This window comes from Amblyomma americanum, chromosome 5 (genome assembly GCF_052857255.1).
Source record: "Amblyomma americanum isolate KBUSLIRL-KWMA chromosome 5, ASM5285725v1, whole genome shotgun sequence".
NCBI classification, from domain to species: domain Eukaryota; kingdom Metazoa; phylum Arthropoda; class Arachnida; order Ixodida; family Ixodidae; genus Amblyomma; species Amblyomma americanum.
The window spans coordinates 198523495-198637261 of record NC_135501.1 but is presented as its reverse complement, the minus strand read 5'-3'; the positions used below and the strand labels follow the sequence as shown (position 1 = coordinate 198637261).

The 113767-nt window shown below is 47.1% G+C and overlaps 4 protein-coding genes and 1 long non-coding RNA gene across 6 annotated transcripts; 3 read left to right on the top strand and 2 right to left on the bottom strand.

Annotated features, from left to right (window-relative positions):
- Window positions 1-3072: 3072 nt before the first annotated feature.
- Window positions 3073-23565, bottom strand: LOC144134501 (phospholipid-transporting ATPase ABCA3-like). The gene is made up of 13 exons (XM_077667409.1): window positions 23473-23565; window positions 22667-22866; window positions 19931-20255; window positions 16245-16392; window positions 14818-14943; window positions 14162-14419; window positions 13558-13826; window positions 12131-12283; window positions 10357-10515; window positions 8958-9139; window positions 6898-7071; window positions 5367-5589; window positions 3073-3306 (listed from the first exon to the last, which is right to left on the bottom strand). The coding sequence occupies exons 1-13, from the start codon at window positions 23563-23565 to the stop codon at window positions 3073-3075; spliced, it is 2544 nt and encodes an 847-aa protein (XP_077523535.1).
- A 1147-nt stretch (window positions 23566-24712) lies between these two features.
- LOC144134500 (phospholipid-transporting ATPase ABCA3-like) lies at window positions 24713-48412 on the bottom strand. Its single transcript, XM_077667408.1, has 15 exons — window positions 48324-48412; window positions 46867-47147; window positions 44922-45191; window positions 42603-42906; window positions 41476-41724; window positions 39216-39404; window positions 37924-38108; window positions 36372-36497; window positions 35676-35793; window positions 34171-34325; window positions 32871-33026; window positions 28961-29133; window positions 28048-28258; window positions 26182-26347; window positions 24713-25011 (listed from the first exon to the last, which is right to left on the bottom strand). The coding sequence occupies exons 1-15, from the start codon at window positions 48331-48333 to the stop codon at window positions 24713-24715; spliced, it is 2892 nt and encodes a 963-aa protein (XP_077523534.1). The 5' UTR covers window positions 48334-48412.
- Window positions 48413-51061: 2649 nt separating this feature from the next.
- Window positions 51062-65158, top strand: LOC144134499 (uncharacterized). The gene is made up of 6 exons (XM_077667407.1): window positions 51062-51301; window positions 52288-52353; window positions 53396-53446; window positions 55305-55376; window positions 56390-56461; window positions 65145-65158. Exons 1-6 carry the CDS (start codon window positions 51232-51234, stop codon window positions 65156-65158), a joined length of 345 nt encoding a protein of 114 aa, XP_077523533.1. The 5' UTR covers window positions 51062-51231.
- A 4058-nt stretch (window positions 65159-69216) lies between these two features.
- On the top strand, window positions 69217-74959 carry LOC144134498 (uncharacterized). Its single transcript, XR_013315141.1, has 4 exons — window positions 69217-69388; window positions 71491-71580; window positions 72794-72862; window positions 74883-74959. It is a non-coding gene; the product is annotated as an uncharacterized LOC144134498 (long non-coding RNA).
- A 15876-nt stretch (window positions 74960-90835) lies between these two features.
- LOC144133359 (uncharacterized) lies at window positions 90836-104282 on the top strand. 2 transcript variants are annotated; one of them, XM_077666429.1, is made up of 11 exons: window positions 90836-91080; window positions 91952-92026; window positions 93301-93464; window positions 94342-94400; window positions 95089-95445; window positions 97716-97982; window positions 99075-99274; window positions 100023-100168; window positions 100737-101021; window positions 102248-102330; window positions 103251-103397. In XM_077666429.1, the coding sequence occupies exons 1-11, from the start codon at window positions 90985-90987 to the stop codon at window positions 103271-103273; spliced, it is 1755 nt and encodes a 584-aa protein (XP_077522555.1). In that variant the 5' UTR covers window positions 90836-90984; the 3' UTR covers window positions 103274-103397. The 2 variants fall into 2 exon arrangements, with proteins under 2 accessions (XP_077522555.1, XP_077522553.1); XM_077666427.1 differs by lacking the exon at window positions 103251-103397 and adding an exon at window positions 103624-104282 and having other exon boundaries at window positions 90837-91080.
- The last annotated feature ends 9485 nt before the right edge of the window (window positions 104283-113767 follow it).

Below are 113767 nucleotides of genomic sequence, written 5' to 3'. Positions count from 1 at the left end.
AAAGGAATCGCTCTAGACAATTCCATTCCATCTTCCGATCGATACTGTATACAACGCGCTTAACTCAGAAACGTTGCAACAGCGATTTCACATTTCTCCTTAAAACTTCCTGAAAATAATGGGGGAAAGAAGGCTGTGAGAGTTCAACGATGTACCCATCTCTTTTAAACATCGTTTAAGAGCCAAGTAGCATTGTCCTGGGTGCGATTAACATCTACCATTTATACCTTTTGCCGTTTGCATTCACGTGAAAAAGTTCTACGGCGCGACAGTCACAAAGCCAGTATTTTTGCGTTCCTTCCCATTACCTGCCGCTCCGGAGCCGATGACGCACTAGTGTCGCCCATGCCACTTTTTTAAACACAAACACAAAAAGAAAACTTTAAACTATGCAACTTTTTAGCTATCACTCGAAAAGTTTGCCACGTCCCGCCACGGTGGCTCAGTGGTTAGGGCGCTCGACTACTGATCCGGAGTTCCCGGGTTCGAACCCGACCGCGGCGGCTGCGTTTTTATGGAGGAAAAACGCTAAGGCGCCCGTGTGCTGTGCGATGTCAGTGCACGTTAAAGATCCCCAGGTGGTCGAAATTATTCCGGAGCCCTCCACTACGGCACCTCCCTCTTCCTTTCTTCTTTCATTCCCTCCTTTATCACTTCCCTTACGGCGCGGTTCAGGTGTCCAACGATATATGAGAGATACTGCGCCATTTCCTTTCCCCCAAAACCAATTATTATTATTATTATTATCACGTACAAAATTCGGTGGGAAACGCCGCGCGTATGGACGAAGCAGTAAGGTGTCGGCTTTGTTTTAATAATAATATAATAATTGGTTTTGGGGGGAAAGGAAATGGCGCAGTATCTGTCTCATATATAGTTGGACACCTGAACCGCGCCGTAAGGGAAGGGATGAAGGAGGGAGTGAAAGAAGAAAGAGAAATAGGTGCCGTAGTGGAGGGCTCCGGCATAATTTCGACCACCTGGGGATCTTTAACGTGGGCTGACATCGCACAGCACACGGGCGCCTTAGCGTTTTTCCTCCATAAAAACGCAGCCGCCGCGGTCGGGTTTTGTTTTCGCGAAAACTGATTTTTAAAGCGCGAGTGGAGAATTTAAGCTTACAAATTTCCGCCTGTGGCTTTGGATACCACGACAAGCTACACACCGCCAGCGCGAATAGTAAAAACATACCCGTGAAACGGGCATTTGTTTCTCGTTTGACGCCGAGACGGGTGAAAATCATTCCGGCTGCAAGCAACCGTGTGCGTGAATGAGGCGTCGGTGTCGCCGTCGTGTTCTCTCGTGGATTACGTTTCCAACGAAATCCAACTTAATCGTCCGCTCATGGTAAGTCTACACGATGACGTTTTATTGACTTGGTCTCCTGAACCACTGCAAGCAGAGCTGTGGGTGTAGAACAGATTATTTGCGCAGCGGCAAACTTCCTATCCTCGTTTGAAAGCGATGTTACAAGCAGGGGAAGCTACCGGGCTCTTGACTAATGACGATACTTACGCCGTTTTTATGTCTGTATCGCTACGTTGTCCCGTGATGGTAAGCCGCTCCTCGCCAGCTGTGCCGTTTTTTTCGGGCTGCAAGCTGGATGCGCTACCAGAAGAATCGCTCAGCCCGTGAATGACGCCCGAAATGAAATTATGCGTTAGCGCGATGCGAGTTCAATTTGCTTGGCTCCTCCGGAAACACACACTCGCATTCTGAGGTGGATTGTTTATTTTTTAAGGCGAAAGCATTTCTAGACTCATGAGTGGCGTGTACAGGACCTGTCGTCAGAGCGTGTCCTCATGAACTGTCCTTTATAGGAGTAATTAACAAAGAAGCTGAATAAATAATGCATTTATCGGTAATGAATAATTCAGCAAAACACTTAAGTAAAGATGATTAAATAATGGAACGAAGTAAGTAATTAGCCAATAACTTCGTGAATTAATCGGTAACGGCACCCCTTTCTTCCTTTCTTCTTTCACTCCCTCCCTTATCCCTTCCTTTACGGCGCGGTTCAGGTGTCCAACGATATATGAGACAGATACTGCGCCATTTCCTTTCCCCAAAAACCAATTAAAAAATATTAATTGGTGCATTGATTACTGAAGTAATTAAATAACCACTGTTCAATTACAATCATTTAAGTTAATGAGATGATTAATAATTCTGTAATAAAGCAACGTAATCCGTTCACTTCGCGAATTACTTCACACATTAATCGGTAATTTAATCAAATTGATAAATTAATTACTGAATTAGCACTTTGGTGTGCGTACTAGGCGCTCTAGCAACGGGTCCCATGTCTTCGGATGTGGTAGAACTGAAGTTAGAGCGAAAACGCGACTTAGAAACGGCAGGGGCATAAAGAAACGAATACGCAGCAACACGATCGGCAGCAGTAAGAGAAATGATTTCGCATTGCTGCACCTGAGCAGACTTAAGTTCACCCCTGGAATTTTTTAATCTTTGTGTTATGTCTTTGCGGATCGTGAAGTGCTGTTGAGAAACGCGCACCGCTTGTTGCGTGTACAGTCTGCGTAACCCTTGTAATTATATAATTAGCGGTAATAAATAATTCAGCAAAACAATTAAATAAAGAGGAATAAATAGCAGGACTAAGTAACTAATTAGCCAATTATTTCATAAATTAATCGGTGATTTATTTAACTGGTGAATTAATTGATTACTGAAGTGCCTGGTTTCCGGAGGCAACACTTGCCCGGAAGCAGTGCCAAATAGACCCGCAAACAAAGTAGACACGAGCACTTCTCCCAGAAATCAGGGGCTGCTCTGTGATCTCAGTTTTTGTTACCAGGTACGCACTGCTCGAGCGCTCTACACAAGGGTGGCGCGGGCTGTACACGCTCGCTTGGCGCTAGTCAAGGGGCGGATTATGCCTGCGGATTATACGATGCGCCAAAGGGCTGGCCTAATCCGCCTACACAGGACGTGCAGTGCGACTGCGGGTTAAGCATAACAAGACAGAGGAGAGAGTACACCGCATGAATTCCTGATGAAAGAGCGTGTATTGGGGAAAGTATATATACGCGGCCCCCCAATGTGTGGGCCCTAGATGCCCAGCGTGGTGGCGATTGTGTGGCCCGCCACGGGGACCTGCGGTGCCTGCGCAGCCGCCGCAGACTCGATGGCCTCCTTGCGCGTGACGCTGCGGAAGATCTGCTCCAGGGACGTGTCCGAGATGAAGAAGTCGAGGAGCTTGAAGCGCTTTTTGATCTTCGCCATCTTGGTGAACATCTCGCTCCACGGCATCCGCACGCGGGACATGCGGAACTCCAGCACACCCTGAGAGGACAGCAAGACAATGAAGGAATTTTAGAGGCTGAGGAGATGGCCTCTGGTGATTGAAGTTGCTTTATAACAGTGTTATAAGGCACAATGTCAAAAGTAGATGCATGAACGATAGCGGATATTTACTATGGTGTGTCATCCCAGATATCAATGCATTATTAAACATACCCAGCAATCCTGGAAAATGAAAACTGGTCTTTGCGAAAGGAAATGGCGCAGTATCTGTCTCATATCTTGGCAGACACCTGAACCGCGCCGTATGGGAAGGGATAAAGGAGGGAGTGAGAGAAGAAAGAAAGAAAGAAAGAGGTGCCGTAGTGGAGGGCTCCGGAATAATTTCGACCACCTGGGGATCTTTAACGTTCACTGACATCGCACAGCACACGGGCGCCTTCTGCGTTTCACCTCCATACAAAAGCATTTTTGAGCGGAGAACCATTTATGAACGAAATTTCACTTATAATGAAGATTTCAATATAACATTCAATATATCTACAGATAACCCTTCGGCCGTCTTGAATTTTTTTCTTTTAACGTTTTTGCAATCGCCAAAAGCGTTCCCTGTTAGTTTTCTATGAGAGACTTAACTGTTCAATGAGGCCGATGATTACTTTTTAAAAGAAATATTTTGCTACACATCAGAAGAATGGACCGTTATCTTCAATATTACCGTAAAAGTGTCTTACAATTTTGAAATTTTCAACAATTTTTTTACGAAATTGCTGGACTTGCCCGTCTGTCATTTGGCAGCGTTCAAGAAGGCGAGCGAAAAATTTGCTTCAGCCTTGGGGGCAAACTCTATTAGCCCGCTGGCGCATGCAGCTTTGCGCGTTACTTTTTATTAGGACTGTCATTCTATCATGTCATCAACATCCTCAACTAAAAAGGCGAACCCATAAAACCCTTCATATGTTAGGAAACATCAGCTGAGTATCACCGGTTGTTGGGTGCTTCATAGTCACCAGGACTGCGATCTCTTGAAACATGCTACGGCGATGTTGAGAACGTGCATCCTGCTCTGACGTGCCGTGCACATTTACCATGGGGCGTCATCCCGGACACCACTGCAGTATTAAATTCGTCTGTCATGTGACAGCATTGTTATAGGCCTGCGCGATATTTGTTCCAACATTTGGGGCAAACCTGACCACACCTACTCGCCTCCCTCTGCATGCAGCCTTGCGAGTTGCTTTTTTTAAGACTGCCATTTTATCATGGCATCGTCACATGTTAGAGAAAGTCCGTCATAGTCACCAGGACTGCGACTGCGAAAACTGTCTATGGTGAAGCTCGGAATGAGCGTCTCTTGATGCCTCATAGTGCAGAGCTTGTGTAAACAATTTGATTTCTAGATCGCTTGCGGCAATAAAGGATTTCTTTTGTGTTTCGGCCATCTTCTAGGTTTCCTTCTTCTAATATATGCGTATTTGAGGTGCCCGTCAGCCTGTCACCAACTCGGCCATTTCTTTACAATATGCAAACATCACGGTACTCTCAAAACTGCTTCAGTGCAATGGAGTGAGTGCTACGAGAACTTCTGCACAGTAGAGTAAACGACTGTCAAGCACATTACGCACAGAGACAGTTCCGCAGCAGTGGCCGAGTGGTTGAGCATCCACCTCGCATGCGGAATGTGCGGGGTTCGATCCGCAGTGCCGCTGGGTACCCACCGGTGATACAACGGGTACAAGCTTTCCCCTGCCTTGTGCTCGGCTTATTCAGGGTGAATTGCTTGAAAAATGGGCATTTTACCCCACCTTGAGTAGTCGAAAAATGCCTTGGGCCATGGCGCTATTTGCAACAGATGTCCTTGCGCCATAAAAATCCACCACCACCAGTGTAGGCACAGAGACATGCCGACTGAAATATGTGAATGTTTGTAGACGAATGTGCAAATTTCATTACATGAGCATATCCATATGGCACACATAAATTAGGCTAAGCGGCAAAGACACAGCGCCTGTAAACGTTGACAGGTGTTTTCTGTCTGTATTCTATACCTGAGACCACTATCGAAGACTAATAGCGACACCATCATAGAGTCGCACACGCACCTCGTAGGTGTACACGAGCTCGGCCTGGCTGAAGTTCTTGACGACTTCGCGAGCCACGTCACGCTGGTAGACAACGTCCTGCTTCCTGTCCGGGAAGGTCTTCACCGTGATGGCGTAGCCCTTGCCGAACTTCTCCTTCAGCTGCGTCAGAGTGCCGAGGCACTGCAGCCGGCCGTCGTTGAGAATGGCGATGCGGTTGCAGAGGAACTCCACGTCAGAGAGGCTGCAAAGTTAGGCGCAGCTTTTTAAACGCGCGCCTTTAAGAGATTCTCGTACCTTTGATTTCTTCAGTTAGCGTCCAAGACAAAACCATTGGAGCAAGAATTTGAATATATTTAACGTGATTCCAGGTCAGCCATTAATCATCATAATCATCATAAGCCTGACTGCGCCCACTGCAGGGCAAAGGCCTGTCTCATGTCTCTCCAATTAACCCTGTCCTTTGCCAGCTTCGCCCACCCTATGCCCGCAAACTTCCTAATCTCATCCGCCCACCTAACTTTCTGGTTGCTATATCGATTTACTATGGGGCCGCCATCTTGAATTCTTCGGACAGAAAATTTCACGCCGAAGGGAGGTCGTAGCAGACCCAAAGAAATCGAGGAACGTGATGAGTAAGAGCTAACGATCTTAAAACGAGAAAATTAAAAGATCGAGCCGCTGCGGATCTGTATAGCTTCTGTGTTCTCTTCACTTCTCTTTCAAAATATTCCTCGAGATCTTGTTTGTTCCTACGCAGAATAATGAGATATATGTTCCTTGCACTCACCAGCATTTACTAATTACATTGCAGTTCACCTGACGTCCACAGTACTGGTTGCAATTTTGTCTACCGCGTATTTTAAGCACAAATTTTTTATTCACTAACTTCCCCTCCGTCCCCCGTCGCTTAAGGTTTCTTGCTTGTGTCGAGATTTTGACTGAAGGACACCGTGGGCGAAATCACCTGCTGGAATAAAGCGAGCAAAAAAAAAAATCCACAGGGAGACCTAATCCCATTCTGTGTTGGCAACGCGATAGCATTAGCAGCTGTTGATGCCTTTACCGGAAGTGACGCCACTTCAGGTCTGGTGAGGTCACTTCCAATGGGCGCATTTTTTGGCCGACGACGCGTTTAAGGTTATCACCACGCCAACGTTGCCAGACAACCTCGCTAGACTAGCCCAGTGCCTTCAGGAACATTTTCCGGCCGTCTTCCATGCCAGCGCCTTTTTTTAATGTGCAAGTTGGCGTCTTCAGCCTATTACTGTTTCTTTCTTGAGCGCAGACATAAGAGTGGCTAACTTGGAAGGGTAAAGTTGCAGGCCAGTTGTTGAGACATAACGACCGAAAACCGCAACAGACACAGGACGGAGGCAGACGACAACAGGCAACAAGCGACATGTGTTGCCTGTTGTCGTCTGCCTCCGTCCTGTGTCTGTTGCGGTTTTCGGTCGTTAAGACTGGTATCTATTAAGACGTTCTGTCCTTAGCCAGGCTGTGCGGGCGTGCTACGCCCTCATCCGCCGAAGAACAGGGCAGTGAGGCTCACCAGTGTGAGGTGAGAACGATGGATATCTTGGAGATCCGCTGCAGCTCGCTGACGTAGTTGACGATTCGTCTGCGCGCCGTGGAGGCGACACCGGCGTAGGGTTCGTCCAGCAGCACCACGCTCGGCATGCCCAGCATAGACACGCACAGAGAAAGCTTGCGGCGGTTGCCGGCACTGCGCAGGAAAGGTATAGAGTGCACGCTGGGGGGAACGCAAGTCAAGCAAAACAAATGATCCTTGATCTACAACTGACACTCAAAATGCGTCATCGCCATCTGTATCATTGCCAGCCGTAGTGGAGGGCTCCGGAATAATTTCTACCACCGTTAAAGATTCCCAGGTGGTCGAAATTATTCCGGAGCCCTCCACTACGGCACCTCTTTCTTCCTTTCTTCTTTCACTCCCTCCTTCATCCCTTCGCTTACGGCGTGGTTCAGGCGTCCAACAATATATGAGACAGATACTGCGCCATTTCCTTTCCCCCAAGAACTATTATTATTATTATTATTATGATTATTATTATTATTATTATTATTATTATTATTATTATTATTATTATTATTATTATTATTATTATTATTAATATTATTCATCTGTACCCCATTGGCTTGCTCTCATCTTAGGACCGTTTCCTAGCACTTTTCGAGTTTATCACGTTTCATGCAAATAATGCCCTCCAAATGACAGTCAACTGACTTGGTCTTTAGTTTTTCAAAGTAGCTTACATATCTGGCGAGCCTAATGAGCGCAGAAAACAGCACTCGTGAAAAGGTTGCAGCAAACAAGGCTGCAGCTGTTTCAAGTGAAGCCCTAAATATGTCTTCGGGTGTATTTTGTTGCGTACCGGAGTGCTCCAGGTTTGCTAAGAGTGTTCGTGCCGTTCTTCAAGCCTCATTTTGTTTGTAAAGACAAAATAGGGTCATGAGCCAAATTGGTGCACATATCTTTTTTTTTTGCATGATAATAATTCACGAAGCTGTCTGGCCTTGCTCCCGCTTAACCCATATGTGCGTAGTGTGTCGCTTTTTTTTGCGCAGTAGCTCCCAAAGTTTATTGCATAAACGTGTGCGCAGGCTAGAGTGAGTAAACTGACTCTAATTCTTTCCCGCGCTAGCGTCGCCTTATAAGGTGTGCGCGTTCTGCAATGGGCGCTGTGTGCTTTCAGAAAGCGAAACCAGTCTCCTCTAGCAGTGAGCAGAATCGACGGGATCCACCTCATCGTGACTGCGCAAGAAAAGCAAACATGATTTGCGCTTTGTAACGAGTAAGCCAACATAAGTGATAAGAAATGCGACACTAAAGCCAATGTCAAATGTTTCAAGCTTTACCACACGCATTCGTAGATGTAGGACTGCTCCTAAGTCGGCGTTGGGAATAATATTTTCGTGAATAAAAAGACCATCCGTATTTTGGGGCTCCAATGCGCATTGTACGCACAACTATATTGCATTATTTTTAATTGCCATAATTTGAGGCGTACAAGGCTAATGAAGCTATGACTTCGCGGCAATGAATGTGCTTCTTAGTCCTAGCACAAAGCCCTATGGGGAACTTGCGCTGAAGTTTGCGGTGCCGATTGCAGCGCCATAACACACTGCCTAGTGAGAAGAGCAAGCAGTTTTGGGTAGTACTCTTAGTACTTTTCCGCGCCACCTTCAGGCGCTTATTGGCGTCAGCCTCCGCGCTCTGTCGAAGGCGCACGTGCCGTGCGTCAGCTATCTGGGCTACGCCGAGAGAAGCTAGGCAATGAATGCTGTCAGCCAAACGCGGGTATCTAATCGCGCAGAATGTGTTCTCGCGTTCGCAGCGGCCCAAGCGGCTGACAAAAGCAGTTTTGAGTCACCGAATGGAACAGTTCCAGTGCCACCTTGGCAGCACAGGTTCCCCATTTCTCGAAACGGATACATTCCCGGTATTTCACCTCGCAACCTTGCCCTCAATCGCAGCACTTGGTGCTTTGTGGTGGAAGGTGAACCTGCACTCTCTGCTCACGTTCCGAGCTGAGCGACCGGCCAACAGCTCAGTTGTCGCTCTCGCACTGAGTGAAGTGGCAAGGGTACCTGTACTTTCCGACTTGTTGCTCGGCTATCTCCTCGAGGCGGAAGATTTCTAGGAGCGCCGCCATGTACGCCTGCGTCATCTCGATGCCTCGCAGGCGGATGAAAAGCGTCAGGGTCTCGACACCGGTCAGCATATCAAGCAGGCCGTCCCGCTGCGGGCAGTAGCCCAGGTTCCGCTGAAACTGCGCGGCAGAGACAACGTGTATTTTTTATACTTTTATGCAGAAACGTTCTTGTATACACTACAAGGCTGGAACAGTGCTGAAAGGCACGTTCATGGGCCAATTTATTGATCCCAAGGAAGCATTACAAGGTTACCGGCCAGGTTTATAGCAGACGCTTATGAACACGCAAAGGTCCAGTTTAAGGTTGTTTTTTCATTGTATTAAACACCTGGTTCTCTATACAACATCCTCGACGGGCAAAATAAAATATACTCTAACGCAAAAATTTCCTGGAAGGTTGCGCTTCTTATTAATACGTTTATCCAGCGCAGCTGTTGACTACTTTTCTGATTTGTCATTTCGCGATTGCTCCCTTTCTCTCTGAGGTGTGCTTACACTGACGTCATGGCACAGCGTCACGTGGGTGGCTAGGCGGGCTGTGTGACATCACGGCGCGGTATCACGTGAGCAGGAGCGAGACACGAGTGGGCGGTGCCGGTAGCGGCGTTCGTTCGGATGACGTCACGGCGTAGGTCACACGATGGCATGCGCCGTTGGTCATCACGTGATCAGACTTGCTACCATGCCACCGCCGGCGCATACAGCGGGTATGGTCTAACAGCAGCTTTATAAAAGCGCGTAATCGCTGTTAACGGCGCCCTATTGAATGATCATCCAAAAATACGCTTTGGAGAGTACGAAAAAATGACCCCTGGACGGTTACAACTACGTAACGCGAGATTCAGCGATAGCTGTATAGGCATTTAGTTTTGGCAGGCGGCTTCTCCAAACAGACACCCGCAGGCTTATGCGATTCAGGTTTGCCGTGACATAAGGTGACATCAGACGACGAGACACAGACGCACAGCATTATTTAAGGCCTTAACACATCCTACGCCATGCCATGCGGGATGATAACCATACCCGGGTTGCCATTGTTGCCATGCATATGGTAACCATGGTAACGCCCCCACCGGTTACGCCGACGGCGACGCGCAAGCCAGGGACAGGCGCCTAACAGCTCTCGCTGTCAAAATTCCCGGTGTCTTTCACGAGAACCTACAGTTAGCCTTGGCATTACGCAATATACAAACGCATAAATGGTTACATCAGTGTTGCGAACTAAAGCAATTCGCTCGCAGTAGTAGTTAGGAGAAATTGGAGAAGCTCCTTGCATAATCGTTCCTCCATGGATTCAGGCTCCCGACCAAGGTCATAAGCACAAGCTCGCTCACATCTTCCGTTTCGTTCACGACCGAGAAGGGCCCGATGTAGGCGTCCCCTGCGTGCGGCAGCAGTTCCCCGGTCAGGATCCGGAATGTCGTGGTCTTGCCTGCCCCATTGGCGCCCAGCAGACCGAAGCACTCTCCCTTGCGAACCGTGAATGTCAGACCCTGCGTAACAGCGGGCACCGGAGGAAACGGCGCGCATTCGAAGCGAGTCCACACTAAACAATTTCTCACCCTTTAGGGTTTAAATCAGCTGTCCCCAGACGAACACCCTTTTCCAATTGTTCGGTGCTAAAGAAGGGTGTAGAGATCAGCACCCTTAATGAAGGGTGCACTTAATGATACTTTAGAGGATGTAATGGTTGCACCCTCATTAAAGGGTACTATTTTTCCATAACACCTCTACGAGTGCATGTTGGAAGGGTGCTCGAGATTGATTCACCCATGAAGCAAAAGCCTTGGATAGATGCGCGCCATCGAAACTTTCATGCTTTGCACCCTTCCTGAAGGGTGCTGCTCTTTGCACCCTTTTTAGCCCCCAAAAGGGTGTTCGCCTGGGGACAGCTGATTTGCACCCTTAAGGGTGAGAATTTGTTTAGTGTGATAGGAAAATCACTTTCTGGACGAGTCTAACAGAATTAGCCTTCACATCTCCGCTGATACGTGTCAGAGCGAGATGCGCAGAATGTACTACACCCGCTGTCGTATTTATGGAATAGAATGTCAAATAAATGTTTTAATTTCTTCACCGTCATTGCACGCGGCTTTGCCAGCTTGAATTTTAAAGTGATTAAATCTTTTCCCTAAAGTCTTCGCTATCGTTCCACGGCGGGTGCATAGGCACATAACGGGAAGAGTTTTGCACACAGGGAAGAGCTCTGTTGCTTCTGCACTGAGGCTGAAAACGTCTCATGGGCGTTATCTATCCGGAGGAAAGCTCTTGAGCACAAAGTTAAGTTCGTGTGGAATAGCCGTCGGTTGAATTCGGGACGATATTTTACGCGATAGCGTATACAGCTCGTTCGTTCGAAAAGCCGTCGGCGTAGTCGGCACTGCGTGTCGGAAATATTCGGGGGCTGCGTAAAAAAAAATCGTATCATGCCAACAGTTTGCCGCAGAATGTTCCGGATGGTGTCATACGATTCAACGTTTCGTGCACCATAAACTTCTGGTTAAGTTAGAGACTAGCTCATGGCAGGAATTCGAACCGGCGACGGCGGCGTAAAAGAACCGTATCGTGGTAATTTGTGGTTCTAGTGATTGACGATTGATTGCTGTGTGATAGACGATGACGGGTTAATAAATCACTGCAATTAATTAACTGATTAATTCAGGAAATGAAAAATTGTAAACAGGGGTTTCAAAGGTTTCAAAATGCTCAGAATATAAAGTAAATGCTTGATGACTAAATTTAGAGTGTAATTGATCATTTAATTAATTGTAATAATCAAACAAATCAAAAATGCGCTCAAAGCTGTCAATCTCCCCGGAATGGAAAGCCTAACCCACTACGCTAGCGCCTCATACCCTTAAGGCGGAGTTTGTGTCCTCGCGAATTTTTTCTTCTAATAATGATCTTATCTGTACACTGCTCGAAAATCAACCATGTTCGACTTGGCCATTTTGTAAGCTATTGCTTTATTGGCTTCCGCCGCTGTAAATTGCACCCACATCAGTGACGTCAACGGGGGCGTTGAGCACTTGCATAATCGACAGACCTGTCATTAACGAGCAGCTGATTTTTTGTCCACTGCCGCATGCCACCAACGCATCTACTCGCCTGTAGCACGAGGTTGGGCTCCGAGTAACCGTACGCCTTGTGGAGGCGGCGCACGAGCAACAGAGGTCGCGTCTGTGGCGCCATCTGCCCGCGCACTAATGCGTCCACGAGCTCGTCTTCCATCATTACTTCCGTCTCCACCTGTTTCTTGGGCTGTAAAAAGAAGCGGCGATTTGACACCCAAGTAAACACCTTTATTGAAGCGAAAAGCTTCACTACGCTAGGTAAAGCTGTCGTCGCGTAGGCCAGAGAATGACCTTGAACGACCTTCACCCCAACCACGTTAGCCGTGTATGATCACATGTGGTACAGTTATGGTGTCGAACTATGCACCCCTGACCTTGACTCATCACCTTTAGTTGACCTTTGACATTGGGTGACCTTCGGATTGACCTTTGACATTAAGAACACCCGACGGGTGATGTGAAGCCACGTGATGACATCCGATGGGGGTGTCGTAAGACCATTTGATACCGCGTCATAGCCACGCGGTCGTGTGGGTATATATAGAACGGCTGTCGCGAGCGTGTATCGGAGCTGCCGTGGACAAGCCTCAGATGCTTAACAAGCGTCCTTGCTTTGCGCTGAATTCCAGGATTAGCCAAGTTAAGCCACTGCCAATTTTTTCACCTTTCTTTTTCAAGTGCGTAGAAGTCCGGATGGTTATAAGGCAGAAATGACCGCGCTTCCTTGACTTTTTTCTACGTTAATAAAAGCGGCAGAAACACTTGTGTTCGAGCGAAGGCCCCTTGAGCCCCATCTTATTTTTGATTTTCCTCGTGTTTTACATAATACGTAACCTAGTAGTCTGCAAAATTGCGTCTTCGTGGGAAAAATGGAGACTAGTTTGAAGGATGGGGCTTGACGTCCCAAAGCGACTCAGGCTATGAGTGAAGGGCTCCGTAATAATTGTGACCACCTGGGGATCATTCACGGGCACTGACATCGCATAGTAAATGGGCCTCTACAATTTCGCCTCCATCGAAATGCGACCGCCGCAGCTGGGATCGAACCCGCGTCTTTCGGGACAGCAGCCGAGTGCCATAGCCACTGAGCCACCGCGGCGGGGGTTTCGAAGAATGTCGCAGTCAAAAAGATCAGCAATCTACGTAGAAGTTTTTAATCAATTAAGGAATAATATAGTGTCCATGCGTAGCAGGATTCTGATTACACGGAGTGGTCATGATGCCAACCTCTTCCACTAGGTGAGTGTCAAAAGATCACCAGGACAGCAGCTTGGGCATGTTGGTTACACATTTGTGGCGGATCAAAAGATGGCTGCGAAATTTCCGCGAGATACAAGACGTACAGAAGAGAGGAAATGACACGAGCGCTGCTAACAACTGCAGCTTTCATTGCAGGAATAACAATAAATAGGAACTGTTGTAACAGAAGAAAACACACAAGCGACGATATGAAAAATCGACAAGGATAAGCACCTTTTTCGAGCCAGCGACGTCTCCGAATAAGCCGCGAGGCAGCTTGACCATCGTTTGGCCCATGTCCTCTGCGTAGGCTTCGGGCTCGAGTGAGCTGAGCGCCTGGTCCACCTTGCGGACCCAGCGCTCGATGAAAAGCAGCACCCCGAAGAGTACGGCACCCTCCACGGACAGGGTGACCACCTCGTAGAACGCAGAGTACGGATGCACGTCGAACGGGTTGATCACGTATTCCGTCCGGTCTGGGCTGCCAATGTCTGAAAGGATTCACAGGGACACCTATGGGGTGATGTGAAGCCCCGTGATGACATCCGATGGGGTGTCGTAAGACCACGTGATACCACTTCATAGTCACATGGCCGTGTGGGTATGTATAGTAGGGCGGCTATCGCGAGCGTGTGGCGGAGCTGCCATGGATGAACCTCAGACGCTTAGCAAGCGTGCTTGCTTTTCGCTGAATTCCAGGGTTAGCCAAGTTAAGCCACTTACAATTTTTAATTAGCCGGCGTTCTAACCGCTTTTAAAGCGTTATAGTATATAAACTAGCAGCACTAAGTGAGGTATCTTTTTATCCTGAGCGATCTCGACTCACGGTCGCAGCATCGCTGAATGGACAGCTTCGCCTCGGCCACCGTGCTCGTGCACTGGCTCTCGAGCTCGGCGCCGCCGATCTGGCAGACGCGGTTCTCGGAGGCCAGCTGCAGGATCTTGGTCATGCCCCGCGAGTAGGAGCACGAGGGCAGCAGTCGCACCACCTGCCTCGCGGTGCCGATGACCGCCGAGACGAAGGCGCTGTTCACCTGGCTGGCGTAGTGCTCCATGAACACCTCGCCCAGGCAGCCCACGGAGGCTGCGGCACAGCGAGGACGAACGATGTACTCCCCATTAAAGCCCCTCCATGACGCTTTCTTCCGACCAAAAACCGGTAGTGGCAATAGAGGGGCTTTACTCCCCATCATTGCTCAGTGACAGTTTAGATACGTGTTGTATCATGGGCGACCGATGGCATTCGGCTGGTGAGAACAGGGCCGGTGGATCTGGTCCCACCCATAGCGGCGACGTTTCGTGCACACTAAGCACGAATACGCCTGTTTGGGAGTAAGAAAGGAGTGAGCTCTCCTCTATCTCACTCCTTTTAAAAGGGAGTTCAGCAGAGGACAGTTTACACCCTTTTTACTCCTTCAGACGAGCTCCTTGTGCTATAGCATAGGAGAAAAGCACGTTAAACGCTTCTCAAGCGCCACTTACCGATGACGAACATCAATATGGAGAGCGCGGTGAAGCCGTATCCAGGGTTGTCGAAGAGGAAAGAAGCGATGTAAATAAAGGGCAGAGCCGCATATCCGTGGAGCAGATTGAGCACGAATATCAGACCTGCGGTAAAAGGAATGTGTGTAAGAAAAAGGGTAAATCTTGATAACAGGAAACAATGCATACTGTTTCTTCAGTTTGGGATCGCAATGGATGGATTTTCTGCGACTAGGGTGGTAGCGCTGGCACCAGTGTATTTAATGAATTTTTATGCACGCGACAAGCTAACCTGACCCACAAGTAGATACTTGTCTTTGCTTTTCTGTTTCACGCACGTTTAACCGCTTAATAATAATAATAATAATAATAATAATAATAATAATAATAATAATAATAATAATTGGTTTTTGGGGAAAGGAAATGACGCAGTATCTGTCTCATATATCGTTGGACACCTGAACCGCACCGTAAGGGAAGGGATAAAGGAGGGATTGAAAGAAGAAAGGAAGAAACAGGTGCCGTAGCGGAGGGCTCCGGAATAATTTCGACCACCTGGGGATCTTTAACGTGCGCTGACATCGCACAGCACACGGACGCCTTAGCGTTTTTATGGAGGAAAAGCGCTTGGTTTGATCTCCCTTTTTGAGTTTGTTTGGTAATTTGGCTTTGACCTGTTCGTTTCGAGCCCTTTTAAGTACTAGGATTAGCCTCTTTGTCTCGAAGTCGTTTGGCCACCGGGCTTAGCCGCTTTATGAGCCATGTGCGTGTCTGCGTGGGAAAAAGGAGCCGGTGTCGGGATCCAATAAAGCTATCCCGTCATACCCTCTGGGACAGAGCTTAAGTGTCCCCCAAAGTTGGCTTAAATTAAATTTTCACAACCATGAATACGTCTTTCGGCCGGACCAGTGTCATCACACCCGGAGGGAGCCAAACTATTACTCAGTTTTTATTGCTCAATTTTTACTATTATCAGTTTTTACTGCGAACAATAATTCGCGTTAGTTGTCCTCGTGCCACCTCAGGACGAGCATTTCTTTCCGCCCTTTAATATTACCGGGCACCCTCATAACGTGTTTAGTCTCATCAAACTAGCTTTAAGTTAGCAATATTCTTACGAGTTCAACTGAACAAAATAATGTGAACAGTTAAGTGAATCAGTGTTTATCCATTGTAAAATGGCCACAATACAAATGGCATGAAACATGGAAGAAATGGGACATGTTCCTTAAGAAGATGCAGGTTGCGCTAACGCTGACGTAGCGAACGATATGATCCGATCCTGTGAAGACGGGAACGTTAATTTAACCTTAAAGCAATACGCAGCTGATATACCGCCCACATGAGCAGAATTAAGCCCTTATTTCCTGCGTGTTTAACGCTGGTCCTTAGTGCATCGCGGTTGACAGATGAGGGTGAAGACTCACGGAAATCTGTGCCCGAAAGTTCTTCGAAGTAAGCCAGCGGCGGTAGCACCATCAGCGCGGTTCCCATGTAGAAGAGGAAGTCAAAGATGAAGTTGAGCGTCCAATAGAGCAAAATGCTCATGCCTGTCAGGAGGTGCAATTGCTTCACCTGCGTAAAGCAAGAATCCCTTCAGTGCCAGAGCTGGCACGTCAGAAAGGCTAGCCAAAGCATTTTGTGTTTGAAGCGCCAAAAAAATGCACATCCAACGACTAAATTTTTACCAGCTCGGACGGCAAGAGATCTAACACCTCTGCTCGTGACACAGCGAAGACATTTCCCCTCAGACATATCCACATTTCCATGGCGAAGATGTTGGTCATATCTATAGATGTTGCACATTTTCGTTGTCCAGCACATGACGTCCAGTATGCACAGGCGGAAGACTGATCACGTGGTCGAGCGGTGCGATCGCGTACATAACGAGGTCCATACTAGTGTCATCACTGCTGTGGTTGCCCACCTATATTGGTCTGCGGGTTTCAGAAAATAGACTCCGTGTCAGGATAATATGTGCGCTCTCAGATGTCTTATGAAAGGAATCAACACCGGCATGCTACCATGGCGAATCATTGGATTCGTTTCTAATGACCGAACGGAATTTCGTAAACTCTATATCGCCTAATTCGAATTCCCGGTTTATTCGAACTGATGCTCTGTTTACGTCATCATCGTTCGCATGTAAGGAGAAGCCTGAACGCAATGACTTTAATGTGAGCTCCGTGTAATACCAAAAAATTTTAGGCACACTGCAAGTTAAAGCTGTCGAGATTGGACGGCGCATGGTTTGCATATTTTACGTGCCCACCTTTGAAGTCAGATGTGCAGGCCAAAGTGACAAGAAGTGACATACTGACCCGCAAATATTGTTTCTCATGACCACTGTTTTGTGGGAACGTAATTCTCTCGGTGACAGATAAGCCTTGAACATTCTAGATGGTTGCGGAAAAGGACGACCAAGTGCAGCTATCGAGTGCCGCAAAATTCACGTTGAGATCTGGCTGGGCTGCATACAACGACTGCCAACCACCAAGAAACAAAAAATATGTATAGACTCAAAAGAAAACATTTGACAGAAGTCTGTCTGGTTGGGATATTTAATTTAGGAGAAAGACGACTGACGCCAACAAAGTTAATTTTTGGAATTAACACGACGTTTCGGGACCGGCTTGATCCCTTCTTCATGGTGTGACTACGGGCGATGCGCAGCTTGGCTTTTTGAACCCTCGGGTGGAAAACTTACGTGGACGAAAAAAGATGTAGTTGGCCAAATGCGTTCTAAAGCGACTGCTTACCGCTTGCGCCCAAGAAGTTGAAGCAGCGTGAAATCGTTTACAGTGCTCATGGTTACAAGTGCTTCGATAGATGAATGGTACAAAAACAGTCTATTCCGAGTGCGGAGGGAGAAACAACACTGGTTCAACTTGGGGAAGAGCTCAAGCAGTGGGGAAGAGGACAAGGCCGCTACACTTAACTCTCACATGCAGCGCCCTCTAGACGATGCGGAAGAAGACAAAGTCACTGCTGGATGGATGGATGGATGGATGGATGGATGGATGGATGGATGGATGGATGGATGGATGGATGGATGGATGGATGGATGGACGGACGGACGGACGGGTGGGTGGGTGGGTGGGTGGGTGGGTGGGTGGGTGGGTGGGTGGGTGGATGAATACGGCTTCACCAACTAGCCCCACAACGTGTTTTGTTAAATGAATACGGCTGAACCCTTTAAATCGGGCGGTGGCTCAAGCCACCTAGCCATGACTTGTGAAATTTTACCCTTGTTTTGCTCTTATCCACCAATCATATAACCTTCGCTTGGTTCCTTCTACACGCTTAAAATCCACTTTCCCTTCACTATCCCTAAACCCCAATGCCTTGGGTAAGTCAGCCCCGCTGCTTTCCACTGTACGGTGAAGCCCTTTAGAGAAAAGTATCAAGTGTTCAGCCTTTTCCTCCTCCTCTCCGCACGCAATGCACAACGTGTCCATCTCGTGGTACCCGACTCTATATGTCTTAGTCCGCAAAACTCCAGTCCTGGCCTCAAACAACAAACAGCTTCCCCAACAACTATCATAGATATTTTCTTTGGCGATTTCCTGCTTAAAGGTCCGGTATGTTCCCAGTGCCGATTTCGTCAGCATCCCTGTTTTCCACAGCGCTCTGTTTCTTTAACCTTTTTCTTAACTGATAATTGCTGATTTGCCTCCTTACTGCTGTCCAGATATTTGCTTGTCAATTTTCTAGTTCGCTTTCTCCATTTTGTGTCATTCTTTATATACAGGTATCTGAAAACTTTCCTAGCCCGCTGCTTTTCCCCCATTTTTCTCAATCGCTCCTCAAATGCTATCTTACTGCTAGCCTCTCTGCTCTCGAAAGACGCCCATCCCATATCACCCTGCACCCCCTGATTTGGTGTATTGCCATGTGCTCCCAAAGCTAACCTCCCTACTCCCCGTTGCCTTATTTCCAGCCTTGCTTGAACATCTGGCCTCATACACAGGACCGCATTACCGAAGGTCAGGCTAGGGACCATCACCCCTTTCCAGATCCCTCTTACCACTTCATACCTATTGTAATTCCACAGTGCCCTATTTTTCATGACAGCTGCATTCATACTAGCTTTATTCATTACATATTTTTCATGCTCTGTCAGATACTCAGCACTGTTATTTATCCACACCCCAAGATACTTGTACTCATTCACTACTTTTAGCACGAAATCCTGTATTCTATGCTCGCCGCCCTCTTCATTAAATGTCATGACTGCAGATTTTTCCTTACTATACTTGAAGCCTAATCTATCTCCCTCTGTACTACATATATCTATCAACTTCTGCAAGTCTTCCTTGTTGTCAGCCATTAGCACTATACCATCGGCGTATATTAGTCCCGGTAATGACTGTTTAATCCATTCCCCTTGCTTGAAAAAAGATAGGTTGAAGCCTAGTCCGCTCCCCTCTAGCTTGGTCTCCAACCCTTGCAGGTACAGCATGAACAACAAAGGAGACAGAGGACATCCTTGCCTAATCCCCGCTGTATCTCTACAGGCCCTGATACATTTTTTCCCATTTTATGAGCACTCTGTTACCTTTATATATATCTTTTAAAATATTAATTACTCCATCTTCTACATCCAATGTGCCCTGTATGTCCCACAAATACTCCTGAATAACGTTGTCATAGGCTCCTCTAATATCCAGAAATGCTAGCCATAGGGGCCTGTGTTCCTTTTCAGCAATCTCTATACACTGCGTCAAAGAAAATAGATTGTCCTCCAACCTCCTTTGTTTTCGGAACCAATTTTGTAGTTCCCCTAGCACCCCCTCGTTCTCCACCCAAGCCTGCAATCTATCCTTTATAATCTGCATCACCACCCTGTAAACCACAGATGTCCTTGTTATGGGACGATAGTTACTTACGTCAGCTTTGTCCCCCTTTCCCTTATATATCATGTTCATTCTACTTAATCGCCATTCATCGGGGGCTTTCCCATCCACTATCATTTTATTCACTACCTGTATTAATGTTTGCTTGGATTTTGGTCCGAGCTTCTTTATGAACATAATCAGCTCTTTATCAACTCTCACCTGCAGCGCCCTCTCGACGATGCGGAAGAAGATAAGTCACCGCACTTAGCTCTCACCTGCAGCGCCCTCTCAGCGATGGGGAAGAGCACAAAGTTGCTGCACATGAAGCTCGAGACCAGCGGAAAGAACACGGAGCGGAGCACCTTCGGCAGGAGCACCCGGTACGTGTTCTGGCTCCGGATGTGCTCGCTCTCGTCATCGGACTCTGCCCCGGTAGCGCGAATGACGCCGCTGCGTACTTTCGCCCGCGGTGGGGCCGTGACGTCGAAGGTGAACTGCGCGTCGGCTACTGCGGTGACGTTGCGTAACCGGGCGTCGTTGTACGCGCTCATCGTCAGCAGGGCAGTGTGCTGGATCTGGCCGTTGTACCACAGCATGTTGCTGCGACAGAAGGCGTTTGGCGGGTTACTACAACTTTGTTCTTAACGGTTAGTGTCTGGTATAGCTGCGTACGACTCGAAAAAACATTGGCAGTGGCTTAACTTGGCTAACTCTGGAATTCATCGAAAAGCATGCATGCTTGCTAGGCGTCTGAAGTTCGTTCATGGCAGCTCCGCTATACGATCGCGACAGCCGTTCTACATATACCCACACAACCACGTGGCTATGACGTGGTATCGCATGGTCCTACGACACCCCCATCGGATGTCATCACGTGGCTTCACATCACCCCATCAGATGTTCTTAAGGTCAAAGGTCAACTAAAGGTCATGGGTCAAGGTCAGGCAGGGGTCAAGGGTTCGACACCATAACTACCACTATGGTCATACACGGCTAACGTTGTTGGGCTTAATGTCGTTCAAGGTCATTCTCCGGCCTACGCGACGACTGCTTTACCTAGCGTAGTGAAGCTTTTCGATTCAAAAGAGACAGCAGAACCCACTCAAAGAGGGCGTCGCCACTGCGGCGTTGACGTAGCGTGACGACGTCGCAGTCAAGTCCAACCTCGTTGCACCTGCTAAGGTCGAAGGTGATTGACTGCGGTGTGTGACAATTCGCCAGCGCTAATGCCCGGAGGGGCACCTTTATGCATTTTTAGAGTTTTACTTGAATATCGTGAACCATAGTGATGGCTGAGTGACAAGTCTTTATGGCGGTCGGTTACTCAGCTCAGGGTCTCTGAACCGAATGGCGATTACGACGGCAGCGTTTGATGAAGGGGGCGGGGGGGGGGGGGGCATTGCAAAAACGTGCATGTAGAGTTTGTTGCCTGTGTACGCTAAAGGTGCTCAAGTGGCCGTAAAGGACTAGAGGCAGAAAATTTTTTCTTCTGTTTTATCTTCTTTCAAACTATGCGTTGTCATTGGTATACTTGGATCACTGCGTAGAATTCGCCTACGACAGCTAAATAAATTCCCATTGAATTTCTTCTTGATGCTGCTTCGGTTTCGTCAACCGAACGATGGGTGTGGCGGGAAGTTGAAATTTAGGTCACGTGAGGCAAGATAAAACTGCAATATAACTGCTGATACGTCGTTTGTTGTAATTCTCAAGATGGCTGGATTAACTGCTGTAGTAAGTTTAAAATACGTGTAAGCATTCATACTGCAGTTTGCCGTGCATCACGTGACCTGAGGTTCAACTACACATCAGAGCCATCGTTCGATTGATGAATCGGAAACCGACACAGCGTGAAGAAAAATTATAGTTTCGTGGTCATAGGCCAATACCACGCAGTGATCTATGTAATCTAATATCTAACGCATCATTTTAAAGAAGAAAACACGCAATGAAATGAGGTGTCTATAGTCCTTTAATTAGCCTTTCACAACTCTGCATTTCATGTGCCAGCGTAGGTTCAGGATATCAAACCTCACCTCGCACAACACTGCAGTCGACTACTGTTCGGAAATTGCGTTTTATAATTTTTACATTCCAGACCGAAATTTATGACTTTGAGACGCTCCGCAGAGGTGGTCTGTAAATTAATTTCTACCTCCCGATCTTCACTAACGCTACCAAAATCTTACGTTGAAGGCCGGCGCGCGTTTGAATTTCACAGCCCATATGCGGCTGCGAGTGGCTTGTCCGCAGCGTAAAGCAGTAACCGCATGAAGCGATGTACCTGGTGACGCATCTACACTCTAAACAAAAAGGAGTAAAAAGGGAGTAAACTGTCCTCTAGCGCGCACCCTTTTATAAAAGGGAGTACAGCTTACTCCCTTTTTACTCCCATGTAGGCGTATTCGGGTTTAGAGTGCAGGATGGCGGCGACCGTCGACAGTCGCGGTTGTGGTTTCGTCGTGTGTGCCGTTAAATTGGTTGCTCTGCACCGGCGACCAGAATAAATAGACTTTTCTAAAATATAAAGACTGATATCGATATTACTTACTGCGAGCTGCAAGCCTCTAATACACTAGGAAGACAACTATCATTGCTAAAAAATTACCTATTTAATATTAGTTAACCACTGCTGGTTAGCATTTCTTAGCTGTATTATGATGCACACTGCTACTGACAATGCTATACGTTTTAATCCAAAAGGCTAGTTTTAAAAATTGCCTACAGTCTTGTGTGAAACACCGTGTATGGAGGCGACAAAAAAGAGCTTATTTTTTCTGCCTGCAGCAAGGACATTTATTAATGGAGCTCAAAACCTCATTTCGTGCTATTTATACGCTGCTCAACAGCACTGGCTTAGTAGCGCGCGCGAACAATTGTGCATCAATGTGCTTCGATACTTCAAGACAGTACCATCGTAAATAACAAACTAATCGTCAACCGAATGCCGGTTGCTGCTACCGAAGCATATATACGATGTTTCCATGTCAGGCGTCAAAATAAAGATGTACCCGGTTGCCTTCGTCATCTGGAAGCCGAAGTGGGTGTTGAAGACATATATGAAGAGCTTGAGCTTTGCATACTCCAGGAGGCGCTCCCCGACGTCTGCTGTCCCCTGGACGCGCTTGAAGTAGTATTGGCGCCTGTCACTGAACATGGGGACCAGGTAGCGTTCCCGGAACTGTGCCTCGGTGTCGCCGAGCTCGAAGCCCTGCAAGGATAATGTGTGCCTTTTTGAAGCGAAAAGCTGCACTACGCTAGGTAAAGCAGTATTCGGGCAGGCAGCACGACGACCTTGAACGACCTTCAGCCCAACTAAGGATAACCGTGTATTACCATATGTGGTACAGTTATCGTGTCGAACCCTTGACACATGACCTTGACCCATGACTTTTATTTTACATTTGACCTTTGACACTGGGTGACCTATGGGTTAACATTTGACCTTGAGAACATTCGATGGGGTGATGTGAAGCCACGTGATGGCATCCGATGGGGATGTGGTAAGACCATGCGATACCATGTAATAGCCACGTGGTCGTGTGGGTATATATAGAATGGATGTCACGAGCGTGTTGCGGAGCTGCCTTGAACGAGCCTCAGGCGCTTAGCGAGCGTGCTTGCTTTTCGCTGAGTTCCAGGTTTAGCCAAGTTAAGACATTGCCAATTTTTTGTTTTCTTTTCCCGCAGTACCACCGGGAAGACGTGGGAAGACGGGAGTGAGGGGCCTCGGGTCTAAGAGCATGAAATGTTGGATACAATTGACGTTTATATTTTTTCTTATCAAGAATCAAGGACGCCTGCTTCGTGGTCTTACTGGCCAAAACCGGATATACGGACATCCGTTGATGCGAGAAGGTCGGCTATTGTCGTTGCCAGAACCTGGGATGGACACGGACAAGAGATGCATCTCGTACCAGTCACTTTTTTGCGACGTTATCATAGGAGATCAGGCCACCGTGTGAAAGTGTTTTCTCAAATAGCCCTTTATATGTTTATCAATTTTGGTTTTTGGGGCGACTCCGCGGCTGTGAGGGACGCCGTAGTAAAGGGCTCCGGAAATTTCGACCACCTGTGGTTCTTTGACGTGCACTGATATCGCACAGTACACGGGCCTCTAGAATTTCGCCTCCATCGAAACTCGACCGCCGCGGCCGGAATCGAACCCCCGTCTTTCGGGTCAGCTGCCGACCGTTATAACCACTGAGCCACCGTAGCGGCTGGATATTTACCAAGATATAGCACTCTTGGCGAGACAAAATGAGCAGGGGGCGGGATAGAATCCTCAGTCCGCTAGCCAGCGGTCAGACAACAGACCCAAGTCACTATATGGGCTACATGGGAGTAAAAAGGTAGTAAACTCTCCTCTAGAACACTCCCTATTATGGGCAAGGAATTATGCCCAAGCCAAGGGGTAGATTTCTATCGCTAAAATGCGGGATACTTATGCTTTTCAACAGAAACAAATTCACTCTTCAAAACATGCCAACTTCTAGCAGTTACGACGATTTTAACCTAGGTTTATATCTCCTCTATTTGCAAACCTCCAGACCTCTGGAGCCGCGGTTAAGAGCGTTCTTCCATTTCTCATCAAGCTACTACGCTCGGCGATGGGAATAAGCCTCAGTTGCGAACAGTAAGCACTGTTTCGTATATTTGGGGATCGAAATACACCCCGCCACTTGGGGCAGCGTACCTTGCCCCTAAAAGCGAGTATGCTAGAGGACAGCGTACTCACCTTTTTGCTCTCATAAAAGGCTAATTCGTGTTAAGAGTGGAGTGCGACTCTAGCATCCCTCCCGTAACATGTTCATTCTGTGTTGTCATTTCTTTGCGGTGTCATTAGAGAGTTATGGCATATCGTTACCGTGCTTGCGTTATCGTTTACCGCGGTACCGGACGCCGGACTTTCCGTTAGCGCTGCGCGTGGGCTCGAATGGAGTCAACCTGTGACAAAGACCTTCAGCCGTGTACACACGATTCTATCCCAAAGTATCTCACAACAACTATTCACGGCCTCGTCTTGCACCGCATTACTCCCACCTCATCTGTGCAGCCTAGCGCACATCCATCCATGAGGATGTCTTGGCACTCACCACGGAGAACTCGAGCACTTTGGGGAAGGTGTATCTGAGCGTGTCGTCGACGTTCTGCAGCTCCCGGCTGCTGCCGCTGAGGCCCCACAGCTCCACAATGAAGAGTAGCGTCAGCAGGCAGGGCGGCAGCACCCAGCTGAACAGCGGCATGCGTCGCTCGCGGTACGCGTGGATGGTGCGCTTGGCGAAGACGGCGCGCACGCGTTCAGTGAGCGACGCGTCCGAACACGTGCTGCTTGCCACCACCTTCACCAGGGGCGCTGCGTGTTTCCAGAAGCAACAGCAATGCATTCAATGCCTGCAATCCCCTGGTTACCACAGTAGCCCTACGCTTAGAAATATACAATCTCTCCTTAGTGGAGCCCTCCGTATAATGATTCTTATATGCTTTCCATACGGCTCATACAGAATGCAGAGAACTTGTACTGACTATACGGACCGCATGTATTGACGCCATGCAACGTCGTGGGCATCATTTGAAACGGGAAACGTTAAGAGTGCATTATGAGCAGATGCGGAAAGCATATGGGTATACGCACTTATTTCCGCGCACTCATATGCTGATTCCGTATTCCCATGATATCGTGCGTGCGGATCCTACTTAGGGACGAACCAGCTGGGCAGACCTACGTTCTTAGAAAACATAGCGCAAAAAGGACACGGACGACACAGAAGTGGACAGGACAGGCGCCTGTCCTGTCCACTTCTGTGTCGTTCGTGTCCTTTTTGCGCTATGTTTTCTAAGAACTGTTACCAACTAGCCCAAACCAAGCTACTGTTCCAGACCTACGTAGTAGCAGCTATAAGCGTAAGGTGGTAACATGTAGACGTGTTCGTTTCTCACGTGCTCACGAGTGAACCTCGCACGCTTGGTATCCGTCACCTCGGTCTTGTAGTTTCTACACCAACTTTCATACAGCAAGTTCTCGGCAATGTTCAGCGTTCAGTTCTGTTCCTGTCACTGCAATAGGGCGGTTCTTTCCACGCAGCGGAATCCTTGGAAGCTTCGCGGCTTCCGTGGTCTAATGTTTCGAGAAGGAAAAGCACTTCTGCAGTTTTTTTCTTCAAAACTCTCTACTAATTCTAATCCTGTTCTCTCCCATCGTTGGCAGTTTAAAAGTCTTGCATATAGTCCGTGAAGTCATTATTGGTGATACCGTGAACCATGATGCAGAAGGAAATGGCCGAGATTAGGAAACTTCTTAAACAGCAAGTTGTGAACCTGTGCCCTTTGCGAGAATGGGCATAGAAGCATCAAAGCGACGACGTTGGGCTAAGAGCAAGAATAGATTCACGGGGCAGTGCTGGCAATATTAGCCATCGCACTTATTACGCTTCCAAAGCCGTAATGTGGACAAGGATCTTGGTAACTGCTGCAGTCAACCCTCGTCCGCGCACTTCCTTTCCTTTGCGTCATTTCCGGAGCTCACCCTTTGCCTCCATGACGGTGGCGTCTTCGTCTACCCCCTCGGGCAACTTGCGCTGTTGGCGGTGCACGTGCTGGTCTTCCCCCACGCGGATCAGGACGTCTTCCAGCGAGGTGACCGAGACACCCACCGACTCGATGCCCAGCTCATCGGTGTGCTTTTCTATGTCCTGCAGCGTGGAAATGAGAGTTTTGTACTCTCTTTCATGCTCTGATGTTTTCTCATCAGTGCCGGATAATTTCTATTCTGAAAAAAGAGAAACGTCTTCGACGGCTAGTAGCCTAAAGCTTGGAAACACCCATGTGGCTCGTTACCTAAACCTCGCATAGTGGCTAAGAAACAAGACCATAGCGATGTGCTGTTGTGCATAAAGGTGCCGACATAATTAGCCAGAGCCAGTCTTTGCCATTCAACTTCATGAATCGCCCAACTGAGTGTTAGAGGTAGGGCACATTAATATCTGTAGTTAAGGCCGGCATAGTCGCACATGAGCGCACGGTGCTTTTTGACGTCACTTGTAACTTTGCTTCGTGCGCTTACAGAAAGACCTGTCAGGTGCACTTCCCTACATCTTCCTTATCCCTACAATTCACACAGTCCTGTTCCACCTACACCTTATCCCCGCCAACTCCCTAATCTCATTCGCCCACGTGGCTTTCTGTCTCTTCACGTTACACCTGTCATTTTCTTTTCCATAGCTCGTGGCGCTCTCCTCAACTTAACATAGCCTTTTCGCTAGCATTTAAATTCCCGCGCCCTTAGCTGTCTTTCTTCACTCTTAAGGGATACCGTTAAGCTGCTGGTCGTGATCGGAGACTGCCTACAAAATGCTCTCCACCTCATTCGCATTTCACTCTCGTGGTCCACAACAGCGGTTACTATACTTGCCCTTGTAGATGTATTCCTCGACCGCTTTTAGTGCTTTGCTCTCTATCGTTAAGTGTTGTGCCATCCCGATGCGACTGAACATTAAAAGATTTCTTCATTTTAATTTCTACGCTCACCGTTCTTCTTGGCCTGTCAAGATCCTCGGTCATGGTTTACAATGGGTAGCTAAGGTTGAGCAAGGCAGCGTAATCAGCAAATCAGACTACTAAGGTACTCGCCATTAACGTTTATCCAAACTCGACCCATTCCTGCTCTCTGAATGTTTCCAGTAAGCACGCGGTTAACAGGACTGGAAAGACCATGTCTCCCTGCCTGACACCCTTCTTGGTAGGGATTTTTCCAGTTTCCCGGAAGAGGACTATGGTGGCTCTGCAGCGGCTATAGATATCTTCCAGTATTTTTACATAAGGTCTTTCTGTGCCGTGTTTCCGCAATGCGTGCGGGCCTGCGGAGGTTTCTACTTAGTAAAATGCTTTCTAGGAATCTATGAAGGCTATATATAGAAGCTATACTCTGCTCATATCTGCATCACCTGATTGATGCTGTGATTGAGGCATGTTATCGAGGAGTCTTTACTAAAGTCAGCCTGGTGCTTTGGTTGACTGAAGTCTTAAGACTGGTCTAATTTTACCACCGATTATTAGACTGGTCTAATTTTGCCACCGATTAATTACGTTTGCACATACCTTGTAGGTATTTACTGAGGCAATTAATATTTGCAGGTGCTCCCTTGTAATTAAGATGTTAGCGTTATCCCGAAATATCTGGCACACTCGAGAATATGAGACATTGCGTATGCAGGGTGGCATTCTACATTAAATCTTAGGAAGGTCAGATAGTGCCTCACACGAGCTTTGCTTGTAGGAACGTCCAGACGTTCGTGTGTTTTACCAGTATTCGTCAACAGCTTTTTGCATATGCACCCAGACCATGTAATGCCACAATATGAGATGAAAAAAAGCCTTCATTGATGAGGTATACCTTGAACATGGCTATGATGACCTTGGTCGCGATGATCTGGCCAAGGAGGAAGACTGCCTCGTTCAGCGAATCGCTCTGCACGCGCGCTTTGGAGGCGTATTTGCGCAGCAGCTTCGCGATTGCCGGCACGTTGCAGTTGGGCAACTTGTTGATCTGCATCCGATAGCCGGTGCTGAAGCGCTGCTTGAGGAACGTCGGTGATCCGCAGCACCTGCAAGCAGTGCTTCCCGCTTCATCAAGGACCGTCGCCTGAGCTGGTCAAGCGATACCTAGTTCTTAGAACTTTTCATGGTGTTTAATGTGCCCCTCAAAAAATAGGAGGCAGCTCGCACTAGCCCGAAAAAGCCTGATTAGATGACAAAACAAAAGGAGTACTCAAGTTTTTCCTTTCGAATGTTACTTGTCATCGCGTCAACATTCACAACCGCAAAAGTTCGGTTTATCGTCTGTGTGCATAACGTATAGTCTAAGCGGCGACAACCAGCAGACGGCAAAACAAATTCGGCAGAGACGCTTAAGGCTGCTTACGTATGGGAACGCGAAAGCATATCGGGGACGCAAGACGTGGACGTTTGGTGGCGGTTTGCGAACAGAGTTCCTTACCGTGACCAGCGTTTTCGTTCACTCCACTTATTTCGATTTGCGCTTTGAAAGAGCGTCGCAAAAACGCAGGCCAAGATGACAGTTTCTTGATGAGGAACTGCGTCCACTCATTACGCACGCCACGCTTGAAGTTCTACAAGCTGCGGGTTGCACTGGGCATTCTCTTTGATGCATACGCGTAAACAAACGCCACGCATCCGGTATCATATTTTACAAATTAGTTCCTTGCATCTTCCCCACATTTCTGGCTAATCTCCTAATAATCGTTATTTTTCCCTAAATTCCTTATTATAAATTCTAATGTATATACCTTATGCCTCCGTTGGCCAGGATGGCGACCCGGTCTCCGAGCACATCTGCCTCGTCCAGGTGTTGGGTGGTGAGGAAGACGCACGTGGTACGACGCAGCTTGAGCAGCAGCTCCCACAACTCGTGGCGTCCGTCCGTGTCCATGCTGGTGGTGGGCTCGTCCAGGATCACCACCTGCACGGCGACCCGGCAATGCATGGCACGACACCGCTGCGATATTCTGAAAGCGAACATGAGGGTCACAGACCTCACCCCAAAACGGTTGGTGTGGACACCAGGTCATTGATCCCAAGCAAAACAGGTAATTGGCCCAATATTGGATATGGTTGGTTTTACCAATATTGGAGATGGGTTGTCCTTTGTAGGACCAGCCTTTGCCAATGCATTTCCAATATTGGGCCGATTAGCTGTGCTGCTTGGGCAGGGACTTTAAGGGAACGAGGCCGCGTCTCATTCCCAGGGTACCTCGTTTGAACCCTTATGAACTGGACCCCGCAACTGCCGCTGCTGTGTCACAAAGACAGTCTGGAGTACTATCGCTCCCATCACTGCCGATATCCACACCCCCGCTAAGGGCCTGGATAAGGCGGGAGAAGGAATTCTAAGCCGACCACAAGCAAACATGTTGCTCTGCCCGGCTATATTACAGTACATTGACCCCGCGGTCACTGGCAGGTGCAAGCACTGTGGGGAGACAGCCAACGTCTACCACATGGTGTGGGCCTGCCAGAAGAACACAGCCATCCCCCCCCCTCTCCCCAATCCTACCCGAGAAGACTGGGAGGTGGCCCTGATTAGCTGCTCCGATCTCGGGGTCCAACAGGCCATTATTAACGTTAGCCAAAGCAGCGGTATCGTCCTATGACGCCAGGGACTGAGGATGTCACCTAGTCTGTAGGGCCCCTTCGGAGGCTCATACGCTCTCCTTGTTGTAATAAAGTTTCCACCTTCACCCACCCCTCAGGTGCTTCTTTTTCGCAGCACATTGTCTATGCGAAAACACTTTACTGTACATGTTACAATATGAGCCGTGGAGACGGAATAACGTCTATTCATTCTGCTCTACAGCTTGTTTGCCTTGCGCACTTTAAGCGGAAGCTCAGCCGTACTTTCACTTACAGCCTCAAATGCAACTCACCTATGTTCGTCGGCCTTGTTCTTAACTCTCATCCGTGCTATAAGGAGGGGTGGGCTTATTGGCATATCCCCTCTGAATCTTGCTAGTAGCCGGAGGCACCTTGTCTAGTGAATTTAAGTCCGATCAATATACCCTGTTTTCTTTCTCGATTTGCCTTATTTTGGCGATCTGCTAGTAGAATCTATTTTCCAGTTATTTTCTAAGCTTATAAGAACCTACACGCCTTCTGCTATCATTACAGTGCTAGGGGCTGGGCAGCCTGTCTATGGTTGTACCGGAACTTCAAGAAAATGGACGACGCACGCGCTGACTTGAAAAATACCAGAGCGATAATTAACAGCCTCTTCTAGAGGCACCATAGCCAAAAATTACTGCACGTTTGAATATTTATTTTAGGGGGGATGCCTGCTTAAGCCGTCTGCCATTCGCGGCTCTTGACGTTAGATGTAACAGCCGTTATTGACAGCACAACAGAGAACTACGTGTTGGCACACTAAGTTAGCACTGAGCCACCGCCGCGGGATAGACGAATGTACAATGTAATGCATCTTTTTTTTTTCACATCACTCTGAAAAGGAATCCACGTAGAACCTGCTCATGGGGTACTGCGATGTTTTTTCAGGGTCAGTGTTTATGTATAAAGCCATGCCTCATGCGTTCCAGGTACTAATGCAGAAAGAATTATTGATATCGGAGGGTGCAAACTAAAGTTATTTCACTTACAAAAGTCAAAATATAAAGCTCAGATAATACCGCGTTTCACGAATACAGTGCTGAGATTGGACGCTACCAGACAGAGCTGCGCCTGTAACACACGCAGCGGAAGCTTCCCTGCAATAGGGTTCGCCGCTACCTTCAGCCCAAGAGGCGGGGCGGCTTTGCGCTCTACGCATGCGCACCACGACGTCTCAAACTCCAAAACTCTAATAATTCCCTTTCCAGGGCAACCCAAAGCCGCGAATTTTCACCCCTGCTCCATCTGCGCCCACGTCGCTGACAGGGCAGTGGCGACTAACACAACCGAGAGGGCTCCCCGATCTTTCCTTGTAATCACTTTGGCTTTGATGAGATTGGGGAGAAGAGCGGATGCAGGGGACGTTTGTCCTCCTCTCCCTCACCCCGTCTTGTCCATCTTCTTGAACCACGCCTTCCCTGCAGGGTGGGCCACCCGAATTTTTGTTTTCTTTGCTACCTCTTTGCGGTCGCTGTTCCGATAGCAGCGTTCGCCTCAGCGATAGGTTGGATCTAAATGGACAATTAGGTCACCCGCTAGAGGTGACCTAGGTCTTTACCTACACGTTTATCATTTTTATCTCATAAAAAATGCTTACGACACTCTGACGCATCATATTTTGGATCCGTTTCGACTCACCACCATTTAGAAAGGCAGCGCCCAATGTGGCCGCCCCCTGACTGTGTTAACGTGTCTGCCGCGACTGTGTCGGGCAGGATGCACGGGTTAGAAACGCGGCCACGGAAGCTGATACCCAGGTTGGAGAATGGGTACGACAACACCATACCACCTTACTTCTGCCGCTGCGGAAAATCGCCGCTATGTTTCGACGCCATCGGCCCCACAGGGCCATCGACGCCATGCGTCCGGCAAGCGAGACTTTCTGGAGCGTGTTAAGATACTAAACATTGATTTAATTCCCCCATGTCTTTCGCCGTTCAGGCAACACAATGTCGCTATGTTTGCAAAAAACAAAAACTACATATTTGATTTACGTCGCAGGGCAACATTAAGGCACCTTCAGGTGTCCTTGGTTCAGACAACCACATTAACAGCATTAGAAGCGGCCACCCAAGATACTTACAAAATAGATTCAACACGTTTCACAAAATACACTTCACAGGCACAACTTTTAACAAAGATCAAAAGCATTTAGGAGACTAACTTTCGCATATTAAGGTCATCCACAACGTACAGTCGTCCACACACCTGTCCAGAGCGCTCGAACTCCTTACAGTCTGCGCTCCGCAGCGCGCAGAGCGACGTCTAGCGGCAGCACCTGGTTCGAGATTGCGCATCTTTGAGTGTCGTTTGGGCATCAGACATGGGCTATCTCGAACCAGGCGCTGCCGCTAGACGTCGCTCTGTGCGCTGCGGACCGCAGACTGTACGGAGTTCGAGCGCTCTGGACATGTCTTTAGACGATTGTACCGGCTTATTAGGGTTTAACGTCCCAAAGCGACTCAGGCTATGAGAGACGTCGTAGTGAATGGCTCCGCAAATTTCGACCACCTGGGGTTCTTTTACGTGCACTGACATCGCACAGCACACGGGCCTCTAGAATTTCGCCTCCATCGAAATTCGGCCGCCGTGGCCGGCTTCGGACCCGCGTCATTCGGGTCAGCAGCCGAGTGCCCTAACCACTGATCCGCCGCGGCGCGATAGAAGATTGTACAATGTAATGCAAAGCAAAACAACATGAACTCATATTTTATAGCGCTTAGTGAACACAAGGGACAAGAACACAAATACACAGGACGTACGCTAGTCCTGTGTCGTACGTCCTGTGTATTTGTGTTCTTGTCCCTTGTGTTCACTAAGCGCTAGAAAATATGAGTTCAAACAATATCCAACTAGCCCAAGTTTCTGCCTTACCAAAACAACATGGGATGGAAATATCTATGTAACTACTTATGACTGCTTTAAAAAAAATCTATAGCTGTCCTCAGGCAAGTGCCTAGTTGAGGTCAATAAGTCTTCAGTCGTGGTGAAGAGTGCGTCGGGTAGCCAGTTCCAGTGTGCCTAGGGTCAGTTGTGTACCTTGGGTGTGCCCACGATGGCAAGAGCGGTGCAGAGTCTGCGCTGAAGGCCTGCCGAGAGGTCAACGGCCAGCACCGTGCGGTAATCCGCCAGGCTGGCATCATTCATGAGCGTCCAGACCTCATCCCGCGCCTTGTCCAAGCGCACTCCCTTCAGCTGCAACGATGACTTTTCTGTCTATTACTGCGAACACATCGCTATGCCTAGTTTTCTTTCTTGCTGCTCAATACTTTGGAACGCAGGTGAAATATAAGGCCATATTAAATAATGTCGGAATACTTAGATCTCTCTTCTTGGGCTTGCATTAGAGATTACCTCACGTGTTGTTCTTTCCAAATAAAATTCAGTTCAAGCTAGCTTGCTATATCATCATCATCATCATCATCAGCCTGACTACGCCCGCTCAGGTGAAGTGTTTTCCATTGTCATTGATGGTTCCATGGTGATCTAGATCGGGGAAAAGTTAAGCTAAATCAGACACAGTAAAAAAGTGAATCGAACAGATCCAAAAACTTCACTGACCATATCCGTCTGCTTTCCCATAATTCTGCGATTCCAGCCATCATGGAACGAATATTAAAAGTATTCCTGCCCCTTCCGATGTCGTTAAAAGAGCAACGTTTGCAACATGCTTCCTTTCCTCGGTATATTAAGAGTCGGCAGCTTCCAACGCAGAAGTCTTTCACAGCACTTGGTACACTACTTTTCGTAGCAGAAACAGTGACGCACAAAACGACTTTTTCCAGGTAATGCAGCTACCTGGATTACGGCACGGGTTTCCTAGCTCCTACCGGCAACAGATTTCGAATTTTTCATTCAGGTCGTGGTGCAGTAGCCTTATGACATTATAAGTCATGGTCAGAGTCAGCCGCAAAAGTCTGCACTGGCCTTTAGAGAGCTGTGGCCGGGTTAAATGTAGAGATGAAGGGCTTCTGGGATGCTGTCTGTGCATGAGGCCAACGCAAGGAACACACGTCACGGCTATCACTTTTAATGGTTTTTCATTACAAGCGCATGGGGACAAAATGCGTCATCGGCCATAAAATTCGTACACTGGCACTACCGGAGCATCCCATTGGCCAGATGGAAGTGACGTCATCAATCCGGAAGTAACATCGCTACCGGTAACAGCGTCAACGGCTGCTAATGTCATCGCATTGCGAACACACAGTGGAATTAAGTGTTACTGTGAATTTTTAATTCCTTTTTTCATTCACGTGCTCAAATCTCTACAGGGGTATCGCACTAAATAACGTCGCTCGAAACAGATCCGATTAGTAGGCGTGTGCAGAGTGCGTACGATGGCGAAAAACATGAGGTGCTCTTCGACGGTGAGGTCCTCGAAGAATACGTTGTACTGGGCGCAGTAACCCATGCTGCGTCGGGCTTCACGGGTGCAGGTCTCGATGCTGTAGCCCCCAACGAGAACGCGTCCAGAGCTGGCAGGCACGAAACCTGGAAGGGAAAAAAATTGTGGCTCTAGTCCATGCTCGGAAAGGGGTTGGACAGCGAAGCTGTAAAACGGCACCCAATTACCTATTGCGACGTCACTTGAAAATTCACACACGCGGCTCAGCAAAGAGTGAAACCAAAGACAAGTGAAATGTACTTGAGCTGTATGCTGTATGCCTCATTTCAAAGGAGATATGCTGTTTGCATTCAGTTTTTAGCCTGGCGTTTTTTTTTCTTAGGACAACAACACGAAAACGCAACCGTATCTGTGCGATGTCAGTGCACGTTAAAGATCCCCAGGTGGTCGAAATTATACCGGAGCCCTCCACTATGGCGCCTCTTTATTCCTTTCTTCTTTCTCTCCCTCCTTTACCCCTTCCCTTACGGCGCGGTTCAGGTGTCCAACGATATATGAGATACTGCGCCATTTCCTTTCCCCAAAAACCAATTATTATTATTATTAATCTTACCGCGGGAAACACGCGTGGAGAAGGAACGTGCTTCGCGTTGTTTGCAGGCGCCGTTATCATACATTATGCGGCTTGCACTTCACACGAGGGCTTCGGATGACGTCAGCACCTTTCGAACCTAATGTTTACCGGAGCGCGTTGGACGGTGTTCCCATTGTTCACACGCGCCTTTCATCAGACATGTAGTTTTGATGCTTGTTTTGTGTTTTTTCTTACTGAAAACAAGTACTGAGCTGTATGTCTGATTTCAAAGAATATTTACCCTTTATATTTGTTTCATTTTGATAATTTTGCTTTTTTATTTTTTATTTTACGTTTTTATTATATTTCATATTTCTACATGTGCATATTTGAACGTTTTATGTTTATTTCTTCAATTTGTATTCGTTTTTTTAATATTTTTATATTACGACTGCTTTATGATCAGTATGATATACAATCTCTATGCTGTTGGGTACTTTTCCACTCCTGGGGTTAATTGCTGACGACGACGACGACATGAAAATTTCCTTGGATATTAGAGGTATACAGCTTCGCTGCAATCTAGCCGAAAATTACTTTTCTCGGTAAAGCGATTTTTGGGCGTAGCTGCTGCGATATGCTTCAACCAGAGGCGACCGCATACGGAAGACATTCTTCCGAACAGAGACGGCTCCGTGTTAAGAGCGAAAAATACACAAGACTCAAGTCGGGTGACCTGCGGATATATTGATTGTTATAGTGAAATCTTTCATTATATGAAAAAATTGTATTCATAAACGGTTTCCCGCTGAAAAAATGCTTTTGTCCTGAATTGTTGGGTACGGATGAGCGACGCCAACCTCACATGTACCTCGGATGTTGCCACCGGTCGCACGATTTCAGGCGTGATCATGCAGCTCACCCGTGATCATGTTGAGAAGCGTCGTTTTCCCAGCCCCATTGTGGCCCAGAAGCACGGTGATCTGGTTGTCGAATATGCGCAGGTTGACGTCATTCACAGCCACCACGCCATCATAGTCCTGCGTAAAATTTACGGCTCACATTTCATGGTGAACGATTTGGAGTGCCGTACAGTCATATGCCTATTCAATACACGCGATTAGTGCCGGGTTACTACAGCAGTCTAGCGGTTATTTCACTGAGGACAGTGTTCAGCTCCATAATACAACGCTGCCAAATATAGCATGCCTTCTTGGGCCGGCTTCACTAATGGCCCAAATAATAGCTCGCGATAAGTGTCAAGAGACATGCTGAACATCGCTTGAATCGGGGGTAGCAGATAGGACACATGACCCCATTGACAAAGAAACGGTTTTTGTACTAGCGTGAGTATCGTGAAGGAATTTGGTGCATTTGTCAGTCTGTGTCGCATGAGTCGTTTACGCTCAAGTTTGCCTGAAGCCTAGAGTTTCTGGCTATGACATAAGATTCAGCCGTGATGTTTTACCGCTGAGAATATCCTTCATAGAGGCGCCACTTTAAGCGTGTATTCCTCAAATCATGCAAGTAATTTCTGATGAAAAACATGCAATACACTGCAGGATTTTAAACAATTGAACGTCCGCCTTGTTGCTCATTATGTCGGCTGGCACTGTACCTTGCAGGCGTGAACAAGGTCGATAGTCACGGGTTGGTCCACGGGCTCCTCTTCAAAGTTGTACATTTCATCCGTCCTCCGCGTAGGTGCAGGAACAAATGTCATGCTTGGAACCCAGTAGCTCGCCTAGTGGGGAACGAGCACCTTCTTTTAAATTCCACAGTCACCTTCAACGCTGAACCATTCTAATAATTCTAGTTTGTCAAGCCCTCGTATATCGAATCAGGTTATATCGAACACGGATTATCTCGTTTCAACTCTCGTGTAAAAGTGTAGTAAAGTCGCATTATATCGAACTCCGCTTCCCCAGATTGTTCGATATATCGAACGGTGCGTCGCCCGTTTGCAAGTGACTATTCTCCTATAGCGGTGCTCTTCGATCACTTTGCGCGCGTTGACTGGTCGAATGCACGGCCCTGGGCACCTCAAGGCAGCGCTTGCACTGTGAAACCGCATGACGAGGTGAACGTGGGGTGTGCTTGAGGGTTGCATTCGTTTCCTGTATTCATTTTCCTCGCCACCTCGCTGTCAGGCCTAAAGCGTAAAATAAACTAAACTGTGCCTAGTGGCGCCCTCTCGTAGAGTGTTTTGCTTGCTTCGTTGCCGAAGCATTGCAGAAACTACCTGTATCTAAACTGTAATGCACAATTGTTTTAATTACAGCGAACTGGAAATAAATTCAGATATATTATGATAAGTAGCAGCTACTTCCAAAGCACTGTCCGCTGCGACTTGAATGCGAAGCACGTCAGCCCTAGCAATGTCTGGCGAGCGATGCGGTGCCAGTGCTCTGGCGGCCGGCACTTCCCTACAAGAAGCACGTTACTAGAAAGCGTGCAGCGTATTCTTTCTTCTAGGTTACAGATGAGCTTGTGTATTGCCATTTTCTACATATCGACTTAACGATATATCGAACAATTTCGCGATTCTCTTCGATTTCGAAATATCCGGGTTCGAGAATAGTTCGCGTAAACTTTTAAATATATAGAAAACTTTCGATATTCCGCTCCATTTCGATATATCAGAGTTCGACGGTAGTTGGTTCATGTTGCTCGAAAACAGCTCAAAAAACTGAACGCACAAAATGAACACAAATTATGAGAGGCACATAAGTTGTTTCTTCAGTGGCATGTGCATTAAGTTCGTTGGCACATCTTCAGATAGCGTTCGCTAAGCCCGGGCTCGCTCCGGTAACTATTCGGTGCAAGCCCAGGACAAAATTAAATTTCAGGTTTTGCCCCTCATCGGGAGATTACATCACTTCCATCAACATGTTCACAACATTATCTTACAATATTCTACAGTTACCTCAATATTATTGCAAAGAATGCACATCATTCGCTTTCTATGGCAATAACTAATCGGCACGAGCACAGGACAGACTTTAAAACCAAGCTTTTGCAACGCATCAGAAGGTTATACCAATCTCATCAGTATGTTCATAACAATGTCTTAAGATATTCCACAGTTTTCTCACAACTAAAATAGATGTCCAAGAAAGCTGCACTTTTATCTGACCAACGCACAGAGCACCGTTATGTTGAGAGCTCACCTTGAAGGGATAAAGGAAGGACTTTGATACCCCTGGTCCCATGCAAAGCACGTTGTCTAGGTACCAAATGACGATTCCCAAGAAGCAGTCGAACGTGAAGCCGATGAAGACGATCTCGGCGAGCGTCACGTTGTCCGGGGTCGCGGCGCGGTCGTAAAAGTTGGCCCAATTTGCTCCGTGCTCGACTGCACGTAGCCAGAGACATGTAGGAGTGGTGTTCTTTGATTATTAATACAAACAACGAATTTGTAGTCAGCGCGAGTAGCTTCAATTTCAGTTTCAATTCATTTTATTTCATTTATTTAACCGCATACATACATGGTTGGAGCTCTTGGGCAAAAAGCTGCTCGGGGCAGCTTGACGAGGCCCAAGAGACCATAACAAAGTAGAGCAGTGCAAATACGTGATTTCAATATGACAAAAACAACATTGTATGCAATATTATATTCAAGGAAAACACGACTGGTGTATACAATATAAAAACTGACTCGGTATAGAAGTAGTATCAATTCAATGTTTTCGGCGAACTGTTCACTATACAGTATTAACATATCACATGTTCAAAACCGAACTATCGTAGGCGACAGTCATATAATGGACGTCAGTATTACATAAAAAGCTTAATGACCTAATGAAAAGTTCTCAGATTCTAATGATTGCTTCTGAGCCTTGCACACGGGTTGGCAGCTAGAGGACTTTGGGTGCTTTAGTTCTTGGAAGGTTGACAACAAGCTTTGTTCCACTAGAGTTCAAACGATGTCGTTAGAGCCTCTATATATACGGCCGAACGGTGAAGGCGTTAGCCGTGGCACCAGTTGACGAAGACGCCGCATTCAAAAATGAGACAAAACCTCGCTAAGGCAGAGGAACAGCTGCAAAAAACTTCAGATTTTGGCGGAAATCCTCCATAAAGCCGCGCTCGGAGAAAATCCAATGTCAAGCGCTCATTGCACATGGCTTTCTTTTCGGCGCTCGATAGCACCTAACATCAAACACGTACGGCAGTGCTACACTCTAAACAAAAGGAGTAAAAGGGGTGTAAAACTGTCCTCTAGCGCACACCCTTTTAGAAGGGGTGTGCGCTACCCTTTTAGAAAGGGTGTGCGCTACCCTTTTAGAAAGGGTGTGCGCTACCCTTTTAGAAAGGGTGTGCTCTAGGGGACAGCTTACTCCCTTTTTACTCCCATATAGGTGTATTTGTGTTTAGAGTGTACATGCGCTATTTATCGGTCTAGCGAGCGTCAGTTGTTAACAGTGAGCTTTCCGCTCGTGTGCTACACGCGACGCCTCACCGAATTTCTCGAAGCGCTCGAGCACCCGGAAGCTCCAGTGCAGACTCATGCCCGGGAAGATGGCGGTGAGCAGCTTGTGCTCGCGGGCGATGTAGTAGTAGCCCTGCCCGCCGGCGTGCTCCAGAAACAGGAACGGCATCACGCAGCTGAACGTCCAGTAGAGCATGGCCCCAGCCACAGCAGAGTGGGCTGCGACCACAGCGGCAATAGCGCTGCTGTTACAGCAGTCAGCCTACTAGGGAGCACCATAACCACTGTGGTTCAGTGGTTATGGTGCTCAGATGTTGACACGTAACACGCGGGTTCGATTCCGGCCGCGGAGGTCGCATTTCGGTGGAGGCGAAATGCCAGAGGCCCGTATACTGTGTGATGTCAGTGCACGTTAATGAACCCCAGGTGACCGAAATTATATTAACCCCACTGATACGGCGTTCCTCATAGCCCGAGTCGCTTTCGGGCGTTAAGCCCCATAAATCGATTAATGCGAAAGGATTAGAACCACCATCGGCGGGAAAAAAAAAGGCGCCCAGGCGGCAGTCTTCAGGTTATTCGATCAGATGAATTACTAAGTCAACTTAACTTGCTTTGCGGAACTATTAGTTTAAGGGAACGTAACTTGATTTGTTTCGTCTACAAGAAACTTTGTTGAACAAAGAGAAATAGCAACTACTGCGAATTGTCGCGTAGATCTTTGCACTGCGTTTTGGCTACTGTTGCTAATGGTGTTTAAAATAGATGGGACTTTTCAAAGGATGCGGGTAGCCTCGTTGTCGAGATCAGAGTGGTGTAAGACGATCACTGTAGAATGCTATGAAGGCGCGCACAACGAAAGGCGGATTATTCAGCCTTCGCCGCCGTAATTACAGAATGAGCATGCTGCATTGCCGTGCTTTTGCACCTCCCTGTATACAGTAGAGCTGCCTTTCGCCTGTGCACGTTGTTTTTACGCATGCACTGGGTGCAATGTCTAACAGGTCCATTTAAAGGTTCCACGTGGAGTACTTTTTTTGTTCCTCCATAGAGAGAGTGAAATTTTTTTACAATACCGCAGGTTGAGTAAAAGAAGTCTTCACGCTTTCTGCGTGTCGAAAAACAGGAGAAGGTGGAACAAAAGTGATTCAATTTATCACGCAATCTTGCAGTTGAGTGGAAGTTACGAGTGTGAGGTAATGACACGCATACGCACGCACACAATAAGCCTGCTGTTAGCACGTGAGCAGTCGAGTATAGAGAGAGAGAGATAGAAAGGCAGGGAGGTTAACTAGACGCTAATGAAAGTCTCGGCCTCACACGGCTACAGCTGCAGTTTTACTATAAAAACTTGCAAAATCAAGCGCAGGGCTCAGGATAAACTGACAGACAAAGCGTATTGTACAGCATTGCAAAAGAAGAATACTGGTTGTGCTGCGGAGAAAAGTACGTTTGGACCACTTGGTCACCTTATCAAAGCTCAAGACTTCAAAATGCGTCCTCAAGATAATGATTATCTATGCATGAGTGGGCTAATATTGTCAGTGTCAATAGGTTTTGTATGCTTGGAATTTTAATGAGCGAGCAATTCATCTGCTCGTGAAAAATAAGTTGCCGAATGTGGCCCGCAGATGCGCAGAAGAACTTGCTACACACGCCACTGCATGAAATAAATAACTGCAGCGAAATAAATAACTTGCCTTCGGCAGCCCTCGCTTGAAACGACAAAAGGAACTAATACCCCTGTCACACGGGCACCGCAAAGGCCTTTGAGAATGGGGTCCTTATATATCCAAAGGCTTAAGGAGTGCAGCTACACGGTACAAATGTTGCTAATGGCCTTGGAGGCAAAGGCGTCCGTCCGAGACCTTCGGAGCCTAAAGGCACGGACTTCGAGAACCTGCGATCGCAGTGCCATCCAACGACAAAAAGTAAAAACGACAAAAAAAAAATAGATGCAGCCAACAATGTTTGAAAACATTTTTTTTAATACGAAAGGTGTGTCTGGCTTTGCTTTTTGTACAGGTGTTTATATTTTATGCCCAAACTTCAAGGCAGTAAATGTGCAACGCGAGGCAGTAAATGTTAGCACTCTCACTTCGGCCACCTCAAGCACAACAGCGGGTGCTAAGCCTCAACGACCGTTACTCCTTTGGGCTGCACCGTGTAGCAGCGTAACTGCTTCTTTAAGCTGTCGCTCCTTTGATGAAAAGGGGCGCCTTTGCTGGAAGGGCCTTCGAGGAATGCCGTGTGACAGTGCATGGCATAACAGGCAGTGCGTGCCACTCACGATTGGCGAAGAACAGCGAGAGGCACATGGCGTGCACCATGCACTGGCTGCAGAAGAACATGAGTATGACGAAGAGGAGCGCGGGGTCGCTGAACTGGACGAAGGCGCGGCCCTCTTCGTTGCGCTTGACGCACAGGAAGAGCAGCATGAGCGTCACGATGATCAGGTGCATGAAGAAGGCGCTCAGGTAGTGGCTCACCCAGTACACCCAGTCGTTGACGCCCGCCACCCGCAGCATCTCCTTGATGCCTGCATGCGCAGAACACACGCAGACGGCACGATGCGTAAGATATTAAAAGAAATGGCTGGGGTTATTCAACGTGACTTGTAACTAAATATAAGCTCTGGTAAGCATGGTGAGACACGGTTCGCTTGGTTTGAATCAAAGGCTTCATCACCCTCTTGCTGTGGCTTGAGTAAGGTGAAGACTGTTTCATGGCGTGTAAAGTAATTGCGTGCAATTAGTGGGTTACTGTGAGGTTAGAACTAGGTGGTAAGTGATGTCCGCTGTCTCAAATCAAATGTCAAGGTCAGGTACCCAATGGTCATAGTCATATGATCACATGGCCACACTACCATAGCTTAATTGAGCCATACCACCACGCAGTTAGCTTGGGTTTGACCTTGTGAGGAACTGAAGGTTATTGTCGATGTGGTGTCCACTGTCACAAATTAAATGTCAAGGTCAAAGGTCAAGGTGAGATACGCAATGGCCATAGTCATATGATCGCGTGGTCATACCATAGATTGGGCCATAGCACTACGCAGTTAGGTTTCGTCTGACCTTGTGATGCACTGAAGGTCATTGCCGATGCAGTGCTCACAGCCTCAAATCAAATCTTAAGTTCAAAGGTCAGGTACCCAATGGTCATGCTCATGTGATCGCGTGGTCATACTACCATAGCTCGGGCCATACCACCATTCAGTTAAACTCGGTTTGACCTCGTGAGGCACTGAAGGTTATTGTCTCATCCACATCGAAATTGGTAGTTGTACCCCGAGGAGTAGAGCTCTCCCTCTAAAAAAAAGCTGTTATCTACACCGTTAACTGGTTTGGTTTGGTGTTGTTTGGTAACGGGAAATGGCTGAAGTATAACCGTAACCACTTAAGGCTGAGTCCGTCTCACCGGTGGCCTTCTCGTCGGTCAGCTTGGCCACGAACAGCGAGAAGGGGATGAGCATGCCGATGCAGAAGCGGGTGAGGACAAGGGCGTAGTTCTTCTGGTCGTGGTGCTCGATGTACGGGGGAAAGGGGAACCTCTGCAGCCGCACTTTCTCCAGGGGGTGCGGGTAGCGAAAGCGCTCGGCCTGCAGCTCCAGGTGGCGCTGCTGCAGCGCCCCCATGATGGGCAGCAGGGTGTGCATCTCGGGGAAGCGCTCCTCCGCCACGGGCCCCTCGGGCTGAGAGATGAGGCGCTGCCTGAAGTTCACCTGGGAGGAGTAACACCGCAAGCACATTTCGAGGGGAATAGAGGAACAGCTGTTCAGAGGAACGATTGCCTATACTCAAGCACGCTGTATTTTTTAACAAGTGCGCTATTACTTATAATGGTCATCCCCGAATTTAGCCGTTGGGGGTTTGTATGCCTAAAGCATGCTCTGTGGTGGGCTGCCCACCTGCCCACAGGGTTTTTGGCAACCTGCTCAGACGTATCTATAAGTATATATCGAGGACAAACAATGCAAAACAATGGCCATTGAGCGCTAGCGCACTTAATTCGGATTTTGCCTAACTACGCAACTGGACCATTATTTTCTTTTCATATCATTTTGCCTACATAAGGGGGGTGTTAATAGACGCTTCGACGGTTAAGGTTTTAACGCGAGAAACTATTTCAAGACAGAATGGCAGGTTTGCCTCTAAGTATGATGTTTATACTAAACTTTTCGGACACAAGTGTCTTTGAATTGAAGTTCATTATTTTTTTTACAATAAATGCCAAAGCACACGTTTTGTATCACCCTATGGCTTTTCCATGTTTTTTAAAATAAGTGCTACACTAACCCTTCTCACTTGCAGACGCCACCACGAAGTGTTATCGGTGTACCGTGAAACTGTCCTGCATTCCTGCATATTTACGGAATTATGGCGCGGGTCCGAAAAGTCTAAAAATGGCTACACAAGCGGCACTGTGTGTGTATGTTGTGGCTCTTCCAAAACTATATCTGACTTGCACAACCAACATTTAGCAGGAAAGCTGGGTCTTGATGGTGATGCCAAAGACATTAATTTACGGACATTCGGCACTAAAGAAGCTCAGCTATGACTTTTCTGTCCCACATATTTTAGCATCCTAAGAACAAACTAAGAAATGCTTCGAATAAATCTGGAGCGAAGAAGCAAGTGTTTAAGGACTTATTGTGAGCAGCGAGCCGCTCTCCAGGAATTACAGGTTCACCAGGAATATTTCGGTGCGCGCTGACTGCAGCTAAGCCACCGTGGCAACAACAAAGCCTGGAGGGGACGCCTAACCTCCGCCTTAAGGGTATGACGCGGTAGTGTTAGTGGGGTAATGTCCATATATGCGGAATGGGTCACTTTCTACTCAACATTCGTATATCCCTGGGAGTCCTCATACCCCTCCTGGCGCAGTGGTGCAGCTATTAAGCGATTCGCCACTGCCCTGCGATAGCCACTTAGGTTGCTTCGGCGGGGGTTCTTACGTGATAGGGTATACAGCTTATTCGGTCGAAAAGCCGTCGGCGTAGTAGTAGTCTGCACCACGTGCCGGAAATAATCGAGGACTGCGTAAAAAAAATCTCATCATGGTAATTTGAGGTTTTAGTGATTGATGACTGATCGGTGTATGATAGGCGGTGACGAGTTAACGAAGTCATAGTAATTAATTGATAAATCAAAGGAACGAACAAATGAAAAAATTGGAAAAAGGCGGGTTCAAAGGTGTCAGAATGCTCATAATGAAACTCCAATGCTTGATGATGGTAATTAAGACAATTTAAGTCTAATTGACCAATTAATTGAGTCGCCGCGGTGGCTCAGTGGTTATGGCGCTCGGCTGCTGACCCGAAAGACGCGTGTTCGATCCCGGCCGCGGCGGTCGAATTTCGATGGAGGCGAGATTCCAGAGGCCCGTGTACTGTGCGATATAGGTGCACGTTAAATAACCCCAGGCTGTCGAAATTTCCGGAGCCCTTCACTACGGCGTCCCTCATAGCATGAGTCGCTTTGGGACGTTAGACCTCCATAAACCATGATCCATTAATTCATTTAAACGATTTTTAAAAATTAAAAATGCGTTAAAAGCTGTCAAACACAAAAAAATGAAGAACCTAACTCACTACGCTGTCGCGTCATACCCTTAAGGCGGAGCTTAAGTGTCATCTCCAATTTTCTGCGGATTTTTCACTCATGATTAACGACAGAAACGCCGACAACAGACGCCGAATATGCGTGCAGATGCCGCGCACGGCACCGTATCGTATACCTGTACGTCGAAGGGTAGGCTTCCGGCGAAGAACGAGACGTGAAGGCTGACGGGCTGCGCGTCGGTGTCGTTGACCCCGACGTTGGTGTAAAACAGGGCCACAGAGCGCGCGGGTTTGGTGCCGTTGGCGGAGTGGCGGATGATCTCGGTTTGGATCTGCGAGAGCTGCTTTAACGTGGGCACCTCCACGACTTTGGTCACGCGCAACGTGCTGAAGGCCTCGTGCGTGAGTCGGCTGAGGTACTTGTTCCTTGGAGGGAAGTAGTACACCTGCGACCACGCAAGCACCAAAGGGTTAGGATTCAGACAGGCATCATCATCATCAGCAGCAGCCTGACTACACCCACTGCAGGGCAAAGGCCTCTCCCATGTCTCTCCAATTAACCCGGTCATTTGCCAGCTGCGCCCACCCTATGCCTGCAAACTTCCTAATCTCATCCGCCCACCTAACCTTCTGCCGCCCCCTGCTACGCTTACTTTCTCTTGGAATTCACTCTGTTACCCTTAAGGACCAGCGGTTGTCTTGCCTTCGCATTGCATGCCCTGCCCAAGCCCATTTCTTCCTCTTGTTTTGGACTAGGATGTCATTAACCCGTGTTTGTTCGCTCACCCACTCTGCCCGCTTCCGATCTCTTAACGTTACACCTATCATTTTTCTTTCCATGGCTCGCTGCGTTGTCCTTAACTTAAGCTGAACCATTTTCGTTAGCCTCCAGCTTTCTGCCCCGTAGGTGAGGACCGGTAAGATACAGCTGTTGTGCACTTGTCTCTTGAGGGAAATTGGTGAACTGTCATTCATGATCTGAGAGAACCTGCCATATGGGCTCCACCCCATTCTTATCCTTGTGGTTAATTCCCTCTCATGATCCGGATCCACTGTCACTACCTGCCCTAAGGACGTATTCCTTTGCCACTTCCAGCACCTCATTGCCAATTGTGAACTGCTGTTCCCTTGCTATACTGTTGAACATTGCTTTGGTTTTCTTAATATTCAACGCGTCTTATTGCGCCCGAGTCTAAACTTGGCCCGAAACTGAAAGCTCCTCTCAACGTGCAGCCTTTGCCAAAAGTAGCCAGGCTGCATGGTTTGTTTCCCCCTCATATAGTGGAGCCCCTACGGATTCCCTAAAAACCAAAAGGTATCGGAAAACGAGGAAAAGGGTTCTCCTTACCTCACAGTGAATTATAGCTTCACGGGTGCAATAAGTGTCCCGCTATACAACTGAGAAGCAAACAGGGCAGTCTGTTTACTTTTGGCAAAGACATGACCGATATCGGCATATAATATGTCAATCTTTATTAGCCACTACTCCGTTTCACAGATCTCATTGATAGGGGGGGGGGGGGGGGGGGGGGGGCAGGGTGTTGCTCGAACCAGTGACAAAAAAATAGAAGCAATAAAAATTGAACTCAACCGCAATATAGCCATAAGAAATATTCCGGCCCGAAATAGTTCTTTTTTCATTGAATGGCGTCCCCGTTTATAGTTGCTGACAGCAGATATGGGCAACAGAATGTTTGGGCAACAGCTGTCATAGAAATTGATAGTCCTTGTTGTGGGAGTCTGTGTACTACTGATCGGCGTGAAGTCAACCAGGGACCCGATAAATGCTACGGAAATGCTAATCCGGTTTAATTCTCACTGTCTTTTTGTCAATGTTTTTTTCATCTAACGGTGTCCCCATGCTGACAACCGACATGGGCAACAAAATGACCGTGCAACAGCTGTCATTCACGTTGACAGTCGTTGTCGGAATCTGTTGCCTACTTATCGGTGCGAAATCAACCAAAGACAGGACCCCCATAGATTCTACAGAAATGCTACTCCAGTTTAATTTTCACTGTCTTTCTTTTTTGTCTATGACTGCCTCAAACCTTGCCACGCTCAGCGACAACGTAACGTAGGATCGCTGTAGCACGTCACTAAACAGCGAGGGGTGCGTACCTGTCGGACGGTGGCCAGGTCAGGCTGCGTGTTCCAGTAGGCGTTCGTGTGGATGGGCAGGTAGACGGTGGGGCCCCGCCGAATCAGGGGCTCCCTGACCACCGAGTTCTCCTGGATGCCGAGCAGCAGAGCCGTGATGAGGGCGATCTCCAGCAGAGTGGTGAAGTAGTGGCGACACAGCCGCTTCACGTACACGTTCTTCCAGAGGATGACGTAAAGCTGCTTGAAGGAGAGGAACGCGTTGCTGACACTGGCGCGGGCTACGTCCACTGCCTCGCTGCCTGGAAGGAGGAAAACAAAGACATCGGCATGGCACTCAGCACTGCAGGAGCTGCACGGAACTACCGATCACAAGTTCACCCACGTGCACACGCACACACTAACGTCAACAGGCACGGCTGCTGCAACGTACTTAGGTAGCATATTTGAAATGAATGAGGTATGAGTGTATTATAACTGCGCAGTATTTTTTTTTTCGGAAAGCATAATAGCCAGAAAATGTCATAGCCACCTGTCTCTCTCTCTGTCTATATTTGATGAAATACTCCCGAATAAACAGGGAGCTTTAGGAGAGAGCTGGTAAAATATTCTCGCAGCTAATAACCCTAATACTACGAGGTGGGGTGCCTAAAGGTTTAAAAATAAATGTTTCGTATGCATTACGACGGCGTGATGAAGATCGAAGAGGAATCGAAGGATTGCAATATGCGGCCAAATACAAGTAGCATTATCATCGTTGCGGCCAGTTTTTACGGCAACGATGACAGTAGTTACTATAAATACTGTATATTTTATAACTACTATAAAATAGTTACTATAAACGAAGAATGCAGGTGCAGATTTGGAAAAGAAATTTTGAGTGATGGACGGAACAACACTTTGGGCTATCGACCATTATTTCATTTCCAGCTCGCTCAGAATTGCTTGGATAGCAATGCTGCACAGTTCTGCGTTTTTTACAAAAAAGCTATTATTCTTTAATACAAATCTGTTTAATTCATTATGTTCGTGAAAACGCTGCCTCAAGCGAGTAATACGGAATTGGAGTTCACGAAGGGACACATCGTCCCAACACAGATCTTTTCGAAGCTAGAAGTAGCGCTGAAACATATCGATGTGCAGATGAGGGGCTAAGTCCAAGACGTAAGGAACAAAGATTAGGCCTAGCCATCCCACAGCTCGGCACAGCTCGACCTATCATGAGCAAATGACAATTAGCCTTGAAGCACACATCGTTGGAGCAATGAGAAAATGCAGCTGTACGGAGATTCGCCTTTCAACGAAGAGGCTTCGCGATTTCATCCTCATCTAGTTCCACGTTCTCGGCACGTACCAAAGCTGCTTCGCCCGTCCCTCTGAAGCCCGTTAGGAGCAGGTCGCCGGACGCTTATCCTTAGAGTGCTAAAGACCCTGACGAGCTGGTCAGCCCATACCTAAAAAACAGGCGAGTGGCTTACCTGTGTCCATAGCAGACACGCCGGAGAGGTAGCTGCTGACAGGGCTGGGAAGAGCGTCGAGGCAGGCAGTGCGCGCTTATGCAGTCTTCTCTGCCCGAACACCGCGTGCAGAGTGAGCGTGCAGTCGATGCTCGAGGCAACGAGCGCGGCGGGTTCTTCTTTTGCTTCTGTGAAAAGGGCCTTATACGCTCTCTTGAACCGCTCCCTGGGATCCCTTGTTCCACGCAGTGTCAAGGGAGTGGTTTTTACCTGGCCCACAGGGCAGTCCAGTGTTTCCTGAAACGGTCGAGGTGGCTTAATTCTTGGCCAAATCGGCTCTCAGTGCACCCGTTACATATGGCGCTCCTAAATTCATCCTCCTGGCAATGTCCCATTTTGGACGCTATCCAAGTAGCACAGATGGGAGAGCCCTCGTGGGTATCGCATGGGAAAGTGGAGCTGGGGCTACCTTTATAGCACCTACGTCGCCCCCTGTGGGAAATAAGTGGACCAGCCAGAATTGGGCTTATCACTGTTGATTCCGCATGGGCTCCATACCGGTGTCCGCTATGGCCGCTATACTGGCTGCTGTACTGGCACATAAAGGATCGAAAGTATAGGTATCAGTTGAGGCGGCACGCACCCTCTGTTGCTATGCGATACAGTGGGGTCACGTGGTGACTGTTTTGGTCAATTTGACCTTCATTGCAGACAGACGCGTCCTTGACAAATGTAAGAAGTAAGAGCTCACGCTCTTAGAAAGCTGGCTGACGATTACGGTTCTCGGTGCCGCTCAGCTGCTGCGGTATTTCAACCGTATGCGACTGCAGATGGAACACGCCGTGCCGAACGGAGACGTACTACATGGGTTTAGGCTTCGGCAGTGCGCACTGCAAACATCTGCAAATGGCATTACAGCTTTAGTCACATGACAACGACGCAAGCAAGGATATCAACTCAGGATAATGACATTCGTCGGAAATGACATTAAATTCGCCGCCTCCCAGGTGGCTATTGCAGTTGCATGGAATTCAGTGGGTTTTGTAGCCCAATTGAATGTCTTGTTGTTGTTGTTGTTGTTGTTGTTGTTGTTGTTGTTGTTGTTGTTGTTGTTGTTGTTGTTGTTGTTGTTGTTGTTGTTGTTGTTGTTGTTGTTGTTGTTGTTGTTGTTGTTGTTGTTGTTGTTGTTGTTGTTGTTGTTGTTGTTGTTGTTTCAAAAAAGATGGCACATACCTACGGTGGGGGATTGGCTAGGGTTTGGTGCAGATCCAAACAGGAAAAATCTCATCCAGGTTTATCTCAAGCGGCTCAGAGATAGAGAGGACTCAGAGAAAAAGAATATCACGAATTTTGAGAGAGCTTGAGGTAATCGGAATAAAAATCGAGGAAACAAAGCGTGCGAGTAGAATATCTAAATTTTAAGAATTAATCAGAAAGATCATAATTTTTAGAGGAAAGTAAAGGCATCGAGAAGTGAACACAAAAATCTCCCGGTTTCAATGATATACCTGTGAAGAAGCCGACACACCTGCCTAATGGCATGCCCTTTGACGGTTGCACCGGATGAGAGGAGGACGGAAAGAGTAAACGGCAGCCCCAATTGAGCGAGAGGATTTTGCAAAAACTGAATTCTCTGCCGTGCAAACCGCCGGCAGTAGAGGATGAAATGGTCTATCGTTTCAACGTCCCCGCATGACGCACATAGATCCAACGGCGTGAACACAGCCTCATTCTCCGTCTCCCCCCTTTTCTTCTTCCTCAGATTCCTTAAATTTCGAGGAAATGATAACCAAGTGCGCGTAGCTGTTCACGTAACAGACTTCATTACGCACTATTAGCTCTTACGCTACACCATTTAACACAAAACGTCACACGTCACTGTTTGTGTAAAAAGGCCGCGAACGTGATAAGGACGATTATGCACGGGGTAACTAACACGGCGCGGCAAAATGCAGCGGGAAACGGCCGGCACAGCTACCCGTCAACATTATAAAGTCAACAAGGCGTTCATGCAGACGATTGGGGGGGAGGGGGGGTGGCGAGAGACTAACGCAACACGCCAAAGGCGGTAGCACATCAATCAAGCCGTCGACGAGTGTGTACGGCCCATGCAGCGTTGTTAAAAAAAAACAAGCAGAAAATTTCTGGAATCGCGCCAAGGCGCAGCTCGCGTCAAGCTGCGTCTCCCTCCCCCTGTCTTCTCGAGAGGGCTCGAACCATCTTGCAGCGTAGATCCGCGCGCGCCGCTTCGCCAAGGTCACGGGGAGAGGAGGACCGTGGCGGTGACCTGAGACTCGGGAGCCCGAGCCTTCGAGCGTTCTCCACAGCGATCTTTTCCTTATTTTTCCTTTTTTTTTCTGCGGTCACCGCCGCGCGACTTGCTTTCCCGCTACCGCTTTCCTCCTTGCGCTCCCTTGGCTATACCGACGTCTTTCCTCCTCCTCTCCGCTCTACGTTCGCTCAGTTACGCCGAGGCCGGCGCCGATGCATGCCGCTCAGTGCAGGAACACAGTCTAAAGAGCTGCGATTTGAGACGTGTCGCACGATAATGCGTTCAATCACATCAGCTCCGTATTATTCTACGAACATTCGTGCCGAGGTCATTACGGCGTGATTTGAATGTTTTCTCTAAGTCGCCATCCTCAATTGCTCATCCTTCTGCATATGTTGTCAGACAAATGCTACACTTTGTCAGTCTAGGCCGCCTGCCTGGCAAATCATGCTATTTCCACTTTTACGAAGTGTATGTGTTTAAGAGCCAATTTATTCGAGAATAGTGCTAGTATCTCTAAGCAAGAACTTAGTTTAATGACATCAGGGAGTGCATATTTTTTTGCGTTATCAAATAACATTAGCAAATGGAATATAAGCTTGAAGTGGCGCACTGAAAACTGCAGCTCCTTCGCATACGAGGCTCCTGTGAGCGTACATGGCGATGATGCGTTTTGCAGTGTCTACGCTTGCTGTATGCTTAATTCTCGGCAGGACATCGGCACAACGTAAGAATATTCTTCCCTTCGTAATAAAAGTGGTGTCATCGCCGGATGTAATATTCTAGAAATTCTAATATTCTAGTAATATTCTAATATTCTAGTAGGAAGAAAATGCAGAATGGATGCAGTAACGTGTGGTAATATTTTATTGCAGTTTTTTCTCGAATGTAAATAGTTGATCCGGTGAATAAAAGAGAGCCCAGAGAAAAACGCTGCAGTGGAGAAAAGGAAACAAGTGAAGTCATGGTTATGTCGCAAAAATGGCAAATTTCACGTGTTGTTAGCAATATGCCTTGGCGTCAAGTTGTCCCGTCTGTATTTTCTTCCCGGAAGAAGTTTCCAGAACTTCTTGGCCTGGTAAGCGAGTCAAAGAATCGGAAGCGGCCAAATCAATACGAGCTACAGGGCGAAATTTGTTCTACATAAAAAGGCGCGAAGTTTAGACTTGCGGTATCCTTGTAGGTAGCTGTACTCGGGCCAGGCTGGAATTTGTGTGAGTGTCGATGTTCATAGCTTTAGCGACGTAATGTTATAGCTTTTGTGATATGCACTAGTAGTATACGTTCTTTTGGTTGCTGTATCTTTGCAGCAGTAAACTCGTAATGTGCATTTCGTTTTTCGATCGCAAAAACTGCTTTCCTCGCTCAAAAAATGCAATGTCTACATCATCATCTATAAAATTTTTCAAAATGGAGTGTTACAATAAAGTGCGACTGCGTGGACAATAACCGATTGTTTGGGCTGGCCCCAACAGGCTCATCTCGTCAACGTAATAGCCTGTGCCGAAGCTTCAGGTTTTCAATGCACCAGTGCCAGGCATAGCTTCCGAATTTAATGAAAATAGTGGCTTTTTTATTGGCAACAAGAACTGCATTCGTCACATTTTCCACGAACAAGCCGTCTTGCTCGCACTGGCATTACTGCGACAGTTCAGCTGTACGAAAACGGAATCGACAAATTCCCCGTCTCTCATGTTTCCCTTATGTTTACAGGCCCCATGAATAAACGACCACCGTCTCCTGTCGATGCAAATCGTGGCAATTCTCCCGACTTCCTTGGTGCGTACAGACCATCCTTGATTGGTTTGCATGATTGAGAACGTTAAAGCCATTTTGTGACGCAGTGTTTTGAAATTATTGATAATACAAGTGCAATTTTATATGGAAAGCATTTAGTTTGTTCATTTATTTTTTTTTTGAAACCAAAATTTGTGAATAAACAGTAGTTCGAAGCGAGCAGTTCCCCGAAATTTAGACAGGAGAGAAATTTTTGTTATCATTCTTTTATCACAGATGCTATTCGGCATTATAATAGCAAAGCGCAAACCTCGGGCTCAGTCTTAAGTTGGCCTTTTTCATCACCTGTGCTTTCATTGTGACGGAACAGCGCAGAACAACATGACAAGAGATAAGCAGCTTAAGCACCAACATGCCTAAGCTGCTGTCCTGGCCACCTGTACTTTGCTGTTGAAATAATCATTGATTGATTGAATGAATGATTGATTGATTGATTGATTGATTGATTGATTGATTGATTGATTGATTGATTGATTGATTGATTGATTCATTGGTTGATTGATTGATTTCTGCTTGCAGCTTCTTTGCCAAAAAGTGCTAATCGATCCGTGCTTGCTCACTTGGCTTTAATGGCCACCCGTTTGTACTTGATAACTTGCCTTTGAAACTTAAGAAAAGTCGGTTCCGCCTCGAAGAAAAAGTTTGGATACTTCATTTCGTACATCGTTTCTTAGCATTGCAGCGTCCTGATGAATAAGGTCGACGTATAGTACCGGGAATCCTACCAACGCATGGTCGAGTAGATCGGGCCTCAATGTGCGGTCTCGCGAGCTCTTATCATGGCCTAATTCAAGCGTACTTGGCAAAAAAAAAAATACGCGCTGCTGCGTTTGGGTTGCGGTGTTAACGAATATATATATATATATATATATTATATATATATATATATATATATATATATATATATATATATATATATATATATATATATATATATATATATATATATATATATATATTGAATTAGGCTGAGCGAAAGGTAGTGCTGCCCAATGCTGACTGAAATCCTTGCTTATTTCAACAGGGCCCCCTAACAAACAGCCACGCCAGCATCCCGGCTATGGGAACATTCCTGGTGAGCCGAGCCTGTCTTTGTGAAATTATTTTGTTCCTTTCGACAAGCTGAGCTGCAACAGTTTAGAAACACAGATTAACTGGAATTAAAAATGTCGTTTTTTTCTTGATACAACTGCACTCTTGAAAGGCAAATATGTTACGTAAACTAGTTCTTCATTCCATGTATAAGAAGTGTCTACCGCGCTTCGACAAAAAATGTAATGTAGTTTACTTGCTAATGAAAATATTGGCGACAAATGAAAATCATGTGTACGGGCAGGTTTTTTTTTTTTTTACGGTGCTAACGTGCTTTCTTTAACCTTGCATTTTTTTCTTTTCTGTTTATTCACATAAATAAACGGAAATGATTTTCAATCCCATTGCGACCACCTTACCGCACCTCTGTTTCGACTGGATTATCATATAGCCTGAATTGGGTGCGGTTATTATTCTAAACTGAACTGACAAAAAAAAAAGCTTGTGCGCATTGTAAAACCGGTGGGTACCCAATTTCACTGGAGATTAGGCAAAAACTATGCAAAATACCCAATACGCATGACCATTTGAATCACAGGAAGAGTGCATCACGTATCTCCTGTAGCTATACTGCCTTGTTCTCGGCAGAGATGGCAATGATTAATTTGTCGTTATTTGACTCAATTCGTACAAATGGTTTCTTGGTGTTCGGCCAGCATAAGACCTTATTTCTAAAGTGAAATTAGCGGAAGACAGATCTTCGCTTGAAAAAAAAATTACTACACAAATTGTTTCCAAGGTGTCTACTGCAATTGCTGTTTCCTGAGCTCGTTGTTTTTCAAGCTGTTTATACCCATCGTTCAGATCGAGACCATGTTCTCTTTTTACGGATAATGAAGTTCGAAGTGCAATCGTAGTCACGGGGAATTGGAATGGGATGGGTCGGAATGGTATTGGTCGGCAATTCTCCTTGCTACGAAAGCTAGCCCATGGGCATCCTTTCTTGCTTTCTGAATGTTGTAGTTACAGCTGGCGTTTCACTTCGAAGAGGCACGTGGATTATGAGGGGTGGCGTCCTTTTTGGGCTCAGATTTCATTTATATTAAAAGACTTTCTTGATTATGAACAGCGCCTATTTGCGAAACGCGTATAACTTGTTAGTCAAAAAAGTGCTGCTTTCACTCCAAGAAGTACAAAGCATATTCAAATATTTACATATTTTAACATATGACTATATCTGAGCAGCTACACTGCTTATTATGCCAAAGAGATGCCGCAGTATGATCATATGCGTGGCTGTGCTCATCATACCGCCATGTGTTGTCTCCCGACGCGTCGATGGCGATAGAGTATTATTATGCCTAAGCTCAATGTCGTCACTCCACTGCTTAATCGTACTAATATTGTAGGACGTGGTAGACCAGTTGGCTAGGGAAATCTTGGAAGCCCAGGAAATTTCGATATGCAGTGAAGGCACGTGCATTAGTACCCCATCTGTGTATCTGATGGAGAACGAATTGAAGTTTTTAAAACGCACTTGAGTTTTCTTAGCACCTTTTATCATCTATCGCTCTTTCTCTTTCTTTTTTGCTTCTTTTTCACACGTTTAAAGATTATCAGTTCGTTTTTACCGTCTCATTTCATTCTATTCAGTTGTAAGAGTAGCAACCGTCCTGTCTTCGCCCTTCTTCGTCCCATCCATATTGATACGTTTTTGTTTATAGTAAGACACCCCACCCCCCCCCCCACCCCCCAAATCGCCAGAATCTAAATGGAAAGGGAACATTTCGTTCAGAATAGTAACGCCTCATTTTTACTCACCAGCCTACGCACCAGTATTTTGATTTCCACACTAGTAAAAAAAGAACTATTAATTTGTGTCCCTGAACTGACTTTTACAGCACCACCGGGAATTCCTCCGCAACAGCTTCCCAGTTATCCAAAAGTCCACGCTTCTTCTGCATGGCCTCCAAGTAAGCATAACCCGTGTTTGTTCAATAGCTTTAGTTTGTAAACAATCAGAGAAGCTCCATGTGGCTCATGCGTAAAGTGCCTGTGATTGTGAGTAAAACAGACATTACGAATACAGACTAATAAGAGAGCGATCTACGTGGGTTTGATGGACCAGTGTGCCAGCTAAGTGTGGGAAATTCTCGGTCTGTTCTTAGCGGAGATGCTGCGATGGGATTTCTTACTTGCACTCGCTATCGACATATTACGTTCCTTGATGTCTGTGGATGCAGACTCGTTATTCTATTCCTGCGAGTAGTACACCGACTAGGAAGACTTAGGAAAATAATGATGGACCAAGTATCGGAATAAAATGTTTCGCGAGATACACAATGCATTTCAGTCATAGCGAACTGTGGCGTTGCCAGGGCGTTATGTACAATTGGCTTTTTGGAATTTTCACTCTGATACATTTTTGGTTGCATTTAGATGGAAGTCAGATTTTACGATTGCATTAATCATTTCTTGTCGGAATTTCGCTTTTTACAAAGTAATGCGGAAGGTAATTGCAGTTTAAGTTCCATGTAATGTCAGTTATTCTACGATCGTTCCTGTCATTTTAGAGTGCTCCTTCTTTTCTTCTCAACCTTCTTTTCAGTTTAAAAAAAAGAATATGTTGCCGCTTTCCGAATAACAACAACTTAGTTATGGTGCTGATGCACTGCGATATCACGTAGTACCGTGCATCTCACGCTAGTTCTTAGTAACGCCAAGACAGTGCCGCAGAGCACCTGCTAACGGGTACAGGCCACAAAAACATCCTGTTGTACTCAATGGAAATTTTCAGATGTCTTCGAGTTTGGCTGGGAACACGAACCCTACATTTACTATGCGAAGTGTGCGCAATATTTTCGTGCTTAAGTACGCTGATCGGCTTATCAGTTTGCGAGGTTTCTTGCTTAAATAAAGATTAGACGTTGAACTTGTCTGACATACAGCGAGAAAAATGTGTGCGTCACTTTCCTGATCTTCGCAGGACCACAGAATCCTTATAATCACCCGGGGGTTCCAACCCATCAAGGTGCCCCCACTCCTCCTGGAGTTCCTCGTGAGTCGGAAGCGTTTTCGTTCATGTGTTCATGCAGAATATCAAGAAATGTATTCACAAAATTTACAAGTATCCAGACTGCATGTTACAGGAGCGTAGGCATGCAATCAAATACACAAACTCTTACTTAAGGACAATATTCGACCCGCCGCGGTGGCTCAGTGGTTAGGGCGCTCGACTACTGATCCGGAGTTCCCGGGTTCGAACCCGACAGCGGCGGCTGCGTTTTTATGGAGGAAAAACGCTAAGGCGCCCGTGTGCTGTGCGATGTCAGTGCACGTTAAAGATCCCCAGGTGGTCGAAATTATTCCGGAGCCCTCCACTACGGCACCTAATTCTTCCTTTCTTCTTTCACTTCCTCTCTTATCCCTTCCCTTACGGTGCGGTTCAGGTGTCCAACGATATATGAGACAGATACTGCGCCATTTCCTTTCCCCAAAAAATCAATTATTATTAAGGACAATATTCGCTTTGAGAAAAAACTCTGCAGGACCTTACTTATCGACTGAATGTTTTAGTTTAGGCCTATAGGTACTGCAGAAATACGTGCTAAGAGGGACCCCCCTAGACTCGCCATCTGGTGCATTTTATTGCTTTTTTAGAGGTTTCGCAAATAAATAAGTTAGGGCAGTTACTCCTTTAAGACCTGCCCTAGACTTCAGTATGCCAATTAAATATTTACGAGCTAACCACAGCCTTTGAGGGTTCAATACAACCTCAGACCCACGGCTCTGATAGAAGAAAGAAACAAATCAACTAAACATACGAACACCCTTTTAACTCTTTCGTTTGTCGTCTGAGATTTTTCTCCAGGCAAAGTGAGAAAAGGAAAAAGGCATCGGGGAGATAACTGAAAGTGGAAAAAAGAAAAGAACAGTATCACAATAACCAAATAACAGCGGTAATAAATACAGTCCAGCCCGGCTGTATCGAACCCAGATATTTCGAATTACTGGCTATATCGATCACAGAGATTATCTCCTCGATAATCCTGTATAAACGTATAGAAACCTAAAGCAGTATATCGAACTACAATTTCGCCCTTCATTCGATATATCGAACTTCGCACCGCACCCCAGCAAGCGGCTCTTCTCCAATGACGCTCTTCAAATCACTTTTCGCACGCGGGGGGGGGGGGGGGGGGGGGGGGGGGGAGGCGGTCGGCTGCGCGGCCTTAGGCGCCTACGTGCAGCGCCAGCGTTGTGAAACCATGTGACGATGTGAACGTGGGGTGTGCTTCGATCTATTGCGCTCTCTTTTTTTCCACGCCACATGGTTGTCATGCAATGAAGCCGACTTAACTGCAGTAGGACGTACAGTTGGGCGACTTGGTATAAGTTCATATTGGAAAAACAGAGCACAAAGAGAGAGGACCAGAAGAAGGAGGGACACAGGGCGAACGCTGACTCACAACTAAGGCTTCATTGATAAAACCTGGGTTATATAAAGGATGAAGGAAAGGCATGACACCTTGCCTTATTTCTTGGCAATTTTTTACCGGCGCGCGCACGTTTGTTTTGTTTATATGTTTTGGCTTAATTGTCGTGTCATGCCTTTCCTTCATCCTTTATATAACCCAGGTTTTATCAATGAAGCCTTAGGAGCTCCTTGCCACCGGGGGTATATGGCACTAAACCGTCGTCGTCGTCACAGATAACGCGGTTGTTGCGACACGCGTATTTCTTTTAATCTTTCCTATATTTCAACTCTCCTACCGTCTGCACGAGGCAGCGATTGTGGCTCAGCTTAAGCCAGTGGGCAGGCCCGTGCACTTTCCTTAATTTCATTCTTCCTGCAGTCGCAACAACTGCAACAATGAAGCCTTAGTTGTGAGTCAGCGCTCGTCCCGTGTCTCTCTTCCTCCTGGTTCTCTGTCTTTAGTGCGCTGTTTTTCCACTATGACTTAACTACACCCTAGCGGTGGCATACTTCACTGCCCAATGCGTTGCGGAAACCAACTGCAGCTTAATGTAAATGAGCGAGTATTTTACTTGTAGCGTACTGGCAACAGGATTAGACATGTTGTGATTGGCAGTGGCTAGTTCCGCAGAAGCGCCCGCTAGGGCTTCGATGCGAAGCAGGCTCCAGGTGGTCGAAATTATTCCGGAGCCCTCCACTACGGCACCTCTTCTTCCTTTCTTCTTTCACTCTCTCCTTTATCCCTTCCCTTACGGCGCGGTTCAGGTGTCCAACGATATATGAGACAGATACTGCGCCATTTCATTTCCCCAAAAACCAATTAAAATTTTAAAAAGCAGGCTAGGCCTCCCAGCGCCTAGCGAGCGGTGCGCGCCACCATGCATGCCGGCGAGCGGCACGTATGAAAGAAGCACGTAGCTAAAGCGTGGGTGCAATGCATTCTTGTTTGTTGGCTACATCCCCCACGGCTCGACGCAGCAGATAGCGCGCGCCAAGCCTGCGTCATTCTGCGTTTTTCGGATGCGAGCGGGTGTGTCCGAGTGCAGCATCACTGCGCATGCGCGGCAAGTTCTTCGCCGCCAGCGCGGTGCTCTAGCATGCGTGCGATCTGGCCAGCGTCTAGATGAAGGCAATGAAGGCCTCAACTTTATAAAGGCCGAGCGAGCAGCGCACGGGGGAGATCAGCGCGGGAGCGCTTCCCGCGCACTTCGTGGTTCCAGCGGTGCGGATCTGCCGCCGGCGAGACGTTAATGTTTCGCGTTATGCGGGAGTGGCGTCTTTCTCGGCTCCTTCACGGCGAGTTAGCAGCAGCGTTACAGCAGTACCTGGAATGAGTGGCTGCGACACCGGAGGCCGTGTCATTTGTGCAGCTTGGATGCTCGACTATCGTCGCGCAGTTTGTAGCAGAGGATAGCGTCTGATTTTATCTGAGCGTAGACTGCCTTTGTTACAACCGTCCCACCGTTGTAACGTTGAGGAGCTCGGACGCTACTGAGGTATGCGTTGGGCTTGAACGATGTGATTTGCTTAAACTTCGTTGTGGGTGCATTTCTTTCCTTGTTTATGAGTACATTTATGTTGTTTCGTTCACCATCAGCCTGACTACAACCACTGCAGGGCAAAGGCCTCCCCCATCTCTTTCCAATTGACCGTGTCCTTTGCCAGCTGCGCCCAGCCTATATCCCCGCAAACTTCATCTCATCCGTGCACCTAACCTTCTGCCGCCCCCTGCTGTACGCTTACTTTCTCTTGGAATGCACTCCGTTACCCTTAAGGACCGGCGGTTGTATTGCCTTCGCATTACATGCCCTGCCCAAGCCCATTTAATCTTCCTCTTGATCTCGACTCGGATGTCATTGACCCGCAATAATCGCTGTTGTCTGCTGCTTGTAGTGTAACACTCGTCGGGCGATACCCTGGCTGGCGAGCACCAGAAGGGGAGGTTTCCTTAGCTTATCTATTGACATTTTTTATACATCAAACCATTTCGTGATATTCTTCCAGTTCGATATATCCGGGTTTGACTAGTACGTATATACCAGGGAGCACGTGTGTGGTGGGTGTGAAAATTCAGGTGCGAAAAGATTTGTGGCAGGAAAATAAAATGAAATTTAGCTGCAGAGACATCACGGAAAGTTAAACTGCTGCGGTGTGTGGTGTGTTTAACGTGTAAAAGCGGCAGGCAGGCTGTGAGAGACGCCGTAGTGGTGTGCTCTGGTTTAATTTAGACCATTTGAGATTCTTCAGCATGTACTGACATTGACATTTGTCTCTCTTTTCTGAATTTTAAAGGACCAATGTCACCTGTGAGACAAGTCGTTCCCAGTCATCCAGGCGGTCGCTTTTCTGCCGTGGTTCCTCGTGAGTCGACTGTGTCCTTTGTCAGTTCTTCTTAACTCCTGAAAGCCATCGCACGTGGAATATTGCACGATAGCGTAACAGATCGTTCGGTCAAAGAGCCACCAGGGTAGTAGTAGTCGGTATCGGGTCCTTGTGATTGATTGGTGTGTGAGAGGCAATGACGAGTTAATAAAATCATTGTAATTAATTGATTATTGTAATTAGTTCATTAATTAAACAAATTTTAAAAAAATCGAAAATCGGGGTCCAAATGAGTCAAATTGCTCGTAATGAAAAGCCGATGCCTTATGATAATTAAGAAAATTTAGAGCGTGTAATTGATGAATTCATTAAAACAATTGAAGAGGAAATGAAAAATACGTTCAAAGGTGTCACTGAATGAAAAGCCTAACCCACTACGCTATTGCGTCATACCCTTAAAGGCGGAGCTTAAGTGTCCTCTACAATTTTTTTCAAATCATTGAAACAGCATGAGCAAGAATGCTAGCCCTGCGTTTTTACGAGCTGTTCTTTGGAGGACAAGTTGATGGTACCGAGTTTCATTTCAAGCATGCTTGGAGTGCGGAAAAGATTGTAAATTGAGCGAAAACGTTCTGATGGTTCGAGAGACGCTAGCTGTTAAGTACAAGAGATGGTAAATTTAAGCGAACAGATATGAGCTTTTTTTCGTCCTATTTCATGCACTTTTTCATCAACTGCGTGACATGGTCTTTAACAAAGACCTACTGTTTCTATATTGTTGCGCAGTTCTGGGTAACAGTAGGCAGCTATTTGACGTTTTTACCATCCCATAGGCTATATTCCCTTCAAATGACTTACACCGGTGCCTTCGAAGTCGTGCGCTTCATACTCTGTTCATAACTATAGCAGGATACAACTTAAAAAGCAGCAGTTGCTAACACTGGTCCACGGTCAGCGGCGTAGTGTATTACTCCGCTAGCCAACCGCAACAGGAAACAAAATGAGCTTTTTAATGCTTGACTTTATTGAACAAGCCAGGCATAAGAATTCTAGACTTTACAATTTTTTCCTTGTGATTATACCTCTTCCTTAGGTAACAAGAAAAGTTTTAACAACGAACTACTTTTTTGTATTGGAGTAATTCTGTGCGGCAATTCGGAATATGAGCGGAGCTTCACCGCTAAATCAAAAACACCTGTAATTTGGGGGAAATGCCCCTTTATCTAATCGTCGCTGTTTTGTAAGCAAACAGCTTGAAATCGGCTCCAAATCCTCTCAAGAATTTAGTGCACCACCGAAGAATCTCAGCGTCGCATTGATTGTACCAATGAGGCAACGTCGAGATAGAGTGGGAAGCTTGGAAAGGAGACAGTGGAGAGACAGCCCAGGCCGGTCTCGGGATGCCACTCACGTACCACGGAGGAACAGTAAGAAATGTTCTTGTCAATGTGCTTTTCCACACACAGTTACTCTGGTCGCCTCGAGAAGGCGAATCATGCGAAAAATTCTGAAAGTTTTTTGATACGATCATTTCACACATGCGTCAAGTCTCGTTGATTTTCTCTGAAGGAAAAATTAATTTATCAGAGCCACGCAGAAAGGCTCTACATAACACATGATGAATAGCAAGAAGGCTGTTGATCTTTTCGATCTGATGAATTGTTGTTGATCTATTTATGTATCGACGCTGCTTCTAGCATAAATTTGTGGTTACTCTGCGTTCGTCATTGTCGTCTCTTTTCTCGCGCCTTAGTTTGTGAACACAGCGCACAGTGTCAAAATAAGGAGACGAGCTTTCGCTTTTTCATTGCCCTCCAAATGAACCTATAGTGTGAAGTTTGCTCGGTAAAAGCGGGTTCAAAAAAAAATGTTTTTCGCTGTTTATAATTTTTGCAGGAGCGCCCTCTTTCCCACCGCAGCAGCATCCCCGTAACCCAGGGCCTTGGTTTTACCCAGAATTTTTTCGTGAGTAGACATATTCTTTCTTAAATTAACGCCTAAATGTTGTCCATCGGGACGCTCTTAAAACGAGTGGCGCTACGGAATTTCCTGCTAATATGCATTTAGTATAATATACACTTATTGTTCGGTGGAAAGCGAAGCTTGGGCCCACCACTGGCGTCATTTTTAAAAGGAACATTTTTAGTACGCTTGGTCTCCGAACGTCAATGTAATTATATACACTCAGGCTTGCAAACTATCTCTAAAGGTACAATAACAGGCTTTACAGCAAGTTACCTCCGATTACCTGAGATTCTCTTTTATTTTTCTTACCTTGTGTGCATGCTTGTACACTCCGCGACAAGTGCCAATATACTAGAGGCCAATAACAACTTCTGGCAATGGAGCGGAAGCTAATTCCATCTTAGAAACAGAAGCGTAAGTGCAACATTCCGCGGTTTTGAGCGGTCCCGTGACCACTGCCGTTAAGTATTTTCTAGATACAAGGTTTCCAGTATTAAAGTTTCTCTCTTTATTACGACAGTTTTCTCCCCGCAGATGTTTCTGCTTTCCGAAGTGCGGAGCTAAGTATGCACGATTAATTGTCCTTTTATTCTGGTATTTGCTTTCTTTCGATAGTTTGCGTTTTGGTTCTTACCGTAAGCTGGAGGAGGAAGTCTGCAAAGTTTTATGTTACCTGAATATGCCTGGGTACCCACGGTAGAGGGAAGGCATGATTATGAAATTCTTGACAAAATAAAATGAACAATGGGCGAAATGAAAGCCTCAGCCCGTTAGCCGACGTTTCCACAAGAGGACTTGGCTCTTTCTGAACAAAACCGGAAAACACTACTGCGATATTTCTCTTCTGACTTTTGATAGCTCCAAAAATGCGGCAGGCGTATACCTAATTCCTTCGCAAATCACATGAGATGTTGATAATTTACTGTCGATCGCGATGCGGGGCACGACATCGAACGAAACGATGCTCAAGCTGAGTGTCAAGAAGGCTGAGTTCTCGATTTGTAACCATTTATTTTGTTTCCATTTGTTCCCATTAGTCAAGTAGGCCGTGGGGAGGACTTGACAGGTTTTGTATGCAGGTAAACGGCATATGCTCTTTATTTGCAAAAACACGCCGCCGTTCATGCCTCACGTACTGACAGACGCCGACAGAGATCAAGGATAGAGCACGACAACTCGTTTAGCACACTTGACAAGTGTTATCGACGCTAATCACAACTCGGGATATAAGCTGCAGTGGTTTTGCTGCGTATACTTATGTTGCATGGTCACTGTGAATTCGCCGGTCTAGAAGCAGCGGCAATAGCATGGCAAGCGGGGGCGCAGCGACCAGACCAGAAGTGCTCGAGATTGGTCATTTGCTTGCTCACTTCCTGTTGCTTTTGTCATGATTGACGTCACATCCAACGAATTGAATCATCGCAAATTAAGCCCCCCCCCCCCCCTTACTGTAGCACATAATTAAGCCACTAAAATGTCCTACCAGTGGTGGAGCCATAGTGGCTATGACATTCGACTGATGAATTCAAGGATGAGGGATCGAATCTCACCGCGGCGATCGCATTTAGATGGACGCGAAATGAAAACACGACAGTGTAGTGTGTGGTGTTGATTGCACGATAGATAATCCCTGGCGGTCGAAATTACTATGGAGCCCTGCATTACGACGTTTCTGATAGCCTACGTGTAAATTCGGCCATTAAATGTCACATATAGCCACCACTAAAATGCCGTGCCCCACTGACAACGGTTTCCAAGCTACTTTAGCGTCACTCCCAGCTTTAACGGCATGCGAAAATCTAGCGCTTTTTAAGCAATAGACAGCAGCAAAGTTTTTCTCCTAAAATGAGTCTTCTAGACTATGCTTTCCAGTTCACAAGCTGAACTCACCGCAAGAAAAGTTTGTGGATATCTAGTGCTTATTCCAGATAGGTGTACGTCTTCGGTCAAATGGGAATCTTAAACCTCTTTTGACGCTCGTTTTCATGCGGCTGATTAATTTTGAGGATAAGTTAGGAAAGGGATATTTAAAAGTAAGATTCCAAAACATGGCTACCAACCAGACGTCCTATCGGAGTCACTGCGTTAAGCGCTACGTGCGCTAATGACAGCCTGATTCAAACGCCTTGCCCTTTTAAAATTGTCACGGTTATTTTGAATCTTTACTCACTGTACAGAGAAAGGCAGGCCGGTCTTGTTCAGACGTGGGAATTGTCTGTAGGAGATTGGTAACATACGCGAAGAAATATTTGTAATCAATTAGGGAAAAAATCTCAAATGTAAGCAGTTTTAGTGGAACCCGCGATTTCAATGTTGTTTAGTAAAGAATGGGCAGAAAAGAAGGCATCTTATGTCTAGATGAAAAACGAACAGTTTTAGTAAAGTGTCTTGTACTGCAAAAGATGCCCCGAAAAAATCTGAACTACAGAATTTTTTTTAGAATAACCCGATTTGTATCTGAATTTGAGCTCGTAAAATATCGCCTGATTTTTACCCGGCGAATTCCGGAAAAAATTTAAACTGGAAAGCGAAGGGCCATATAGACCGTCACTACGGCCTCCCCATAGCCTTAGTCGCTTTGGGACATTAAACCCCCATAAAACAAACCAAATGAACCTAAATATACACGGTCTGGCAAAAGCACAGCCCAGCCATTTTTTAAGACACATAGCGCAAAGAACTCGAGACATGTGCTGATTAGTAACTAAACCCTTCACCGCAGTTGGCAGTTTCAAGTCAATCGATGCCCTGTGTTCGCTGGCTTGTCGCCTTTTGCGAGTGCTGCTTCAGCATGCGCAATGAATTGGGGATTGTGGCTTTGCTCTACGGTGCTCTGCCATTCGAACTGTGCGGAATTAAGACCAGAGGAGCACAAAACACCTCACGCGCCATTCCCTTCAAAGTCATGATTTGCATCTCGCGAGCACCGAGAGTGAGTGTTGTGAAAACCATGCGTCTCTCTCTCATTTCCTTACAGGGCCCGGCGGTTAGCGTGCACGTTCTCACATGCCAAATTTTCCCGGTTCGTATGAGTCATCTTTCGTTTTTTTATTTATTGCGAGAATAAAAGACGTCAGCCGAAGAACGTCTCGTAATTATTTCATGCTATCATGCTTAAACTACTTACATTGTAATGAAAATATCAATGATTTTCTTTGGAAATCTTCTCTGCATTCGCTGGTAGCCATTTGATATCTAATTTATCCCTGTTTCTACGGTTCAGCGGCATACTTAATGTCATATGTCATAATTTAAGCTTGTCTATGTGCCCGGAAGCATATGTGCGTGTGTCTGTGTGCGTGCGTGCGTGCGTGCGTGTGTGTGTGTGTGTGTGTGTGTGCGCGTGTGTCTGTGTGCGTGCGTGCGTGCGTGCGTGCGTGTGTGTGTGTGTGTGTGTGTGTGTGTGTGTGTGTGTGTGTGTGTGTGTGTGTGTGTGTGTGTGTGTGTGTGTGTGTGTGTGTGTGTGTGTGTGTGTGTGTGTGTGTGTGTGTGTGTGTGTGTGTGTGTGTGTGTGTGTGTGTGTGTGTGTGTGTGTGTGTGTGTGTGTGTGTGTGCGTGCGTGCGTGTGTGTGTGTGTGTGTGTGTGTGTGTGTGTGTGTGTGTGTGTGTGTGTGTGTGTGTGTGTGTGTGTGTGTGTGTGTGTGTGTGTGTGTGTGTGTGTGTGTGTGTGTGTGTGTGTGTGTGTGTGTGTGTGTGTGTGCGTGCGTGCGTGCGTGCGTGCTTTTCAATTCAGACCGAGACCTGGGCGTCCAAACCCGGACCATTGAATGGGCTACTCAGGTCGCTGTCAGCCATAGACTGATAGCCGCCTAGCACGGGTCATCTGCATTTTGCCTTGAGCACCAAAATTCCTCAAGGCAACTGACGAGGTCAAATCTTGCCCTCTACTGCCGGAAGTGTAACCTAACCACTGCATACCGAATTTTTGTCATGCGAGTATAGTTCAAAACAATAAAAATCGTGTGTCTCGCGATCTGGCCGAAGCCTTCGTTCAGCAGAGAAGCGGTATGTGTGTTGGCTGTGCTGTCTTCCCTTGATTGAAAGATAAAAATGGTGGAGGGTGGGCTCATATTTTTGCTTCGAACTTTGTCTTTGCAACCGGGCTTGTACTTTTGGCATTTTTTATTTTTCCCTTGTTCTTGCCATAATTTCCATATGGGTGATTTCTAAATAATTCAGATTATGGTCGGCGCTGTGTTGTCTCGATGTTTTTCTCCAACGTCTTTACCGCTGTTCCGGCAATGTTAAGTTCTAAGCGACTTGCCCAGATTACGGTCTTTCACGAGCGTCTTGTAAAATGCGAGAAATGTAAAACTTGTTTTTCCGATTCATGCAAAGGATTTTTAATTTATGTGCAGAAGTCAGCTTATTCGCACATCGGGCTTATTAAATACTGACAGTTTAAAAGCTTTTGTGGCATTTTATAAGCTCTCAACTTATAGTGACTTGTAACGGGAGCCCAAATAGAATTTAGTATAAAATAGAAAATCGCTTTTACGTGAACTAGAACCATAATAGGCGTCGGTTTAGTATAAGAATGCTGTTGCTTATAATTACGCATAATTTATTTAGGTGATAGCGCTTACAAAATTACAAATTCCATCTATAGCCCCAGCATCGTTAATAAAACATTTTCAAGACTTTATAATGCCTATTTTGTAACGAAAAGATGGGCCTTTGTCACATGGTATAGGCCTGTCAACGCAATTCAAAAATGGGCACAGTCAGGAAACCAACGCATCAGCAGCGGGTGGTCGGCTGACCTACCTTGACCTTGCGCACAAAAGAGGGTTGGTGGAGAGGACCCTGGCAGCAGCGGAGTCAAATCGCGTCTAGGAACGTCCCTGGCTGTACTCAATAAAAATTACATTCATTCATTCATTCATTCATTCATTCATTCATTCATTCATTCATTCATTCATTCTACGTGGAACGTGATCGAACAGTGAGGGCTGCAGCTGTGCGAGAGCCATCTTATGCTACCTATGGCATCAAAACTGCCACAAGTGAGGTCCTCGCTAGGCTACGTACCGATAAGGGTAGGGACATGAGGGGCCCGCTATCACCCGTTATGCTTTCCTTGGTTTCAATGACTGTTGGCTACCTTTAAATGTATATCTTAACGAGCCCCTCCTTCATTTCCCTCCCCTTGTCGACTTAATAGCTAACGATATCCTCGGTTCTGGCAGTCTTGATGCCATAGGTAGCTTAAGAGGGTTCTCGAACAGATTCCGCCCTCACCATTCGATCACGTTTCACGTGGCACTCGCGGTAATACAGGACGTACTACGTCCGCCGCTATGGGCGAGGGTGGCGCTGGTGAACACTCTCAAGGCTCGCTTACACGCAAAAACACAAATACCCACGAGAGCAGCACATTGGACAGCCGTCGCCCTAACTCAGTTGGTAGAGCACCGGACGCGATATTCAGAGGTCGTGTGTTCGGGTCCCAACGATACGTGGCATGTGGTTGTTTTCTACTCTGTAATCAATTATCTCTCGTGCAAAAAAAAATATTGCAGCATTGATTCCCATTGATCAACACCACAAATTTAAAAAAAGAAGCGCATTCGCCTATGCATTCCTTGGTTTCGGTCACTGTTGGCATCCTTCCAATGTATACGTCATAACGAGGCCCTCATTTCCCAGCCTTTGTTCGCTCTATCAACGAAATGTCTGTCCACTCCGCACATTTCGATGCTTCAATTTTCCTGTCGCTAACCGATGTCGCTGACACTTGTTTCTAGACCGCATTCGAGCTTCGCCATCGTGACCTATGTCAATTGACCTTGTACATGTGACCAAAGCCTTCTGCATTATCAATGCCGCCATATCGTCCGAAGACGGCGAATCAAACTTTTGACCTTCACCGGTCATTAGCTTTTATGCCTATCCCCGCTTAGGCTGGTGACGCAGGCTCCCGCCCGACAGTGCCCCATCTCGGAGGCTGGGCCCCACGCAATGAGCAGTGCCCCATCCCGGAGGCCACATCTCGGAGGAGCAGCGGCCGCAGTCTAGCCACAGCTCGGCTCGTCTTGGATAACCGGCGAACGAGGCGTCCGCGTTGTCCCGTTGAAAAGCGGGTGATGTGACAGGGACTGATAATGCAGGAGGCGCTGACCTGACAAAGCTGCAACAATGGGAAAAAACTATCACACTCCGAATATAGTGTTTCCCTGCTTCCTTCTTCTACTTGCTCTTGTTTGTTTGTTTCGCACTCAATCAGATTTCTTTCATCGTAGCAATCTTTCGTCTGTCATCCACTGGTAGCTTCTGTCTTTAACACCGGTATTAAAAGTCAGCATTTACTCCGGTTTTCGTGTCGAACTCCGCACCGACAAAGTACAGAGTAGTGACGAAACCTAATGGGAACAATATTTTCAAAATACGACCCCTGAGTGTTGTTCTTGCTTGTCAGGTTTATTAATTACGACCCCATAGAATGTTGTTAACTTCGTGTAACCTGCTCGCACTGCAGTCGCACTAAAAAGGGACAAACAGATCTCGCAGATATATAAGTTAACAGAAGAGCAATTTGAATACAGAGACATTTCGCTTGAACTTCTTGCCACGAAGTCGTGCCTTTGCGCTTGCATCAAATGAAGAAAGGAGAGTCCAGCTCGAAATGATAGCGCACCGATGTTCCGCATTAATTTTCCCGAAATTTATGCGCAAAAGCACGAACTATGATTTTCTATGTAAATATGGCTCGAATATTTTTCACCCTGTTCTTGATATGCCAACACATACGCTAAATTATTCGATGGATTCTTGAATTTGGCAGCCTTCTTAATGTGGTGATTTGCTTCTTCTGAGGCCGACTTATTCATGAGTGCAATTAATTGAGGGTAGCGTGGGTGCTTGTTCCGAAGCACATTTTATTTTCGGGTAGAAAAATACCGCAGGAAATGAAAGCCGACAGGATATGAGCTGTCGTAAGCTATGAACAATTACGAACTCACGCAAATCATCGCCTGAATTTGCTCAGATGCGATTTCTTTTATGCCCTTAGTAACTGTAAAATTTTGTTCATTAACGTATGTCGTAGTAGGAGAAAGGAAGTCTGTGATGTGCACTCACACATATAAGAAGTCGCTATAGGCACAATTAAATTTGTAGTTTCATCGTTCCAGTGGCTCCTTTGACCAGAGGTGTCCATGATGCGCTTTGCAATCTTTTCGCTGGCGTTCTGCCTCCTGGCTGGCACGGTGTCCGCTGAAGGTAATATTATTTTCGGCATATACAGGGTGTTTCATCTAAGACTTTACACAATTGTTAAAAATAGGCTTCTTGAGTTACAAGAGCGCTTTTTTCAGCATAGCATTGCTAGTGCTGTAGTACATCAATCAGAACGCAGCTGAGACGTTCTAACTAGAAGGCTGATTAACTGATATCGAATAGTTAACTTTTTAACTATTACTGCTAGGCTCCTTAATAAATGAGAGGCGTGTAGCCCACCGTAAGCAGCATCCATATCAGTTTCTAGAATTTCTAAAACACGGTTACCCTCGGCGCTGTGGCTCAACAAATTCTGGCTATATCGCGCCTATATCCATGCGCTTTCAAGAAGCTTGCAGGCAAAGCTTCAGTGCGGTGGAGTATCTGTTACGGATCCAAGTTAGACTTATTTTTGGAAATGTGGCGGAGAGTTTGAAGGATGCTTCACTCCCGCCACCGGTTGGCCCGTTATTGCACTACCTCCGGGATCGGCCTTGTCTTTAGCGCGTCTTTACTATCCTGTCTTTCTATCCCCTCTTTCAACTCTCCTACTATCTGCACGTGGCAGCGATTGTGGCTCGGCTTGAGCAGGCCTGTGCACTTTCCTTCCTTTTTCCTGGCAGTAACAGACAGGCAGACTTCAGTGCGAGCAACCCGTCGAAAAAGCCAAAATTTGTTGTGTTTATTTCAGGCAAGAGGTATCCTGACTTATCAAGTTATGGAATATACTTAAAATTTTAGAACGTTTCCTTATTTGCCTTGCCGAAAAAGCGCTGCCGAAGAGGGCAAAGTAAAGAAACAATATGCAATTCTGAATCACGTACAGCAGATAGGAGTATATTGTGAAAGGACTCTGGGTCCTCAGTTGCATTGCCTAAAATTTGGATGATGGAGAAGAAAACACATTTGTCTCGCTCAGCATTAAAGCAGGTAACGCTACAATATTTGCATGATGATCACAGGTACCGACTGCACATCTGCACATACGGCCCAGTGAACTGCTGCAGTTCTTCGGGCTCTGTGATCATCCCTGTGTGGGCGAATGTAATCAAAGTAAAAACATCTTACCAGACTTTTTCGACGGTGGAGAACTTTCTGCTCTTCGAGCCGCTGCTGACTATACATCAATATTGAAAGTTTTCATCGCCGGTCTAATTTCTTCTACTCAAAAGTGGTTTGAAAATAAGAGACGCCGACCAGTGAAAAAAGGTTCGTTCTTGACGTTTCGGCTTCAACAGGCAAGCCTTGTTCACAATGAATTCATCACCAAACAAGGGTCGTTTAAATATGATTGAATAATCGGCGCAAGGAGCGTGCGTATATCGGGTGTAGATTACCGTCTTTCCGGTTTAACGTGTGGTCCTCCAAGTGGTCCTCCAAGGTTCAAACGCAGTTCTCTGCCGTGGATCTCATGAACAGTTCTTGAAGGAAATACGACACCTCCATCACTCTGCCATCTATAAAGGACGCAGTGTATTCTACCAATCACTACGAGGACATTGTCACATCCGAAGAGATCACCGCGCGCACGAGGCCGCCCCATCTTTATATGCGATTATGAGACTTGTATGCGATTTCTTGCCATCGTAGCGTTTCGGTGCAGCATGATTCCGAATCATACCGAACTTAGCGACAAGCACTATCTTGACGGTGCTGATCACGATGATGCTGCACGATGTGTAGAGCTGAGTGCTCCCGCACTATAGTCGGATACAACTCAAGAACGAAGCGGCTTTTCCCCGTCAAAGGACCCCCTTTCCAGCCAATGGCGCCGGCCGATTCCCATGACCCTGCTAGTGTGACAATGCAGGGAGGTTATACAATCTTTGACCATGGAGGGTGGGGGGGCTGTACACTTTCATCTGCCACTCCGTGCATTGTCCAGCTAGGAGGCTCAATTGCATCCGACTATAGCAATGTGACTCAATGCCTCCGAGTGTACAACATGGAAACCCAGCCATAAACATAGGAAAAGCATACATCGCACTGTCACGCTCCAGGCAGCGTGTCTTATTTTTGCTCCCTGCGATAACGGACTCGCGAAGAATTTGCCTGAGCGATAACAAAGTACAGGGTAAACTCTCTAACTTCATTGCATATTACAGGACCAGAAGAAGAGCAACCGAATCGAAGCCAGGATGACTCTGTTGGGCGTTTCAATTTCGGGTCTTATGGTGGTTACGGTGGTTATGGTGGTAAGTTCATTCCGCCTTTTACCAGTTATTCTTGGGGAACGCGATACAGCGCAATTTCAAACGATTTTTTCATCAAGGGCTAAGTTGGGGTAAGACTGATATTTTTTTTAATTCATTGTAGAGTAGTTGTAACAAAACTTATGGCTATGAAGTTTTAATAGCAACCTTCTAAACGAAACGAATTCATCTTGCATTATAACTCAAAACTAGATTTAAATTTTATCTAGGCGGTTTTGGGGTGATCTGCGGCAGTCAATCTAACCTACCAGTTGCCAGAATTTAAATCGAGTGCAAAAAGAAGTTCGCCTTGCAGGGGATCCACAGGGTCGTCAAACACGAAGTATACCGGGCAACCGCATTTACGAGTGACGTTCATAAGGAGGCGGTAATCCATGCAGGATCGAATGAAGCCATCTGGCATCCTTACGGGTACTGTCAGTAACCACATGGGCTGTTTGGGGTCTGAATAACGATAATTTCAAGTATATTTTACATACTTTTCCTCGCTGCCTTTCGCTCATTTCCAAACACGATATGAGAGCTGCAGCAGACATACCCAACAAATAAGTGCACGGAAACCGTGGCCGACCTGAAGTCGAATTTCTCCGAAATCTTCCGAACTATCCTGTTAGGACAGTGCCAAGACGAAGAGAACATCATATTGCCGGAGCGGGATTCGAACCATCAGCTGCTCAAAAAGAGCAGCTACATTTTTCGATTCTTTATACAGACCAGTCGGCCATCAACTCAGGCATTCAAAACGCAGCTATTCTACGCGTGAGATATCCAGAACCAAAATAAAGAAAAATTGTTGATCGTTGTTGCTTCTCGAGGCCCTGCAAGCACCTCTGAATGCCTATTTTTCCTAAATTTAAGCAGTTTTATTCGGTTTGATCAATTGAACAAAATGTTTCCTGTAGAAGACGCGAAGTCCATGCACCACCGTAAATATAATTTAAAAACGTGGAAGCTTTCAGCTAGAATCTTTACTTGTATAGAATATAGCGCAACATCGCGCTGAATCGCGTATGCTGATCACGAATGGGCCGCACTGCGCCGCAGATCGATATCCTATCGCGTCCCGCAGCAATGAACACATTCCAGTCAGACGAATATCAGGAAGAGTGGTCCTGGCATACTTCGCGTCGCATCGCATTGCGTAAGCCGAATTTCCGAGCGCGAAAGCTCTGTCTCTATTCCATGTCTCTTACAGGAATGGGTGGTATGGGTGGGATGGGCTTAATTCGACTGAACGGACAACAAAGGGATTCCAGCGATCCAAGTGAGTACAGGCCGTCCTTTATGATGTTTCTTAGTGAGCTGCATGGCGCTTTGCCGTTATGCACTGCTACATTTTCATGTGGTTTTCACAGCAAAGGATAATATACATATAGTGTTTACCAAATAAACTAGTTTTAGAAAACCAAGGTTGTGCCCGCGAGAGCTTGGATGTAGCGCACTGGTGTTGATATAGTCATGGGTTTAACACCTTCCCAAGGATGCTGCTTCTGAGCACCGGCCTCTGGGGATGATAATCTCCCCAGGTTTTTCCCCATTACGAAAAGCATGAGCGGCATCAATGAAAAATTCGCGCACATACGTGTTGCCTTTCTGGTGATGTGTGGCTGCGATAACACTGGGCAATGTCTTAGGGATAAGAATAGAACAGCCCGTATGGTCCATCAGTCGCTGTGACTGACGCGGAAGAGCCGCCGTTCAGCAACCTCGTCGTTATGACTGCGCTCCTTCAACAGCCGATCCCGTCTCCGCTTGTGGCGCTGTGCTATAGGGAAAGGTCTAGGGAAAGGCTGCGGTTAGCTTAAAGACTCCGTTCTACAGAAAATCCGGTGTCGCCGTTGTGACAGAAAAATCACTGGCACGGCTCTGGCAGGTGATCCTCAGAAAGCAGCCTAGTAGCCTGGTGGGCCACCTAGGTTACATGTCCTTGCGGCGTCATCACAATCTGCCCACCGGATACTAGGGAAACTTTCCCACTGTAACAGGTGGCAGTTAAATTAATAACAATTAATAACTGCTCTCTCGGGAAGAGCAACCTGGGTCGCTCGAGCCCCAACAGATGGCAGCACCTGCCATCACAGCGCAGTGGTGCATTGCTTAACCACTGCACCACTACGCCAGGAGTGGTATGAGGGCTCCCAGTGATCTATGAATGTTAAGTATGGAGAGTGACCAATTCTGCATATGGGGTCATTAAAGCATTAACGCTTTTGTGTCATACCGTTGAGGCGGAACTTAAGTGTCCCCTCCAGTTTGTTTGTTTTTTCAACTACGAAGTTTGTGTGGAAGCTGATAGCTTTCATTTGTAGCCGCATGGCTTCGCTTTGGTGGATTCTGATGGGTTATTATTGCTCCCTTATAAAACTCATAACATTTCTCTTTACAGCGCGTCGTAAGCAAGGGTGATATTAGTGCGCTGGAGAAAGACTAAATTCCAAATTAATTACTTTAAGAAGTTCCCACTCTTCCATCTTAATTGCGTTCCTTTCTGTCACGCGTGTTTGAGCTATGCATGTCCCGTTGTGTTCAACGTAAGATTTGCACCGCAATAGAGCATGAATATCTTACCTTATCGGTCCGTGAGTTGCGAAAATTATCATCCTATGTGATGATTGATCACTAGGTTGACCATAATCAGTTGGTCTTAATTATATCCGTCAGTGTATTGTATACGGCTGTTCACAGGAGAGTTCCATTTGTGTAATGCTACTGCAGTCGACGGTCACAAACAAGCACTCATGAATGAAAATATTTGCAACGCAAAAGCATAAGAAATAATTGCACTGCTGGCAGCAAGAAACCTGTTACAGCAACTGATGCAGGTGATCCGTGCCAAAGAATGGTTCATGAGTTAGATTTACTGTGCTAAGCTTACAGTTCCGGCAAGATAAACTGTGTCATGAGCTTCTAAAACGTTTTACAGGAACCACTGATGGAGAAAATCCGAAGGATGCACCCGCCGCGGTGGCTTAGTAGTCAAGGTTAAGGCGTCCGTCTACTAAGCCCGGGTACCCGGGTTCGAACCCGACCGCGGCGACCGCGTTTCGATGGAGGCGAATCGCTGAAGGCGTCCGTGTGCTGTGGGATGTCAGTGCATGTTAAAAATCCCCAGGTGGCCGAAATTATTCTGGAGCATTCCACTACGGCACCTCTTTCTTCCTTTCTTCTTTCACTCGCTCCTTTATTCCTTCCCTTACGGCGCAGTTCGGGTGTCCACCGAGATATGTGCGACAATTACTGCTTCATTTCCTTTCCCCAAAAACCTGTTTTCATTTTTTTTTCAGACAAGAAGGCCACAGACGCCGAAGGAGACTCCGGTAATACCTCAGAGGGCAGTGACGAACCCAAGACATCACAGTGAGCTTGGCGTCTCAGGAACACCGGACAAAAAATAAACTTAGTTCATTATATTAAATTTAACCTTTATTTGCTGGCTTATTTGTTTAACATGCACAGTAAAAACGTTAAAATTGTTCAGCGCACATTTAACTACTCATCAGCGCAATCATGTCAAAAAGCGCGTAAGTAGAGGTGCGCTGACTGTTCAGTGCCGTCAACACGCTAATGGGGAAAAGCGGCCGGGAGTATGCCATGAATTGCTGAACGCTGCTTGTGTGCCTGTGGGTGGGGGAGTGCTTCTAGAGAGATCCACGCAGCCCTGTGCACGACTGCGCAGTTTGCATCCTTGAGTTGTGCATTATTATTCAGTGTGGAGGAAGTATTCGAATTTTTCATATTTTTGCATTTTTGCACAGAGCAGGTCCCCTCACCTCTTTCATTTCATTTCTCCATTCTGCCTGCTATCCTTTATTTCCGCTGCCCCAGCTCAGGTGCTTCAGTATCGATGGCAGATGCCGGAGCTAGCAAAAATCTTTTCCTTCCTTTTTACTATTATTTTTAATAAAACCACTACCACCACCACCACAGAGCATGTCAAGGGACATACGAACCCTTCCACATGACCAGTTATTGAATTTCTGCGAGGTCCTCACATGTCTGCATAGTGAATCAACGTCACTTTGAAGGCCTCAATTTTTTTTTTTCATATCATTCCCCTTACAAGAGGCAGTTATTTCTTTTATTTCCTGCTTGCTGCAATCAAACACTCACAGATATAGGTTGATTAGGCCGTATATTTACGGAGAAAGCAGAATCGATGGTTGTACTTAATTTGAATAATAACTGCCTTAGGACACATGTCTCTCTATGTACCAAAACGGAATTTCGGTTATGCTCTGAATTTGTTGACGTGAGAGTGGCTGGTGCCCTTTATCCCTGCGCAAATGTGACATAAGAAAAATGAATTTTATTTTTTCGTTCACTCGGTGTGTATCTTTTAGCTATCCACATTTATTTCTTTAACGGTGGCTGTTTGCTCGCTGGAGAATAGCACAAAAACGGCATAAATTTACAATGTCGCAGGAGGATATACATCAAATCTTAATTTAAATTAGAAAAGAACTCCAAAGAAAAATTAAAAAAATAAAAACGAAAAATTGCTGGTGTTCAACGTGGCTTGAACTTAGTTATACGAGCAAAAGCTCTGTTAAGCCTGGTCTCCATTTTCTCAAATCAAATGTCAAGGGTCAAGGTCAGGAACCCAGTGGTCATAGTCATGATAGCGTGGCCATACTACCATAGCTTGGGCCATACCACCATGCAGTTAAGTTCGGTTTGACCTTGTGAGGCATTCAAGGTCATTGTCTCATTGTCGATGTGGGGCCCACTGTCTGAAATTAAATACCAAGGTCAAGGATCAAGGTCAGGTACCCAATGGTCATAGTATTATGACCACGTGGTCACACTACCATAGCTTGGGCCCTATACCACCACGCTGTTAAGTTCGGTTTGACCTTGTGAGGCATTGAAGGTCATTGTTTCATCCACATCGAAATCGGAAGTTGTGCCCCAAGGAGTAGAGCTCTGGCTCTAAAAAACACGGCGCTTCAGAGCCTACTCGGTTCCTTCATCAGGTGTGACTGCGGTCGAGCTGCATTTTGCCTTTTTTAAACCCTCGTTTCGTCAGCTGTCGGGTCATTGACCGTAGACGGTGGATGTAAAAGGGGAGAAGGGTTCCTAGCGAGCGGTTTACATTTCCCCGCGTCTGTTGTGTATGCCATGACTCCAGTAAGAGCCTCCTGCACGGGCGGGGCTCCGTGTCCAGCACAATGGTTCCCTCGAAGTCAATCTTGTAGTCGCATTTTCTAACTTGAATTCATTTCCCAATGTCGAATGTGTCGAATGTTTTCTTTAACATCAAACCTTGTTTGCCAACGACACCAATGACGACACCATGTTACAACTTGAAGGTGAAGATTTGGGCCTGTCGAAGAGTTTTATAACGTTGGGGCAGAGATTGATATTGAGCACTCAGAAATATAGGGGCCTTAATCCCTCGTGTAAGCGCATTAGGGGACTTAGAAAAAGGTTATTTCTTTCATTGCGACATGTACACTAGAAAGAAGACCGAATGCCCGAAAGATTTTCGACGGGTTGTGGCGCGCTCTCTTGTCTGCAGTTTTTTTTTTTTGTAGTCAGCAACGAGAAATTACACAGGCCCAGAGACGCGTCGCGAAGTTGTCGCCGCCTGTAGGCCCCGTACACCAAATGGCGAATGGTGACTCTGATGGTGTGACGGGTCCGAGATCGCTCTACGTGGTCATTTTGGTATTCGGAGAGCCACGGCAGTTGCCGATTGTGTTGTGACGCCGCAACTGGTGAGAAGACGGAACCACGGAGACGGTGACTGCAGCATATCGAAGTGCTGGGCAGTGGAGGTCCGCTGCTCTGCTGATTCTGACGGTCGGTGCACAAGGCTGACTCGAGTCTACCGAGCCACGAGGAAAAAACAGAAATCGCGCACCACAAATACCCCTTACAAAAATGTCTTCAGACAGTCTATAGACTGTTCATAGACGTGTCTATAAAGTCTATAAACTCTCTATAGACAAACCCTAGAGAACGGTCTATAGACTATATAAATCCTATAGACAGTCCATAGACAATTTATAGATTTGTGGCCACACACTTTTAGTAGACTTTTGTCTGTAAACAGTCTATAGACTATGAATAGACAAAAATAGATATCTACAGGAAGTCAAGAGAGTCTATAAGAGGTCTATAGAGCGTCTATAGACCGTTTTTGTAAGGGACGCTCATTTACTTCTGAACCTCTTGTAGCCCTTCCACGCTTCTACTTCCTGTTCTCACCCCCACCCCGCGAACTGGTGCCCTACACACCTCGTCACATTGACTCTCGAACGCGCTGCGAAAATTGCGCGAAGTTGAACATCGCAAACTGCACGTTTAAAAGTTGTGCAGTGTTTGGAGTGCACTAGTGCTTTACGGCAGCAAGAAACTGTTTTCTGTAATTTCGCAGCGCAAAAAACTGGCGGTGATGGCTGGAGAGAATTCACTCCCTTGAGGTACGTAGGGACATATACTGTGCCCCAACCAATAACATTTTCCTGTTAATACCAATTGCCTTGTTCACTTTTCTGTTGTTTTAGAAGCCATAATAAACAAAAACTATCGTTGTTTTGATCTTCCGATCGCTCATTTTCTTGTGTATCCGAGAGGATTAAAGTCAGTTTTTCAGTGACTCTGGGACTGAATTGGATTGGATTTTACGGCCACACGCTTTGCATCAGGCGGGCGTGGCGCACTGTGCAGACCTCGTGAGCATACTTGAAATTTGAACCACCAGCGCCATCGAACGAGCACGGGGCAAATCACGTGGAGCGGCGGGAGATTTGAACCGCCACAGAAGGGCAACAAAGAACTTAAAATTCGGTGTGAGGGAATTCAGTCGAACACATCAAAAAATCTGAGCCCACATGCTAATACATTGCCTACAAATCAATGACACTGATCGTCCGTTAAGTTTTTTTATTTAAATATAAACTGGTGTTTTCTCCCTTGCCCTTACTTTCTCGCTAATTTTACAATCAATCACTCGCTTCACTGTTCTTGTCAAACACTTCCTGTGTTTGGTTCGCATCAAACCAGCCTGAGCAGCTCAATATCGCTGAGAGGGTCTCGGAGAGCCGCAGTTCTTAAAAAGTAATTTGAAACTAGCTGCACGTGTTTCTGCGACACGGGACACCAGTCATCGATCTCTCCGTGGCCACATATTTTACTCGCTAGAATGCGAGGCACGCGTATCGAACATACGGGGTTTCTGTCAGCTGCAGAAGCTAGTCTGCCAAATGACGTTATCGCACCAATAAGCCGCAGCGTGTGTTCTTTACCGGATAGCACACCTTATCAAGTCGGCAGTTCACGGAACTCTACGATGAATCCCACAAAGTGGCATGCACGAGAGAGCAGCGCCATTTCAAAGACAGGTCAGGGGTTTCAACAATTATTTATCTAAATTAGCAAATATAATGGTCCAACACGTACGTAATTTGTTTTCGATTCATAAAGTGAAAAATGGGGTCTAGCTTTGGTTTAACAGTGTTGCGTACGACCCACTGTTGTCCGCGCTGTCTGCGGAAGCGTACATTTTTGTCTTTCGTGTTGGCATTTTCAGCCCACGACATCTTTTACGTCCGCCGACTCAACGACGTTCAAGCGCTTCCAACTGACACCATGGCTTCTGGGCACAAGGTCAGTGGAGCAATCGCTGGTGTCGGATCGTTGTCGTTATCGAAGCCCAGATGGCGGGTGTCAAGCGGTGTGTTGTTGCTGCTCGCAGGGCGCCTCTCGGGTTTCCGGACGTGATTACCAGCGGTGACAGTCACCTCGAAGACTCCACAATCGGCGGCCTTCTCCACGGCCAAGGGCTGCCCATGTCCCTGAAAGATCGGGACCCGCTTGGGTGTCGGGGCCGTGGAAAGTCCGAAGCTCTGAGATGACATTTCTTGATGCTTGTACTCGAGAGACGCGATGGTGGTCGTCACGTCGTCGGCGCCTGTGGTGGAGTGGACCTCCAACTTAACCGGGGTTTGGAACCTGCTGAGCTTCACCCCTCCAGTAGTCAGTTTCACCAAGTCATGGGAGTAGGCGAGCATGTCGTTGGGTTCTGCCGCTACTGGTGTTGAATGCTGGCGGCTACATTGTTCTGGACCGGAACCACCGTCGAGGTGGCAGGGCTGCACTCCCGGTTTGTCGCAGTGGATAGGAAACTCCAAGTGTGACTTCTTGGTGAGGTCGGAGACCTTCGAAGGAAAGGAGGACGCCCAGGAACCAGTAGCCTTCAGAGTCACAAACGGAGTTGACGGAGTTTCTCTGCACACGTTATCGCGGGACATCTTCGGGGGCGACTCTGTGAAGGGCTTGGTGGACTTCCTGAGCAGACTGGCGCCACCGTCGACGGCATCTGGAGACACGATGATGGAGTCCGTCTCTCTTACCGCTGAAGGACATCTTCTCAAATGAATCGTTTCCATTGGGTGTTCACTCCTGCAGGCCTCCATATTTTTCGGTGACAGTGGAAATAAAGTCAACTTGCGCTTGCTGGTAGTGTGCGATGAGGTAGTGCTGAGGTCTCCTGCTTCGTCAGCTGCCGGCTCCTGTCTTGAGACGCGACTATTGTGAATCAAGGAGCCTTGTGGAACCGTATTTTCTGGTGTGCACTGAAAATACTTTCGGCAGACGGGGAGTCTTCGAAAAATTCTCGGCTGCCTCGCCTGTGTCAGCTGGTGACAGTACCGACTCACTTCATAGTTCGGCAGGCATCGGCTAGGCTACGACGCCCACGCTCCCCTTCGTGGCCTTCTGCTCTGGTTTCAGTCGTCTGGAAATGCCAGCCTTTGACTGAAGTCCTGCAGCAATGGGCTGTGCGTCCACTCAGGCTCCGCAATCCTTGGCGACTTGTTATCAGCCCCAGGCGACGCGGGTCAATTTCATGGCCCTTCCGGTCCCCTATCCACTTCAGACTCTGCTCGAAAGGACGCACCTTCTGCTTCCGGTGCCTAGAGGTTCCACGCCGCTGCTGGCTGTCGCTGGCTTCCTTGCGTGATTGGTGCTGGTTCGACCTTCGGTTTCTAGATGACTTGAGCGGATGACGTCGCGGTCCGGCTTCCTCCAGGGCGTTCAGAACAAAAGCTCTCGTGAGCGCCGCTCGAGCGATGGCTGGCGCGCATTAGGCTTTCGTTGTCGTCTGCCGGCACGAAGGCGCGAGGTGGTGCGCAAGCAGAAATGCAGGGACAAGGGCTTCAGGGACACGAATCTTAATGGGACTGGAACTAGCGGTGACAGGGGAGGAGGATTTCTCCAACTGGCTGACCAACAGCAATAAGAGCAGGAGCCTACTGCGGTTCCTGCGTGAAAACAGCTTACATGGTTTGCTTTAGTTGGTATGCAGCGAACCCAAGTTATGCCCTACTTGCACGCACTTTCACACAACATAAAGAAGGTCGCGAGTAGGCACGGTGTCGATGTAGTCTTCTAGGCCCCGCGAAAACTGGCCAGTTTGTGCAGAAGAATTGACGATAGGAAGAGTAAAATTTTACAGTGCACAATCAATCATGAATTCAAATACGTCACCTGTGCCACCCAGATAATGTACTGCATACCTTTATCCTGCGGGAATATGTACATTGGGCAGACTGGCCAGGCCACTGTCTTAACACCCGGCTCAGAGAACATGAACGGTCGCTTTCCACAGATGACGGGGCGAATTTGACCAAACATTGCAGGATACACAAATGCACTTCTCTCTTCAAGTAGGCTTCAATTTTTGGACGCGGTAAAACTAAGAGTCAACGCGAAATTTTAGAGGCATACCATATCGTTAAACAAGCAGATCGATGTGTAAGTGACACGACGGTTAGTCTATTAGATAAAGAAATAAGATTCTTGAACTCCTTAACGTAACGTGTCACACAATGATTGTGGTCCTGATGTTTGTCAGTGATGCTGCAATCTACCTTTTCTTGTAAATATGTCGTGTGTACGCAAGCGTGGTTTGATACTGAAGGGTATCAATGTGATCTTTTCTGAAATAAATGCAGTCGATAGTCCAGCGTTGCCCTGTGTTCCTGTTCTGTGTCTCCGTCTTTTGCGCTGGTTTTCTTTCTGCAACCAAATTATGCCTTTATGGCAAGTGTGCGAAATATAAAAGAAAACTGTCACAGCCTTCACAGGTTTTTCAGTGCGAACCTTGATTATGCTGCAAAATTAAAGCAGTGTGGGAAAACGAGGGCGGTTGAAGGAAGGCAGAAACAGCAGGACAGCTACAGCGTTAGAGCGGTCGTTTGTGTATTTCTCGCGCTCAGGGCCCTCCCAGGGTCCTTTTGTTCTCTTGTAAGCGATTGTTGAAATTTCGTATTCACCCTTTCTTCACGCGTGGTTCTTGCCGTATGCTCTCCTGGGTAGCACCCGAAGTTTTGGAGCGAGGGCTCCACTACGCCACGTTTCGCCAAGGTCATAGGGTGTTGCGGTTTGACCTTCAGGAGGAGAAGCTCCGGAGGTGTGGCCGTGACGTCAGACCACGTGACTCGCCGCAGCCGCCGCACCGCTGCTCCGACCACGGTGTGCCGACCGCCGCTTCGCCAGATGTGGTCACGTGATTGTGCACGTGACTCAGCGTTCGCTTAAGGAGGTGACGCCGCTCTCGCATGCAGCGCCGCCATGGATGAGAGCGCGGCTGACAGTGCGCCATAAACGAAGCGTTCCAAGTGTCTAACCAAGCGTAGCCAAGTGTAATAATGAAACCTTCGCTGTCTAACTAGGTTTGGAGGAGTTAAGCCACTGCCAATCTTTTACATCATTTTACCATTTTCATAGTGGGTGCTAGCGAAATGCGCTTGTATATACTGTCGCGTGCGCGTGTTCCTTACATTAGACTTCATTATTTTACTTCGCAGGTCAGGGCGAAGTGCTTGGAATGTGAGCGAACCAGCATGCGCCCATTGACACGCGGCGAAAGCATTATATTATCAGATGCGAGCGCCCCTTGCAGCGAGGATGTCAGGCGGCGTTTAACGGCCACATCGGAGCGGATAGATGCCGGGCATAGAAAATATAGGAGGCCCTCACTCGAGCATCGAATTAATCTTCTAAATAAAAGTTTTCCCTCTCCCTCTCGAGCATCGAAGGGGAGACTAGTAGGTAAGCTCAGAATGTCGTAAAATTATTTGCTCTCACACCGCAGTTAACGCTAAAACATAAGCGTTACACACTGGTGGTCGCCCTGTGTGTGTGTGTGTGTGTGTGTGTGTGTGTGTGTGTGTGTGTGTGTGTGTGTGTGTGTGTGTGTGTGTGTGTGTGTGTGTGTGTGTGTGTGTGTGTGTGTGTGTGTGTGTGTGTGTGTGTGTGTGTGTGTGTGTGTGTGTGTGTGTGTGTGTGTGTGTGTGTGTGTGCGCGTGTGTGTGTGTGTGTGTGTGTGTGTGTGTGTGTGTGTGTGTGTGTGTGTGTGCGCGCGCGCGCGTGCGCGTGCGCGTGCGTACACTGAACAACCAGTTAAAGGGAGATATTTTATTTTCTGCAGTTAGGAAAAGGGCGCAAATGATTGCTACTTCATTAATTGTCACCGACTTGCAAAAATGTTTAAGCTCCCTTCATTAGCAGCGAAAATATCGGCGATCAAAAATGATCCTCGTCCTCTCCCGCCCTTGCTCATACAGGCCGACGAGCCAAAAGAAAAAAATAAAGAAAACAGGCTTGGACTGCACTCCACCGCGCCCCATCCCACCGTCGCCACTTGGGCACGCCCAGTGGGAAGTTTCGCCCAGATACCCAACTCTACGTCGGGGTGACGGGGGGGGGGGGGGGGGGGGGGATAAAAAAATTATTTTGCAGAATCCACGCAGAGCTTTTAAATTTGACTCAAATATTCAAAAAGACCACGTCTACAGATTTTTGCTTTAGAATATATGACCATCAAAAGCATTCCAGCCTCCTTTTAATTGCGGCGGTAGCAGATCAAAAAAGCTGGGAAGAACTCGGGCAATCGCAGTGCGTAAAAAAAAAGAAGTTTAATGAAAGCATACTACCTGAGAGGGTTGCAAGTCAGGACATAATAAACAAACCCCAGTCTGTAAAACTAAGTGGCCATTGAGTTATTTTGCTCCAAATAATGCACTCCATGCACATCTGACGCATATAATCTCTGATACACGCGCTATGAGCTTTAGGGAAAGTCGACTCGACTACACTCGACTAAGGAATAACATACCAGGTGTTTTAGGGAAGAATTCCATTAATTCTCAAAAATTTGATTTTCGAGATAAAAATGTGCCTTTTTCAGCATAGTATTACCAGTGCTAGCGGACACCAGAAAACCGGTGAGTCATCTTGATTAGGAAGCAGGTTAGATAGCTAATTTTTAATAATGAACCTTTTAACTAGTAGAGGTCGGCGCCTAGTTGTAATTAGTGGTTTGTAGCCAGCCGTTAGTAATAGATATATATATCAGTTTTTAGATTTTGGAAAACTGGATTATCCTCGGCCCAGTGGCTGGGCAGAATTTGGATACATTGTGGGAAATTGCATGCGCTTTCGAAAAGCATCCAGGCAAAGCAACCTTTCCAGTGCACGTAACTAGTCAAAAAATCTAAAATTTTGTCGAGCCACAGCGCAAAGGGTAATCGCGTTTTCTAAATTCTAAACCCTGATAAGGCTATTACTAACGACCGGCTACAAATCTACTTAAGACTAGTCCCGGTGTCCGCCAACACTGGTAATACTATGCTGAAAAAGCGATATGTTTACCTCAAAAAACCTATCCTTTAGAATTATTGAGTTTTCCCTGAAACACGTGGTATGTCTGGTGAGCCTTTTAGCAAACTGGCCGATGCTGTCGCATGTCCATCGCCCTGAGCAATATGATGAGCCACACACAAACATTAATGCCAAACCTGACTGAGCTTCTTTGTCGCTAATATCGTCACAACCCGTGAAGGGTGTGTTCTTTCAACATTTATTACACCGTAAAGAGGCAGATACCACGATCCAAGAAGTAAGCGCGTTTTGCCCTCGAGTGGGACGACAAAAAAAATATGGGCTAGTCTCGATTCTGGAGCGTTGCGTACGACCCACTGTTGTCGACGCCTTCCGCAGGATCGTTCCAACTTCCGGCGGATTCCATAGCGGCGTCTTGCACCTTGTAAGGGAGCCCGCCGAGGCTACCGTATTCGGGCAATTCCCACGGGTCCCACTCGTACGCTCCTGGTGTTGGTGGGTGCTGCACTATCGAATGGTTGCCGTCTCGACCGAGTCTCTTGCGGTAGGCGTCGGGGTCAATGACCGGGGTGGCGTAGCTGGTTGGTCGTCTCGTGTCGTCGGCCCTCAGCATGTAATAGACCAGGAAGAGAACGGCGGCCGCAGTCACGACTAATACGCACAGGCCGGCGACCCTCTCCATGGCCAGGGACTGTTCCCGTTCCGGAAAGATCAAGGTCCGCTTGGGAGCTGGGGCCAGGGGATACCGGAAGCCCGGTATGGACGACATGCGCTTCTGCTTGTACTTCAAGGACGCTATGGTAGGCGTCATGGTGCCGACACCCGCTGGCGAACCTGCCTCGCACTTTGACTGCCGCTGGAACGGGTCGAACCTCGGGCCGGCGGCCAGCTTTGTCATGCCTCGAAGGTCGGCGAGTATGTCGTCACTTTCCGCCGCTTCTGGTCGTTGGCGACGCAGTGGTTCCCAGCCGGCGCCAAAGTGGTAAGGCTGCCAGCCCGGTTCCTCGTAGTCCAACAGACGCGTCGAGCGAGTCCTCTCCTTGATGTAGACGGGCTTCGCTGGGAAGGAGACTGCCCTAGAGCGCCTGCCCTTCAAGGCCGCTAACGGCGATACCAGGGTGGGCTTGCGCTGGTTGGGTAACAGAATGGCGGACTTCCGGGGAAGGCTTCTCGCGCCTCCTCCACCAGCGGCTTCTGGGGACACCATGATTAAGCTAGCCTTTCCTGTGGCGGGAAAAGCTCCTCCCATCGGAACCGCTGCCACAACGGGTTCTCTCCTACTGTCTTTCTTGGCCTCTTCTGGTGTCGGTGGAGGCAGGGTTAACTTGCGCTTGTTGGCAGCGTGTGGCCGAGTGGTGGCGGGGATGGCGTCTTGATTGAGTGGCGGTCCCTGTTTCGAGGAGCGTCTGGTATTATATGGCAGAGAGACCCCCGGAACCGCTCTTTCTGGTGCGCATTTAGCAGGCTTCCGGCTGGCAGTAGCAGTGGCCTTCGGTGAGTGCCCGGCCGCGGCCTCGTGTCTGGAATCTGGCGGCGGCAGCGACTTGCATGGAAGCTCAGATTGCATCGGGAACTGCCACGGTGTTTCCACTCCCTTCGTGGATTTCTGCTCTGGCCGTTTCAAGTGTGGGCTCCCAGAAACGCCCGCCTTTGACGAAGGACCCTCAGCAACGGCTTGCGCCTCTGCTGCAGCAGGCTCAGCATTTCGCGATGACTTCCTACCGGTATTAGGCAACGCAGGACGCTTCCACTGCTCTTCAAGCATCTTCGCCGCTGCCTTCATCTCTACAAGGGAGGACGGTCTTCTGCTTCCGGTCGTTGAAGGCTTCAGGTGGCGGCATTGCAGCACCGCGGCTTCGCCCGCGAGGTCGTGTTGGACAGACCGTCTTTTAGCGACCGGTGGCTGAATGCCGATGACTTCCTCGGGTGCTAAGTGTTTCGAAGGCTTTCGGCTAGCGGTGGACTTGGGGTGATGATGACCGGGCTCCATGGCGCTTATAGCTGAAGATAGCTTGCGCACGGCTTTCGAATGGTGGCTTGCTTGCGCGTGCCTGACCCTCGTCGTCTTCTTGTCACGAGGGCATGCCGCTAAGCCAGCAGGGCAGAGTTTCTAGAAAATGTTTGTTCTACCACGTCTCCCCAGCTTCGAACGATCGAGTACATAAAGATCACCGGAAACGCAGCGTCGACAATCTCAAAAGCATAAGCTTTCGCTCCGTCTTCTGCTCTTATTAGTTTGGTATATATTATCACGGGACTATTACGACAGACCCGGACGATGCCGGGCACAGCATAAGCGCAGCCCGGCGTAGCACTTTATTTGGCGGCCTTGTGCCCACAATCAACAGAACAGAATACACGACATACATATAAATGCCCACTTTAACCAAGCCGTATACGAACGTGTCTGCGTGGTGTAGCGGGATAGTGTCTCTGACTCGCAAACCGAGGGCCCGAGATTCGGAGGTTTCGATGCGCCGCTGATGTGAGTGGCGCCATCTATGGAAGCCTCTTGTAATCGACTAGTCCTAATTTTTCTGTCACGTCGGCGGCAACGCTGACACTGAAGCTCTATGCAGAAGCTGCACGCGTTGTCTATGAGAGACGCCGTAGTCAAGGGTGGTATATTAATTTTGATATCTGTAGGTGTATCTAAAAAAATTAGGGCGATCAATATGACTGATGCGGAGGAAATTCCATAGCATTCTTCTTCTTTCACTGCCCAATCTGCTCTAATCCTGATTTCACTCTAATTCCGACTACCAACTACGCAAAATGTGCCAAGCTCTTATACCACTACCGGCGAGTGGCGCAGCTCCTAAGCTATCCACCACTGTACCGGCAGGTGTCTGTTTCAGACAGCCACTATTGGGGCTTGGGATAGGTTGCTCTTCCCGAGCAATGTGAGAAGCAATAGCTCCCGCAAGCCTAATTTTTGCGTGCACAGTTCTTCGGGAGGCTGTATATTTTAACGTAGGCGTGCTGTTGTCTGAATCATTCTCGTTTTTTTTGCTGAGTCATTGTTCGTCCAGAACCTCCCTCCTCTCTCCTTCAAGTGGAGAGGAACAGGGAAAGGGGAGCGGTTGATAGGTGGCAGGTGGAGAGAAAGAAATTCCCCTCAACACCGCCTAGCAGGTGGAGGCTTCACGCAGACGCCTATGCCGCCGGATATTATCGCATTAAAATCGCGGTATAATGTATCCGTTAGTTAGAAACGATTCACCAACAAGGAGTCTTCTTAAATTGTCTTTATTAATGCGTTAACCTTAAAAGGATTAGTGCAAGCGGAAATGGCGAATGCTATCTGTCAGTAACCAGTCGCAGGTTACCCACCTCCCACAGTTGGCAGGTGCAACCTGCCCGCCACGCTACAAACTCACTTTGTATATTACCTCTGATATAACGAACCTTAGGGTGCCAGCTCGGATATAACGACATTTAATGTGATAATCCCGGATAAACTGAACCTAAGTATGCCACCTCGGATATAATGAACTTTCATGCGTGAACCAAGGTTATAACGATCTTTTGTGCGTTAACCTCGGATATAACAGAAGTTTGCGCTTTACCTCGGATATAACGGCCTTCAATGTGATAATACCAGATAAACTGAACCTAAGTATGCTTTCCCCCAAAAACCAATTATTAAACATCCCTTCCCTTACGGCGCGGTTCAGGTGTCCAAAGATATATGAGACAGATACTGCGTCATTTCCTTTCCCCCAAAAAACCAATTATTATTAAGTATGCCACCTCGGATATAATGAACTTCCATGTGTTAGCCTCGGTTATAACGAACTTTTGTGTGTTAACCTCGGATATAACGAAATTCTGTGCGTTACCTGGGATATAACGAAATTTTGCGTGTGAACCTCGGATATAACAAGTTAACTTCTGATATAACGAAATTTCTCGTGTTACCTCGGATATAAGGAGCCTAAGTATGCCACTTCGGGTAGAACGAATTAACTTTCCTGTCTGGAACTCGGATCTAACGAACGTTTGGCTGCTAACGCATTCAAGCGATCCACTAAAAGTACTTATGTTTGTACATTGAATGCAACTCCTAAAGGTTCAAGGGTGTAAGTTAGGCCAGAATCCTTGAAGGACTCTGGTTAGGCGTTGTCATTTACGTAATCAGTTGAGCACAGTTTCGTTCCTTTGGGATGGTCTTCGAAGTTTTAATGGACACCTATAGCATACCGTGTTACCGTAACCGCTACCGGAGCACCGGGAGCCCGCGCGCAGCCAATGCGCATGCGCAAATCGTCTTGAACGCGCCAGACGGCGCCAGGTACCAGGCAGCTGCGCGCGCGCCTGCATCATGAGGACCAATCAACACGGGCTCTTATCAGCGGTGGGTGGGCTCTCAGTACCCCGGTAACGGTAGCATGGTACACGGTAGGCTAAAGGTGTCTTATCAGTGGCTTTTCCTCCGATGGGCAGGAAAACGAAAGGGCTTCAGATCAGGGTGAGTACAGACCCTATTCAATCTCAGATTATGCGTGAGGCAGGAGGATTCTTCATGGCAACACTGTGTAACCGCGCCAGGCGCCATACTGTTGTGAGGGTCGGGACCACACTCTTTCACCGTGATCTAAACTAAGAGCTCCTCGCAGCCCAAAAGGCGCTGCGCAAAGTAAAGGGAGGGGTCAGTGCAATCCCCCCCCCTTCCAAAAAAAAAAGGGAGGGGGGGGGGTGTCTCAGAAGACATGCACTGGAGGCGCTAACATAAACTTTTCCCCTACCCAACACAGAAGGGCCAGGGTCATTATCAGATTTTCCTGACAACCGGATTACCCCGGTCATGCGGCTGCATGTGTGGCCGTAACGAAATGCGACTTCTGTTTTTTTTTTTTTGCGCCCGACCGCGGCGGCTGCGTTTTTATGGAGGAAAACCGCTAAGGCGCCCGTGTGCTGTGCGATGTCAGTGCACGTTAAAGATCCCCAAGTGGTCGAAATTATTCCGGAGCCCTCCACTACGGCACTTCTTCTTCCTTTCTTCTTTCATTCCCTCCTTTATCCCTTCCCTTACGGCGCGGTTCAGGTGTCCAACGATATATGAGACAGATACTGCGCCATTTCCTTTCCCCCAAAACCAAATATTATTATTGTTGTTTTTGCGCCGCCGCGGTATGCCCCGCGTACACTATAGTCATGGTAACGTATAAAGCTGCTTCTATAAAGGATACCAGCAGTAATCACCTCCAGGGACTCCGTAATAGACTAGAGAGAGGGGAGGGCGGTTACCCCGCCCCCTCCCGCTCCACAGTCTCCAACTACTAGCGGCGCTCAGACCAGATCTCTGACAAACACTTCAGTTCTAGTCTCCAAATCATTCAAGCCATGCTTGGTATTAGTGCAAAGAACCGTATGCCACAGGCTGCGCTACTCCAAGCCGCTCTGAGCTACATAGTTGAAAAGCACTCGCAAGCGACTCAAATTTTCGCCAGCGGCTCCTGTTCTGAGCAGAGCTCCTCCTATCGCAAATGCTCTCCTATCGCCTTGAGCAGATGACGTCTTCCATATCGGCGGAGCTGCACGGCTTCAAGGACGCTGTCTTAAATATACTTGCACCGAATAACTGGACGATATTCGGTGGGCGGATGAGATAAAGAAGTTTGCAAGGATACGGTGGCCCAGCTGGCAAAGGACAGGGTTAACTGGAGAGACATGGGAGAGGCATTTGCCCTGCAGTGGTCGTAGCCAGGCTGATGATGATGATGATGAATGCAGCTCTACAAACCTCTCAAGCCTGCTTAGGAATACTAACCATAAGCCAGTCTACCGTGACACTGGATACTTCCATCACTTGGCCATCGTCGCAGACAACTTCCTAAGCGATCCCAGCACGCTGCGGAATTATAGGCAACGAAAAGGCTGGCGAAGCGGCTCGAAGAGGTCTCCAGCACCGGAACCGTCCCGAACGGCAAAAAAGTACGCATATGAGGAAATGGATCGGCTCTGGGGCATGCCATCACATCATTATGCATTCCTTCATTCTTTTGAGCCACAGTTAAAAGCTAGGCTCCCGCACTGACTCCCTAGAATGTCCAGCTTACGCAGACAAGCGAGCATACGAGCATCAAACTGAAACTCGCGCAAGTGCCAGTATGTTCGTCATATCCCATTATATCAAAATTATACTTCGTCAAAACGCAATATCAAATCCATGAGCTTCTATGGGGGCTTATAACCGCCCATTTTTATGCTTTTAGCTACAGGTGAGCTCCTGAACTGAATTTCCCTGGCTTTGCCGCAGCGAAAACTGATGGGAAGCATACTAGGGCCTCACATAAAGGCTGCACTTTATTTTCGCAAAGCCATCGGTACATTAGCTTGAATGACTGAATTGAATAATTGCGCCCTAGCGTGTGCTCCCATCTATTGAGATGTAAACGAACCCTAGCGCGTACGGATCGCTGACGTATGCGTCGATGTTTATGGCGTTCGCTGCAAGCTGCGATTAATAATTGAAAGTAGCAATTTTTGCAAGATGCTCCGCATCCGCTGCAAAGGCACTGTTCCGGTGGGCTTAATGGTGTAAAAACGTCACGCACAGCTTTTTTCGGAAGCGCAGAATCAGTGATTTATGAGGAAACTATTTGCGAACTGCCGCCGCGCGGAGCAACACAAAATGGCGGGCGCTGGTGTGCGTTGCTCTCTGCGTTGGTGACTGTTGCTCGTGATGCGGTGTATTTTTCATTGCGGTAGACGCCTAGTGTCGTGACGCGATGCGCCTAGTTTAACGCAAACATGAAGAAGATCGTCCTGAGGCCCGTCGAAGGCGGGCAAAAGACAGTGGAGCTTAATATCGGCAAAACCATCATTGGCCGGGGACCCCTTCTCGAAGTAAGTCGCCGATCGCGCCCGACCGTTCGTTTCTCAATTGCGCGGCGCGCTGCTGGTGTAAGTACAGATTTGTGCCGAGCTTCGATCGTCGAACTTGCAATCTGCTAACTTCTCGCAGATGCATGCAACCCGATACGCCTGAGTGTTTCTGGAGGCGCCTGTAAAACAGCCCAGGTCCATTACGGCGGCGTCCCCAAATTTTTAGTGTATTTTTTTTATCTGTGTAGTTCTTCCTTCACGGCAACAGTGGCGGGTGACTGACCGGACAGGCAGGGCTGAAACAACGCGTCTTGAGATGAGCCGTTCCTTCGACACGCTGTGGTTTGTGCTGCAGCGCGGTTTTTCACGGGCTCGATCGAGTATTGGACGGGATCGCTATCGGCCAGGCCTCGAGCGCTGGGGATAAGGTGCATCGGACACGCGTGGAATTCCCGGCGCTTGACTTGCCTGTTTACATGACCCCGGCGAAACCGGCGTCTTAAACTCGCATCGCGTATGCGGTGCACGTATGTTTCATGCTTACTTAACAGGATAAGTTGCTTTAGAACCTTCGGAAAAGAGAAGTAAAGCTTGGGAGAGGATGCAGTGCTGTCTAAAACATAGCTGACATCCACCCCGACAGTGCGCGGTGTGTGGAAAAGGCTGATCACTTCCTTGCCAAGCACCTTTTACAAATATGCACTGAAAGTTTACACCCATCACAGTCTTCACTGTAGCGATTCCGCTATCCTGTGTTTCGGTGTGTCGAAAAATACTTAAAACTGGTCACTTCAGAGGCAGAGGCTTGACTGAAAGCTGCCCCACCTTTGATGTGCATGATAAATTTCACATCACTCCCTTATCACTTTTTTTTTCTAATCTTTTCATACAGTGCAGTGACAAGAAAGTTTCCAGAAACCATGCTGTCTTGGAAGTCACAGAAGAGGGCGAAGTCTTTCTCACACCTGTGAGTCTTTTGTGCTCGCATTGAGGTTGTATGCTGTTGTGTGGAACGAGTAAGCGTAGGCTGCTTGCCGCCCTGCTTGTTTGAGTGAACGCGTGCAAGCTGTGGCCTTTTGTTGGTTTGTGAAACATATTGGCAGCGATTGCGATGCTCTGTTGCCGTTTCCAGAAGAAAAAAAAAACCTACTACATTTTATTGATCAATAAAAAAGGCACCGGTGCTGCTGAAAGCGTTCTGCATCCATTAGCGTCATGTATTAGATGTTTTCTAGGTTTTAACAGGTTGTTGCTGAATAGGGTTGATTTATTGTTGGCCATAATGTTTGTGATGCTGGAAGCATAAGTTGAGAATTGTATGGAGTAAGTGATGCTTGATTTGTTTTGTAATTGTAACCTCAAATTGTACCTCAAGCATATAAAGCAGGTGTCTGCCTGGCTGTTCGCAGCAGCAGTTATTTTACATTTAGCGCTGAGTGAGCTTAGCGCAGATGGCACGGAGTTTGAGCGCTCTAGAAAGGTCTGTGGACAACGGTACTGCTGCCTCCTGTAAATGGTAGTCTCAGAATCCGCCAAGCGACATTCAGCAAGATGTTGACTTAATTTGCTGCAAAAGCTGGAAGCTCATGAACCCAAGCTGAGCATATTACTCATGTGCTACATTGCAGGCTTTAGACTAAAATGGTGGTAGAATTCTGGAGCTGCATTGTAAACGGGGCTACAATAGGGTTGGCCCATTTGAAGCAACTAGACAGCCTAAGTGTGTGAAGGCATGCCCAATACATTAAGTCTATTGTGCTGTGTAGATGATAAGATAATTAGAACAACAGTTAGCTAGGCGAGTTGGTTATGATCTTTTGTACAAACAGCACGGAAACACTAAGAACAAAATGGAAAACAGTGCTCATTCCACATTGTGTGTACCATGATAAAATAAGGTTCGGAGAGTCGTTGCTTTACTCACTGCATACACAAAGGCAAAAGTTGATTTCCATTGTTGCAAAGCTAACTCACTGGAGGAGAACACGGATTAATCTGTATAGAACCCAGCATGGGACTAACTGCAATGTGAGCACCTATCACAACAGCAATCTGTGGCCCTCATATCGCATGTGCTAATCAGTAATTGAAAGTAAACTTGTCCTGTGCTCAAAGGTGTCATTCTGGCATTAGAGACCTGCAGAATCGCAGGTTCAGACCTGAAATCATCTAGTTAGCTCTGACTAGACAGCCCTTACTGTTTGACAAACGATCTCTGAACTAGCATCTTTCTGTTTCCAGACCCATGTCAACCCTTGCTTTTTCCAAGCACAAGGCAAAGGGCCGTCGAAGGTTATGAAGAAGGACAAACAACAGATGCTGCAGTCCGGGGACTCCATAGCGCTGCTGCCAAATAGTTACAAGTACATTGTGGAAGTAACCAACTCATCTTCATCTTCATCCATGTACGTCATGCCTGAGCAGTTTTTTTTCCCTTTGTGACAGTCAAGCTGTCGCATGGCTCTCATTATTTTCTGTGATCATATCACCAGGCTTAAATGATTGATAGTTTCTATTTAGCCTAAAGCGTGTGTAAAACTTTTGGTTTAGTCCAATTTTTTCTAAGAGCAGTTGGGGCAAGCACCTAATGGTCCAAGCAGGTTGCCCGTTAGATTATTTGTTTTGTAAGACAGACAGTTTGGGCCCCAGCGTCTAGCTCCGACGAAGGGGAAAAATCAGGAAGCCGAAGCTGATGAAGCTCAGTTTTGAGCTCACGAACGCTGGACTACTGAGCCGCACTGTGCTAACAAAGATTGTGGCCGTCCATATTTATTGTTTGATCTGCCTCTTTAGAGTTTTTTTTACTCTTAATGTGAACATTTTGGATTGAGGGGAGGGTTATTTTCTCTCTCCCTCTCTTACTGTGAGGTCTTTGTTTTAAAAGGGAAGAATATGCGGTGATGGGAAAAAAAAGACAAAGGGCAGAAAGAAATGAGATGCATCGTGTAAATTGGGCATTTCATTTATTTGTGGGGTAATAGGATGACAAATTTTATTGCTTTTTTAGCATATAGTCAAGTTTGTCAGTACATGAAGATGTTACAAAACCACCCAAATATTGTAATGACACAATTGCTATGCATTACAGTATACCAGCACTCTTTTCATCTACCCATGTTTTCTCATGTCATATAGACATCTCTGAAGATTGTTTGTCACTTGATATTTTGCACAGAAAAAATGACCTGGCAGTAAGGCAGGGTACCGTATTTTTCATTTGAGCAGCGTCACATTGTTTCCTTGAAGTACTCATGCTTCTCTCATGTGGGGCTGCATTTGCAGATCACCAGACCTGAAAGATTCTAGGCCTGCAGACGATGCTGACAACAAGGACAGCATTGGTGAGGCAGTTATTCATCGGGGCTTGTTTGAATCATACTGCTGGATCACAAAAAAATGCAACTTTTCAGTTTGACTATCAGGAAAGGCCGAGTGCAAAAGCCACCCAGCAAGTGTGTTTTCGCAGGGTGTCATTTGAGTCTTCGTCGGTGTACTTTTTTTGCCGTTGTTGACTTTTGTTGTTGTTGTTATGAGAACACCCAAATATTGTAATGACACGATTTTTATGCATTACAGTACACTAGCACTCTTTTCATCTACCCATGTTTTCTCATGTCATATAGACATGAGAAAGAAAGAGAAAATGGAAAAGAGAATGCAGGGACAATGAGTAAATCGTGTTCTCTGATTCGCTACTTCATTCGGTTGGATAAGAGGACTGGGTGGGACGATGGAACTGAAGTGTGAAGGCAGCAAACGCACAGTATTGCCTTGTTATTTCCTGTCATTGTCAAAGAGCGCTAAAGAACACTGACTAGAGAAAATAGGCAAAGCACAACTACTGTTCGTGTTTGGCTCTTTCCTTGTGCATGCGTTCTTTCAAGCAGTTTGACCGTGAAACCGTAAATACTTGACTAGCTTGCCGTTTTGCTTGGCCGGTTTGCAGTTTTAGTGCTGCCAGCTGCATTTTGTTACATTTTAGCACTTGTTATCAGTGCGGTAGGATTAAATGCTTGCTGAATTTTGCAGCCGAGAAGCCGGCAACAGCAGTCATTCCATCTGAGGAGGCGAAGAAGAACGGGAGTACGGAGGAGAACCACCACGTGACGACAACCGCCGCCACCAAGACCGAAAACGGGGACCGGGGGAGCTCGAAAGAGGCTAGCCCAGAGGCCGTCTCCAAGGCACCACCAGCGGCAGCAGCGCGGAAGGGTGCGGGCTGTGCCACTGCCAAGGCGAGCGATGATGGCGAGAGCAAGACCGCGTCCGGGGGCACGAGGACGCTGCCTCGTTGGCTGCTGGACAGTGCAGCCAAGTCTTCTTCAGCACCAACCAGTGGCAAAGCCAGGGCCTCGAATGTACAGAAAGGGAAGCAGGCCACGTCTGGTGAGTAGGTAACCTGGTGTAGGGGCAAGCAGTGCCTGTATTCTGTCAGTGCTCACTGTGTGGACATACCTACCTGCTTGCATCCGCTTGGGTCGGTTTTGCTCCAGCCCTATGCGGAGCTGACAGCTGCATGAAGTCAGCTGACCGGTCAAAATTCATCTGGAGCCCTCCACTGTGGCGTCTTGATAAACCCCGCGTACCATGCCAGGTTATACAGTGGAACCTCGATTATACGACGTTCAGGGGACCGCGCGAAATTGTCGTATAATCGAAAATCGAAGAATGTGGGAAGTGGCTCTTGGCCTTGCGCCGAAAGCTGTTGACCGCCTTGAAAGCCCGCGGCAAGAACCTACGCCAACCAGATTAACAAAGACAAAACAAGTATTTGCGTTGACCGCCTTGAAAGCCCGCGGCAAGAACCTACGCCAACCAGATTAACAAAGACAAAACAAGTATTTGCTTGAAACAGGTTTGCAAAAAAATCTTTACTTTATTACCGTTTAAAAAAAAATCGGTAATTTTTTTTTGCACCTTTGCCCAACCTCGACGCATCAATTTCCTTTCAAGGGCTGCCACGTCCGCCAGCAGGTCGCCAACATCGTCTCGCGCGCAAGCAAAGCGCCGGATGTTGTCGACGCTCTGCAACATGTCCACGTAACTCGGAATGGGAGCGCAAACCTCTGCATCGTCGTCGACTTCCTCTTCGTCGGAAGTTTTATCGTCGAGGCACATGGTATCCATTACCTCTTCCAATGACACCGCATTGCACACTGCGACGTCGTCGTCGGCACCGACATAGTCGGCAAAGGTTGCAGGCAGCTGCAAGTTGCCAAATTCTGCTTCATCTTCTTCTTCGAGCATCACAGCTTCACTGGCGGGGGAGGCATCTCTTCTTTTGAAGCCGCAGTGCTTAAAAGAATTGGCGATTGTATCAGCAGATACTTCGTCCCATGCACTAGCAATGTAGTGCATGGCGTCGAGCACAGAAAGCTTACGGCTCGCTTGTTTGCGCTTCATTTCTGCCAACCGGCGTTGCACCAGAAACTTCCGGTATTTTTGCTTGACGCATTTGATAATGCCTGCGTCAAGTGGCTGCAGGTGACTGGTGCAGTTTGGCGGCAGGAACACAACCTTGACGTTCCTCAAGTGTGCAGTGTCGGCTGGGTGGCACGGCGCATTGTCCACAAAAAGAAGAATCTTTCTGTTCCTGGCACCCATTCTTGAGTCCAGCTGCTGCAGGAACGAAGAAAAAATGCCAGCTGTCAGCCACGCTTTCCGGTTGAATTTATATTTGCACGGCAGCCTTTTCAAGGAAGCATCGCGGCTTCTCAAACTTTCCGATCACTAGGACAGGAAGCTTCTCGGAGCCATCTTCGTTAGCACAAAATAGTGCAGTGAGGCGCTCCTTGCTCCGCTTGCCGCCGTGGCAACTTTCTCCCTTGAAGGTCAGCGTCTGTTCCGGCTGCAAATTATAGAACACGCCGGTCTCATCCGCATTAAAAACGTCGGACGGTTTGTACTCCCGTATTAAGTCCGGCAGTAACTTGGACCACTCGTTAACAGTCGAGGGGTTCACAGAAGCGCTTTCTCCGCAGCAGCGGCTGAACACAATACCATGGCGCTTCTTGAAGCGCTCCATCCAGCCATTGGACGCTTTAAAATCGTCCAGGTGCAAACGCAGTGTAACCGTCTCCGCCTTTTCTTTTAAAATGGGTCCGTCAACGGCAATCCCTGAGCTGCGTGCCTGTCGCAACCATTCCATAACAGCTGCCTCCATGGCGGCGAACTTCCCATCTTTCGCGGCTTTCCTCTTCAAGCCAAACTTGCTTGCATTCAGCAGTATGCTGTCCTTCTTGGCCAATATCGTTTTCAGCGATGACTCTCGAATGTTGAGGTCGCGAGCGATGCTGGCCTTTGTTGCACCTATTCTCTTCTCAGCTTCTTCGATTATTCGGAGCTTATCTCCCAGCGTCAGCGGTTTGCGACTCCGTGACATGGTGAACCACACCGCTCAGAGCCGATAATTCCGTAACTTGCTCGCTTCGAAAAAAGCAGATCACGTCCGGATGCGATACACGTGCGATAAACAGCGCAGAGCAGAACGGACAACTGGGCACTGGGCAGGCCGGAGTCAGCACAAAACAACGGCATATTTTACGGCATATTTTAAACGGGCTATATTTTTGTCTTGTGGTAGCTGTTGAACTATTCTCCCTGGAATGTTAACACTTCACCTGTGTTCTTTTTTTTTCTTTCTTTTTTTCTCTTAGAGCCTATGACCCCCAGAAAGGGTGCAAAGGAACCAGCAGCCAAGGCCCGTGGAAGACAAGCAAAGGCTTCCGAGAGCGAGCCAGAGAATGAGCCCGAGGGCCAGTCAGAGGACGAGGGTAGCGAGGAGGAGTCTGAGGAAGAGTATAAGCCCAAGAAGAAGAAGAAGAAACAGGAAGAAGAACGGCGCCCTGCTGCCCCCGCTCGCGATCGGAAGGGTGGCCGATCCTCGAGGCAGAACCGGGGACTCATGCAGAAGATCTCCTTAGGTAAGTGTTTTGCAGTAGCAGGGAAGGAGCATACTGAACGTAAAAGCGCAAAAAACAAGTGTGTCTTATTCTACGTCCTTGTTTTTTGCGCTTTTCCGTTCAGCATGGTAAACCAACTCGCCCAAACTCAGCCTTTATTGAAGGAGCATACTCAGAACAACAATTCTTTGTGATTGCTTCTCTTTCAATGCCTTTTTAGCATTGGTCTGCGCAGTCAAACCAAATTAAACAAACCCAGGTAGAGCGAATTAAGCTTATATCGAACTCTGAGCACACGCAATTGATTGGCTCCAAGACATGTTGCAGTGTGTGTTCAAAGAAGCCAAACCAATAAATGCTGTCGGCATTGCCAGCTGCCAGCATTGGAGAAATCGACAGAAAAATTTTTTCTTGCTGTGGAGGTCTTGCATTTCATAATGAGGCCAAGTATATAACAGATGGAAGTAAGTGACAGATGTTAGCTGCATCTGAGAATTTTCCTGTCCTTCGTGGTTTATCTGAGGGCACTTATGCAGGAAGGCTGCTGTGTTGTTTCGTGCTTTTGAGCGGGTTAGTGTTAGTAATGTATAATTATGCGATGCCTCTCTTGTGGGTGCCGCAGGTCCTGCTCTAGACTGGTGAGAAGATCAAAAGTTCTTTAGAGCGAAAGCTCTACTCCAGGACCAAACGCAAAAGCAGATTCATTGCTGAAGCCTTGAGCTTGAAGAAATAAATTAAATATTGCCAACACAACTGGGATTTAAACCCACGGCCACTGCTCGAGAGCACTATACTCTCAACGCAGCCGATCATGCCTCGTGCTAAACTGCAGCGCACCCTCGTGCTGTGCACTGCACATTGCTGTCTTCATCAACTTCCATCTACGGCGCAGACAAATTGGATCAGCTTATAACGTCAATCAGAGCTTAACCTGAGTCTAATATCTTCGCCAGACGTGCCGACGACACAGCAAAGCAAAACCATGAGTCAGTCAGGCTAAGCACATGCTTTCGCATGTCTACTCGATTTAACTACTTTAAAGCCCTACCATTTTTTCTCTCTCTCTCTCCTGTTCCTTTTTTTATGTTTGTTCTTCGTGGTTTCCACCTACAGATGATTTCATTGCAAGTGACGACGATGAGTGGGACAATAGCTCCGATGAATGGAAGCCGAAGAAGCGGCGAAGACAGGCAGATGACTCCGGCAGTGACTGGGAAGAGGAGAACCGGCGGACCAAGAAGACTGCTGTGCGCTACGCTGCGTCAGACAGTGAGTCAGCCAGTGACTGGGAGCGTTCCAGCCGGAGGAAGAAGGTAGATTGCCCCCAATGTCTTTCCCTCTCCGCTTACCCAAGTATGGGGACCAAACAATGGCGGGGTGCTTGTACTTGAATTTGGTGTCTGTCCTTTTTTTGCATATTGGGCAAAAATTCCTTACTTCCTTCACACCCTTTCATCTCTTTCCACCATCCCTTTTGCATACCCCCCCTTCCCTTTCCCCCGGTGCAGTGAGGTCACTGATTGTTCTCATACAATGATTATATACGACAATTGCTACCAAGGAGGACAGCAATGTAAACTCTAGGGCAGTGATTCTCGGCTATGTGTGTGTTGGGGACCTCTTGCGGGCTGACTCAAGTGGTCAGGGACCCGGGTGGGTGGGTAGACCATGTATGATGTCGTCACAAAGAATGGAAGTATTTTCAATGTGAAATAGACACTGTTTATTGCTTGCACAAGCAGCTGATTGGGTATGCAGTGTTTGCATTGAAACATCGCTGTTTTTTTATCAGCCTGCAACAAAAACGGAGCAGGAGGAAGGGGACAGCGTTGGAAAGTAGCAGCTTTGAAGAAAGCTTTGAGGCGTCGGTTAGGACAGACCTTACAGCATTTTTGGGAGCTCCTGCTTTCTGTCAAGTTGTTTTCATTGTGGCATGAAAATGTTTACCTTTTCTTGATAAGGGCACAGAAGAGGTAGAAGCGGACGACCTCTGCCACTTTTGCTTTACTTGTAAGCGTTCTGGCATTGGAAATGTTTGCTTGCTGCTTATTTCTTGCCCAGCCTGCGACAAGGACACGGAACAGGCGGAAGCGGTCGACCTCGGAAAGCGGCAGCTCCGAGGAGAGTGAAGAGGCACCTGTCAGGAGAGGTCAGAGGCGCCAGCCCGCAAAGAGGCCCACCTGCAAATATGGCAAGAAGTGTTTCAGGTCAGCACACAAGTGGTCCACTGCGCTCACCAACTTTCTTTTTTTTTTTTCTCCTTCGCATAGAGGCGTTAAGGGTGCTGTAAACTTGGGACATTGTTATGCATGAAAGGCTGATGAATGAATTTCTTGCTTTCATTTGGTGCCGAAACAAAAAAACATGAATGGCTTTTTGTAGCATGATGGAATGAAAAAGTTTCACTTAGAAAGGTAGAGATTTTTGCCACAAGAACGAGAACTTTATGTGTCATGCTGAGTTCTGTAGAGAGTTCAAGTTGAAGTGATAAAAAACCTAAGAGGAAAGGGCAGGAGCTAAAAGGTGAAGCCTTGCCTGCATGCATGCCTGTGCATGTGCAAGAGAGAGAGAGTGTGTGTGTGTGATGAAAGCATTGGAGCCACACACCTGCCAAAGCCAGTACTTAACATACACAGCCCATCAAGAGCATGCAGCATGTTTGGTGCGTGATGAATGTACTCTTTGGGCCTGGCCAGTAATGCTTCATCGGAGCTCCAAAGTGCCCTCCATGGTGGCCAACAGTTTTAATTTTCCCGCTCATTTTCTCGGGGGCAGAAAAAATGCACAGCACCTGAAGCAGTTTAGCCACCCTAAGGACTCTGACTACGAGGGCTCCTCGGCTGACGAGGAAGAGTCCAAAGACGAGGAAGAAGCAAAGGACCACACTGACGGCAGTGAAGCGGAGAGTGACAGCGACCATGGCAAGAAAGCCTCCAAGCGACCCACTCCTACTGCTTCCAGCAAAAAGCGCACCAAGCCACTGCAGGAAGAGAGCGACCACGACGAGAGCGGAGATGAGGACGACAGACCGATGTGCCGATATGGGAAGGAGTGCTTCAGGTTAGAGTGGTCTTGCTTATCACACGAGCAAGTAAGAAGAACATGACATGGTGCATGCAACTAACTACCACCCTTGGACTAAACTGAACCTTGTAAACCTACTGGCCTACCAATGCTTGCTTTAAGGACAGTGTACTGGAGGCTTAGTTATGTGCACCTAAGTTGTGAACGGTTGAATTGTAAAGAAACCTGAGTGCTTTGAAAGTGGCAGTGGTGAAATTTAATCTTAGTTTCTATTACTTTTGTCTTGCCCAAATTGTTGTGTGAGGCTATTGTTTTAAGCGCATTACCTTTCCTAGAGCAGTATTGAGTGGAAGGTGCAGATGTCTTCCATTGCTGCAGTCCATTGCATTGATGAGCTGTTGGTCTGTACTTTCAGAATTGTTTGTCCTCATGGATTGTGACAGTCTCACAGTCACTTGTTGTGAACCACAGAAAAACAGCTAATAAATTGATAACGAAGCCAATAACTGTAAATAGCTCAATTCGAACTCAGTTCTCTTATATTCTGAGGTAGCTATTACTGTGAACCAGTTGTTGCTGTTCTCGTTGTTGCGTTCTCGTTGTACCGTTCTGGCTGGTCTGGAACGAAGTTTTGTTTCTTTCTCGTGTAGTACCCCTCTATCAACTGGCTTATAAAAAGCACATCAAGTCAGTTGAGCAACGGAAGGGTGAATTTGCAACATGGAACCGGATACAAGTGCAACGCAAATTTGTAGCATAAGGGCATGAACGAAAGACGCACCTTTCGTCATAACTAAAAAACTGCATGGTGCGCACCTATGCCATGTTGACTAAGGTTCTTGTACAACCTCCCGGCATTCTGCGTTGAGGGTTTGGTTGCAGCCTCAGAAGGTTAGGCAAAATAAAGAGACTGAAAACACAAAGTTCTGCAGAGCCACATTTTCTCTCACAGTTTGTTCCAAGTAGGGGTCAGTGGCTTGCGCACCTGCATGGTTGGTCCATCGAAATGCGGGGATGCAAAAGTGCTTCTATGCTGTGCGATGTCAGTTCATGTTAAGGAACCACATATGGTCTAAAATAATCCAAAGCTCTCCACCGCAGCATCTCTCATAGCCCATGAGCAGCTCTTGGAAGGTAACTCTCGTACCATATTGGACCGTACTATATTCGCGTCAAGTTCTTTGCTTCTACTCCACTGCAAATGGATTATTCAACAGTGTATAGTACCACTGTGCTGAATTTGGTGTTTCTTCATTTCGCAGAAAAAACGCCCAACACTTGAAGAACTTCAGGCACCCCGCAACAAGCAAGAAGAAGGAGCCTCCAAAGCAGACTAGCAAGAAAGGTAAGTGTAGGAAGTTTGACGTTACGTTGAACCGGCTGCTATAGAATCTTTTTGTTCTTATTGTACAGCATTGTCTCTTTTCTCACGGCTTGTACCCCTCTCACGCTATGGATTTAGCGTCGTACCCAAGGTAATCCATTGGCTTTTGTCGCTGTGCCATGACAGAAACTAATGTTGTTCACAGTTGCCAGTAGTGCTGATAGTGCCACATGTAAATTGTTGCTCCTGGTGGCCGCCGCCCACTATCTGTTTTCTCCCCTCAGTGTCATCAGGGCACCCCTTACGGGGCTTCCCACTGAATGGCACCAATGTTCTCTGCGTGCCACCAATAAGTGACACAGTTCTTTAGGTGCTTTACGTGGAGGAAGACCAAGAGAAAGTTGGGATAGTTGGCTGTCAAGTTAGGTACGGAGAGGGCATCTTAGCACTGATCGGGTGAGGCGCTACATAGGTATTGGTGTTCAGCCACATCAAATCGGTACCAATACAGCCATAGAGCCAAAACATTAAGCAAGTGCTTGTCCATGTCTCAGACAGTGTTGGTCTTCGCATGTATCACAGATTTGTGCTCAAGAAAGACAGCACAGTTGTTCAGAACAGCAGTGTGATAAATATCGCATTAGGTGTTGCACTTCGCTATACCTGTTGACTCAATATCCTGCTCCAGAAGTAAAGCTTTATTTAAACACGCTGTTGTCTGTGGCAGAGGACGTTTATCACTAGAAAGTTAGCTGCGATAGGCCTAGTCAGAAAAGGCTGCAATTTGGCTTACCACATTGTGCGCTGCCCTCGTGTTTGAGACTCATTTGTACTCATATTTTGTTTCTGTTTAGTTGCAAAGCGTTCTTTGTAAACTCCACCTTTCTTTATTTGTTTTCACTTGTCTCAGACATCTTCTAAAATGCCTTTAGTTTTTACAGGAGCAAAACGAGCTGGAAAATAATCTCTACCCCAGCGGATACCTATCGTTGCTGTGTCATGCAGTACTCTCGCCATCGACTGAAAAACTACTGGCAATACCATTTTTTGAAACAGCACCGTATAAAATAACTGTCCTGGAGCATAACTATCCTGGAGCCTAACTGTCTTGGAGCATAACCATCTTGGAGCTAAACCTTCTACGGTGTCTGCGCCTCCATTTTGGAGGACAGATGCCATTAATAATTCGCCGCCTTGTTACCACCTTTGGACCTCTGCTAAGATCTGGCCAGCAGCCTTTAGCTGATAAACTGGATTCCACTCTTTTTCAACCGTAGAGTTGTGCCAGAACACAAACCCTTTTGCCTTTACCAGCAAAGCCACGGAGGAAGGTGAAAAGATCATCGGAAGAAGAAGAAGACGAGAGAGGGGAACAGTCGGGCGACGAGTACGAGTGGAAGGACGACGAGGACGGCAACAACGAAGAGGACGGCAGTGAACAAGAGAAGAAGGCGAGCCCTGCCAAGCGAAAACGCACAGCAGAGCGTGCAGCCACTGCCTCGGCTGCAGCCGATGACTGAGTGCCCTGGTGGTGACTGGAGTGCCCCCTGGTGGTGTGCAAGTGCGTGTGTGTGTGTCCACCCCACGGTGTTTAGAAGCTGTGCAGTGCCCCCCCCCCCCCTTTTCCCGCCCCCAATTGCAATGGCATTTCGTTTCCTCGCACAAGCCCCGTCGTGATGGTTCGTGCTTCTGAAGCAGTGGTGTAATGTGCAGTCTTTTCCTCTCGCTGCCTACCTTTTGCAGTTCTTGTAATGGAACTCATTGAAGTCCCCCACTTTGCGAAGTGACTAAGAAAGTGTCTTGTGCAGTTGGTTAACCCCCTGCTAAAAGTCGAAACCATGCAAGCTGTGACATTATTGCCATCTATCCGTCATTGCTTCCTTTGTCATTTTCATTGCCCTGCTTGTACCATAGCTGCACTTTTTTTTTCCCCCAAATTTAAATGAGTGTGTGACTTGTTTCATTTTCTTTAATTGCCTGTGTCATTGTTTCCGAATTGGCACCGATAGTGTCGTGCAGTGACAAAAGGTGCCACTGTGGTCGTTCAGGATGGTCCACTGTGAGCTAAGAATGAGCCCGGACTGCAAAGCTGCCGCACAAGCATTTGTTAGTGCACTGTTTACTCGCTGGCCTATCCGGAGGCTGCTTAGTAGGGAGAGGTGTATTTTCACTTTGATATTCAAGCTGGGCATTGGGCTTGGGAAATTTAGCCTCATTCCAGAAAGCTTTCTCAAATCTTGGCAAGTAAAACTGGGAAGGGCCCCGCCTGACTTTCTGGATTGAGCTTAAGCTTGCACAGGATAATTTATTTTATACAGGTTAACATACTCCAGTCTCTCTCTGTCTCCCCCTTCCCTGTCTTATATTTTTAATAACAATTTCGAGGCAAAAACTTAAACTTGGCTGTGTGGTCGAGGGTAATGCAATGACATCACAAACATTATTGACAAAATTCACACAGTATGCACATTACATTACTAAAGTAGCAGCAGCAAGTAATGGCTCCATTCGTGGAATGCCTGAAGTGGTCTAATGCATGTCTATTTTTGTTTGACAAGCATGTAATAGGTACTAATGAGCTAGTAATGTGTGTGATGTTGCAGTGTTGCCCATAGGAATCACTTGAATTGATGTCTTGAAAATGGCCAGCTTTAAAATTTATTCGTGTAGGAACAAAATGTCACATGGCTGTGTTATTTGGCAGAAACGACCAGGACAGAGGGAAGCCTACGGTAGATTTTTTGTTAAGTTATGTGCGCCCCCCAAAAACATGGAGTAGTTTTGATGCTCCCATATTTTAGCGAACTTTTAATGTTTCGGGGGCACACAACTGTTCCTAAAGTAAAAATAAAAACAAGCCCACAGTTGGTGTTCTTGGGCTTCAAGTTAGTAGCAAAAAGCATACAGGTCATGGAAGCTACCTTCTGAGGACATTCCTTTCTTTCTTTTCATTTCTTGTTACTGTTTCGGGCCTGGAGACTGCAAATTCTCCAGCATGCAAATTCTCCAAATTTGCATGCTGTTCAGACTTAGAGTTCTTTAGAGGCAGGTGAAGCTTGGCCTTTGGTGATTCATTCAAGTTTTATTCTTAGCTCACTGCTGTCAGCTTAGCATATTTCATGAATGGGCAGAATTGGTTGTAAAAGTGATATGCTTGTAATCATAAGAATTCAATTTCGAGGCACTAATTGTTGGGCGGTAGATGCAGAGTTTCAATCTTATTACATCTCCTTAAAGGGAATCACTTTTTGCTGTGTAATATAAGTGTCAAGGTAACACTTAAGCTTGCATGAGAGTCCACTTCTGGAGGTGGCTTAGCATGGAAAGCTTTATTTATTCTTTCCATACGGCAAGCGCGACCTTTCCATTTTACTTGGCTAGGCTGCACATGGAATGGACTCTTCCGTTCCCCAATTTCTGCAGTGCCGCCGTGGTGGCTTAGTGGTTATGGCGCTCGGCTGCTGGCCTGAAAGACGCGGATTCGATCCCGGCCACGGCAGTCGAATTTCGATGAAGACGAAATTCTAGAGGCCTATGTATTGCACGATGTCAGTGCACGTTAAAGGTCCCCAGGTGGTCAAAATTTCCGGAGTCCTTCACTACGGCGTCTCTCATAGCCTGAGTCGCTTTGGGACGTTAAACCGCCTTAAACCAAACCAAACCAAACCAATTTCTGCAGTCTGGAAGAGAGCTTCAGGTGCAGGTTTGTTTAATTTGTTTGTTGCCTGAAGACTGCGTGGCAGTGTAGAGGAAGATATATGGAAGGGCCGACTCACCACTGGCAGACAACTGGATAGTGTTTCATTATGAAGAGGCACCAGTAAGGGGGCTCATACAGTGGCGGCACCTAGTGACAAGAAGCGGAATATATGGAGGGGCATCTCTCTATTAGTAATTAAGTGGACACGCTGATTAAGAGAGGTACCGGTGGGGGTGGGGTTGTGATGTGATGATACGTAGAGGTTTGAATTGGAATGGATAGAAAGGTCGTCTCTTTGTTGGCAGATAAGTGGAAAATGGGACATTATGAAAAGGCACCCATTGAGGCTTGTACAATGGCGGCACCTGATGACTCAAAGTGGAGGCATCCCTCCATTTATGCTTTCTGTGAGGAGTGACACCGAAACATAGTGGATGTGGTTTAAAGGGGCCCTGAAGCACTTTACTCTGTATGAACATAGTAGAAAGCGGTTTAGTTAAGCTTGTTACGAAGGTCTGAATCGAAGTCCCCAGAACGCCCCACAGCCAATATGTAAAGTTTAAATACTCCGTGCAATCAGGCTATTAGTGCCACACTGCAAGCTTTCTATTTTGAGTGCCTTGAAAATTTATTTAAAGGGATACCGAGAATGAGGCCATCAGGTTTTTAATAAAGCCTAATAGCTGCACCTTTCATGACAGTGTTAACATTTGTTCTTTAGAAAAGGACACTTCCATGGCTAAGAAATTTGAAATTAAAATTGCACTATTTTCGAACTCGTGACGTTGCTGATGATGTCGAGTGTCATAGGTTTGCTTCTTTTTTTTGTAAATCTTTACAGTTCGTTTTCGTCGTCTTTTTTGTATTCAGGTACGCAACTTCTTATCTTCAGTTTTATTTAATAAAAAAGTCTTGCCTGATGTCATTGCAGTTTAGCTGTAGTGACAGAACAGCCTGTGGTGACTATACATGTCTGCCATTTGACTTTCTAGCCCCATTTTCGGAGAAAGTGGACTCATGGTCATTAGAAAGTGGTATTTAAAAAATCTAGGCCAATGTCACTTTGTCCACGGTGTACCTAACTGCCACGAGCAGCACTATGAGTTAACCTCCGACTTCATGGACCAGTTGGAGGTGCTAGGTTTCAATTCATGGGCCTCTTAAGGAATTTCAAAATCGGTGTGGTCAAAAGGTTCTGGTGACAAGTGCGTAGGTATAGTTGCCTTTGTGGTCACCAGGTAGCAGCACATGTTAACGGATCTGTGTAGATCATATTGTTAGTGACACTGTCGTGGCCAGCAAATGGAATTAGCGCTCCTTTTATATATTTTTCCTCAGTCTGGTAATGACTGTTGAGCAGTCCGTACTGCCAGCCCCGAGCGTTGCCAACCTTTTTCTTTCGCTGCTTATTGTATATTAAATTTTTGTGCAGCCTCACACGAGGAAAGTACCTGTGCTTGCTTGCCTTCAGGCATGTTGGCTGTGTGCTGTTCAGTTGAAATATTGTCGATGAAGCACCTTTTACATCCTTCTCATTGTTTCCGAGCACCTTGAGGGAGGAGCGCACAGCTTGCATTAGCACTTTCTTTGGTTTGCAACTCTCATCAACCTTCATCACGGTGTTCATGCTCACACTGACAATGTTGTTCAGTGGCATTTTGCATCACTTTTTCGTTTTCTTGCACGTTCTTGTTGTGAAGCATCTTGTGTTGTCCCTTCTCCGCATCTGCCTGTTTTTTTTTAAATCCTTTTTCTGATCTCTACCAAATAAGAGTATTTATCAACTTTTATTGTGGTTGTCTTCTGGTGCAGTCCTGTCAGACAAAAGGTGACAAACTGTAGTAGAAGGTGCCTAAAATGCAGAGGTCTAAATTTTGTATGCCAAAGCCTTTTGTGAGCTTGGCAGTGGCTTGAACATTTGCATAGTGGTAAAACTGATACTAAGCTGAAATGAAAATCTATGCAAAGAAGCCCTGTGTTTGATGGCTGCGCAGAAGAGATCTGCAACTTGAGGAGATCTCTAAATTTGCTTACTTCATTTGATTTTGTTTAGTCTATCCTATAGCATGCTGCAGGTCAGTGCATGGTTTTCAGTTTTAAGGATATTACAGTTCTGCATTTACATTCCCGCCTGTTAATTGATGTGGCTGTGGTTATTTCCAGCTCGAGAATGTCCCCGAGTCCACAGCAGTCTTTATTGTCACAGAAATGTGAAGTGGAACTTAAATTGGTCCTACTGACACTTGCTATTGCCCATGCCAGTTTGGCCTGAACATATGGAAATGAGCTGATATTGTGTCTTTTGCATGGCGTGGGGTGGTTGAGACAGCTGGAGTGGTTGATTCAGCAGTTTACATGAAAGCAACATTGTGAAGGGCAGAACATAGATAAAAGGTGTGCAGGGCACACCACCGCCCCAGGTGTCTTGCTCCAAGACACTTTTTCTTCATGTTATGTTTGGTACCACTGCAGTCATCTTTAGCTATGCATTATTTGCCTCAAGAGAACTGTCTTTTTAGTGTGTGTCGAAGTGTTGGCCATTGTGGAGCTGTGGGTGCATAGTTTCATTTTGAATGTAGTTCTGGTGCACATGGTTTTATGTGCGCACAGTGCATTTTATAAATGTGCACAGAATTGCAGCTGTCACAAGGCACAGGATGTACAGCAAAAGCTTACTTAGATGATAGCGGGAGTGCCCGACACACTTGGTTGATAAGCTATGCTTACCTGCATGAGGAGTTAGTATTTAGGCTTAGGTATTGGGGCATTCTGTACTCCGTTTTATACATTGCACGCAATGCTGCCAAAGCTAGCGCATCTGTTCGCACAGCTAAGTCCGCGTCCAAAAAGTAGTTCGCCATACAACCAAAGTGAATACAAGCATATTTCGTTGCGACAAAACTTAAGTGCCGCAGCTGGCACCTCCTGGACTTTGTTATACCTCTTGCTACAATTTCGTCCTGCGACTCATATCGAGACTTTGAGAAGCAAGAATTACATGTGGCGATATGATACAATGAAAGCTCGTTAATTCGAACATCGATAATTCGAATTTTCGGATAATTCGAACTACACTACTTGGTCCGGCCAAGCTCCAGAGAGGTCTGAGTATAAAAAAGCCCGTTAATTCGAAAGCAAGTCGGTTCCGCTACGGATAATTCAAACCTTTTTCCCGGTCCCGTGAAGTTCAAATTAACGAGCGTTTACTTTACAAGGTTGGCAGGCTGTATCGCTCTTACTCCATCCACACCCAAAAAGCAGTTTACCCTCAGTGAAAATTATGGCCAGATGGCCCGAACACTGAGCGCCTCAGAACTTCGAACATGATTTTCTATACTACCACTTCGTTTTATAACAATCTTTGTTTTTGTCCACTCACTCACCGAAGTTTAAAAAAAAAAAAGAATGATATGTGGCGGAGTAATATTGTTTCGCGGGCATACTGCTCCGCAGCGTTGCCTGCTGTGTATGAAACAGAGTATAGAACCTTTGGCAACCTTGGAAACCCTCAGAATCATTCTGCATAGAAAGTGGCTAGCAGAGGCCAGAACACCACATGCGTCAATAACAAGTGCAGTAGCTCCTACGGACTGCAAAGCTGCGATGCACTGTACGTGGCAGAAATGCATCGAAGCAGACCACGCGGCATTATTCAAGGCCTGGTAGGATGCATTCAAGTACCTGCTGTAAGAACTTCTACATTTTTGGAGGGAATTTGTACCTTGCATGGTTGCTAGCAGCAATATATGCAACTGATAGCTAAAATAGCTGTCTGCTTTGCGATTCATCAGCAATTATGCTTTTTGCGGCGATGTGTACAGAATCGGTGTGCCGATAGGTGTATGCAGGCGTGAAGGCTTGGCTTCTGCATTTGTCGCAGGGTTTTTTTTTTTTTTTTTTGTCGCTGAGATTTTATAGGCATATATTTGCACTGCAAAGTTGTTTACACCTGTCTTCTGGATCTTATGTTCATCTTATCACTGATTTCATTGAATATCAAGGAATGGATTGGAAGGTGCCCACTGTTTTGTGCGCTTGAGAGTTTACTTTCTCTTTGCCATTCTTCTAATGAACGTTAACCCATAGTCGAAACCCTGTATTAATGTAAACTTAAGCACATCCAGCAACTCTCCCTGACCACCTCTTCTTTTTTTTCTTGAGGGAAATGGTCGGACTACGAGAGTGTGCTGCTTAGAATTTAATTGTGTTGGTGTTTGCTATTTCACTTTCCTTTTCTGAATTAAGGCCGTCAAAAAATTAGGATGCTTGAAACCACAACGTGCTTAATTTTGTACTAATACAGTACCAGTAATACCTGCCCACTGTGACAAGTGAAGACCAATTGATGTGCTACATGTTTTGGCACTGGTTAAACATATAGAACTCCCTGTGAGCATTGCAATTGGTAGTTTCACTATTATTAGAGGGGGTGTGTTAAAATGCTACTTGCGCTTATGCAACTGTGAGTGCACATATTTGTGTGTGTGTGTTTGTGCGTGTGTGTATGTGAGTGCCATGCATGTGTGCGTATGTGCGCGACGTGTGAAATATTGCACTTCCCGGGACATTGGTGGTGTTATATTTTACGCGACTACCCAACGTGGTTTGCTTTGCAAGAATGGAAGCCAGTGCGTCGCAGGCTCGGCTGATGTGCGTCTCCTGGATGGCACAGTGGTACGAAATAAAGATATTTCTGCATCCAAAGCTGCAAGCATTTGTACCGCCACCGACATTCGCACCTCCATCAGTTACCTGCCTAGGTATTGCCGTCTGCGCATCACACTGTAGACCTTATTCATGTGACATCAGTTGCGTGGCGCACTGCAAGCAACCATGGCACGCAACAACATGTGGTTGCATTGCGTCGCAGTCACATGAGTAAGGCAGTCCGGTTGTCTGAATAAGCGGAAGGGAGGGGGCTCACTTTGTCAGCACCCTCCATTCCAGGTCTTATGGGAAATGGTGGGATCACACTTGAGCCACTCTGAATGCCTACTAGGGAGACGGTGTGCGCTGCCCCTTCCACCTTTATCCCGCGAGGAGCGGCTGATAGTTTGAGCCCTCAGGATAACAGAAGCTATGGGACTGAGGGCCCCTGCCACTAGGACCGGTCTCCTAGCCACCCTTTCTATATATTGATTTTCATCACTACCACCCTTAGTTTGTGCTTTTAGTTTCGAAATTAGTCGCCAAATCTGTGAATGAATAGAGTCGATACAAACACATTGTCCTTAGAGAAAAAATGGCTGGCAGTTTAGCATCGCTAAGCATGAAATATTGTGCGAAAGCACAGTTTTTTTCAGTTGATCTCCACCTCCATGTACCTGAAAGTGCGATTGAGGTGTCCACTGACACAGGGAGCCAGTTATGTGCGTCTTCAACTTTTCTTTGATGCCAATTTACCCTATGTACGCCAGCGGCCTATGCTCCTGTGCAGCGTTCCCGCAGCAATGTTGTCAGTGCCAATGCATATTGCTCTAGTGCTGTGTTTCTGCCACAACATTGTTCACACCAACAAATGCAAGCGCACATCTGTTACTACCGCCACATAGCTCCAAGCGTGAATATTAGTTTGATAGTAGTATTAGTGATGAAGACGTGCAATGCACAGTGCGGGGGTGTTTTGCCATTTAACACTGAGGCGGGTTCAGCTGTGGCGACAGCCTAGTACTCTCGTGCAGTGGCCAGCGAAGTTGATCTGTTCGCTCTGCCACAGAATTCTAACTCCAGTCGCAGATATTTATTTGATTTATTTTTATTTCATTTGGTACAAACACCACAAGCATACAAACATCGCAAGATCTTGCTTGAGGTTTACCCAATGGAGTAGTGCTCTCGCACTAGGAGAGGGAGATAATTCTCGCAGGAGAGAAGAATGTGGAGATGGCTTGTCACACTGGCCGTCATGTTGATGGACCAGGTGCACATCAGTAGCATGTACTGTCTCCTTATCGCCACCTGGCCCGTGAAAGCATGGTGGACGACGCTATGCATGGTACGCCATCATGGCGTCCTAGGCGTCACGTGCAGGTCACCTTAAGGTGTAGAGGTTGACTGGTTTATCCCCGGTCAGCAGCCGTACACGGGGAGGAGGATAACAGGATTAAAGAAAGAAAAGTGGATTCCGTATGGATTGTTACATGCTTATGTGTTCGTCATGGTCAGTAAATGTTTAGAGGGGCTCTGAAACATCTGAGAAGAGTGCATAAACTCGTCCAATCACTACGTTCTCTCGTCTTAAACACCAGAGCCAAATAACACATGAAGCAGAGAACCCACAATCGTGTGTGAAAGTTGGCGCGTCCTTTCCGGCTGCTTTTTTTATGCTCGCGTCGTCCTCAGTTGCATCCTCCTGTGAAAATCTGTTCAGATGTGGCTATCGGTTAGATTCAGGCGTAACGCAGCTACCATGGCCGCAGCCAGTTAGCAGTGTCGCTTGCTTCGGTGGGTGAGGCAGTTCCGCCCCCCCCTTTTCATTTTTCCATCGTTCACTCGCACCTTCCTCTCCTCCCTGGCGACTCCATTTCCTTTCCTCAGAAACCACAGTAACCGACTTTTGAGCTTGTAAGAAGTGACGAGGGGAGAGGGAAAGGCGCAAAGACGCTGAAATTCAAATCTTGACTACAGACAACTCGGCTTCTGCAAAACGCATTTAGAAAACTGTTGCTGGATGATACTCGTGAAGCGCGGCGTCCTTCAACATCCAAGGAATACCACACCTTTATTGTAAGTCCCGTTAGGAACGTCCACGGAGGACTTTTCAAAAAGAGGTCGAAGGGCGTACGCCGCCATTTTGGTCAACGGGTTGTGCTCTCAACAGTAAAGAGCTCATGATATAGCTCCCCCCACGCTTTCTCCACATTCCCACCAACTGGTTGCTTCTAGTGTCGGGAAAAGGTCTGTAGACATTACCAATAAGGGCTCTTTGAGCGTCGCCACTTTGCTTAAAGAGCTCTTGTGTGCGCCCCGCGCTAGCGCGGTGAAAGCGGCAGCGGAACCGGTTTGCAACAGCCCAGAGAGGGGGTGTTTCGGCATCATCCTCGCCCGATAGAATAGCGCTCAAGCCATGACATTTTAATACAATAACGGTTATCAGGAAAGGAAAGTCGCGGTATCTGTTTCTCTCCAGTGAACACGAACCGCTTCCATCGAAACACAGTCGCTGTGGTCGAGATTAAACCCGCGACGTCGTGCAGAACAGCCGAACACTGTAACCACTGAGCTGCCGCGATGGGTACATTTTAATAGAGACTTTTAGCAGAGCGTGTGCCGCGTATTACCACTATAACGCGGCGCTGCGGTGTTCTCCCCGACTCTCTTCCTCATGGCTTAAATTCTTTCAGGTCACCCAAAACTTATTCATGGCTTGAAATTCTTTCAGTCGGCACGACACACGGGGAGCGAGCCAGGAACAAGGAGATGCATGCATAAATTGGTTGTTGGAGAAAGGAAATGGCGCAGTATCTGTCTCACATCTCGGCGGACACCTGAACCGCGCCGTAAGGGAAGGGATAACTGCCATCTGTACAGACTTGCCATCGGAGACTGTCAAAAGGCTCACGCGTTTTGAGGTTATTTATTCACGTGACGTAATAACGCGCCTATGCAGGCAACTGGCAGCGCAGCAACATGGCGGTCGAGCGCTGAGGTCGCACACATGGAGGGAAAAGCTCAAAAGGGCGCATTCAGCGATAACATTGAAGCTTGGTCATAAAATGTAAAACGGAAGGAGTCGGTCTCCCACGTGACGCACCAAGT

What these genes read in the sequence shown, in the direction of transcription:
- LOC144134500 (XM_077667408.1), bottom strand. An exon ending in CGAGCGCTTCGAGAAATTCG is followed by an intron (nt 38,109 to 39,215) that starts GTGAGGCGTCGC and finishes GGCTACGTGCAG; the next exon opens with TCGAGCACGGAGCAAATTGG. An exon ending in ACCTTGTTCACGCCTGCAAG is followed by an intron (nt 35,794 to 36,371) that starts GTACAGTGCCAG and finishes AATTTTACGCAG; the next exon opens with GACTATGATGGCGTGGTGGC.
- LOC144134499 (XM_077667407.1), top strand. Translation starts at nt 51,232, where the DNA reads ATGGCGATGATGCGTTTTGCAGTGTCTACGCTTGCTGTATGCTTAATT. An exon ending in CGGCAGGACATCGGCACAAC is followed by an intron (nt 51,302 to 52,287) that starts GTAAGAATATTC and finishes TTATGTTTACAG; the next exon opens with GCCCCATGAATAAACGACCA. An exon ending in CGGCTATGGGAACATTCCTG is followed by an intron (nt 53,447 to 55,304) that starts GTGAGCCGAGCC and finishes TGACTTTTACAG; the next exon opens with CACCACCGGGAATTCCTCCG.
- LOC144134501 (XM_077667409.1), bottom strand. Translation starts at nt 23,565, where the DNA reads ATGCATCTCTTGTCCGTGTCCATCCCAGGTTCTGGCAACGACAATAGC. An exon ending in CGAAAAAGGTGCTTATCCTT is followed by an intron (nt 12,284 to 13,557) that starts GTCGATTTTTCA and finishes TTCTTTTTACAG; the next exon opens with CCCAAGAAACAGGTGGAGAC. An exon ending in TCGTGAACGAAACGGAAGAT is followed by an intron (nt 9,140 to 10,356) that starts GTGAGCGAGCTT and finishes TCTGCCGCGCAG; the next exon opens with TTTCAGCGGAACCTGGGCTA.
- LOC144133359 (XM_077666427.1), top strand. Translation starts at nt 90,985, where the DNA reads ATGAAGAAGATCGTCCTGAGGCCCGTCGAAGGCGGGCAAAAGACAGTG. An exon ending in TGACAACAAGGACAGCATTG is followed by an intron (nt 94,401 to 95,088) that starts GTGAGGCAGTTA and finishes TGAATTTTGCAG; the next exon opens with CCGAGAAGCCGGCAACAGCA. An exon ending in AAAGCAGACTAGCAAGAAAG is followed by an intron (nt 102,331 to 103,623) that starts GTAAGTGTAGGA and finishes TGCCTTTACCAG; the next exon opens with CAAAGCCACGGAGGAAGGTG.